The sequence below is a fragment of the Carica papaya genome, chromosome 9 (genome assembly GCF_054855325.1).
Source record: "Carica papaya isolate Zhongbai chromosome 9, ASM5485532v1, whole genome shotgun sequence".
In the NCBI taxonomy this organism is placed as follows: Eukaryota; Viridiplantae; Streptophyta; class Magnoliopsida; order Brassicales; family Caricaceae; genus Carica; species Carica papaya.
This window is the reverse complement of record NC_142317.1, coordinates 8,667,754-8,811,932: the sequence shown is the minus strand read 5'-3', so window position 1 is coordinate 8,811,932 and position 144,179 is coordinate 8,667,754. Positions and strand designations below refer to the sequence as shown.

The window sequence follows — 144,179 nt, the reverse complement described above, 5'->3', positions numbered from 1 at the left end:
CTTTCTGATACAACTTATCATGGTCTTGCCTTGCACCGTCACACATCTCTATCTCTTCATGCCTTCTTATATGTTGGCTAGGGTTGGTAATATGGATGACTACACCTCCACCAATGTTTATATTGTTTACCTCGGTCGCAATCCCATGTCTTGATCCTCCAAGAAACAACACACGGTTACACAATCCTCCACTATAGCTGAATATCATTTTGTTGTTGCTACAACTGCTGAGTTACATTGGATCGATTTTCTAAATTAGTTCGTCATTTGTATTCTTGCTGCTCTAATTATCTATTATGACAATGTTAGTGCAACTTATCTTTGTTCTAATCATATCTTTCATTCATAGATGAAGCATTTTATGATTAATTATCATTTTATTCAGGATCAAGTCCAAAGTGGAGTTTTACGTGTCACCTATGTGTCCTCAGAAGATCATTTAGCAGATCTCTTGGCCAAGCCTCTTCCACTCAATTACTTTCAACTTTTGAAGACCAAGATTGGACTTTTCACAGAAGCTCCATCTTCGGGGTGCATATTAGATAAATTAATTAATTATATATTTCTGTAATTGTCATAGATAATTTGACTGAAAACAAATCTCACAAAATAAATTATTGATAATAAATCTTACAAATTAAATGATTGACAATAAATCTCACAAATTAGGTTATTAATAATAAATATCACATATTATTTAATTTACAATAAATCTCACAAATAAATGATTAACTATTAATCTCTCATTTTGTACATGTGTATATACCTTATCTTCATTCAATGGAAATTAAACCATTGTTTTTCAATCTCATATATCCAACCCACCATTCAGTTAAATTGGTGGACAGTATTTGTTTTGACTAATTTTGTTCTTGAACATTGTGTACCACCTTTTCATTTCTCAATTTTTATATCTTAGTAATTTAAAGAGAAAAAGGAAAAAAAAAAAAAAAAAAAAACCTTTTTGCAATGCATGCAACTTATACTTTTGAGATTTTACTTTCTTTTTTTTTTTTCCCACAAAAGAAGTCTTAAAGTTAGAAGTCTTACCTTCTTAAAGAAGAGGGAACCCTTAAAGGTTCTTTCTGGATCTCGCTTTAACAATTAATTTATGTTCTCACTTCACACTATTTATATGTAAGTAGTATATGCATGACATGATTGGCATCTAATATCTACTTATATACACAAACATATGTTTATACTTACATTTTATTTATGGCTTGGTCCCCTTTATAAAAAACAATACTATTTTGAGTTAGAAGTCTTGTCTCACCAGTTTCAAGTTTAAAATAGACATGAGCTCTAAAAAAAAAACTATAATGTTAACAAAAAAAAAAAATGATGAAATTACAAATTTGCCATTTGGTGGAGAGTGGGAGAAATGGCAATTCAAAAGATTGTGATGGAAGCAACTTGCTTATGTGGTGTTGGGTGAATGAATTAACAAGACAATGTCTGTCACATTTTTCTTTTAGAAAAGTGGCCATGAAATTCTGATTAGACAAGTTAAGCAAACCTCCAAACCATAATTAGTAGAAAATTTAATCATGATGATTCTATTTATTCATTTCAAAAATAAAATTTATTTTTCATTTATTTCAAAATTAAGCGAAATTCAACAGTTAAAAAAAAAAAAAAAAAAAAGATTACTGCAATTCCATTAATCTCCAAGCACTATTAGGCAGGAAATTAATATTAAAGATGCCAAACTTTTTGTATACCATAATTTGCCGGTGGGTCCAAATAAAGATTTTTCGTGAGAGACTGAATCTCATTAATTGATTTTCCTTTGAGATTTTAGGGACATATGTATATCTCCAAAGAGGACGTATATATGTTCGATTTCATGAAAAGTTACTTTTAAGAAGGGGAAAAAAACGGTTGTATCGAAATAAATTAAAGAATATTTAATCAAAAGAATAAAATGTATGATTTTATTTTTACTAAACGAATTTATACGTATTCATTTTTTTATATATATTATTATTATTCTTTGAAATTTTTGGTGTTAATTAATATAATTCTTTTTATGTCAAAAATACAACATTTTCTTTTTTTTTTTTAAACATGGTAAAAACTATTTCTCAAAATTTTATTAAAGATATGGCACTAAAACATATCTCCGAAAATCAGCAAGAACAAATACAAGGTAAAATGAATTTAAAACCCAACAGAGACAGGTGGGACACCTAAACTCACACCCACATCGGAGTTTCTAATCATAAATAAGTAATTTAGATTATATATGATTTGTTTTTTAAAATATTATAGTATACTATAATTATATATTCAAATTTATTAAATTCATTATAATATTTTTTAAATTTATAAATATGACCAATACGTTAACATCATAAAGTTAGGTATTTACGATCCTTAATCATAAAACCATATTATCATATGTATTAATTATATTCTTCTGACACAGTACTAGTTACAATATTAATTAAAATTTTAATACATTGATATTTTATGAAGCTTACTCGTTATATAAAAAATGATAACATATAAGAAGGCTTTGCAGTTCTCGTAATAATAAAACTTTAACCAAAGTTTATAAGCAAGAGTATAAAATATAATCTTAATACCTTCATAGTATTATTTTTGTTACATGATCTAATTAAATGCAACATGAAGTAACTATTATATTAATGTATCATAGTTACTTATTTGTATTTAAAATTGTGGTTTGGCATACTCTAGGGATTTCAAATTTTTTTAAGTGATAATTCATATATTTAATTAATTAGGTGACACTATCTTCTAAAGATAATATACAAGCATGCACAATTTACATCCAAAATCTCTTAAAAAGAGATGAAATATTAATCATATTGTTAATGAACAATTAATATGATTTATTTTAAAATATAATAATAAATGTAATGTACATGAATACTTTTGTATTGACTTTTGCAATTGTCAACAAATTTTGGAAGAAATAAAAGATATATTTCCTGTCAATTTTATACAGTAAAATATAAAGGTGTTCTCTCTTCTATTAAAAAAACTGATACTAATTTAGTACTAATATATATGTTTTCTTTTTGACACTCCATATTAACCTTTAAGATAATTTTTTTTTTTCAAAATGAAACAAAATTTATCAATAGCAATTAACTATTACTAATATAATGAGAAGTACCATCAAACAATACATCCGACAACCGCAATATAAAAGGAAATGATCCACCATCCATTACTGATTCTAACCTTTAAGATAATTATCATATGCTACAGATTGCATGATGGTGTACATATAAATAATTAAAACCAGATAAAGATTATATATGTGTGTGTATACATATACAACAATATTTATTCTAGTTGCTATTTAGACAGCATTGCTATTATATCACAAAAATTTTATATATTTAACAAAATATATAAGATACCATCCAAACTACTTAACGAGTTAGTTGTCAGTGTACATATGTATTTTTCATCAACACTCTGAATTGGTAGTATATATATGAGCGTAATTGTTTTGTTCTTTAAAATATTAAGAACAAATATAGATTATTCTATATATTTATTAATCAGTTAGAAATCAAAATAAATCCAACCAAATGATTAAACAACATATTTATAACTTAATTTTGCGTATTTTCCTAGATATATGTATAACATTCATATTAATTAAAATATTAATTGCTTTAGATGTTCCAGTTAGATTGAAATTTTCTTTGTAAAAAATATTATTCCTTAATGACACTATCCCAAATTTTAATTTCAAGATTCGAAGAGTGTATATATATTTATTAAATTATATAAAAAAAATTTACTTGAAATCTAAACAAATTTGAATAGCTAGCTAGCTTAATCTTCCTCCTAACTAGACTGAATGGTTATATATACTACATCAATAATGCTTTTATCCTCGCTCCATTGTATATAAAAGAAGAAAAAAAAGAAAAGAAAAGAAGAGAAGATAGCATTTAGATAGCTTAAAATTACATTGAGCGTAAAAGTAGTTTAACAAATATCAATGGAGCCACATCAAGTCGGAGCAAGATAGAAATTAGAGAAGAAAGAGTAGTACTAGTACAAAAGATATAAAACATTGAAGATATAGCATTTTTAGAGATAATTTGGGCATTCCACTTGCAATTTTAGGATGTATCACATCTTACCTTACATAGTATATTCTACTATATTATAATGTTCCACTCCTAATTCCTTAGTAATAACTCTTCAAACTTTGTCTCATTCTATATATTCTCCCTCCGACTCCTTCGCCAGACACGACACACCATGACTAGAAAGAATGTTAAGTTTACCTATATCACTAACGACTCTGCAAGAAAAGCCACGTTCAAGAAAATGAAGAAGGGGTTAATGACAAAAGGGAGTGAACTCAGCACTCTTTGCAATGTCAAAGCTTATGCGATCATTTATAGCCCCTATGACTTATAACCAGAGGTTTGGCCTTCCCTTCTCAGAGCCCAATGCGTGCTTGTCAACTTTAAGAGGATGTTGCAGATAGAGCAGAAGAAGAAGATGGTGAATCAAGAGAGCTTCCTGGGCCAAAGGATCACCAAGGCAACCAATCAACTGAAGAAGCATCCCAAGGATAATCGCGAGAAGGAGATCACAGATATCATGTTCTAAAGATTATTGGGAAGCCCCTCTATGTGAGCATGGATCATCTTAGGCCACATGGAAGAGACATCATCATGACAAGTGGGCCTATAATAAAGAGCCAAACCCAAAGATTACAACAAGTTTTTCAACTCTTCATCCAAGCTTGGATTAATGAGGAAGATGGGTTTGGATCCACTAAAAAATCCCAATGAAATAAATTATCCAACCAATTAGTCTAAGGGCACAATGGTCTTATCAACTTTTTTCAAGATATGATGAAAATGGGTAAGAAAAAGAATCAATCGGCCAAGAAAAGGGAGAAGACCATATCTATTATAATTACGAATTTATACTTTAATTTTAATTAATTTCCTATATAATTGCACCTAGTTAAAAATTTAACTTTATTTTTAATTAATTTTCTATGTAATTGCATTTTTAATTAGGAGATTTTTATTACTTTTTTATCCACATGGCTTACCCTATAAATAGGTCATCAAGTCTTTATTGTAAGCATTCAAGATTAAAATCAATAATATTATGAGTCTTATTCAAGATAGGTGTTTTTATCCTTCTTGTTGAGTAAGGAGTGGATCTACTTATCAAGGTAATTCCTTATGTCATTTTTTCATTCTTCTTTTAATTCTCCATTTCCCATTGATATTAGTTCATATCATTCTTGATAGAGGGTTAAGTAGAGAGGGTTTTCATAGAATCAAATTTCTTTGGTGCCTTCAATTAAATTATGTGAGTTCTTGATCACGTTGGTTGATCTTAGATTCTGTTTCATTTGGTATCAGAGCTTTGGCTCCATCTAAACCTATTATCTTTTAGTTTTGTACTTTTAAATTCTTGCACCATTTATTCATTTATTTATTTTTGTTCATCTACTAAAAAAAAGATTATCTCATACATCGATCCAAGTAAGACATAACGTCAATTGACGCCTTCTTGGCTTAATAAAATCATTGTTGGGTACCAATTTTTTTAAAATATACTTTTCTTACAATTTTGTTTCCTGTGAAAAAAAAAAAAAAAAAGAGGAAAGAAAAAAAAGAAAAAAAAAATGAAACAAAGGAAAGAAATCCCATCGGGAAAGTACTTACCTTTTTGGTACTCAACCATCTTTCTTTTAAATAGTGCAAGAACCACCTCTTTATAAGGCAAAAACCCTTTTTATAATGTAAGTTTTTTTTCACAACCACGTGCATCCACATGTATATAGTTCACTAAAGGCTTTTTTTTTTTTGTTAAATGCAATGTACATTAGGAATAGATTGGTAGGAATATCTTTCAGATTTCCCCTTGGGGCAAAACTAAATCCCTACATCTTCTATAAACTGTCATTTTTTTTTACTCTTAGTTTCTCTCATTGTTCTAAGCTTTAGTTCCTTGATACATCTAAGCATCTAAATTGCATCTTAGAGCTTAGTGTAATTAATAACACATTACTTCTTCCTTTGTGTATCACACTCTTGCTTCAAGTATTAGTGCAGTATTTGTTCTATAGGACTCCTTGCAGTGTCTCAAAATAATATTTGAGAATACTTTAATTCAAGAGGATCTATCCGACACTCAACTTGAGGGTAGGAGATAAAAAGGTAAAAGGTAAGAATGTGTGAGAATATCATAGGGTAAAAGCTATGCGAGTAAAATATGAGAGAACCAGTGAGGAATCTTTATTTGTGATTACTAACCTCTTATGTAGGGAACTCTTTTCTAGAGATGTCAAGCGAACACTAAAGCCCTACCGACATAAAACTTTTTTTTGGTGGCTATGCAAACAAAATTGACACGACTAAATAAAGAAGTGGATAATCTAAGTGGTGGTCGAAGTGAGGCAAGGCATGGGACCCCAAGCAGCACACGACCAAGGACTCAATACCATGACGATGAGGCTGGGTCCTATAATAATGAGGAGGAATACAGGGTGGAGAGGAGAGAAGAAATGAAGGATAGTAATATTAGCTCCATCAAGATGAGAATATTGTATTTCAAGGGTAGGAATAATGTTGAAGCATACTTGGAGTGGGAGAAGAAGGTAGAACTAGCCTTTGATTGCCATAACTACTACAAAGAAGAAAAGATCAAACTATCAGCGGTAGAACTAGCCTTTGATTGCCATAACTACTACAAAAGTTACAATGTTTAATGCAGAGATCTATGTCTATTGAGGACTACCATAAAGAGATGGAAATGGCTATGATCAGAGCCAATATAGAACAAGATCTTGAAGCAACCATGGTGAGATTCCTCGGAGGTCTCAAAAGAGACATCACCAACATGGTGGAATTACAACAGTATGTGGAGGTGGAGAATATGGTCCACATGGCCATGAAGATTGAGAGATAACTAAAGAGTAAAGGTAAGTGAACGTTCTATACCACTCTTACCTTTAACTCAAGATGGCCAAAGAACGAGGAAAAGAAGAGATATGAGGCAAAGAAGGAGAAGGCAACCACACCCGACTATAAAGGTAAAACACCTATCTCATCTTAGAAACATAACAGTATAAAATGTTTCAAGTGTTTAAGATCTAGGCACATTGCTTCACAATACTTGAATCAAATGGTGATGTTGTTAAGAGACAATGAGGATGAAGAGAATGAGTATGCGGCTCAAGGAGAGTCCCTAGTTATAAGGAGAGCCTTCAACATCCAAATAAAGGAAGAGGATGATCAGAGAAAGAACATATTCAATACATGGTGTCTTGTGGGTGAAAAAGTATGCAGTATGATCATCGATGGAGGTAGTTACACAAACATAGCTAGAACAACACTTATTGAGAAGTTGGGATTAGCTTATACCAAGCACCCCAACCCTTACTGGCTATAGTGGCTAAATGAGTGTGGAGACATCCGAGTAAACAAGCAGGGTAATGATAACTTTCACCGTAAAAAGGTATCATGATCAAGTTCTTTATGATGTCATACCTATGCATGTTAATTACATCTTATTAGGGCGGCCATGGCAATATGATCAGCGAGTTACTCATGAAGATTTTAAGAACCGCTATGCCTTTAACTTCAATAGGCAAAATCACACTCTCATCCCGTTGTCACCTAAAGAGGTGTGTGAAGACAAGTTTAAAACAAAAAAAATCAATGGAAGGAATAATAGCACAAAAATAAAAAGAAATAAAAAAGGCCCAAAAAAAAAAGAGAAGGCCAATGAGTGAATAAAAAAAGGCCCAAAAAAAAGAGAACTCTCAATGAGTGAACAAAAAGAGGCCCAAAAGAAAATAGAAGGCCCACTGAGTGATAAAGAGACCAGAATAAAAGGCTCACTAAGAGAGCAAAAGGCCTAAAAGAAAAGATAAGGCCTAATGACAGAAGAAAAACAAGAGAAAAAAAGTGTCTACTTATGTGGGAAAAAGAGTTTAGGAGAGCATATTGTGAGAAATAAATTCTAGTTGTACTTCGGTATAAGGAGGCTTATTTAAGTTTAACTGACCTTAACTCCTCTTTGTCTAGTGTTCTGTTGTCTGTTTTGCAGGAATTTCATAACATATTTCTAAAGGAGATACCAAATAGATTACCACCGATATGAGGGATCAAGCACTAGATCAACTTTGCCCTCGGATCATCGATTCCTAATCGCCCTACATACCAAAGCAATCCCAAGGAGATAAAGGAGCTTCAGATATAGGTAGAGGAGTTGTTGAAGAATGGATATATTCATGAAAGTTTAAGTCCTTGTTCAATGTCAGTCCTGTTGGTACCCAAGAAGGATGGGTCTTAGAGGATGTGTGTGGATTGTTGAGCCGTGAATAACATCACGGTTAAGTATAGATACCCCATTCCCTGACTTGATGATATGCTGGACAAGTTAAGCAACACAGACATCTTCACCAAGATCGACTTGAAGAGTGGCTGCCATCAAATCCTCATGAATCCCGGAGATGAGTGGAAGACTACTTTTAAAACAAAATACGATTTGTATGAATGGTTGATTATACCCTTTGGGTTGACTAATGCTCCTAGAACCCTCATGCGTTTAATGAATCATATTTTATGGCCATATCTTGGTAAATTTGTAGTTGTTTACATTCATGATATTTTAATATATAGCAAATCATTAGAAAATCATGTTGAGCATATTAAAAGTATCTTAGAGATATTGCAAAAAGAAAAGTTGTATACTAACCTCAAAAAGTGTACCTTTTGTAGTGAAAAACTAATCTTTTTAGGTTTTGTTGTTAGCACAGGGTATCGAAATAGATGACGAAAAAGTAAAAGGCATTAAAGATTGGCATACGCCTAAGACTATAAGTCACATTTCAACTTGGAGATTGGGTAGGGTCCATATGAGAAAGGAAAGATTTCCTAAATAAAAGAAGTTAAAACTGAACCCTAGAGGAGCTAGCCCGATCTAGATCTTGAAGTGCATCAACGACAACACTTACAAGATAGACCTCCTAGGTATGTATGGTGTTTCCACCACCTTTAATGTTGCTAAACTTTCTTTTTTCGATGCAGGTCCAGATTTGAGGACAAATCATCTTGAAGAGGAGGGAGATGATATGAGCATGGAGTATCTTGGCCACATGGAAGAGACATCATCATGCTAAGTGGGCCATAATAAGGAGCCAGACCCAAGGATTACAACAAGTTTTCCAACTCTTCATCCAAGCTTGGATTAATGAGGAAGATGGGTTTGGATCCACTAAAGAAGCCCAAGGAAATAAGTTACCCAACTAATTAATTCAAGGGCATAATGGTCTTATCAACTTTATTCAAGCATATGACGGAAATAGGTAAAAAAATGAACAATCGACCAAGAAAAGGGGGAAGACTATATCTATCATAATTACGAATTTATACTTTAATTTTAATTAATTTTCTATGTAATTGCACTTAGTTAAAAATTTAGACTCTATTTTTAATTAATTTCTTATGTAATTATAATTTTAATTAGGAGATTTTTATTACTTTTTTATTCACATGGCTTACCCTATAAATAGACCATTAAGTCTTTGTTGTAAGCATTCAAGATTAAAATCAATAATATTGTGAGTCTTATTCAAGAGATGTGTCTTCATCCTTCTTGTTGAACAAGGAGTGGATCTACTTATCAAGGTAATTCCTTGTGGTATTTTTCTATTCTTCTTTTAATTCTTTGTTTTTCAGTGATCATAGTTCCAATCATTCTTGATAGAGGGTTTAGTAGGGAGGTTTTCACATAATCAAATTTTTCTGGTGTCTTGAATAAAATTATGTGAGTTCTTGATCATGTTGGTTGATCTTGGGTTCCGCATCACTCTCCAACAACTCAACCTCATTGATCTTAAAGATCTGGGTTGGCTCATTGAACAACACCTCAAAAAAATCTAGAAGAAGATGGAAACACTTAGCAAGTCACCTCAACTTTAGCGGGCCACAAACAAAGGAGTGATGAAGGGTCCCGAGGAGACGTTCGTTCAGATCAAGGAGGATTCTATGGTGCAGAAGCTGCACCAGTCTCAAACATGTTCGTTGACGAGATTAACCCACAAGTACAATAACAGCCTCATGTAGGGTTTGCTAATGAGGAACAAGTAGAGGTGATGGTGCCATTCATATATCAGAATAACCATAATAATAGACTGATATGGTCCAATTAGTTTAATTACCCTTAGGAATTGAGTATTATGATATTATATTTTGAATTTTTTGGGTTGTTATTGGAGATGTATTTTAAATAACCAATTATATCCTACCACAAGGATATGTTGTCAGTTTCTTAGTCATCGTAGTCGTTGTCTTAATAGTTGTAATCATCATAATAGTTATAGTTGTCATCGTCATAGTCATAGTCAACGGGTCGCATGCATGCATGTATTTGGACTGCTTTGTGTTATGATTTTCTTCAAATTAATCTTCTCTTTAATATTTTATATCTCCCGTGCTATTACTACTCTTCCTTCTTTAATTTCTCTCTTATTCCAACTTGATATGGCTCTATTATTATTTGTTAAAATACTCGCACGCTTAATGTAATCTAAAGCTCTATGAATGCTCTTTTCTCTTCTTTTCTTTTTTTCACACACAATGGAGCAAGGATTGAAGCATTATTGATATAATATATATAGAAATTTAGTCTAGTTAGGAGGAAGATTAAGCTACCTAGCTACTCAAATTTGTTTAGATTTCAAATGAGATTTTTTTAAAGAATTTAATAGATATGGATACGCTTTTTGGAACTTGAAATTAAAATTTGAGATAGTGTCATTAAGGAATAATATTTTCTTTACAGAAAATTCCGATCTAATCAGAACATCTAAAATAATTAATATTTTAGTTAATATGAATATTATACATGTATCTAGATAAATACGTTAAATTAAGTTATAAATCTATTATTTAATCATTTGGTTAGATTTATTTCGGCTTCTAACTAACTACTAGATATATAGAATAATTTATATTTATTTCCTATATTTTAAAGAACAAAAAAGTTAAAGTCATATATATCCTACCAATTCAGAATGTTGATGAGAAGTATATGTGTACGCTGGCAACTAGCTCCTTTAAGTAGTTTGAACAGTATCTTGTATGTTTTGTTACATATGTGATACTATTGTGATATAGTAAAAATACTGTATAAATAGCAAGTAGAATAAGTATAACTTTACATATACACACATATATATACTATTTAACTGGTTTTAGTTATTTGTATGTACACCTGCATCCAATTGTAGCATATAATAATGGATGATATGGTTTGAACATGACCATGCATTTCTTTTTTCTCAATTTATATTGCAGTTGTTGGATTTATTGTTTGATTATACTTCTCATTGTGTTTGTCATGATTCATTGCTATGGATAAATTTTATTTCATTTAAAAAAATAATAATAATTACCTTAAAGGCTAATATGGAGCGTCAAAAAGAAGACATATATATTAGTACCAAATTAGTATCCTTTTTTTTTTACCGGAAGAGAGACAACAATTTTATATTATTACTGCATAAAATTAGTAGAAATATATCTTTTATTTTTTAAAAGAATTTGTTGTAATTACAAAAGTCAATACAAAAGTATTATATATACTAATTTGATTATTACATTTAGAAATTAAACCATAATAATAGTTTTTTAACAATATGACTAATACTTCATCTCTTTATAAGAGATTTTAGATTCGAATTGTGCATTCTCGTATATTATTTTTAGGAGGTTGTATTATTTAATTAATTAAATATATAAATTATCATTAAAAAAATTTAAATCCTTAGAGTATATCAAAACCATGTCTTTACGTAAAAATAAATAACTATGATATATTAATATAATAGTTATTTCGTATTTCATTTAATTAGATCATGTAATAAAAATAATATTATGAAGGTATTAAGATTATATTTTATACTCTTGCTCATAAATTTTGATTAAAATTTTAGCTATTTTAGTTTTACACACTTGAAATAAGACATAATAAATATAGAATTTATTATTACAAAAACTGCGAAAGCCTTCTTATATGCTATCCTTTGTTATATAATGACTTTGCTTCATAAAATATCAATATATTAAAACCACATCTTTATAGTTACGAAATAAATATTATATTTTAAATATTTTTTTATATACTTATTATATTAATGTATCATAGTTAATTATTTGTATATATAAAAGTTTTTATATTTAGTTATTTTATTAATTAATATATAACACAGCTATAAAACATGTATATGGCCACTAAATCGCAGGAAAAAATTCTGACAATGATAGTTGTCACGTCGTTCTCCTTTCTTTTTCTTTAAGATAAAAGGTGATTATGTTTGTTTTTCTTAGGGAGGTGATTAGATTTGTTTTTCTTTTTTTTAAAAAAAAAAAAGAGATTAAATTAATTTTTTAATTCATAATAACAAATAATTATGTAAATTTAAAACATTTAATGGCTGTGAGCATAATAATTATATTTGTTAAGATTTGTTGAAAAGTGAGCATTCATATTCTACATTACAATTTGCTGTTCTACAACTTTCAATTTGACACCACTAATTATGAAAATTATAAGTATAATTAATAGTGTGCACAAATGATTCCGAATCTTTTAAAATTGAAAATAACTATTTTCATTGTGGTTTGTTTAGATGAGAAAAAAATATATACTACTTAAATTTAAATTTTCAATTATAAAATAAAAATATAATTTTGTCATTTGGATTAGATGTTGTTACTTTACTAATTATTATGGTCTAATATAATTATAATATTATCTTATACATTTAACATTAGGTGTATATAAACAATGCATCTCTAAAATTATTTATAAAGAAACTTTTGTGAGTAAAAATTAATTACAAAAAACTACTAAAAAAGAAAAGTTTAATAAGTTATTTTCATTTAAATAAGCTCTTTAGTCCTGCATCTTTATTCTACTTTAAAATTAGTTTCCCGCATAATTGAGATTATAATTTAGGTACCTCTTAAAAAAAAAAAAAATTAAACCCTTTGCATTATTTTACCAACATTAATATTCTTATTGTAGTTTTTAAAAGATGTTTGATGTATATATATTTTTGACATTTTGGTTATTGCATGCATGTATAAGTACCCATTTGTTAATCGGATACGAGCAAAAAATACCATATATATACATATGATATATAATCTTATAAAAAAAACTAAAAAAATATTAAAGCATATTCAAACTTTTACTTTGGATTATAAGTCTTCTATAAAGAAAAAATAAACATAACTTTTCGTTTTCTTATTACGACTCAACTACTCAAATCATCTTTCTAATAAATAATACTTCTTTTTGTTGAATTTAATTGATGTATTTAGAAACAAGAAAGTATAGATAAAAATGTAACTTTTTCTTAGTATATTATGTTCAAAATGCAAAAATATTGATATAAGAAAGAAGATACATGTATATGGTAAACCATACATACATGCACTTACATGCATCTTAAAATCCATGTATCTATCTAACATACATGTAGCTTAACATAAAACGTATTAAGAAAAGTTTTACTCCTCCTTAAGAATATTTTTGGATATCCCCAATTTGAACCTTAATTTCTCAAACCTTTATTTTCCCAATGAGCAAGTTATTATGTTAGCAAGTTGGTCATTTAAACAGTAGTGAATCAAAGTAATATCACATTCCTTTTGTGCTTGTCTGATAGCATGATATTTTACTTGAATATGCTTGGTTCGACCATGATTAATAAGATTCGAACATGATTAATAAGATTCTTTATCGTACATAAGCTGACAAATTATCAACCTTTATTATTGTTAGATTAGCTTGAGGTTGTAGTAAATCTTCCAACACTTTCATTAATTATAAGGCTTGAAATAACGGCAGCAATACCTATATATTTCGCATATGTGACTATATAACTATCTTTTGCTTCTTAAACATTCATAAAAATACTCCTAAACCAATAGTAAATTTGTGTATTTTAAATCATTGGTGCATCATCTCCAATCACTATCCGAAAAAACTTTAAAAAATTCATGATTTGCATGTATATAGTTGATACCATAATCAACAATTCTTTTAATTTTTCTTAAGACCCTTTTTGTTGTAACAAAATGTCTTGCATGAATCTTGAAAGAACACTTGTAGCAAATAATAAGTAAAGTTTTATATCCATAAGATAAAATAGACTTTCCACTAAGCTTTTATACAAATTTGAATCAACACTTTCACCTTTGCCTTTTTTGACAACTTTTGTTTTAGAACTAATGGAGTAATTACTAATTACTACTTTCCAATTTAAACTTCTTCAATAATTCCTTGACATATTTCATTTGAGAAACAAAAATATCTTATGAGAATTGGATAATTTTTCATTCCTAAGAAATATGTCATGAGTCCTAAATATGACATTTCAAACATGACTTGTGTTTTCATGTTTGAAGTCTGCAACAAGTTTCTCACAATTTCCCATAATCAGCAAATCATCTACATAGATAGAAAAAATAATAATTTTTCAAATTTTTACAATTTTAACTTATATAGGTTAATTTTCACTTCTTACAAAGCCACAATTGATACAATGAGCATCTGTAGCACCCGGAAAGGCGGAAAAAAAAAAAAAGGGGGCCACGTCAGCAGCCACGTCAGCAGGCCCGGTCAGCAGTCCCGGCCAACCAGGGCCTGCCACGTGGCAAGATCGCGTCACTCCGAAAGGAGCCACGTTGGCGATCCGCGTGGGTGCGATCCGACGGCCCAGATCAATCGCGCGATCGGACGGCCCAGATTCAAACGCACGGACGGCCCAGATTCAATCAAAAACGAACGGCCCAGATTAAAACGAAATGAACGGCTGTGATCAAAAGGCAAGGGGTTATAAATAGAACCCCCACACCAGACCACAAACCCTAGCCGCCAGCCGCTCGCCGGAGAAGACGAACCAGAGGCCGACCGCCGCCACCCGCCGCCACTCGCCGCCGCACCGGGGAAATTTCCGACCGCCGATCGAGGTAAATTTCATACCCCCGACTCGTTTTTCCCCACTGATTCCTCCTATGGCCAAATCGAAGCCGAAATCCCGGCCAAACGGCCGGAATACGCGGCCGAAGCCCAGCGGCGCCGCCGCGCCCCCTCTCGGTTTTTGCCTCCGACGAGGCCCTTCCCGGCCTCCGTTCGATGCAATTTTTATATCACCGTGATCACCATTCTTTTCTCTACAGGTTGACCGGAGCCGAATCACCAAACCACGAACCTCGCCGGAGAGCCGCTGCACCCGAGAGCGCCGCCGCCGGTAAGCTCCGTTTTTCCGTGATTTTTTGGCCCCCCGAGGGCCCTAGGGTTGTTTTCTGACAAGGACCAATGCGAGCGTGGCCGAATTCGGCCGAAAATAGCCAACCCGAGGCGACTCGCCGCCGCCAGCGGCGGCGCCGTCGCTGGAGCACGGCGGAGCCGCCGTGCCGGAGTTGCGATTTGGTCCGAAAGGGGCCCTGGGCCTAATTTGGATTTTTTTTGGAACACGTGCAGGTACTGTTAGTGTGTTTCAGTTCCCCGGAAAAAATTCAGGGAAAATTAGGGACGGCCTGCAGGCGCACTGTGAATCGTATTCGGATCCCGAAAACAAGTAAGGACCCCTCACCCTATTTCCTATCACGGTATTAAAGTTCAAAATAATAAAACGGTATTTCTTGAATTAACGCATGTGTGAAATTGCTTAAGGTTGCTAATGGAGCCCGAGTCTAGTGTGATTGATGATTTACTGTTATTTGGCCTGTTTTACACTGTTTTACAGCTTTAAATGCATTATGGGGTTTGATGTGTTCATTTTATAGTTTCGAATGCATATATTACTGTTTTATTAATTATGGGTTGAATGACTGAAGAACTGATACTGTATGTTGTCTGTTCGGCATGAATTACGATTTGCTTGTTTAAATGTGAATTGATGATGCTTATTGAGGAAAAGGGAAATGAAACATTGTATAGACTGATAATTGTATGATGGGGTCAGCCTGACTAGATATCCTGGGAGATGGTGGACGGACCGGGTCCGTAGGGAACCCTACCGGGATTGTGGTCTCACATGCCGGACGGGGTATGGAGATCTTATGGTTTTGGCGCCCATACCGGACGGGGTATGGGGACGGCCCGTTTCACCCTCATACCGGACGGGGTATTGAGGTTTATGGTTTTGGCGCCCATACCGGACGGGGTATGGGGACGGCCCTGGAAACTGATTATGAATGTTAAAGGTTAACGGGTAGCGGGACCCCTAGGGACCCCCATGGATACTAGTAGGCTGGTAAATGAGAAAAGGATATGTTGTATAATGATTGAATTACAAAAGGCGTGATAAGTGCTATGTTTTACAGCTTATATTATTCCATGATTGTGATAATGTTATTATTTTTCTTATATTGTTTTCATAAATTCCACCGAGGTAAGTGGATGGTAAAGGTTTTCATGTTAATAAACGAGTTTATTGTAAATTATGCTCCATTGGTCTTTTTGTGTTTTTCTACCCACCTTTACCTCCGTGACGGTGAGATATCGTGATGTTCTTACTGGGCTAGTGTAGCTCACTCCTTAATTAACCATTTCAGATCAGGAAGACATGGTTCCCGAGCCCGTTCCGCAGGAGGACGACGAAGGGGATGCCTAGAGACTCTGTAGTCATACGCATAGTTTATTTTCGAGTTTTCTTTCTTAGTTAGTTTAACCTTTTATATTTTAAGTACGTTTTTTGGTTTTTCGTGTAAGGGATGTTAACTGAAATTTTGATCTCGCTTCCGCATTCGATATATTTAAATACTCATTTCATTTTAATATTTTCCGGGGACGTTACAGCATCCATCTTATTGTACCATGCTCTTTGGGTTTGTTTAAAGCCATACAAAGCCTTATAAAACCTATATACATAATTATCCTTACCCTCAACCTGGAATCCCTCAGGTTATTCAATACATAGTTCTTCCTACAATTCTCCCTTTAGAATTGCAGACTTTATTTTAAGATGAAATACTTGCATCCTTGTTGAGTTGTAAGTGCCCGTAGCAATCTTATAGTTTCATGTCTTGCCACAGGTGTAAAGCTATCTCCAACATCCACATCAAGTTGTTGAGAGTACCTTTTAACTACCAGTCTCACTTTATGTTTATGAATGGTTCCATCATGATTTAATTTGATCTAGAAAACCCATTGACACTTATGACATTCTTTTACTCTAATTTGTTTACCAAACTCCAAGTTTCATTCTTTTTAAAGATTGAAATCTCCACTTGTATAACTTGCTTCTATTCCTTATATTTGCCTGTCTCTTCATAGGATGAAGATTCAAGCTTCACAAAGTTGCATTTTTCATAGATTTTACACAAAGATTTTCTCTTGAGTGCAAGTGACTTAGTTGAGGTGTCTGAAAGTGCATCAACGTTCTTCTTTAGTGGAGTGTCAAAATCAACTAAATTCTATATCTTGTTCTCTTTTCCTTCATCTCTTTTAACCATTTTTTGCTCCCAATTCCAATGAGCATATTCATCAACTTTGACATGTCTATTAACGTGAACAAAACCTTATTTTAAGTTATATATCCTATAACCTTTTGAGGCTTATGCATAACCTAGAAAAATCCTTAGTTCTTCTTTTTAATCAAGTGTTTTACTAAAGGTTTCATACCCAACTAAGCTTATATTGGGGTTTTTCCTTTAACTGCTTTAGTTGGCAATCTGTTTAACAGGTATACTAAAGCATACACAACTGATACTTAGAATTTTTTAGGCAAGTCTTTGTCATTCATCAAACACTTTCCCATATCTTCCACTAATATGTTCTTTATCACTGAAATATCATTTTGCTGAGGTGATTAGCTCACAGTTAGCTAGCAATTCCAATGCCTCGATCTGCACAAAACTTTTAAAATTCTTAAGTAGTGTATTTCCTACTATTAGTTGACTTTATAGCCTTTAATCTACATATACTTTATACTTCAACATATTTTTGAATCTTTTAAAAACCTTAAGAACTTGTGCTTTACTCTTCAAGAAATAAGCGTACACCATTCTTGTAAAGTCATTAATAAAGAGCATAAAGTATTTATTTTTTATGAAAGTTTCGATGCTCATTAGGCCATATACATCTATGTGAACCAACTCTAAATTTTCTTTTGCTCTATAAGTTGACTTTGACGGGAGTAGTTACCTATGAGACTTTTGAATTCATAGATGCCATATACAAGATTTTCTTCGATTGAGATTTGTAAATCTTTTATTAAGCCTTGAGACTACATATAATACCCGGACTCAAAAAATTAGCCCGAGATAAATTTTGTTAATTTAGATATATATAAAAAAATAAAATAAAATACATTTTTTTAAATTAATTTAATGAAATTTTTGTTTTATTTGGAAAAAAATAAATTAGGGATGAAATTGAAAATAATTTTGGTAAAAATGGGTGAAACATTGGGTTCGTGGAATATTTTTAAAAGAAAAATTAGAAATTAGGGGTCAGAATGTAATTTTAAAAAATTTTACAACGTAGGACCGCTTAGTCAGCAGCCTTGACGAACCAGAGCGGCCTGCGTGGCTAGGCATGCTGACTCGGTGCCATGCTGGCGATCTGCATACCCCGCGATCGGACGACCCTGAAGCATTCCCGCGTGTGTGGATGGCCCGAATCTGTTCCCTCCTCAGGTACGATCAGACGATCGCGATCAAACATGATGAACGGTCCAAATTCGTTTCTTCCTTAGGCATGATCGGACGATTGAGATCAAATACGATGAACGGTTTATATTTATTTTCTTCTTAGGCGTGATCGAACGGTCGAGATTAAACGCAATGAATGACCTAGATTAACGTAATATTGGTATAAATATTTTGCATCACACAGAATTCGAACCCTATTCACTAGGCCCCCACCGAAGAGGAAGAACCAATCACCGGAGAAGGGAGCCAACTGTCGCTCGCCGCTATACTAGAGCCACCTCCGACCGCTAAAAAAAGTAAAAATTTTCCTACCTGCTCGGAATTCAATTTCAAGCACTTCTGTGGCTATATTGGAGCAAAACAAATGACTAGTGAGATGAAAACTATGGGCAAAGCACAAAGGAGTTGTCGCGCGCAAAACCCGCAACCGCTTCTGATGAGCCCCTTCCCATTTTCCGTTTCGTGCGATTTTTCTACCGTTGTGTTCACCATTCTGTTTTCTACAGGTTGACCAAATAAAATGCCCAGCTGCGAAGTTGAGCCAGTAAAGCCACCGCACTGAAAAATTTTACCACCGATAGGTTTCTGTTTTTAAATTTTTTTCTCGACCAACCGAGGCCCCCTAACATATTTTCTCACAGGGATAGGTATAAAACCAGTTGAAACCAGTCAAAATCGGTCGAAAATAGCTACGCATAGGCAAATTGCCACCGCGAGCGGCGGTGCCGTCATTGGAGCATGGCGATGCCACCGTGTCAGAATCCCGAAATTGACCGAAAAGAATTTTTAGCACCGATTTTGAATTTTGGAGTATTTTTAGGTACATAAGGCGTGTTTTAATCTCCACATGAAAAATTCAGAAAACTCATAGACTGCCAATAGGCGTAGTAGAAAGTTTAGTATTTCAGACACCGATTCGAATAAGAATCTCTCACCTTACTCTCTATTATAGAATTAAAGTTTAATAATCGATAATATGGTATTTTGTGTAATTTAAAAAATTTTCAGAATAATTACAGGTTACTAATGGAGGTGAAACTGATTAGTTATTTATTGTTTGTCATGTTTAACTAGTGGTTTGATTTTACAGCCTTAAATACATAATAATATACTGGAATATTTAAATAATTCAGTTGTGCTTCTTTAATACATGTATTGTTTGTTTTGTGTGATTTACGGTTAATTTGTAAAATTAAAAATTAATAAACGAAAAATTACTTGGTTAAGTGAATTAACGAATGGTTGTTTTATTGGATATCTTGGGAGATGGTGGACGGACTGGGTACATAGGGAACCCTACCGTGAACGTTACCTCATAGTGGACGGGTATCGATGAATGGTATTTTTGGCACTCATACTGGACGGGATATGGGGACGGCCCGATTTACCCTTATACCATACGAGATATCAAGTGATGGTATTTTTGGTGCTCATACCAGACGAGGTATGGGAACGACCGATTAGTTGACAAAGTTTAGATAATTTGTTCACACGCAATGAGATATCCCTATAGACCCCCAAGAATACCAGTAAGCAAATAAAAATAGAAAGTTGTTATTCTTGCTCACTTGAATATAAAATTATGATGTTGTTTGAGTTGTTGTCTCTTAGATCGATTTTAAAAATCCCACAAATGGTAAGTATGCAATAAATTATTTTACTTATGATGAATGAATTTACTTAAATTAAGAGCTTTGTTGGTTGTTTTTATTATTTTTATTAACCTTTAGTTTTTGTATCGGTGAGCAGTGTAATATTCTTACTGGCTTAGTGTAGCTCACCCTTTCATTAACTATTTTATATCAAGAGGATCAAGATCCAAATTCTAATCAACAAGGGAGTTGTGAATAGTTTACCACCCGGACTCCCTTCAAAAGCTAGTGAAGGTCGTCCTAGGATGCTCAGTCGTTTATTTTTCGTTTATTTCTTTGATTTTCACTTGTTCTTTTAGAAGGAACATTCCCATATCCCTATTGAGTATTCTTAAAATATTGTGTAAGGAATATAAACTCTAACTTTATTTTTTCGTTTCCGCATTCAATTTATAATTTTATTTCCTTTTAAGTTTCGGGTCTTTACACTACATTTGCTTTAAAGAAACAAGATTAAAGTGGTCATATCTTCTATATCACAATAACGAATCATCGGTTTTACCATGAAAAGCACTATCATTTACCAGATTCCAATTCAAAGTGAAAGATTATCAATGATAAGAACATATGTAACTAGATATTGGATTGAGGCATATAGGTTGTACCTTTTATCTTTAAATCTTAAAGAATAAACATTTAAAATCATTTGAGCAACATATAAAGCACAAATATGAATATACTTGGTACCTTGTTTGGAGTGAACAACAACTGACCTATTTCCTTCTATTTGTACCACTTGACCATTTTCAAGCCTAACTTTAGTGTTGACAAACTTGTCTAGGATGTTGAACAAGCCTTCACCATATGCCATATGACTGGTATAGCCACCACCAATATATCATATATGTTTACTAGTTGTGAAAAAACTGAGAAACCATAAAAAAATATTAGTTTGTTTCTCATCTTGTTAATGTATATAATTAACATGTTGTGTTTGCTCTTCCTTCCCTATTGTTTGATTTTTCTTGGCCTAACAGTTTTTCTCAATGTGTCTCTACTTTTTCCACTACTTGCATTCTATCTTAATTTTATCTTTAAACCTGCAGGCTCTTTTCAAGTTATTTATTCTTTGACATTTGTTACAAAGAGGAAATTTATTTCTTCTTCTTGAATATTTTAGGGTGTCTGCAACTTCACCATTTTCTAACCCATTCTTCTTGTATCTCTTCCCTTGATGCTTCCCTTTTTGTTTGGCTTGGAATATACCTTTAACAATATCATCATCTTTGAGACTTATTATTTGTTTCTATGCATGGGGCTTACTAATAAGTTCTACAACAGTGAGCTTTGTTAAATCACATGACTCCTTAATTTCTGAAATCTTTGGGTCGAACCTTACTAATGAGCTCATTAGCATTTTTTTTAATTACTTTATTGTTTAGAAATGACTCTTTAAATAATTTATTTTACTCACAATTTCCAATAACTTTCCAACATACTCTTCAACAGTCTCACCTTCCTTCATTTTGTGCATCTCAAACTCTTTTTCTAATGCAAGAAGTTTGATATTTTTTACCCTATCACTACCTTCATATTCTTCATTCAACTTTTTCTTGAGATTTTCATAAGTCCTTATACTCAAGAAATAGTTTTTAACAAGGCTGAGTGCTGACATGTTAGAATTCTTGGCTTTTTAGGCTTTTTTTTTCATAGTTATTATGTTGCATAATTGTTGGATCCCAAGTGGAATTGGTTTTTGACCATTTTCTACTGTTTTCCACAAATTCAAGGCCTTTAAATAGGCTTTATTCTGATCACTCGCACTAAATAGTTTTCTCCATTAAACAATAGAGGTCGGGTCCATAGGAAGTTGCTTGCAAACATACTTCTGTTGCTCTCAAGGTGTTTGATTTCCTTTTTTTATAAATATTTAAGATTGCACTCTCACATGTCCCTAAAGAATGAGAGTTTTATTATCATTTGATAGATATATTTAGCAATGAGAAAGTATAGATAGAAACTTGAATTTTTCTTATTATATTATGTTCAAAATACAAAAGTTGTTTATAAAAGAAAGAAGATACATGCATATAATAAACCATACATATGTGTACTTACATGTAACTTAAAATTCATATATTTATCTAAGCAGATATTCACTTTTAACATAAATATGTACTAAGAAAAAATCTTAATACATTAACAAAATTTATATATTATTGTATGATAAATAATAAAATTTTGCATAATTATTTAAATTACTAAAATTTATAGTGTACATTTTAATTCATAAAATTAAAAGTTCCATCAAAATTATTCTAAAAATCTATTAAGCATTATTCAAATTATTTTGGAATCTTTTCTTTACACTAAATTTAAAGAACTAAAAACAATTCAAACAGTTAAAAGAACTATCTATATATCAAACTATATTGAAAGTATTAATTCACAATATATTAAAATTTAAAAAATAAAGATTTGATCAATTAATTAAAATTTACGTTAATGTGTAAGGCTACAGTGATCTTCAAGGTAAAATATGTTACTAAAGGCAATGTTGCAATCATGATTCAAGATTTTGGTCATGAATTAAAATTATTATTATTATTTTTTTCAATAACTACAATTAAAAGGTATTTCTGCTTCTGTTATCATCTGGAATATAAAATCTTCTATAAAATGAAAAAAAATATATATATAAAATTTCATACTGACTAAAAACATTAACACATTCCAAATTTAAATATTTTTAATCATTCTAATGCAATTTATATCATCATCCTCTAATTAATCAAAGTGTATACTTATAATATTTTTAAATCTCTTCTTGACGTAGCCTTAATTAAGCTGAAATGATGGTTAAAATTCTGAGTAATGTTTACTATTTGGACTAATTAGTTCCAAATAATAATTATTTAACTTAATGTCAAGATAAGACAATGTCAGGATTGGTATTTCAATCTAAGAAAAAGAAAATAGTTGGTTTTCGAAGTGAGGAATTCTTTTTCTTAATTGCGACATGATGGTGATGGATTTGAAGAAACGTTTACTATTTGGAGTAATTAATTCTAAATTATTGTTCAACTTAATGCCATGATAAGACCATCTTTCTTTAAGAGACAAAACGTATTTCTGATAAAAACAGCATATGAGATATAACCACGATCAAGTATTGATGCTCTTAAAGATCGATTTTTTTACTTTGTTAACATGACGTGATATGTAGATTATATGTATGTTCGTACCCACAGGGATATATATATATATATATATATATATATATATATGTTAGTATCCACAGTAAGTTTTTTGGATTATTTAGCACCTAAAGGATCCACAAACATATCTTTGAATTTTCTGAGTAAAAAAGAATATATATCAGTATTAATCACAGTTGATTACGTGTGAAAGGGAGATTTTTTAATATAACATTTACGATATATACAACAGATACTGATATCCAGAAAACTACATATACTGTCTTTTTGTACATAACAAACAGCTGCAATCGGCAGAACAGTGTAATTTTCAGTGTGATTATTTCATTATTTACAAACGGTTTTCAAATACTGTAATGGACCCAACAAGGTAGCTACTCCATAATTAATTCTTATACTCATCAAGAAAATGTATTAAGTGTAAGAAAAATACCTTAATGCTGTTGTAAGTCACAAAATTACTAGGTTCCTAAGAAAAGACACGAGAAATCAAGAAAATTTGAATAACATATGACAATTTATAAATAAAAAAAAACGTTAATAGAATTCGTATATTTTTCAATTCGAGAGAGTTCCAAAGATAAAAGTAAGATTTATATCTCCAATCAAAAAAGATTGACTCGCACATCCTATATACTTAAAGAAATTTCATATTTAATCTAATATATACATATTTACACTTATACACACATACAACACAAGTGCCCGTTGATGAACTTATAGTTAATTTCTTTATCACTCGTAATTTTAATTAAATAAATCTTACGACTTAAAATTTATTAACAGTAATCTTTTAAAGAAAAATTATATTTTTAATATATTTAAAATAAATAAGTTATATAAATTCTTTATAGTTAAAGTGTTTACTATTTAATGACAAGATTCAAACTATAAAGATATGAAAAAGGAAAAAAGAAAAAAAAAAAAAAAAAACTCCTACCATTATCGGGCAAAAAACCCAATTTAAAAATACTATTAGATATTAAATTAACATATTTTATTACAAAAACATACTTTATGTAAGCATCCGATTATCTTATATAATAGGTTTTAATACTATACAATCATCTAATAATCATTTAACAACAAAACACTTATCCGAATAATTGTGAGAATTCAAAATTTTCAATAAATAGTTAAAAAAATTACTAAATAAATGGGTATATTTTATAGTAAAATAATTTTTTTTTTTAAAGTATTTATTTAGTTGTATTTAAGTTAAAGAAGGTATGCTCTAAATTTGTAAATTTCAGTCTAATTTTGTGCGTTTAAGATGAAAATCTATGTTAGAGTTAATTGATTTTATCAAAGAAGCATATATTTTCTATGTTGATAGACATAGCCTCTGCCCTACTAAAAAGTCAGAATCTTATCAGTAAATATTTCACTAGTATTAAGAAATCCATTTTGATTAAGCATCCTACTGTATTAGCAAAGCACAGTCCTTCACATGAACATTTTAATAATTAGTTATCATTTAACTAGAAAGTTGTTAATTTAAAAAAAAAAAAAAAAAAAAAAAATTATGCTAAGACTTAACTGAGGAATATTTATTCGTACTGTTAACTGTAATATTTTTTAATTACATTTAATTATTTGTTTTGAAAAAATAAGAATAACATGATATTGACTCAACAATCCCCACGAACTTGGTCTAAACAATGTGAAAAGCAGCCTTCATGAATAGAAAAAAAAGCCTTCAATATTCTCGTGATAAGAGTCCAAGTTGAGACTCTTATGTTAGTTTACGATGCAGATTCCACCATATAGAAACATGTTTGTTGGAAATATTAAATATTTACAGCTCAAGTTGCGCCTCTAGAAGCATGGTGGACCAAATATTTTACATATTTTAAAAGCTCAAATTTGCGCCATTTGATGCAACATAGGAAACATGGATATTCAACATAGAATGGGGCAAATATGTGCTGTTCAGGTGCAGCATGATATTTTGTGTCAGTATTTTGCATTATTGCATACTGCCGAAGGTTTGCCCCATTGTTCTACCTCTATGATTTCTTTTAACTAAAACCCTATTGAATTTTTATTCAAAACATAATCATGTTTCAACAGTGATTCACCAAGACAATATTTCAAACAAGTTTAAAATTATTATAAATTTATAATAATTCAAACAAAATATAATATAATTCATCCCTAAAATGATGTAATAAAATCTACTTGGTTTGAAAAAATTTTACATAAAACTCCATGCAAGGGTCAATTATTTTTCTCATACTACCATCTTTTAATTAAATTAATTGTGAATTTATGAAATAAATTTCACAACATTTTAACTTCGTTTCAGATACACCCTAAACCATTAGGATTGATGTGACCTAGCAAACAGAATTTCCTTAAAAGGAAAACTAGAATTTAGTTTTTACGTATAATTCTTTTAGTTAATCTATGGTCTTCCCATTTGAACTACTGCTCACAGACATTTAATCATTTCTGTTGGCAATAGAGTAATTACCTGAAAACAAGTAATTAGGAATTAGCGAGTTAAAATTATGAACGTGATCATGCCTTTATGTCTACAAACAAAGACAGAAAGCTCAATAAGGCTCTAGCTTTTGGGTGATAATCAAAGCATAAATCCTGTGTTTGTTTAGCGTCACTTGAAACTAACTCTTTATCTTCAAATAAAGTAGCTTAACATCTTTGCAGCATAAAAAGCAGTCAAGCATCAGGACAAAAATGAAAAAGAAAAGGAAGAGCTTAGATATTTTTATTACTTTCTCAGCTCTTCTTTCTGGTTAATGATGCCCGAAAACCTATCTCTGTAAACAGTGAACATATATAGCATTTTCCTAAAAGCGACACATAATAATATAAACTCTTTTATGAGTTAATCAGAGCAAACAAACAAATAAACAGTATTTCCAGCCAGGCAGTGTCAAAAGGAAATCACTCTAGTCATTTCTTATAGGTTTTTCATATCCTCTAACAAGATCTTACAAACAACACATTGGTTAAACAGTAAATTTTGATTTACTGTACTTGTTTTGGCAAGATCTTGAAAGTGGAAATCCAACAAGGTGATTGTAGCCCCCCAAAATCTTGTGCACCAAAGATTTGACTAAGGGCCACTTGATATGACAAGATCAAAGTCACAACACATATAAGCAAGATTCAAAAGCTTAAATCACATGGAATGATGAATAGAAGAGTTTCAATTAAACCATCAAGTACATAGCCAACACTATAAGTCCAGTTTATTTCCAGATAATTGAAAATACAGTTAGTAATAACAAAGGGGTTGGTTCTTCAATCATATATTCCCCGGAACAGGACAGAAGACAATGGGTGGAAAAGAGAGAGAGAGGGGAACATCAAGGTCCATTAATACAGGCAACTAACATGATGGTGGAGTTGTCACAATGTCATGCAGATAAAAGGTGGGGCAAACTATAAGTTTCTCTCGCAGAGCAAATCCCATGATATTGATAGACCCAACAAGGTTGGATATATGCACAACTATAGTTAAAGAGAGGAGTCTTGTGTCAATTACGACAAACACAGTTCCATCCTCTTCTTTATCCACTAAAAGATTTCTTACTTTTCTCCTGTCCCACCATTATTTGTTGGTGGGTCTGGTGGAGACTTAAAAAATCACATTATAAAACGGGGAGCAGAGACAATCCAGATTGATTTTGGTTTTAGATTTTTGAAGAAAAAAACGGCCTCCATCTCCAATCATATCAAAAGTATGTTTTCAATTCCACGGAAATGTTATTCATTCAACAGTGTAATATTCCTTTTCTAGGGAAAAATATAAAACAATAGAACACACTATATTTGTCGGTTAAAACTGTAGACCAAATCCTACTATATTTGGTTTTGATCACACTAAAATATGCTCAACAAAACTATCTCCCCCTATAACTTTAAAAAAAAAAGAATGTTAAATGCAAGGAAAAATTCTTTTTCACATTTAACATGATAAACATCTTAATTTCACTGCTCTCTTCGCACCGGAACACCCACATTTTTAGGCAATCATACAAGTACTTTATTGACCACTCTAGGAATAAATCCAGTAAATTCAACCCAATAATTTACTAGAATTAAGGTAATACAGAGGACATTAATATTTTTCAACAAACCAAGTAGATAGATACTGCAGATTGTATAGATCCGTAACTGACAGAACGCATACACAGATATTTGAGTTTGAAACAAGCTGCAAACTGCATTAATATTTAAAGCTGAGAGAAAGAGCCAGCTACAACTATATGATCTAGAGTTTTGTTTGAAGAAATTCTTGGTCACAAAAAACTAGAGCCTATTGCATTAGCTTTTTCCTATACAATCTAGTGTATTGTACTGTAGCATACAAGTACAACAGAGAAACATACATATAACTAACATGATAAGGTGGAAAAACACTGAAATTAACTGTCTGAGAAGAAAGCACATAATCGAAGTCAGTACTTTGTTAGAGAGCCAGAAAACTATAGAACCCCATTTATATTGAAAAGAACCACTAAAAGGGCCCTATGTTCCGTATTGGATGTAGTAAACGAAGAGTATTTTTTAACATTGTCACATCCTGAGAAAGGCAGAAGGCATCCTGGAGGTGACTGATACAACTTGAAAGTTTAAAGGACAAAAATAGTTTCCCAACATGTTGAGTGCGTGCTGTGCCATTATGTCCCTTGGGTTTTGCTGGAGGCCATTGGCTTGGAGGTGAGAGGAAACTAGGTGGTATTAAGGACAATATTTTGGCCATTATGTTTGAATGGTGTTCATGCTTGTCTTAGTTGTACCATAAAAGGTGGTCGGGACCTGCCATTGGACATGACTTCTATTATGGAGACCTGATCAGCTAAACAGAACCAATGTAAAGTTGACAAACAGAAAGTAGCATCTATGCTTCTCACAGATACACCACCAAATTCTGTCTTCACAACGGATGACCACAATTACGTTTCTGAAGTAAGAAAAAGAAAAAAAAAAAAGAAAAAAAAAATATTGAAAAAATAATGGTTGGCAGACTAGTAACCAATAACAGGAAGCATTTTCAAGTCATAACCAGTAAATTTTACTTATTTATACTACCTATTATTGTCGCCACAAATCTGTTATTTACTGTACCAACTATTACCGTTAATATTCATGATAATGCACCAAGGAATTCATAGTAACTAATTCAGCATTTGGACTTGCCTTTATTCTGGAAAGTATTCTGTAGCTCATTATAGCTTAATTTCCCTATCAGCAATTTTTTTGAAAATGGGTCCTGCCATTTCAGGGAAATATTTGACAGTTCTGGTCATTGTCCTGCGATTTGATGCAACAATAATTATATATCTTTAGAATTTATTTATTTGGTGCTTATACACAGCGTTTTTAAGTTTTCTATCTAGATCTAACTTGATAATGTAATAAGCAGGCTATCTATTACGTATCATACACAGCTTTTAAGTAGAAACAAAAAAGAGCAACCCCTCCAGTCTTTTGTAACTTTTCTTTCTTGATTAGAATGCTTATTTTCTTAACATGTTGAGCCTTATTTGCCTCACAAATTTATTTTGTTTACTGAAATAATTTTTGTAAATAAGCATATTTTTCAATTACTGTTTACTTTTCTAAATCAATAGGGAGACATTAAGAGACAAGAAGCAATAGAAATTATAAAGATTGCTGAAGATGCTAAAAACTGGAGATTTACCAGAGGTAGATTCCCTAGGTCCAGGTTCTTGTCGGTAAACCTATATAACAAATTATAAATAGTACTGAAGAAATATACCCTACATATATACAATCAACAATTTGGAGGGTTTTTATCCATTGGGAATTTACTGCCAGGGGGTTAATTGCTGATAACACATGAAAAAAGAGAGAAAAAAAAAACACAGTTTAGTAAAATACGTATTTTCGGCAAAGAATGGATCAAATGTGAAGGATACTCACCATAATTGTTCAGAACTCTAGTCAATTCTATCTCTGCTATTGCTTTCATCCACATATGAACTTCGTTTACCAATATACAAATTAAACCAGCAAGGAAAAACAGCATAATACTAATATTGAGGAAGGAAAATTTATTCCCATGATATATTTTGCACTACATTACATATAACTTATCTTAACCTCATATCATGAGTATTTTGTGTACAACCAAAACCAAAGAAAAAGAATGTGTGACAAATCAAGGTAGGAAAAGATGGAATTCCCAACCTGCCTTTCAGCATTGCTTAGAAGGAACTTGACATAAGATAGGTGATAGGAGTTTGCTTCATGTTATGACTGTAGGTTTCTCCCTTCCTGTGAATTCTTTCAGCTTTGACACAGATAGTGCCAAGTCTGGAAACATGATCGAACATTTCATAAATAAATTGTGTAGATGAAACTCATAGAGAAGGCAATTAACTAACCTATCAATGGTTTTAGGGCTGTCTGAGCATCCATGTCATGTTTGGAAACATCTGGCTCAAACTGCTCTATGTACATTCTAACAGTAGCACCTGCAGAGCCCGTTCCCTAGAAAAAGAAAGTCATAGTTATACTACAGTTGCATATGCTACCCCTCAGAGCTAGATTGGAAAACAAAGGTCAGCACATACTGATAAACGAAAAATGATCCTTGACCCATCTGTAAAAACGAAACGAACACCTTGCTTTGTGGCCAAACTTCCATCCACCTAATAAGGTGCAATTTGAATTAGGCACACATGGAGAGGATAAGGTTGATGGCATGGTGCTATCGAGAAAATGACATGTAACAGAGATTGATAAACAAAGTCACTAAACTCACAGGATCAGTATAAGAAAAGTCATCTGCAAATTGCAGAATGTAATTTCCTAAAACAAGAAAATGATAGCAGTGAGATACAATATAGGTAAAGGAGATAACTGAAAGAGCTTTTGTTAAATCCTTACCATATCTTTCACCTGCCTTGCTCTTAGAGATCAGATCTCTAAGATACTCTACCATTTTATTGGCTCCTTCAGATTCACATTCCTGAACAAGAACTTAGATATTAAATTTCAAGAGTTCACCCCTTCAGATAAAAAAACAAACTTGTTCACGAAGTAGAATTTCCATATGTTCAAACTTCAAGACTTGACTCCTGGCTTTTAATTGGCTACGTGAAACAGACTAAAAACATGAAAACTGAGTGAATGTGGTTCAAATGCATAAAAATCACTTACTTCATAATCATATCTAGAAAAGAAGTTCCTTCCATATGTTGCCCAATGCCCCTTCACAACATCAGAAACAGATACCAACTTCTCCCCTGGTTTTTTATCCCTGTTTTGTTGTGCAATAATTGAAAGCCAAGCTAATACAGCCCTGTAATGTGGAAAGAATAAGAGCTGTTCAGCAAAGGATTTGAAAATCAATCTAAAAAAAAAAAGACAAGGAACTATATCAAATTCAAGGAATACGTGTTTCCAAGAATAACACAGTTCTCACAAAATCAAGAACAAAGTCAAGAAATCACATCTAGTATGAAATCTTAAAATAAGAAATGGAAATAATTAAGTTTCGATGTCAGCCTCCATTAATTGGAAATTTTATTGATATCTTGATACCGTAGGTTACATGGTTCTACAAGAGCATCTGGGTAAATTTCTCAAAGAAAAAGGAGAAAACAAAAGGACGAGGATCATTTGGGATAGGGCGCAAAGAACCCAATTCAAGCAACCGTATTAGAGACTACATGATAAATTCCATGAAATGCATTCAGTGAGGCTACATTGTACCCATCAATACGGTATGCTTTTCCAACCTTTCTCTCAATCAAAGTTCATAGAATACCCTATCTTGCCTTCAAGAGGCCTGCAGTATCGGCATCCCTTCCCATGGAATTGAGAACCAACCAAAAATGAGGCCAATAACATGATATCCCTCCCTTATGAAGCAGAACCTTAATGGTCATTACATGCTTGAGCTTCTAAAGAAGAACTGTAGTGGGAGAGCAACCAAAGTTCGGAAAGTTTAAAAATGTACAGACAATGATGAGGAAGAAGAGAGCATAATGAGTGATATTTCATGGAGCAATTAAAGTCATTTAGTGCTTGACTCAAGAATCCCCAATAAGCAAAAAATATTTCATACTAGAGGGTTCTGCTATGTAAATCCTTCTCGTAGAGGCTTCTGATTAACAGACTCATTATAAGATAAAACTAGTGGATGGATAAGATGCCTTAGTTACTGTTACCATATGCCATCCTTCTCACGAATGTGATCAGAACCTGTACCAAAACTTTCCTCCCCACAAATTGATAACTTCCCAGCATCCATAAGATTGCCGAAAAATTTCCAACCAGTTGGCACCTGAACAAGCAGGCTCATCGTTAGTTAGGAGACAACCACCATTGCATATAAATTCAAATTCCTGTTCCTACTTTATTAACTTCACTTCCTAAAAAAAACAACAATATTAATTTCGAAAATGCTTAACCTCGAAAAAAGGAAGCTTCAACTTTTCAGCGACACGATCAAGAGCACCACTTGTTGGCATGGATCGAGCTAAACCCTGAATATTGGAAATAGATGTTAGAACTTATTTTAAAAATGATGAGAATGATAGTCTCCCTAGAGTTCCTACCTTAGGGCCACTCTTAAAGTATGGAATGGCTTCTTGTGCATTGGCAGCAATTATTGCAACCGAGTCCGAAGGAGTGACAAAAAAACCCTTACCAAGAATCATGTTTCTATCACCATCCCCTGAATAACATCGGAATGCATCAAGACCAACATTTGCACGAGCAGCAAGAATTTTATGCACGTAGAGAAGCACATATTGCAGGAGATAGAAACAACTGACTATAAATTAATGCTTGAGATGGGTTAATTAAAAACAATAGACTAGACCTCATTGCGTTATAAGGCCAGTTAACAAGAAGTTTCAAGAAATTTGCAAAATATTTGCAAAGAGGTCAGAACTCTTATAAACCAAATAATTGCCTTTCCTCCATGCTTTTTCTTGCTTCCATGCTGAAAACAACCTTGAGGAAACTGGTAACAACAGCCTAATTCAGAGACCGCATGCATTGGCACATGCACCAAACACTAAGACAAAGAAGGTAAAAGATGCACTGAATAAAAATGGCATCTACGATAGTAACCCATACCATCACTTGCCGCTCCAAAATCTGGTCCATTCTCACTGTACATGATGTCAACCAAATCTTTAGCATACCTATTTGCAGTACAAGTAGAATGAGCCTTAAAACAAGTACCACATTAACTTTTATTATTAGTTGGTTTAACTATCTTACGTAAGGTTAGGATCAGGATGACCATGCCCAAAATCCTCCTGGGGAACTCCATTTGAAATTGAATCCTGAATGACATGTCTAACATTCATGATCAGGACTTCAAGAACAGTTATATCAATATCATTTTCAATATATGCGTGCAAAAATACCAGTTTGCCTCCAAGTTTGTCCACAAAGATGGGTTTCGCATATGCACCAGTTACCGCATGCATGGCATCAAAAGTGAACCTAAAAAGTGACACAGCATAAACACTTAATTCAAAACACCTAAATCAATATGTTTCTCAAATATAGTAAAAATGCCAAGAGTTTTCCCTTTCTAATAAGAAAAACAAAAAACCACATGAATCAAAGTTAGTAAAAACAATCGGGAATCTTTTTCAAAAAAAAAAAATCAGGAATGTTATTTAAGAGAATTTGCTCATAAACATCATAGTCTCTGTAAACCACTTCACTAGTATGATAACAATGAGCAAATTTAAAAAAATAATAATAATAATTAACAAAATGCACAATTTATTGAGAAGTAAGGAGAGGGACAAGGAATAAATCCAAAAAGTCAAGTTGATCTATAGGAGCATGCCTAATATAAGGTTTTCATTTTTTCACCAGTGAGTTTAAGAATATTAATAACTCAACAAAATGAAATCCAAGGGGAAAAAAGAAAGACAATCTTCCGCATATATGGAGGAAGTAAGAACTGTTTGTCAGATTCATTATCACCAACCAAAGAACAAACAAGACAAAAATGTGTTCTAGTGAAACAAACTAGGGGCAGTAAGACAACCATCCAGTAGAAGAAAAGAGAGAGTCAACTCTCCTTACCAGAAATAAGTTGTACCTGAAATCTGATCTTAAAAGAAGACCTTTGATGAGCTCAAAATCAAATACACTCTGCAGAGGATCCATGCATTTATTGATTAGAAAAGTGAACGATCATCCTAAAATGCCAATAACTAAGTAATTGACATTTTGCTTTCCACCTCCATTAGCTCCAAATAATCAGAAACCGGATCTATCACTTCAACACTGAAGTTTCCATATTTTGTAACCCCAAGATGTGAAAGATCGATGTCAGGAATCTCCGCCATTTTAATCTCAGAGATCTGCAGTGCATTTACAGAATTCAAACTCCACGCAGGAAGTTTTCAGATTGTATGCAGCAGTATCAATTTATGATGACAACAAAAAAAAGTTTAGTTAAACAAAGATATCCAGTAGCAATTGAATATATTAACCGGAAGATAAGGTGTCATTCAAATTTTTTTAAAAAAGCATAAATCCACAATTTCTAAAAAATTTAGCAATGACCATCAGCTTGCAAAAGTGAGAAGACAAGAATGATACTTCACAGTTGAACCAGCAAATTGCAAATGCATGCATGCACATGCACCTACACAATCCTATTTAAGAAGGTTAACAAGCCCGACTGAACTTCGTTCAATATTTTACACACACTGGTCCAGATAAGGAACAAAAAGGAAATCTTTGTATCTGGACCAGCAGAAATTAGTCCAAAACAGCTATGCCACAAAAGCCTGTTTTCTTGTTTATTTATTTGGTTAGTTAGCAAGAGACATTTATTGACCAATTGGTGGATTAACATATCAAAATTTCGCATATATCTAAGAAATCTTAATGAAGTCCATGCCCCTGATTAAAATTAGATACTTACAGAAAGAGTATTTCCATAAATCTTGTCTGTGATGCTTTCAGGAGCAGGTTGCCCGCTGCTGTAATTAAACTAGAAAATGAACAGATGAGGGAATAAAAAGGTATCATGTAAGTACATCAGCTATCAGAGTTGAAGCAGTTTGGCTTCATTAATACAAACTAATAATCTCTTTTTTTTTCTTCTCGACAAGGTTTAATTTTTATTTGTCTACTAGATATTGAGTAATAAGTAACATCAAGACTCAAACTTTTAATGACCTTTGCGCAAAAGTTAGAAAACTGCTAACCACCACAAAAATGATCATAAAATCTAGAAAGTCTTATCATATTAGGAATTTTCTAGCAAAGCACTATCATTCACCTTGATCCCCCAGTCATAATCAGGTCCACCAGGATTATGGCTTGCACTCATTATAAACCCACCATTGGCCTGTGATTTATGAAGAGATCAAAATAAAGTAAACTAAATGTATAAAATAAAAAATTCTTTGAAACATAATCGGTAAAACAAATGCATGAGAAAAAGAGAGGTAGAGAGCAATGATTGCCTTCCTCTTCCTGATTACAGCAGAAACAGCAGGAGTCGATAGAATACCATCCCTGCATCAGTTGGTTTCAGGTTTAAGTTGGCCTGAACATAACATAAAAAGCAGGAGAAGAAAAAAGGCTTTGCAAAAAGTCTTCATCTAAATCTGAAGAAAAATTCACCACAAAAATTCACTAGGAGACCTGCAACATACTGCTCACTAAACCAATTGATAAAACTGATGGTCTAAAGTTTCAATCAATGAAAATGACCTGGATTTTTCCTTTGTTTTAGGAGGAGAAAATTGAGAAAAATAACACAAAGGATTGAACAACTATCACCATAGATTTTTAGCAACTCTAGTAAGCATAATCAAAGGAAAGTGAGGACAAGAAAGCAATTTGGCTAAGGTCACAAAAGCTTTCTGTCAAAAACTGAACACACAGATAACTGTAGGAACAAAACCCCAAAGTGTCACCACTTCCTTACAAGACAGGAATTAATACGACCTCTTCTATTCATGGTAAAGTTTCTAAAAGGATATGGGAGCCAAACATTGTCATAGCCTCCCAAACATAATGAAAATATTTTTTGTGAAGAAGCGCAATGCAAGAAAATGATGTGCAATGAAATCTGATAAAATGATGAAAGAATATTCCATCCACTTGAACAACTAACTGGCTCAACAAAATACATAAAATTCTTTTGTTCACAAACATATGAAAGTAACAATCTTCTTCTAGACTACCATTCAACAAGTTCATCTCTAGACAATACTCACCTGCCAACTAATATCTTGCCCACATCATTGCCAGCAGCAATTTTGATGATGATCTGAATTCAAAAGCATGCAAAAAAGATAATCAGAGACGAAAAACAAACACTTCCAAATCCATGCATAGGGTAACATAGAAAGTGACCTGTGTAGCCTCTTTGTTAAAGTAGCGACCATCTCCTCCCAACACCAACAACCCACTCTTGTAGTCCTCTGCTGGCAACGAATTAAATAATGCCTAAAAATTGCAAAATACCCTGAGTTGTTTTTTTTCCTTTTCATGGCCAAACGAACAGATAAATGAGAACTTATATAGAGTCAGAGAGAAAATTTTGAGGAATTCCAACCTGGATCCAATTTGCAAGGTAATTCTCTTGCATAAAAACTTTCACCTACAAAAAATAAGAATTTAAGACAAATAAATATAACAACAACTGCTTCCAACTTGTTACTGATTAAAAAAAGTATTCATACAATGCTGACCCTAATCCTTCTATGATTCAAAATCCTATCGTCGACTGAACTTCATCATTGCTTAAGAAAAGCCTCGAAATAATAAAAGCTAAGTGTTATTGTATCCTATCGCATTTGCTCTGTTTCATAAGCAGCCAAATGGAAAAACTAATCCAAAACAAAACACTGACATAGAATATAAATTACTGATGTCACTTAATAGCAAAAGAAAATAACAAATACCTTCTTCCGGAGCCCACTCGTCCCAGTCTTTTGCCCCTCGATCGGCTTTGTAGGAATTGAATTAATCTGTAAATTAAATTTACAACTGTTAGCATCGTACTAAATCCCAAAATTTAAACTGCAAAGAGTATGCATGCGTGCGCGTTTGTCTAAACACATAATAGGCACCTTAATGCCTTCAGGTTCGGCAACGGTAGTGGAGGAAGCTCTGACAGAGAATGCATTAGATACTGATTTCGTTCTAAGTGGAAGTTTTGAAGTGTAGAGAAGAGACGATGAGGCAACGGAGAAGGAAGATGATAATAGCGTTGGCGCTGAGAGTGTATGTGTGGAATTTGAAAGCGATTTTATTTTGAAAGTTGAAGAGAAGATGCCATCGAACCTCATACAATGCGACGCCATTTTTGATCGATTAAGCTCTCAATGGCTCACTGTGATCTCGGTGAAGTGTTAAACAAGGAGAGAAACAGCAAAACCAGGAGAGAAAATGGGAGATCTAGACAAATAAAAAGGTGCCAGAGAAAGCCCATGGGTGCCACATGTACGTCTGGTGCGCTTATCTAGACTTGTGAACTTCTGTGTCACCGTGTGAATTACCTCTTTTTTCCTCCTGTAACTTATTGATTTTTGTTTTTATTTTTTCTTTTTCTCTGTACTTCTCCCTTCTTGTTTTATATTCTTTTTCCAGTCTGAAATAAAACAAAATTTGTGTGGGAGAAATTGGAATTTCTTTACGATGCTATTGGAATATTCTCCAGTTGTATTTTCATTACATGGTGTTATAAGATGTTTGTCCTGGAAATTAATCTTTAAACTATGTACAATTATAATAAAATAAAATAAAATTTAATATTATTTGACAATATGTCTATATTTACATATAAAATTCATAAAAAAAAATTTACTATTATAATAGAATTATATATCCTGATATAAAAAATTAAAGAGAATTTTTTTATATAAAATATACATATAATATTTTTTAAGATAAATAAAAAATATCTTTTATAATAAATATAAATTTATCAAAATAAATATAAAATATTTCTTACAGTATAAGTAAAATATTTCAAATTCAAATCGCATCAACGTGTATATATATATATATATATATATATATAATACAAATACCAACAAATTAATAATACACTTTATAAGTATAAATATGTTAAGTACTTCAAATTTTCATCTCCAAATTTGACCGCAACTGCCGTTGACAGTTGAAGTATTTTCCTCCTGTCTGCAACTAGGTTTTTTTTCTTCCTTTTTCTAATTTAGTTTTATAATCTCCGTAAACCTCATATTTATTTTGCTTGCCTCCAATTCAAACTTATTTTATTTCTATTTCATTTTTAATTTGAAATGTAAAAATTAAACATAATTATATTTTCTATACATTTTAATTTGGGTTGAATAGAGAATTAAATTAAAAGTAGCTAGATTTTGATTTGTATTTAAATTTCTTTCAAATAATTATTTTTCTTATTGCATATATTAGAATTTTAACTAAATCTAATATTAATATCATTTTAACTTAATGGGAGAAGTAAAATATTTGTCATATTAAAAACATAATAATTGAACCATTAAAATTATTGTCACTACTTTAAATAATAGTCCGCATATTAAGCTATCTCATTTTAAATAGATTTTATAATTCTAATCAAACTTGTATTAGCACTAAAATTATTATCTTGTATAATAGGTATAGTTCAATTGATACTTCATTTTTATTGATAATATTATCTTTTAGTAAATCTATCAGTTAATTTAATTATATTAAATTACTAATAAAGATATAGTAACACATCAGTGTGTATCGATTATCGAAAATAACTTCTTTTAATACTAATTTTTTTATAATGTTAAATGAAAATAAATATTTTAAATTAAGTTTAATTTAACTATTAAGTTAGTATAATTTGAAGGAAAACATTATATGAATAATAAAAAAAAATTGTTAAACAAAAATGATCAATTTGAAGTCAATTGCATGTCAAATGAAAGTTATTTGTTTTTTTATTTATTCCTTTCACAACTAAGAATATAAATCATCTGTCAAAGAAAAAGTGAGAATATGAATTTATGGTTATGAATTGAAAATACAACTAAACTTGACCAAATTATGTACTACACATAAATCATAATTACATTATTTTACATATTAAATAATTAAATTTTATTAATCAAATGAAAATATAGCACGGTTGAAATGAATACTTGTAAAAATAAAAGTTACATACTAATTCATTTTAACCATATGTTTTGTTTAATTTTGTCTTCTCAATCATAACTTATTTTTCTTTTTCTAATTATTGAAAGTTTAATGTATTGTTTAATATATGAAGATAATTCATAGTCTTTTACACATTAATTAATAGAGATTTTATTATCTACTTTTAAGTTTTACTTATCATCATTTATATATGATGTGATCCTAGATGACCCAAGTTTAGTTCCAATTATGCAATCCTACATCAATAAGGAATCCCATGAAAATCAAGATTTTCGCAGATTTCATCCCAAATAAGCAAGCAGTTCTAGATTCTTTTTGTTTCTAAAAAGGGATTATCTTACAGAGGAAAATCTACATCTCTAACCACATTCCTAATTTAGATTATTCTAAAGAATGAGTCAAGTTTCTTCAAAGAATACTTAAAGCTCGAGAGATACTTTATACGCTCAAAAAATCATAAGACGAGCAAAAAAGTCAACTTTTGGCCTAACCCGAGAAGGTGTCAAGGCCTCTCAGCCAAAGGAGGTCACGACCAAGGAGGGGTCGTGTTATTGGGCAGCATGCACACATGTAGGGCACCAACATGTGCAAGAAATAACATCCACACCTATGGGAACCTTTCTCGCATGAGACAACAAGTTGCGTGCGCGGGAGGCCCTTACCTGCACGCAAGAAAACATGTTTATGTGGAATAAGTAAGCTATTGACAGTTGCTGAATTCACCAAAAATAAATTTCTATTTAACCAATAAAATAAAATTATAGTAATGGTAAGTAGGATCGCATCCACAGAAAATTAGAAACTAATTTTCTTCTTTGAGCGACTAGTGAAAAGTAAATGAGAAAAATTTTCTAGAATCCAATACGCAAAATAGAAATTAATCAATATGCAAAATAATATTAACAAACTACTGGGTGCAAGTTAGAAACTAAATTAATTATAAGAAGAATCCCTAATCGACGAAATAGCTAGTTCTAGTAACGTAATTGATCATGCATTTAAGAATTTATTTTATTTAAATTATAGTAAACCAGTTATAGTTGTTGAAAATATTCCGACAATCAATCATTCCTTATTTCTAAACCAACAAAGAAACACTTACTAGTTAGTTCTTTGCTGTCAAACAGTTCTGGGAACGTTCACAGAATTTAACTTGTCAGTGGCCTTGAGAATTTGAATAACCTGATTCAAGTGTCGGATTCATTTGCGTGAACCAGTCAACCAGATTACTTACCTCCTCAGTGTGACACTAATCACTACTAGGTGTCGGAACCACTCAAATACTTACAGATTTGAGGGGTTTGGCTAGTTGCTTACTACCTCTCTAATGTTCAATGGGCCATGTTCAAACGAGTTCAAGACCGCAAATATATATAAGTGCAAAAAATAAATAAATACCAAGATTTAGATAAAACATAGATTAAACCAATTCGATCTCACAAATACATCACTAGAGTTCACTAAATCTCAATTAGGAAAAGAAAAAAAGTTAGTCACTCATGGTAGACTTCAATACAAAAGAGCTTCTTAAAGATTAAAGAGATGTGGAAGATGAAAAAAAGGTGCGGGATCTATATCTATCGTTGTGTGCGACCTCCGGAAGAAGGAACCTAGATGGAAACTATGATTTTATAATCCACAAAGGCTAGAGTTTTTTTCTTTTGTTGATTAGGATCATTTTTCTTGATTTTTAGTTTATTCCTAACTTTCTAAAATAATCTTTCCTTAATTTTTGTCTCATATCTTAATTAGAATTAGCTCTTTTCCAGATTTAAAAAGCTTGCATTTTCATTTAAGTCAGCTATTGTACGTGATCCTTAACCTTGTCCAACGCTAAGTTATATGGGGCAGGACCTGTTACTATTTACTAAACCTAAGTCTTACCCAAGGCTTGTTTCTAAGCTGATGACTATTTTCACGAACTCTTCCCTTTTTCATGTTGTTTTTCCTTATTTCATCATTATCTCATGTCCTATAATAAAATATAGAAAATAACTCGGATTACATAGCATACTATCAAGTTTAATAACTCAAAATTAGATGATAATGGTGTCATTTTTAGGCATTATTAGCTATACACCTAAAGCCGCACGCAACATAGTGCGAATGCGCGGGCACACACTTTAGCAGGACTGCACAAGAGTGCTCATGTGCAGACAACCTTTTTCGCATGCATGCGCCGTCTGTGTGCATGAGGAAGCTTTTGCACATGTCAGATACACGTAGACAATACGCTTGCGCACTAGTTATGGGCAGACAACAGTCAACTTGAATCCGAAGAGGACTCCTCTTCTTCTTTTCCTTATTCTCACACAATTACAAGCTGTGAAGGACGTCTACAAGTTCCTAATTTCCACATGTGATTAATATGTTAAATTAAAGAAGGAATTATACTCAAATTGGATATCCAAAGAAGACAAAAATTGTTGGAGATTTAGCCCAGAGGAGAGGAATTCTTCTTCAAGTAAATTAGAAATTATTTTAATTAATCTCTTAAGTTCTAGATTAGAATTTAATTATTTTATTATTTTGTGTTAAGTTTTCTAGTCTAAATATGGTTAAGTGTTCAAGTAGGAATATATAATCCTACTTCTAGTCGTATTAAAAGTTAAAGTCTATAAAAAAGCTTTACTATTAGTCTTGTAATCATAACTTTCAATTTTGAGATCAATAAATATTCTAGTTCATTTCAAGTTAGCTTTTATTAAATTTAAAAGAGTGTTCTCCAAGTGTTTTTAAGTTAAGGAGTTTCAAACTGCTTTGTTGAGTCAAGAATTCAAAATTGACTTATCGGGTAAGTTGTGACATCTTTTTTATTCTTTAATTTTTTTTTAGTTATACTAGTTTGCAATCAATTTAATTGATTGTGATTCAAGTAGGAAAGGTAAAGTAGATAGTTAAGCTTTCTGATTGTTACGTTGTTTAGGGTTTTGGGAGTCAAAATGATCATTAATCGTTCCTCCTGTGTAAATATCTTTCATATTATTTGTTGAAAATTTTAAAAGTTATAAGATTTCTTTATTTCCTAATATAAGTGTTTTCGAGTAAGTTTGTATCCATTAAAACTAAATTATTTCTTTACATGATAAAACAATGATAAAATCTATATATAATTAATTAAAAATGACAAAAAGGAGAAAAAAAATAAAACCAAAACAAAAAAAAAGAATAGTTGGAAGCAAAAGAAGGGGTCCAAGCATATGTATATATGTAATACCCGAAATTAATTTGTAAAATTCAAAATTTATGTATAAAATTTAATTCTTAATTTTATACATTATTATTTAATATAAAATTAGGAAAAAAATAGATGAAAGATGAAATTGAAAATAATTTTGAGAGAAATGGGTGAAAATTAGGGTTCTAATGGTGTTTTTGAAAAAAAAATCATAAATTAGAGGGCAAAACGCAATTTAAGAAAAATGTGCCACGTAAGACACCCAGTTAGCAGCTCTGACAAACCAGAGTGCCGTGCGTGGCAAGGCACGTTGACGCGGTGCCACGCAGGAGGCCATGCTGGCGATCTGCGTGCCCGCAATCGGATGGTCCAGATTTGTTCCCCCGCGCATGGACAAGTCGGATCCGTTCCCCCCTCAGATGCAATCGGATAATCATGATTAAACGTGATGAACGATCCAGATCCACGTCCTATTTAGAAGCGATCATATGGCCTAGATCAAATCGTGATGAACGGTCCAGATTCACTTCCTATTTAAACGCGATCAGACGGTCTAGATCAAACGCAATAGATGACCTAGATTAAAAAGAGACGGATATAAATACCATCTTCACACCAAACCCTAGCCCTAGTCGCCAGACCCCCCGCTGAAGAAGAAAAGGCAGTTGCCGGGAAGGGAGCTGATCGCCACCCGCCTCCCCGCCGGAGCCAATTTTGACTGCCAAAAGATGTAAAAAAAATTTCATTCGCTTGAAATTCAATTTTGAACACCCCCATGGCCAAATCAGAGTAAAAAAACTGGCGGATGAAACGAAAACTAGGGTAAAGCCTGACAGCGCCGCCGCGAGAAAAAGCAAAAACTGCCTCCGATGAGGCCCTTCCCGATTCCTGTTTCGTGTAATTTTTTCACCATTATAATCACCATTCCTTTTTCTACAGGTTGACAGAAGCAAAACATCCAACCACGAAGGTGAGCCGGCAGAGCCGCCGTACCGGAAAACTCTACTGCAGTAAGCTTTAGTTTTTTTACTTTTTTCGGCCAACCGATACCCCTTAACGTGTTTTCTCGCAGAGATTGGTACAAAACCGGCCAAAATTAGCCGAAACTAGCTGAAAATGGCTAACCCAAGGCAAATCGCTTCCGCGGGCGGCGGTGCTGTAGCAGGAGCACGGCGAAGCCGCAGTGCCAGAATTTTAGAATTGGCCAACAGGGGTTTCTAACACTGATTTTAGATTTTTTTGAGATATTTGTAGGTACTTGAAGTGTGTTTTAATCCCTGAAGAAAAATTCAAGGAACCCAGGGACCGCCAGTAGGCGCGACTGAAAGTTTAATATCTCGGACATCAATTTGTATAAGAATCTCTCACCTTATTCCCTGTTATGGAATTGAAGTCTAATTATAAATAATATGGTATTTTACGTAATTTAAAAATCTCAATAATTAAAGGTTACTAATAGCAGCGGAACCAGTTATTTACTATTGTTTGTCATGTTTCATTGATTGATTGATTTTACAGTTTTTGAATGCATGATAATACACTGGAATTGATATGATAATTCGATTGTGTTTCCTTGGTGCATATATTGTTTGTTTTATGTGATTTATAGTTAATTAAAAAACTGAAAATTAAAGGTAAACAAAAAATTATTTGATTAAGTGAATGGATGAATGACAGCTTTACAGGATATATTGGGAGATGGTGGATTGACCAGATACATAGGGAACCCTACCTTGAACATTGCCTCATACTAGACGGGGTATCAAGGATTGGTAATTTGGCGCTCATACCGAACGGGGTATAGGGACGACCCGTTTCACCCTCATACCGGATAAGGTATTGAGGGATGATATTTCTTGGTGGTCATACCGAACGGGGTATGGGGACAACCCGTTAGTTGAAAATATTGAAAAAGGGTTCACACATAGTGGGGACATCCATATGAACCCCTATGGATACCAATAGGCTGATAAATGAGAAAGTTGTTGTTCCGACTAATTGAATATGAAATTATAATATTGTTTACATTATTGACTTTGTAGATCGCTTTTGAAAATCTTACTACGGTAAGCATGTGGTAAATGATTTTATTTATGATAAACGAATTTCATTTAAATTAAGAATTTTATTAGTTGTATTTATGATTTCTACTAACCTTCATTTCTGTATCGGTGAGTAGCATGATATTTTTACTGGGCTAGTGTAACTTAGTATTTTATTAACCATTTCAGATCAAGAGAACTAAGATTCATAACCCGATCCACAAGAGGGTTACGAGTAGGACATTCAGTTTGTTTACTTTTTTTTGTATTTCTTTTATTATTAGTTGTTCTTTTAGAATAGTCATTCCCGTAGCCCTATTGGGTATCCTGAGTTATTGTGTAAGGAAATATAAACCTTAATTTATTGTTTCGCTTCCGTATTCAATTCATAATTTATTTCTTTTTAAGTTCACGGGTCGTTACAATATATATATGTGTATGTATATATATATGATTAAATAAAAGAAAAGAAAAGAAAAGATAATAAAGAAAAGAAGAACCCAGAGTGTGTACTCTAGAAGTAGAAAAAGAAGATATGTGGCATGTATAAATATATGTGTATGTATATAATTAAATAAAAAACAATAAAACAAATAAAAGAGAAATAAAGAAAGAAGAAAAAAAGAAGGATGCAGAGAGCAGGAGAATAGGACCCCAACGTCAAATATATATATATATGTATATGTATTATGTAATTAAATAATAGAAAAAGAAAGAAAAAAAAGAGAAAGCAATAGAGTAGAGAGAATGAGAGAGATAAATAATTGTGAGAGAGAGAGGAGTAGCATCGACGGTTGAGAGAGATGAGTTGTGTGGTGTTACACAACATTGCGAATGAAGGAGAAAAAAGAGGAAAGTAATCACCATTGGTTAGAGAGAAAGAGATAGAAGAGATGTGGTTGGGTAGAAAGAGAAAGAAGAAGAAAAAAAATAAGAAAGGAAAAAAAAGAAGGAAAAGAAAGGAAAAAGAAGAATAAGAAGAAGTAAAAGAAAAAGAAAAAGAAAAAGAAGAATAAGAAGAAGAAGAAGGGGAATAAAAAAGAGAAGAGAGTGTGGTACACCAAACCGAGGGGAGAGGAAGGATTTACGTGCAACCAAAGATGAAGTGTGCGATAGCCATGGTTCACAGCAAAGGAGAGATAAAGTAGTTGCGGAGAAGAAAATAGAGAAAAGAAAAAAAGAAAAAAAAAAGAAAAAAATTGAAGAAGAAGAAAAAAAATAAAAAAAAAAAAAGACGAAAAAAAAGAGAAAGAAAAGATAAGAAAAAAAAGAAGAAAAAAAAAGGAAGAAGAAAAGAAGCACGACCATTAAATATGTTGTTGGTACGCCGTACGTGGCGATGCGCATTGATCCCGGCATTAGCACATAACATTTTTTGTGAACACGCATGTGGTAATGCATGGTGACAGTGGCAACTGGGACCGCATGTCCCAAGGTAAAATTAATTCCTCATTTCATGTTATATAGTTTTCAAAATTATTCATAAATTAATATATGTATTTTTATTATAAACGAGAAAAATTATCTAAATGGTGTCCAGATTTTTGAGAGAATTATAGACTAAGCCAGAAAGAATTCATAAAGCTTTTCCGATCACACTGTAGATAAGAATTATGTGTATTTTATATGGAGACAAATTATATTTGATGTAAATGTGTATATATATTGCAATATATGTGAATGTTTAAATGTATATGTAATGTAATATAAATATAATTAGTATGTCTAATTTGTATTTGTGCATGTTTATATAGTGTATACGTTTACATTGTTACGCATATGTGTGTATATATATAATAGCTCGAACTCTCATCCAGAGTCCTGACCATACGCCTACAATGTTATGATAAAATAATCAATAGGAATACTTTGTGCAGCAAATCTTACAATAATAAAAGTAGTTGCATACTTAGCTTAAAATATACAACATCCATTAGATATGTCTAAACTTTAAAATAAATACTTACTATAAATGAAATAATTAACATTAAGTACTGTTCGAATTAAAATAAAAATTAAATGATCTCCTAATAAGTATCTCTTTATTAGGAGTAGGATTGTGAATATCCTGATCAAGAGAAAATGAATAATAAATATGATGAGTTTAATATGCTCAATAAGCATGTAAATACTAATAAATAATAGGATAATCTATTCAAGTTGATAGAAAATATAAAATTACCGACGGAGATGATTCAAAACACTTTTCTCTTTAATTCAGAAAATACGTTGTATCTACTCCCTAATTCATTAACTAAACATTCTAAATCAGTTTGTTCAGTAAACATTCAAAATTTATTATTTTAGTTTCGTAACTCAAAGTATAACAACTCAATAAATATCAGAATTTAGTATTCAGTATTATAATTTAAACAATAAACAGTTCAATAAATATTAATTCAGTATTTCAGTATTATAAATGTTACACATAACTCCTTATTCATTCACATCAGTTTATATCTTATTAACAATAATTTCATCGCATGATGCCATTTTCGTCGGTATCAATGAAAGTAGTAACGATCCCTTCTACCATGTGAATACATTACAGTTAATAATTCACAATTCACAGTTTATAGTACGTAGTATATAATTCACAGTTTTACAGTACTTATCATTTCGCTACGTCTCGCTAAAGCCGTATCTACGGATAAGGTTCACCACAGTCACACACCAAAAGACTACACATGCAACCATCCCTTGATGATACTAGTTAAATGGATTTTACATGTCTTTTAATATTTATTTATTTATTTCAGCTTACTAATAAATTTTCTAATTTTATTATCTAATATTGTTTAAACATGTAACACACATACTATAAATATTCATCACCTTATACTCTTATACATATCTTTAATATATTCATAATTACATAGCAACAAATACATACACGAATTCAATTACAAAATATAGCAGAATAATTCATCAATAATATCAGTAATAAACGTAAATAAGAACACAAAATCAATAATAAAATCTTGTTTAAAATTAGATTTATTAATTATTAGATGCCATAATTTTAATTTCTTAAACATATTAAACTACAATTATAAGCACTTATGCACTTACCTGATTTTTGCTTAAATCTCTTTCGTGATATTATCTCCAAGATACAAGATCAACCTGTTACAATGATATCCATATAAGGTCAGTAGTGAATTGAGCCTCTCCTAATTTCAAATACCCAAGCCAAGGCTTATTCTTAATTCTAAACTGGGTAAATAATTTAAATTATTAAAATCAAATAAGTGTAATTAAATTTAAGTCTAAAACGGTAAATCATCAAGGTTTTTGAACTCACCTACTCGAACCAGGTTATTTTTGGACTCACTGTATGCAACTAATAGAAGTCTGTGCGCCTATGCACACACCGCCACTGGATCACCACGCGTCACTGTCGCTCACCGTTGCGGATTGGCCAAAATTCAGTATAGAACACTTCACGCTCTCAAATCTGGCACAAATCTGGTGATACCACGCCAAAGAGCACTCGGGAATGTGAAGTCGCACTTGGCCGCCACTATGGGTTTCTTTCTCTCTGATCCCACCGCTACGCGCAACACCAGCTTCTCCTTCTCCTTCTTCTTTTTCTTCCTCTCCCCTCTCTCAGCTGCCGATTGGTGGTAATTGTAACTTATCTCTCTCTCTCTCTCTCTCTCTCTCTCTCTCTCTCTCTCTCTCTCTCTTTTCCTATATCGATCTCCTCTCTCTTCCATAACTCACATTTCTATAGGGAGAAGCAAGAGGAGTCCTGCATAACCTTTCTTCCTCGGCGTGCAGGTCTCCTCTTCTTATTTTTTGGCTAATGGCAAAGGCATACACACCTCTACCTCTTCATCTTCCCTTACTAGAGGCAAACACGCCTCTAGTCTTCTTTTTTGTTAACTCTTTTTCAAAATGATGTCGTTTTAAATCCACCCCCCCTTTTTTTGGGTTGTTATAATATATATAAACATATATGATAAATAAGATATGAATTGATAAGAACAGAACTTATAAGAATAAATATGTAAAAAATTATGTATATAGTATGCTATAAGTAATTGTATATGCATATTTCAATAAGATATGTGTGTATGTATCAGAGATTGTGCGTGTGAATATAAATACATATTTTGTGTGAGACATATAGTGAAGGTATGTGTCTGTATTATAATATATGTGTCGGAGAGGGGGAGAGGGGGAGGAGAAATCACCCAACTGAGAGAAAATTTCCTAAGAGCGAGAAACACTTGCCCATTAGGAGCCAATGCTTCAACTGGGAAAAAATTTTCTATCTAAGTGGAAGTCTCTAAAGTGGCACCAGAAATCCCTCAAATGAGGGATTTCCTAAACGATAAAAACATCCCCTAACGAAAAGAAATCCCTTAGGTGGAAAAAAATCATTTGAGTGAGAAAATTTTCCAATAGAGAGAAATTTCCAAAATGAGAGAAACCCAAAATAGACACACTACCTATAACAAACCCTAGCCCTGATAAGAACCAAATGGCAATTTAATTTTTTTTTAGAATTCTCCTTGCATTCCTCTAGGAAAACAAATACCTTCACTATTCTAAAATTCTTTTCCAACTTCATTTAGAGACTCCAATAGTAGTTATGAATCCTAGGGAAATAAATAACCAGATCCTTAGAAAATAAACTATCATTTTAGGAACTAAAATCAAACAACACCTAACTAGAATCCTCATTTCTAAGAGTTCTAGTACTCTTAAAGAATTTTGCAGGTGATGGATATAATCATAGGAGTTGTCCTCACATCTAACAATTCAAAAAAAAATTAATATATTTCTCATCAAAATAGCACACAAGATGATTTTTCTCTTCAAACAAAAAAGAGTAAATTGATGGTGTGACAAAAAATGTGACTTATATCTTAAGGTCATACTTAAGAGTTGTCTCTTAGAATTATTGGTAACATGAAGGGTACATGTGAGAACTAGAACTAGACATAACAATTCGTAACAAAACTAATGTCTGAAGCTGTTACTAAAAGAATTCCTAATCACCTCCAAAAATAATAATCGATCACGTAACTCTTTAAGCGGATTTCAATCAATCATGTTTTAACTATTAGAAGTTAGAAAACTAATGAATTAAATTAAACACCTATAACTTAATGATTGATATGGCCTTAAATGAAATAATACTTCTTTAACTATACTAACTCTTTTCAAGAAAGCTTGAATAAAACACCAACAAACCTAATCTTTGAAACTAAGAAACACACCTATAAACAAGATCCTTGAAGGACGAGTTCTGGTAATAGAACCATTAACATGACACTAGGGAGGTGAGCGATTTCAATTCCTTAACGTTCAATTTGGAGGATCAAATTGCTTTAAGGGAGGAGATTTATAATACCCACTTGAATACCAACTAGGTACAAAAGAAAAAAATAATAAATAACTATATATATATATATAATTAAAAAAGAAAAAAGAAAACAAAAACAAAAGAATAGCTAGAAGCAAAAGAAGGGGTCCAGACATATGTACATGTACATATATAATTAGATAAAATAAAATTAAAAAAAAAAAGAGAAAAAAGAAAGGAAGAGCCCAGAGTCTGTACTCTGGAAGCAGAAAAAGAAGACATGTGGCACGTATATATATATATATAATTAAATAAAGAAAAATAAAAGAAATAAAAGAGAAAAAAAAAGATATAAAGAGCATGAGAATAGGACCCAAGCAAAAAATATGTATATGTGTATATGTATATATATATATATATATATGTAATTAAATAGCAGAAAAAAGGAAGAAAAAAAATAGAGGAGAGAACGAGGAGAGAGAGACGTGACTATGAGAGGAGAAAGAGGGTCGAACGACATCGACAACCAAGGGAGATGGGTTGCATAGTGTTGCACAATGTTGCAACTGAAAGAGAAAGAGAGAGAGAGAGAGAGAGAGAAGAGGCGCGGTTGGGAAGAAATAGAAAGAAGAAGAAGAAGAATAAAGAAAAAGGAAGAAAAAGAAGAAATAAAGGGAAAAACAAGGAAAAGAAGGGGAAGAAGAAAAAGAAGAGAGCGCGGCAGACTGAACCGAGGGGCTCCGCATGTGGTGGACTTGCCAAAGAAGAAGTTCATGCTTGTGGCAAAGGAAGGATTTACGTGCAGCCAAAGAGGAAACATGCAGTGGCCATGGTTTACAGTGGAGGAGAGAGAAAGTAGTTGCGGGGAAGAAAAAAAAGAAAAGAAAAGAAGAGAAAAAAAAAGAAAAAAGAAAAGAAAAAAAAAAGGAAAAAGAAAAAAAGAAAAAAAAGGAAGAAGGAAAAAGAAAAGAAAAAAAAAGAAGAAAGAAAAAGAAAAAAGAAAAAAAGAAAAAAAAAAGAAAGAAAAAAATACGAAAAAAACAAGAAAAATAAAAGAAAGAAGAAAAAAAAAGCACAATGATCAGATCTGATGTTGATACGTCATACGCGGCGACGCATATTAATCTCGACATTGACACGAGCATTTTTAGTGATACTTGTGTGGTACCACGTGGTGATGCTGGTGACTGAGACTGCATATCTCAAGGTAAAATTCGTTCTTCATTTCGCGTTATATAATTTTCAAAATTATTCGTAAATTAATGTGTATTTTTCATTATAAATGAGAAAAATTATTCAAACGATATCGAAATTTTGAAGAGGATTATAGACTGAGCCAGAAAGGATTCTTAAAACTTTTTCGATCACACTGTAGGTAAGAATTATGTATTTTCTATACGGAGATACAAATTATATGTTTATGTAAATGTGTATATATAGTGCAATATGTGTAAATATTTAAATGTATATGTTATGTGATATAAATATGTATTTGTGTGTATTTATATAATGTATATATATACATTGTTAAGCATGTGTGTGTATATATATTAACATACATGATTAATAAGATATGAACTGATAAAAACAAAACTAATAAGAAAAAATACGCGAATAGTTATGTATATAGTATGTTGTGTGTAATTTTATATGCGTGTTTAAATATGGATGTGTGTGTATGTATCAGAGATTGTATGTGCGAATATAAATATATATTATGTGTGAGATATATAATGAGGGTACATATCTGTATTATAAGATATATGTTTATATTTATATGTGTGTACACATATGATGTGTGTGAATGTGTAATTAGTGTGTATGTATCGTTATGTGCAGGTACGTGAATTAAATTGTATGTAGGAATTAGGATCTTAAACTAATATAAATCTTTGATTGTGAAATAAAAAATTAAATAAGTTGAAAAATCTGGAAAATAAACACCAAAGAAATAGAAAAGCTTAGGTTAGTTAGAGAAATAGATTGAATAAGCCATAACAAGGTAAATATATGAAATAATTCTAGAAATAGAAAAATTAGGTAAATTTAAAAATAAGGTGTGTAGCAAGTAGATAGAAAATAAGAGAAACTTTTGATAATGGAATAAGAAACTGTGAAGAATTAATAAGATACTTAATTCTTTAGTCATTAATCGATGAATGGAGGGGACATGTGTGGATAAAGTTCAGTAGGTATGGTGAACCTGCAAATAGATAGTTATGTGAAACATGGTCCAAATGTGGATAAGCATTTGTGAGCATGTGGGTTACCCAACAAAGGAACCTACTGTGGCCTATGTGAGATTTATGTGTGTGTTATCCATTTTATGAAATGATCTTTTTTGCCTCTCATCGATAGTGATATAACGGACATCGCGCGATGATAACCTAAATAAGCCTTTAAAAACTAAATAATATGAAATTATAAGTCAGGGTGGAGTGATATGTGTGGATGAGAAATCCGAATTAAATCCGAGTAGAGAGATTTGTATTTGTGAGTAAATCCGTTTTATTTCGAGAAAGATGTGAATGCATATGTATGTCTGTGCAAATTATATATGCAAGGCGTATGTGAAAGTAATAAGTAAAAGAATGGAACTGAGAATATGTTTCAGAAGAGAGAATTGAGAATAATAATGTGTGAATTGAGAAAATGAATGTGTGATTTGAAATAAGAACAAGAGTTAGATTAGAATAGTGAGGATTAGAATTTGTTATGTGTGATGATTTATTTTGTTGTATATTTTGATTGTGATATCTTATTTGATATTTGCTCGATTATAATATTTTTATACTTTATATATTGCGTGAGTGCACGTGCGTAAGTCACTGTTATAGAATTTTTTTCTTACTTAACTTGTGAAACTCACTCTAATTCACCTCCCATCTAGGTCAGAGGAGATGAGAAACAAGTTCAAGATTAATAGAAGATGGTGAAGAAAACCTTATGAGTTTAAATTCTTCAATTATTTGAAAATAAATAATTATTCTATCATAAGAGATGTGTATTAAAGTATAGTTCTGCTGCATATTTAATATTTGTCGATTCCACTAGTTGAAAATGTTATGTTAATGTTCGTACCCATTGGACTTCCGGCTATTACAATAGATTATTGCAAAGATCATGATTATGTAATAGTTTAAGGGGATGGTTTTATATACTAGGTGACTAGTTAGTGTTGGAGAATGAAGTTTTAAAAGAATAAGTTCATCTTAAGCTATTTGAATATTTCTATAGGAAATTTTTTACTCAATTCAACTATATGGTTTTATGGAAGTGGTAAATTGGTCGGGGTGGGAGAATGAAGTTTAGAAATATAGATTCCTCTTAAGATATATGATTAGTTTTATATGAAATTTTCTTATTCAATTCAAATAGAATGATTACATGATTTAATGAAAGGAAGAATTGAAGATAAGTTAAGTTTTTTTTTTTTTTTTGTCATAAGATAAGGGGGAAGAACCTTTTCCGGTAATAACTGTCTTTTAATAATTTAAGAGACAAAATATGTAGTTTATACTTGTAAAAAGATAAAATTATTCTCACTTGAGCTATGATGCTTTAATATTTAGTGATTGAGGACATATTAGAGGGGGTAGTTAGTGTTGAGCTCTTATCAATTGCTAGAAAAAAATGTAAGGGCTTTATTATCATACAAATCTATTAAGCTTGGTGCTCTTATTGTGTTTAAGATGATTTAGTTTTACAACATTATGTTTTTTTATTACATTTTATATGACTTCTTTAATTTGTGTTATAAAATTTTTATTAGTTTATGACTCGAAAAATCAAGTAAGATTCTTCATGTTTGGATAGTACTTACTTGAGTTACAATTGCATGCACTCTTTCCTCTCAACAGATTTTATACTATTATTTTTTTTCCGTGTAAATTTTGTTTATGGTGTTATGATGAATCTTTGATATAATATTAATGAATATTTATTCATTTTCTTTAAAAAAATAAGTAATAAATATTAAACATAAAAAATTCAGAAATTAAAAGTCTCATTGTTCGGCTTGAAAGAAATTGAATTGTAAACTTAATTTACAAATTTAAATTGCTTAGCAGTAAGCTGATATATTGAAGGTAAAATTAAAAAAAAATTAACACTAATACAATATACTTTTAACATATATTTTTGTATTTGAATTGTTTTTAGTTTAAGTCATATAAAAATCATCTATCCTTTTGATTTTTGAGAAATATACATAATTTTGATCTCTTGTTTATTTAAATATTTATATGTTTTTAGTAAGGACCCAATATGAATTTAATAAAATAAATGATTCATTTTATCTTATGCTAACAAATTGCTCTTATCTTTTTCCATAAAGTATAAACCAGAATTTTGTTAATTAGAAAGTAGGGACATATTTGAAATAGAAGTCTAGTCAGGGGAGAAAATAGTATAATTTAAAAAGGGCCATAGATGAAAAATGTATTAATTTACATTGGTTTAATTGCAATTTAAATAAAATGGGCCACCTCACCAGTGAATAGGTTATTCAACCAATCGTATGATGCCACATACTCTTTAAAACTTCATAAAGCTCCGTCACAGCAACCAACGGGCCTAATTGCGCCATAGAGAATCGATGTGGTAGATCGGATGGTGTTGGCCTGCATAACACCACATCCGACCGCCAGCACTTAACCTTAAAAATTGAAGGGGCAGGATTTATTTGTTGTGGGGTTAAATAGAAGATGGGTTGCAGCTCGATGAAAAAATAAAAAAAAACCCCACTCCCAAATTCGGTGGTGACCGAAGAAGAAGAAGAGAAGAAGAAAGAAGCTTAGGACGAAGGAAATTGGTGGTCGAAAACAGTGTCAACGCCGTACAAACAAGGATGTAGGTAAAGCCTTCCTCACTCTCTTTGAGTTCGACAGTGGAACCTCATTTCATTTCTTTTCTGAAGTAACGTGTATCAGAAACTAAATCATGTGTTGGTACCGATTTCAGCTTAGGAAGATCCCCACACCGAGACTACCCGCATCACCTTTTGTCAAAGAGGTAAGGATTATTTACCACCTTACTCTATCTCGATAATTAGTGCACTTAGAATACAAATCTATAGAGGTTTTTCATTTCTTACGGACCTCAAATATGAGTGAAAAATGGGTTGAATAATTTTCTATTTTAGCTGAAGGCATGAACAATGATGTAATACACCTGATTTTTGGTTTAAATTAGTATTGAGGAAGGTTTATTAATGTCCTCTGATGGGTAGTTGTAGATCCTGAAATGAATGGTAAAATAGTTTTAAGATTAGGTATAAACCTGAGTATGTAATTTCTGCATCAATTGAACAATGAGCACCAATGTTGGAAATCTAGTTTAGGCACCTAAACTGATATGCAAGAGAGATACATCAGGTCTGATGAATTATATGAAAATTTCGTATCTGGGAAGTATCATATTGGGGACTTGTTTGAGTAAAATAAGGGGTTGAGATCCTGATGAGAGAATGATTGTAGGATAGAAACACTAAAATGCAACACAACAGAGCAGGTAAGGATTTAAAAATTTAGCCAATTAAATTATAATAGCATCCTGGAAATTTCAAGGTAAATTAGTGAAGGGTACTGGGCATTGTATAGATGAGGAAATTATAAAAAAAAGAAATAAAAACAAAATTAGGCAACAAGGGGAATATCAGAAAAATAATTATGTGTGTATATATATATATATACTGGTGTGCATACGCAGGGGAGGAAATATAAAAACAAAATTAGGCAACAAGTGGAATAATAGAAAAATAATTATAAATGTGTGTATATATATACTGGGGTTCATACGCATGGGAGGAAATATAAAAACAAAAATTAGGCAACAAGGGGAATAGCAGAAAAATAATTATGTATGTGTAGATATATATACTGGTGTGCATACGCATGGGGAGGAAATATAAAAACAAAATTAGGCAACAAGGGGAATAGCAGAAAAATAATTATATATATGTATATATATAATGGTGTGCATTCGCAAGGGATGAAATATAAAAACAAAAATTAGGCAACAAGGGAAATAACAGAAAAATAATTATATATGTGTAGATATATACATACTGGTGTGCATACGCTGGGGAGCAAATTATAGAATTTAGAGGATTGGTCTGTATGGGAACAAAAAATAATAATATAGACAGCATAGCAAATCAGGGGAAAACAATTTAGTTTTAATAATAAAAAAAATAGACAAGAGAGGAAATAGGGAAACATGTGTGAGTTAAAGAGGAGAATAAATGACGACAGGATCTGTTAAAAAAAACGAAAGGAAAGGGCTGTGATATGTTGTTGAATTATATTACAATGTGCAAAGTTGATGAATATACCGTTCAATCAGTTACCATTGAGAGAAGGGTGTGTGAGTGACCGAATTAATGTTGAGATGAGTTTAGTACTACTTTCATGTGTGATAGATGGATGATTTATGGCAATACGCATCATACGAGTTGAGGTATGAGTGTTATTATATGTTTTCAAGTTTCCTTGTACTAGAAATGGTACAATTGTGACCATTATTATTGTACTCTTGACATAGGTGGGTGGGTGGGTGTGTGGCGATTTCGGTTGAGAGGTGAATATGCAAGAGTGTATACAATAACGTATGGTACTAAGTCCACAGCAGGGCGAGATTTGTGTATGGTTGTATTAGCTGAGTGTAAGCCCTGGCTGGTGGTGGTACCGAATGATATGTGCTGATGTGTATTTGGGGTTTGTGTTTACGTATTCGGGAAGTTACCGATTTATTCTTTTTCTTTCTTAGTATTGGATGTGAACAGTATGATACACTGACGAAATCGAAAGAAAAATACTAGAGATGAAAATCAAATATAGGAACGAAAAGAGGGTAATATATGTGTGCTGAATATAGGTCACTATATTGAAGTTAGAATGCCTAAAAACTGAATTATATTGTGGAGAATACTAGATATAATCTATATTAGAATATGGATGATGGTAGGAATCGTACTGGTTATCGGTATAGAAAAGGGTAGTAAATAATTTTTATTGAATTGTTAACTCACCCCCTTTTTATTGTATTTTTTACAGAGCAGGAAAATCAATCTCCGGTACAGGATCCAATAACACAAGAATCTGACATTTAAGGCAAGAAGAACACTAAGGATCACTAGTTGGAATGAAGACTATTTCTTTTCTTTCCTTTCACATTGATACTCACTTGTATAAGTTTGATAGTTGATGTTTTGGAGGTTTAAAGAGAAGTGACACATTGTAACAAGGATAGACATGCAGGATGAGAGTTTGGTTGGTTGTATTGACACAGGTTGACCCCCTGCGATCTGGCTATATACTGGGGAGATTGCAGGTGATATATGTATATATGTGAACTCTGAAGCTTGAGAAATTCTTTAAATGCTAGATATTGTTTATTTGTAGTTTAGGTTTGATACTCCCATTTCCTGCCAAGGAAACGAGGCTGTCGCAATTTTGATTTGGAACAAATATTTTTCCTCCCTTTCATCATGGGCTTCCATGCTACATAATTATTAAAACATGATTTGATATTAAAAATTATTTTTATTGTCTTTTATTAAAAGTATATTAAATAAATATATCTACCTTAGAATTGCATAAAAAGCCGATTGTATATTGAAAGGTGTTAAATGAAAAAAGAAACTGTTGAAAGTATGGTAAATAAATATAAATACCTTTTCTATTTAGTTCACTGTAATTTATTGTCTTTTGTTAAAAGTATATTAAATGAAGAAAACATTTGCATTGTTTTATTTTTTTGGGAAATATGAAGGAGGATGGGAATCAAAATGTTTTTACACAATATATTATACATAATTAGTTCGATAAATTCTGAAGTAAATTTGTCACACCTGCAAATTTAAATAAATACGTAAAAAAGAATTTATGAATTAAATTAAATCAAAATTTATAAAATTAAAGTTTTTGAAGGCCTAAACAATAAAAATTAAACTTTTTGGACCATTTTATAATAAGAAAGGGCCAAAATGAATTATATATTTAAAAATAAAGCTTGGTTACTTTTTATACTTATTGAGCGCATTAAAATTGTAACACTCATTAATTTTATCATTTTTATTATTATTATTATTAATTTTTAATTTATTTTATTTAGTTTATTTTATAATTTTATTATTTTAATTGATTTATTTAATTTAATTAATTTATTTTAATAAAAATAAAAATAGTAATAATGATAAAATTGAGTAAAAATATTATTTGGATTTAATTGAAATTGATTTTGGAAAAAAAGAGTGAAAGTTAGGATTCTGGGGGTATTTTTGAAAAGAAAATCGGAAACCGGGGGTCAAAACGCAATTAAAAAAAATTGTGTCCCGTCAGCGCCACATCAGCAGCCACGTCAGCGGCCCAGTCAGCAGCCCTGGCCAACCAGGACCTGCCGCGTGGCAAAACCACGTCGACTCGGGAACGGGTCACGTGGGCGATCCTTGTGCGCGCGATCGGACGGCCCAGATGCGTCCCCACGCGCACGGACGGCCCAGATCAAGCGTGCGCATGGACGGCCCAGATCAAGCGTGCGCACGGACGGCCCAGATGCACGCGCACGGACGGCCCAGTTGCAAGTGCACGGACGGCCCATATTCAATCAAGTACGAACGGCCCAGATTTAATCAAAATGGACGATTGTGATTAAAAGGCAAAATGGTATAAATAAAACCCCCACACCTGACCACAAAAACCCTAGCCGCCTGCCCTCGCCGGAGAAGACGAACCAGACGCCGAAGGAGCCGGCCGCCGCCACCCGCCGCCGCATTGGGGAGTTTTCCGGCCGCCGATCGAGGTAAATTTCATACCCCCGGCTCGTTTTTCAATGCTGAGTTCCCCTGTGGCCAAATCGGAGCCAAAATCCCGGCCAAACGGCCATAAAATACGGCGAAACCCAGCGGCGCCGCCACGCCCCTCCTCGATTTTTGCCTCCGATGAGGCCTTTCCCGGCCTCCATTTGATACAATTTTTATATCACCATCATCACCATTCCTTTCTCTATAGGTTGATTGGAGCCAAATCACCAAAACACGAACCTCGCCGGAGAGCCGCCGCACCCGAGAGCACCGCTGCCGGTAAGCTTCGATTTTTCGTAATTTTTTGGCCCCCCGAGGGCCCTAGGGTTGTTTTATCGCAGGGACCGATGCGAGTGTAGCCGAATTCGGCCGGAAACGACCAACCCGAGGCGAATCGCCGCTGCAAGCAGTGGCGCCGTCGCCGGAGCACGGCGGAGCCGCCGTGCCGGAATTGCGATATTGGCCGAAATGGGCCCTGGGTCTAATTTGGAATTTTTTGGGACACGTGCAGGTACCAGTAGTGCGTTTCAGTTCCCTGGGAAAAATTCAGGAAAAATTAGGAACAGCCTGTAGGCGCACTGTAGAGCCGTATTCGGACCCCGAAACAAGTAAGGACCTCTCACCCTATTTCCTATCACGGTATTAAAGTTCAATAAATGATAAAAAGGTATTTCATGAATCAACAGATGTGTGAAATTGTTTAAGGTCGCTAATGGAGCCCGAGTCTGGTGTGTTTGTCGGTTAGCTGTTGTTTGGCCTATTTTACGGTTTTAAATGTAGTATGAGGTCTGATGTTTTCATTTCATAGTTTCGTGTGCATACTTTACTGTTTTATTGATTATGGGTTGAATGACTGAGAACCCGATGTTGTATGTTGTCTTGTTTGGCATAAATTACTGGTTTGCTTTGTTGTGTGCAAATTGATGATGCTGACTGGGAAAAAAGGGAATGAAAGGTTATGTAAATTGATAATTGCATAATGTGGTCAGCCTGACTAAATATCCTGGGAGATGGTGGACGGATCGGGTCCGTAGGAAACCCTACCGGGATTGTGGTCTCTCATACCGGACGGGGTATGGAGACCTTATGTGTTTTGGCGCCCATACTGGACGGGGTATGGGGACGGCCCGTTTCACCATCATACCAGACGGAGTATTGAGGTTTATAGTTTTGGCGCCCATACCGGACGGGGTATGGGGACGGCCCTGGAATCTGATTACAAGTGTTAAGGGTTCACAGGTAGCGGGACCCCTATGGATCCCCATGGATACTAGTAGGCTAGTAAATGAGGAAAAATATGTTGTGTAATGATTGAATTACAAAAGGCGTAATAAGTATTATGTTATACAGCTCATATGATTTCATGATGATGATAATGTTATTGCTTTCGTATATTGTTTTATGAATTTCACCGAGGTAAGTGGATAGTAAAGGATTTTATTATTGATAAAAGGATTTGTTGTAAATTATGCTCCATTGGTCTTTTTGTATTTTCTACCCACATTTACCTCCGTGACGGTGAGATAGTGTGATGTCTTTACTGGGCTAATGTAGCTCATTCCTTATTTAATCATTTCAGATCAGAAAGACATTGTTCCCGAGCCCGTTCCGTAGGAAGACAGCGAAGGGGACGCCTAAAGACTCCGTAGTTATATTTATAGCTTTTACTTTCGAGTTTCTCTTTTAGTTAGTTTGTTCTTTTATACTTTGAGCACGTTTTTGGTTTTAGTGTAAGAGATGTTAATCAAAATTTTTATTACGCTTCCGCATTTGACATTTTTAATACACATATTTCATTTTAAATTTTCGGGGCCGTTACAGTTGGTATCAGAGCCGCGTTTCCTCGGACCCATCCCTTACACAATAGTGCCTTAGAGAAATACTCACCGATAGATCGTTACTCAACCATTCCTTGTTAATGCAGGATCACGGAAATGAGGAGAGGAAGGTCCCCACTAAACCGAGCAGCCCAAGATAATTCGCTTCGGGAGGATTTAGACAGACTATTTGAGATGGTGGAAGCTCTCATAGCTACCCAGCAAAGGTGAGAGGAGAGAAGGGAGTTACCCGGACCTCCTCCGCTATCGCAGGTTGAGCCCTCGCTACAGCAGGCTGATCCTGAGCCACCCCGGCAGGAGCCTGCTCCTCCACAGTACCACCCGGCACCACAGCCGCGGTACGACCTGACACCACAGCCGTGGTACGACCCGGCACCACAGCCGCGGTACGACCCGGTACCACAGCCGCGGTACGACCCGGTACCACAGCCACGGTACCACCAGGCACGCCACAGCACATTCCAGTACCCCCACCACATCAGCAAGTGCCACCACAGGGCCCCCCAGTTCACCCTCAGCCGGCCCCAGTCCCTTTACCCCGGGATCCCGCTCATTCCTTGATCGACCCCGGCTTCATAAAGAGGTACATAAGACTGGACCCTTCTACTTTTGCAGGGGGATCCTCTTTTGAAGAGGCCCAATAGTGGCTGGCAGAGACTAAGAGAGCTTTCAAGACCTTGGGAGTAGTTCCTGAGCAGAGGGCTGCCATTGCCTCCTACATGCTGGTAGGGGAAGCAGTACGCTGGTGGGAGCTCAAACGGACCACCCTGCCTACACTAGCTACTTGGGAGCAGTTCTTAGCGGCCTTCCACGCGGAGTATCTCCCTAAACACATCCCACACCTGAAGGAAATGGAGTTTGCTCAATTAGTCTAGGGAAACATGACAGTGTCGGAGTATGCCCGTAAGTTCCTGGAGCTGGGCCGATATGCCCCGGAGACATTGATGGATGAGGGCCGAAAGGCTAAAAATTCCAGTGGGGTCTCCGCCTAGAGATCATACAGCACTTACTGGTAATGGAGCTCGAGACATATTCAGCAGTCCTAGCAAAGGCGCAGATCATAGAAAGGAGCTTCGACACCCACCCTCAGCTAGCAGGGAGTTCCCGACCCTCAGCTCCGCTTCGCAGGCCAGCACCTACCGCGCCTGTCCAACCCAGTAAGAGGCCCAGACCCGCCATCCAGGCCCCTCCTCAGGCTACGGGGGCAGTACGTGGGTAGATCTGCCAGCACTACGGCAGGGATCACGGGGACCGACCTTGCTACTGCCTCAGCAACACCTGTCGCATATGCGGCAGTGCCCAGCACTATGCAAGGGAATGCCCGAGGAACCAGAATCAAAGAAGGCCTCCAATCCAGGGCAAAATTTACAACCTTACCAAGAAGGACGCCGACGCAGACCCGGACGTGGTACATAGTATGTATACTATATCTGGCCACATTGCTCATGTTTTGTTTGACACTGGTGCATCACATTCTTTTGTTTCACATGTTCTTGCTTCCAAAATTTGTGTATCACCTGATAGACTTGATTCATTGTTGCTTGTATCTACTGCTGGGGGGGAGACATTGCTAGGAGAGGTTATCTACAGGGCATGTGCCGTGGAGATAGCAGATAAAAAACTGAGGGTAGACCTGATAGGGTTAGACACGGGGGATTTTGATGTAATCCTAGGAATGGATTGGCTAGCAGCGTATCACGCCACCATAGACTACTTTAACAAAAAGATTGTATTTAATCCTCCCAACGAGGAGCCATTTATAAGTTAATAAAATCATTCAGTACTGGTTTTCCCTGATGGCAAGTTTTCTTAATTTCCAGTGCTTTAATCTTGTATTTCCTCTAACTAGGTAAGCCCAAGAGATTCCAGTAGTCCGTGACTTTCCAGACATATTTCCGGATGAACTGCCCGGTCTACCAGTGGACAGAGAGGTCGAGTTCACCATAGACTTACAGCCAGGTACCCAGCCCATCTCGGTTGCTCCTTACCGAATGAGCCGCATTGAGATGGAAGAACTAAGGAAACATATCACTGAGTTACAAGACAGTGGTTTCATTAGACACATCGTTTCCCTTTGGGGTGCCGGAGTTACTTTTGCAAGGAAGGGAGATGGAACGTTGAGACTGTGCATTGATTACAGAGGGATAAACAAGGTAACAATTAAGAACAAATATCCTCTTCCCCGGATTGATGACCTTTTCGATCAGTTGCAGGGTGCACAGGTCTTTTCTAAAATATATCTACGATCAGGTAAAGATAAGAACAGAAAACATCCCCAAGACGGCTTTCCGAACCAGGTACGGACACTATGAGTTCCTGGTCATGCCATTCGGGCTAACCAATGCCCCAACAATCTTTATGGATCTGATGAACAGAGTTTTCAGAGAGTTCTTGGATCAGTTTGTCATCGTGTTCATCGATGATATCTTAGTATACTCAAAAAGCAGAGAAGAGCATGCTCACCATCTGACCCAAGTTTTGCAGGTCCTTATAAACAAGAGGCTATATGCGAAGTTAAGTAAGTGTGAATTCTGGCTTGAGCAGACTGCCTTCCTAGGACACATCATATCGAAGGAAGGGGTATCAGTGAATCCTGAAAAGGTTGAAGCGGTACTTGGTTGGGAGAAAGTGACATCAGTTAAGGAAATCCGTAGCTTCCTGGGAATGGCAGGTTATTACCGCAGGTTCGTTGAAGGATTCTCCAGTCTAGTAGCTCCTCTAACTCGACTCACAAAGAAGAATGCCAAGTTCGAGTGGAATGAAGACTGCGAAAGAAGTTTTTCAGAATTAAAGAAGCGGCTGACCACTACACCCGTGCTAGCCTTACCGAGTGGATCGGGAGGATATACAGTTTATAGTGATGTCTCCTATCTGGGTCTGGGTTGTGTCCTGATGCAGCATGGAAAGGTTATAGCATACGGGTCCAGACAGTTAAAGAATCATGAGAAGAACTATCCCACCCATGATTTAGAACTTGCCGCAATCATTCATGCCTTGAAAACCTGGTGCCATTATTTGTACGGAGAGACCTTTCAGATCTATACCGATCACAAGAGTTTGAAACACATATTCACTTAGAAGGATCTCAACATGCGTCAGAGAAGGTGGATGGAACTCCTTAAGGACTATGATTGTGACATCTTATACCATCCGGGTAAGGGCAACGTAGTAGCAGATGCCCTCAGCAGGAAAAGTGCAGGTATCTTAGCCCATTTGATGGTTTCAGAATGCAGACCAATTGGGGCCACACAACAGGTTCGACTTCATGATCTGAAGAGAGTCACATGTTTGGGCCGCCTGACAGTCCAGCCCGAGTTAATTCAGAGGATAAGGGAAGCCCAGACAGCTGACCCCGCCCTGGTAGCCCGCAAGAAGGATGTAGAACAGGGAGGGAGCTCAGAATTTCGAATATCTACCGATGGACTACTTCGTTTTCAAGACAGGGTGTGTTTCCCAGATGACAGTGAGTTAAAAATGGACATCATGATAGAGTCCCATGGCTCGAAGTTTGCCATGCATCCAGGAAGCACCAAAATATACCAAAGCATGCGACCCCGGTTTTGGTGGCATGGGATGAAGAAAGACATAGCCGACTTTGTATCTAAATGTTTGGTATGTCAGCAGGTCAAAGCAGAGCATCAGCGCCCAGGTGGGTTACTTCAGCCTTTACCGATCCCGGAATGGAAGTGGGAACATATCACCCTGGACTTCGTATCGGGGCTACCCAAGGCGCGTTCAGGACACGATGCCATATGGGTAATCATTGACCGACTTACCAAGTCTTCCCACTTCCTAGCCATCAGGATGACCGATTCATTGGACAAGTTGGCAAGGATGTATATCCGGGAGATAGTCAGATTGCATGGGGTTCCAGTAACAGTAGTGTCCGACAGGGATCCCAGGTTCACCTCTCAGTTTTGGAGTAGCTTCCAGGAAACTATGGGAACAAAGCTGTCTCTTAGTACTGCCTTCCACCCCCAGACTGATGGACAATCAGAGAGGACAATTCGTACGCTTGAGGATATGCTCCGAGCTTGTGTCCTTGACTTCGGGGGCCATTGGGACGACCATCTACCCCTGATAGAGTTTGCCTACAACAACAGCTACCAAGCAAGTATCGGCATGGCTCCATATGAGGCGCTATATGGGCGCCCGTGCAGGTCACCGATTTGTTGGGAGGAAGTGGATGATAGAAGATTGTTCGGCTCGGAGTTGGTAGAGGAGACCACGTCCAAGATAGTTAAAATCAAGAAGAATATTCAGACAGCTCAGAGTAGGCAGAAGAGTTATGCAGATATCCGGAGGAGAGACCTAGCGTTTGAGAAAGGCGACCGTGTGTTTCTTAAGGTCACTCCTTTCAAGGGAATTAGTAGGTTCGACAGGAGGAAAAAATTAAATCCCCTATATATTGGACCCTTTGAAATCTTAGACAAGATTGGTACCGCTGCCTACAGACTAGCACTGCCTCCCGAGCTCTCCCGAGTTCACAAAGTGTTTCACGTATCTATGCTACGTAAGTACAACCCGGACCCTTCTCATGTCTTGGCTCATGAACCGCTTCCACTCCAAGAGGACTTGTCTTATTAAGAAGTACCGGTCGGTATCACGGACCGAGAGAGCAGAATACTCTGCAACCAAAAAATATCATTTGTAAAGGTCGTGTGGCAGAACCACACGCCCAGGGAGGCTACTTGGGAACTGGAATCAGAATTTAGAGCCCAGTATCCCCATTTGTTCGACCAAGAGTAATAGGCAAATTTGGGGAACCAAATTTCTTTAAGGGGGGGAGAGTTGTAACACCCATTAATTTTATCATTTTTATTATTATTATTATTAATTTTTAATTTATTTTATTTAGTTTATTTTATAATTTTATTATTTTAATTGATTTATTTAATTTAATTTAACTTTTTTAATAAAAATAAAAATAATGATAAAATGGAGTAAAAATATTATTTAGATTTAATTGAAATTGATTTTGAGAAAAAGGGGTGAAAATTAGGATTCTGGGGGTATTTTTGAAAAGAAAATCGGAAACCAGGGGTCAAAACGCAATTTAGAAAAATTGTGCCCGTCAGCGCCACGTCAGTAGCCACGTCAGCGGCCCAGTCAGCAGCCCTGGCCAACCTGGACCGGCATGTTGACCTGGGAACGGGCCACATGGGCGATCCGCATGCGCGCGATCGTACGGCCCAGATGCGTCCCCGCGCGCACGGACGGCCCAGATGCACGCGCACGGATGGCCCAGATTCAATCAAGTACGAACGGCCCAGATTTAATCAAAATGGGCGGCTGTGATTAAAAGACAAAAGGGTATAAATAAAATCCCCACACCTGACCACAAAAACCCTAGCCGCCTGCCCTCGCCGGAGAAGACGAACCAGACGCCGGAGGAGCCGGCCGCCGCCACCCGCCGCCGCACCGGGGAGTTTTCCGACCGCTGATCGAGGTAAATTTCATACCCCCAGCTCGTTTTTCAATGCTGAGTTCCCTTGTGGCCAAATCAGAGCTAAAATCTCGGCCAAACGGCCGGAAAACATGGCCGAAACCCAGCGGCGCCGCCGCGCCCCTCCTCGATTTTTGCCTCCGATGAGGCCCTTCCCGGCCTCCGTTTGATACAATTTTTATATCACCGTGATCACCATTCCTTTCTCTACAGGTTTATCGGAGCCAAATCACCAAAACACGAACCTCGCTGGAGAGCCGTCGCACCCGAGAGCACCGCCGCCGGTAAGCTTCGGTTTTTCATAATTTTTTGGCCCCCCGAGGGCCCTAGGGTTGTTTTATCGTAGGGACCGATGCGAGTGTGGCCGAATTCGGCCGGAAACGGCCAACCCGAGGTGAATCGCCGCCGCGTCGCCGGAGCACGGCGGAGCCGCCGTGCCGGAATTGTGATATTGGCCGAAAGGGGCCCTGGGTCTAATTTGAGATTTTTTTAGGACACGTACAGGTACCAGTAGTGCGTTTCAGTTCTCCGAAAAAAATTAAGAAAAAATTAGGGACAGCCTGTAGGCGCACTGTAGAGCCGTATTCGGACCCCGAAACAAGTAAGGACCCCTCACCCTTTTTCCTATCATGGTATTAAAGTTCAATAAATGATAAAACGGTATTTCATGAATCAACAGATGTGTGAAATTATTTAAGGTCGCTAATGGAGCCCGAGTCTGGTGTGTTTGTCGGTTATTTGTTGTTTGGCCTATTTTACGGTTTTAAATGCAGTATGAGATCTGATGTTTTCATTTCATAGTTTCATGTGCATACTTTACTGTTTTATTTATTATGGGTTGAATGACTGAGAACCCGATGTTGTATGTTGTCTTGTTTGGCATAAATTACTGGTTTGCTTGTTTGTGTGCGAATTGATGATGCTGACTGGGGAAAAGGGGAATGAAAGGTTATGTAAATTGATAATTGCATAATGTGGTCAGCCTAACCAGATATCCTGGGAGATGGTGGACGGACCGGGTCCGTAGGAAACCCTACCGGGATTGTGGTCTCTCATACCGGACGGGGTATGGAGACCTTATGTGTTTTGGCGCCCATACCGGACGGAGTATGGGGACGACCCGTTTCACCCTCATACCGGACGGGGTATTGAGGTTTATAGTTTTGGCGCCCATACCGGACGGGGTATGGGGACGGCCCTGGAATCTGATTACAAGTGTTAAGGGTTCACGGGTAGCGGGACCCCTATGGATCCCCATGGATACTAGTAGGCTAGTAAATGAGGAAAAATATGTTGTGTAATGATTGAATTGCAAAAGGTGTGATAAGTATTATGTTATACAGCTCATATGATTTCATGATGATGATAATGTTATTGATTTCGTATATTGTTTTATGAATTTCACCGAGGTAAGTGGATAGTAAAGGATTTTTTTATTGATAAAAGGATTTGTTGTAAATTATGCTCCATTGGTCTTTTTGTATTTTCTACCCACCTTTACCTCCGTGACGGTGAGATAGTGTGATGTCTTTACTGGGCTGGTGTAGCTCATTCCTTATTTAATCATTTCAGATCAGGAAGACATTGTTCCCGAGCCCGTTCCGCAGGAAGACGGCGAAGGGGACGCCTAAAGACTCCGTTGTTATATTTATAGCTTTTACTTTCGAGTTTCTCTTTTAGTTAGTTTGTTCTTTTAAACTTTGAGCACGTTTTTGGTTTTAATCAAAAATTTTATTACGCTTCTGCATTTGACCTTTTTAATACACATATTTTATTTTAAATTTTCGGAGCCGTTACAAAAATTATTCAATCTATTTAATTTTAATTTTTTTTAAATTAAAAATATAATATTCAAATTAATTTTAATGTAATTTTAATTTAATATAAAAATGAAGAAAAATAAGTGTAAGATGAAATTGAAAATAATTTTGAAAAAAAGGAGTGAAAATTTGGGTTTTGGATGTATTTTTTAAAGAAAAATCGAAAATCATGGGTCAAAATACAATTTGAAAAATTTGTGTCGCGTAGAATGCTCAGTCAGCAACCTCGACGAACCAGAACGTGCCACGTGTCAAGAGATGTTGACGCGGTGCCACGCAGGCGATCCGCGTGCCCACGATCGAACGACCCAGATTCGCTCCTGTGCGCACAAATGGTCCGGATGCGTTCCCTCCCCAAACGCGATCAGACGGTCAGATTTAAATGCGATCAACGGTACAAATTCACTTCCTATTTAAATACAATCGAACTGCCCAGATCAGATCGTGATGAACAGTCCAGATTCACTCCCTATTTAATCATGATTGTACAGCCCAGATCAAACATGATGGATGACCTAGATTAAAAAGGGATGAATATAAAAAACTCTCTTCACACCAAACCCTAGCCCTAGCCGCTAGACACCCTCGTAGGAGAAGAGACCCAGTCGCCAGGAAGGGAAGCCGCCGCCACCTGTAACCGCCATCCCCCGCCGCGCCGGAGCCATTTCCGACCGCCAAAAGAGGTAAAAATTTCTTCATTTGCTTGGAATTTAATTTTAAACACTTCCATGGCCAAATTAAAGCAAAAAGACTGGCAGATTGGTCAGAAACTGTAGGCAAAACCCAGCGGTGCTGCCACGAAAAATTACAAAAATCGCCTCCGAGGAGGCCATTCCCGATTCCCGTTCTGTATAATTCTTCCACCATTATAATCATCGTTTTCTTTTCTATAGATTAACAGAAGCAAAATACCCAACCGTAAAGGTGAGCCAACGGAGTCGCCGCACCGGAGAACTCCACCGGTAAGTTTTGATTTTTTATTTTTTGGGACCAACCGAGGCTCCTTAATGTGTTTTCTTACAGGAATTGATGCAAAACCGGCCGAATTCGATCAAAAATGGCCAAAAACAGTCGACTTGAGGCAAACCGTCACTGCGGGAGGCAGCCGCGTCGCCGTGCCGGAATTTCAGAATTAGCCAAAAAGGAGTCCTGACACCGATTTTGAGTTTTTTGGGATATTTGTAGATATTTGTAGTGCGTTTTAATCCCAAAAAAAAATTTAGGGAACCCGAGGACCGCTAGTAAGCGCAGTCAACAAGTTCAGCATTTCGGGTATCAATTTGAATAAGAATCCATCACCCTATTCTCTGTTATGGAATTGAAGTCAAATTAACAATAATACGATATTTTGTGCAATTTACACAATATTCATAATTAATTATGGGTTGTTAATGAAGTTAGAACCGAAAATTATTCACTATTGATTCTGTTGATTGATTTTATAATTTAAATGCATGATAGTATCTGATTGATCGATTTTATAGTTTTAAATGCATGTATTGTTTGTTTTATGTGATTACGGTTAAATTGGAAAACTAGAGATTAATGGTAAACGAAAAACAATGTGATTAAGTGAATGATGAAATGGTAGCCTTACTAGATATCTTATGAGATGGTGAACAGACCGAGTACATAAAGAACCCTACCATGAACGTTGCCTCATACCGGACGGGGTATCGAAACTTGGTAATTTGGCGCTCATACTAGACGGGGTATGGGGAGGACCTGTTTCACCCTCATACCGGACAGGGTATTGAAGTTTAGTAATTTGGCGCTCATATCGGACGGGGTATGGGGACGACTCGTTAATTGAAAATGTTAAAGGAAAGAATTCACGCATTGTGGGGACATCCCTATGAATCTCCATAGATACCAATAGGCTGATAAAAGAGAAAATTGTTGTTCCAACCAATTGCATATAAAATTATGAAATGTGTTATGTTCTTATATCTATAAGTTATTTTGTAAATCTCGTTACGGTAGGTAGACGGTAAATAATTTTATTTATGATAAACGATTTTGCTAAATTAAGAGCTCGATTAGTTGTTTTTATTATTTCTACCAACTTTCATTTTTATGTCGGTGAGTAGCGTGATATTCTTGCTGGGTTAGTGTACCTCATTCTTTTATTAACCATTTCAGATTAAGAGGATCAGGATCCTGAGTCCGATCCACAAGAGGGTTGCGAGTAGGATGTCAACTTTATTTATTTTCTGGTTATTTCTTTAATTTCTCGTATTTCTCTCAAAATGGTCATTCTTGTAGCCCTACTTGGTACTTTAAGTCATTGTGTAATAAATGTAAACTCTAACGTTTTATTTCGCTTCCGCACTTAATTTATAATTTATTTTCTTTAGAATTTTTCGGAGCCGTTACAGAAAAAATAGATAGTAGTGCCCAAGTAGGAATTGTCATATTCTACTTTGTACCAATAGTGTATGTATTTAGTTTTAACTCTACAAAATTTTGTTACCTCATGATGTAAATTAATGTTCATGTTGTACAAGAGATGAATGACTTCTATTGTGTTTTATCTATTTTTTAATTTTTGTATTATATTTTATGATTCAGTTGTATTTGGCGATGTGGTTTCTCGTTGGAGAATTGGGGGCAATCACAAAATTAGCAATGAACCTCCAAGAAAAAATACAAAGTTACATAAAAATTATATAAAACCTTTCATTTCAAATTATTAGAAGTCTTGCTAAAATTATGATGTTAAAATATCTTTTTTTATTCATTCAATGGATCAAAAATAGAGTTATATATTTTAAAAATATATAAATCACAAATAAATGATTAAGAAACGAAAAATAACTTTTTCAAAAAAAAAAATAACATTGAATTTAAAATATTATAAGTATTTATTTTGATTTAATAGAATATAAAAAAGAATAACAATCAATGAAAAATCTGAATACTAGCGGAGAATCCCCATCAGGATGTGAATAATTGAATATGGCACGGAGAATATGATTCTCGCCCTGAGCCTGCACGTTATCATCCTTACATAAAGAAGTATTAATATTAATACGTATATATATATATATATATTATATAATTAATAAGTTAAGTAATTTTTTATTTAATTTCAGTGCTTAGAAACAATAATTGAGATATATGCTGAGATTTTTATAACATGAAGAAAATCTAAATTTTCATTGACTTCATTTTTTCAAAATTAACTTAAAGTGCATTTAAATTTAAATTTTCTAAAAATAATCTACCGCTATCTAAGAGATAAATATAAATCAAATTTCTTGAAATATAAACTCCCATTAATAATATAATTTTTTAAAAATAAATATGTTTTAAATCTAACTAAAAATAAATTCTATTTGAATTCAAACTAATAAATAAAATAATTTATAATATTTACATTAATATTCAATACTTTCTTTTAATATAGAAATTATAATCACTAAATTTATTTTATTGGAGCACTTCTCTCCAATATTTCTTATTTGATCTTTATATTTTAAAGCATTTCTCCTTAATTGTTGATGCACTTCTCACAAACCTCCGATTTTTTATGCATTTATCATCAATATTTAATTATTTGATGCACTTCTCATCAAAATCCTTTGGAGCGCTTCTCTCTAAATTTTGAAAAAGAGTTTCTTTTTCTTCTTCTTCAAAACTATTTGTTTGTTCATTCTTCAACTTGCATTTTTTTTTGTATATATTCAAATCTTTTACAATAAAAATATTGTGATTTACTTTTATGTCAACAACTTTTTTTATCATGATTATTTTTCTTACATACTTCGCATGTTGATTTTTTTTTTTTTTGATGTTGACGAAGACTTCTTTGACATCTTGGCAATGAAGACTCCTTTTATGATTTTTTTTCTTATTTTCCTAATTGCTCTTCTATTTATATTATCTTTTCACATACTCATAAGCAGTAAAGGCTCTGATACCACTTTTTGAAATTTTTACTGGACAAAAAAAGCCTAAATTTTCATTGACTTTATTTATCCAAAACTAATAATTTAAAATACCTTTAAATAGGCTTATATCAAATTTAAATTTTCTAAAAATAATCTACTACTATGTAAGAAATAAATATAAATCAAATTTTCTAAAAGATAAACTCCCACTAGTAACATAATTTTTAAAAATAAACATATTTTAAATCTAACTAAAGATAAATCCTATTTGAATTCAAAGTAATAAATAAAATAATTTATAATTTCTACATTAATTTTCAATACTCTTCCTTAATATAGAAATTATAATCACCAAATTTATTTTGTTAGAGCACTTTTCTCTAATATTTATTGTTTGATTTTTATAGTTTGAAGCATTTTTCTTCAATTGTTGATGTATTTCTCACCAACCTTCGATTATTGATGCATTTATTATCAATATTTAATTATTTGATGCACTTCTCATCAAAATCATTTGGGAGCACTTCTCTTCAAATTTTAAAGAAGAGTTTCTTCTTCTTCTTCTTCAACAATATTTGTTTGCTCATTCTTCAACTTGCAATTTTTTTTTGTATATACTCAAATTTTTTACAATAAAAATATTGTGATTTACCTTTATGACAGCAACATTTTTCATCATGATTGTTTTTCTTGCATACTTCGCATTGTGAAAATATTTTTTTGATGTTGATGAAGACTTCTTTGACATCTTGTTAATGAAGACTCCCTCCATAGTTTTTGTTTCCTATTTTTCTCATTGTCCTTCTCTCTATATTATTTTTTTATATGCTCTTAAGCGGTAAATGCTCTGATATTTTTTTTTGAGATTTTTACAAGACGAAGAAAACCTAAATTTTTATTGACTTCACTTCTCTAAAATTCATAACTTAAAGTATCTTTAAATAAATTTACATCAAATTCAAATTTCTTAAAAATACTCTACCACTATTTAAGAGATAAATATAAATTAAATCTTATAAATGATAAACTCTCATTAATAACTTATTATAAAATAAATATATTTTAAATCTAATTAGAGATAAATTCTATTTGAATTTAAACTAATAAATAAAATAATTTATAATTTCTATATTAATCTTCAATACTCTCCCTTAATGTAGAAATTATAATTATCAAATTTATTTTTTTGGAGTACGTCTCTCCAATATTTCATATTTAATATTTATATTTGGAAGCACTTATCTTCAATTGTTGATGCACTTCTCACCAACATCCAATTATTGATGTATTTCTTATCAATCTTCAATTATTTGATGCATTTCTCATCAAAATTCTTTGGAGCACTTATTTTAACATTTTAAAGAGGAGTTTATTCTTCTTCTTCTTCAACAATATTTGTTTGTTTGTTCTTCAACTTACAATTTCTTTTTTTGTATATACCCAAATCTTTTACACTAAAAATATTATAATTTACCTTTATGCCAACAATATTTTTCATCATGATTATTTTTCTTGCATACTTTGCATGACATAAATTTTTTCTTTTTGATGTTGATGAAGACTTCTTTGACATTTTGGCAATGAAGATTCCCTTCATGATTTTTTCTTTTCTTATTTGACTCATTGCTCTTCTCTCTATATTATTTTTTTTACATATTTATAAGAGGTAAAGGCTCTGATACCTTTTTTTGAGATTTTTATAGGATGAGAAAAACCTAAATTTTTATTGACTTCAATTCTTTAAAATTAACAACATAAAGTGTCTTTAAATAGACTTACATCAAATTCAAATTTTCTAAAAATAATCTACCATTATCTAAGAGATAAATATAAATTAAATCCTCTAAAAGATAAACTCTCATTAATAATATAAATTTTTTAAAATAAATATGTTCTAAATCCAATTAAAGATAAATCTCATTTTAATTCAAACTAATAAATAAAATAATTTATAATTTCTACATTAACTTTCAACAATATATTATTTAGCAAAGTGATAATTAAATTTAATATATTATTTTGATATTGTCACTGTAAAAATATTTTAAAATATATCAAAATTAATACAATTACAATATATTATTTAAATTTTTTTAATAGCTAATCTTTTATTATTTAAATAAGAAATTTTAACACCTCAAATTTCAGATAATTATGAATTTTTAAATAAATTTTACAAATAATATTAGTTGTATTTGAAACAGTCTTAATATTATTTATTTACATTACCAATTAATACATCAAGTAGGGAATTTTCTATTATAGCTCCAATTGTTTGCAGGTGCTAAAGTTTATTAGTTTAATCATATTTTTTTGCCATAAATATGAGTTAGTTATATCGGAATAAATTTTATCTTAGTCATGATATAGTTTAGTTTTTCTAAATCTTATATAATATTTAGTGGGTAAGAAATCAATACATTCACACTAAAAACGATATAAAGTCTTATTAATGAAAAAATATATATACTACATAATGAACTGGAGCATGATGACAAAAAATGTATGCATAATGGAGAAGTACAATTACAATAAGAAAGATGACAACATTCACCACTTGGTACTTTTAATATAAATACTTATGTTTCGATGTATTTTGATGGTTAAACTAGATTGAAAATGATATACAGAGATAACTAAATAAAGTTGTATTTATATGTATACAGAAAATATCATTTCTTTGCTATGTTATATTGCAAAGGTCTTGGTACGTATATATGGTATAGAGATTATTTTTAGCAAGAGACTTCAACATGTGCACATTGAGGGGGAAACAGTAAGTATTTTTTAATCACAGTAAGTATTTTTTAATAACTGAATGTTTTAGTTTAGGTATCAACGAAATAGGGATATTAGCAATAGATGTTAGATTTTTAAAATTTTCTTTTATTTCCTCTTCTTTATTTTTAAATACTAACTTTAGAAATCTAATTACTCATATCTTACTAATGATAATTTATCGATATTTGGGGTGATCTTGCTCTCTCATGAGCTTCTTGATTTTTTATTATTCTTAGACATTATGATTTTTTTAAAGGTAATACCATATTAATTTGATAAAAAAATGTTCATCCATATGATTTCAATAAATATTAAAATAAATAATAACTAAAATAATGATAACATATAATAAAACATTAATGAAATATATCTAAATGAAATAAGGAAAGTGATAACTAAAATTATCTATTAAGTATACTTTTTTAGAAGAAGAACTTATTTACGTGTATAAATAAAAAATAAGAATAAAAAGGGGATGTTCTCTAGACAAGTTCGTAGGATGTTTCTTTGGCTGACTTTGACTTGTATCATCCGTTCTGCTTCTGACACGTTTCAACTTACGTCATTTAAAAATGACCAGAAGCCCTGAAGAAAGCGACAAAACTAAACCAGTTAATTGTACGAAGCAAGGACGCGAGAGGCAGCTTATTGAGACTGGCCATACATAACTCGACACGTAGCGCTCTTTTTCATTGATGACAACATCAAAGTTAACAAAGTACGTGGGACCCACAAAACAGGCCATTCTTCTATTTATCAATCTTCTCTATCATCAAAACCCAAAAAAAAAGAAAGAAGAATTGTCATCATCCCTAGTCGCTAGCACCGTTCAGAAGAGATAAACAAGCAGAGAGCACAGAGCTTCCATGATTGGAAGTGGAATCCAACAGAGAGAGAGAAAGAGGGAATAGAGGATTTGGTTTTAAACACGGAAAAAAGGAAACGGAAAGTTACCTTTTTATAATAACTTTCAACGGAGAGGTAAAAACGAAAAAAAACCAAGCCTTCATATATATAATGACATACATGATAGGGTACGTAAAATGTTTGTATTGGTGTCTCCACTTTTAGTAAAAACAAATAATCCTAATACACATTTTGGTGTTTTATTTACTTTCCCCTTTGGAAATGTTACTGCATTTGCTTTAATTCTTATTTTGATTTTGATTAATATAGGAATTTTACGAGGGAGAGAGTACAGATAGAGAGAAAGAAAATAGAAGTTATAAATTAATCAACTTCTTCGCCAAGTTGGGTAAAAACCCATTAGTTATTACATCACAAGAAAGCTAACCTTAGTTGTTATACTCATAATGTGTGTATATGCGCTCACACTTTGACTAATAAACACCCAGCACGGCTACAAAAGGAAACCCCAGAAGAAGATTCAAAGAAAATAATTGATGAGAGGAATGGGGAGAGGGAAAGTAGTACTGGAGAGGATAGAGAACAAGATCAACCGACAAGTTACTTTCTCCAAGAGAAGAAATGGTTTGCTTAAAAAGGGTTACGAACTGTCTGTTCTGTGTGATGCGGAGATTGCTCTTATCATCTTCTCCAGCCGTGGTAAACTCTTTGAGTTCGGCAGCCATGAGTAAGTTCTCTCTTTCCCATCTTCTTCACATCTTTCTTTGGTGTACATAGTTGCAGTCGATTATTACTGACTTCCAGTACATGTATATGTGTCAATGTTTGTTTTGCTTGGTACATATATGATAATTATAGTCCAAGAAAAGCCATTAAAAAGTATAGATAGTCATTACCCACTTGCTCTTTTTGCGGTTTGCTAAACTAGTAATTAAATAATAGAAACCCTAGAGAGAACAGAAATGAGAGAGCTTATTATCTGTATAGGTTTTCTTGGTTAATTTTCCATGGATCGAGAGAAAAGGGACCGGGAACGGCGTTAGAGGAAAAGCCAAGTAGGTATCTGCACGTCCTGATCCTCTTTAGCTTTTTGAAATTCCAGATCTGGCGGTGTATCAGAATTTCAGCAGGCAGCTGCAGTAGTACTGTTTAGTTAATCTTATACTGCCTTGCCAGATACATATATACACACACACACACATATATAAATAGATATATGGTGGTTTCTATCTATACTTAAAAGGAGAATTTGTGAATTCTATTTCTAAAGATTGACCATTCTATAAAAAAAATAGGAAAACAACTTCCCACAATTAGATTTTGAAACAAAAAACCACCAGATAAAATTACAGTATCGCTATTCTTTTTTTTATTTCTATATGTCAATGTTATTATACTTAGTCATCTCTTTCAATATTCTTAATCATGATATGGCTGAGACTAACCCAAAAAACAAAGTAGGATCTCCTTTTTTCCTCGTTTTTTCTTGTTTCCAACTAGCTTATTTATTTTTCTTTTACAAATGAAAAACAAGTTTCAGCCAAAACTCTCCTCAATTTTTTTTTTTCTTTTTGTTCATAAAATCAAAATTTCCTTCTTTCTTCAAGTGGTAAAAGTTGTATAAAATCAAAATTAAAGGCATATTTGGAGAATGTTTCTTCCTGTCCCTCATCCAAATTCACCTCTTTCTCTTGCACATTCAAACTGCAATAGAAAGTTATTAGTTTATAATCTGAGAGCTCTGTGGAGTATAGGTTAAGGTTGCGGAATCAGAACTTTTAACAAACAAGAAATCAGAAAGTTAAACTCTTTCTTCCGGAACTTCATGATTATATAGGATGAGTGTCCAAAATCGGCAAATAACTAATTTTTTCTACAAAGCTTAATAATTTTTAGTTTTATATTTTATCTTACCTAGTTAAAATTAACTTGTTAACATTATCCATTTTTCAACAAATTTATTTAAGACTATGTCTAATTTCAACTTTATAAAATTGGACTATTATTGCAAAATTACCTTTTTTCAGTGGCCAAATTTCACAGAGTTAATGATTTTCCACAAATTTATTTTTTTATCAGATCATAATTCTAAGTTTCGCAAAAAATGTCATATCCTATAGAATATGGATCGAGTTTATAGAATCAAAACTTCTTAGTAACAAAAATTCCTAGAGTGGACTTTTTTTTTGTAACTTCATAGAACCAACTTTATAATATCTATGTGAGATACGTGTCCATATTCCGCAAGAAATTCAAACAAATTCCATTTTTTGCTAAATTTAGTTATTTTTTACTTTATTTTTGACCTAATTGGATACAAACTTATTATGAAACCTTTTTTCACGAATTACTTAGGACTATACTTAATCATAACTTCATGAGAATATTATTGTTGCATAATCCGGTTTTTTCATTAATCAAAATTGAAAGTTGGTAATGTTTCGGCAATGTATATCTTTTTGTCAATGATAATTCTAATATTTGTTAAAGATAATTTTTTTTTTGTTTTGCAAATATACGTCAACTTTAGGAAATTTTAACTCTTGACTAATAAAAGCTAAAGTTTTTTAACTTTTGCAACTTCATGTGTTCACTAGAAATGGACCAACTTTGAAAATTTTATACGAGATGAGAGCTTAGATTTTGCAAACAACTCTCGGTTTTCATAAAGTTTAGTGATATCTTATTTTATTACTATTTAATTTTATTTTTATTTCCTAAAGTTTACTGATATTTTATTTTAAGAAATTTAATTTTTTATTTCATAAAGTTTGTTTGTTTTTTTAAAATGAAAAAAAAAATGGAGATCTAATATAAAGATTTGGAACTTAAAAGAAAATAAGGTCATAAATTAAATGCGAAAGCGTATAATAACGTTAAAATTTATATTTCTTACACAATAATTTAGAATGACCGATAAAATTATGAAAATGTCCATTCTGAATGAACAAACGAAAAATAAGTAACTGACCATTCTAGAATGACCTTCACTAGCTTTTGAAGAAAGTATGGGTGGTGAACTATTCACAACTCTCTTGTTGATCGGGATTTGGATCTTATTGATTCTCTTGATATGAAATACTTAATGAAAGAATGAGCTACACTAGTCCAGTAAGAATATCACACTATTTATTAATACAGAAACTGATGGTTGGTAAAAATCATAAAAACAACCAATGAATTTCTTAATTTATATAAATTCATTTATCATAAGAAAAATTATTTATTACATACTTACCATTGTGAGATTTTTAAAATCGACCTATAGAGACAATAACTCAAATAACATTATAATCTCATATTCAAATGAGTAAGAACAATAACTTTCTTTTTTTATTTGCTTACTAGTATCCCTGAGGTCCATAGGGATGGCCCACTACGCTTGAATCAACATCTAAATTTGTCAACTAACCGGCCGTTCCCATACCCCGTCCGGTATGAGTGCCAAAAATATCATCCCTTGATATCTCATCCGGTATGAGAGTGAATCAGTTCCCCATACCCCGTCCGATATTAGCACCTAAAATACTATCTCTCGTTACCCCATCCGGTATGAGGTAACATTCACAGTAGGGTTCCTTATGTACTCGGTCCATCAACTATCTCTCAGGATATCCAGTAAGATAACAATTCATTAATTCACATAACCAAATAATTTTTTGTTTGCATATTAATTTCTAATTTCACAAATCAACCATAAATCACGCAAGACAAGTAATATATACATCAAGGAAGCACAATTGAATCATTTAACTATTCAAATATATCATCATGTATTTAAAATTATAAATTCAATAATCAGTTAAACAGGACAAATAAATAAGTAAACGGTTTCGGCTCCATTAGTAACCTGTAATTATTTTTAGAGTTTTTTTACTTTTTTACAGAATTCATAATTTTCGATTATTAATATTCAATTTACCGTAATAGAGAATAGGATAAGGGATCCTTACCCGAATCGATGCCCGAAATACTAAACTTTTTACTATTGGCGGTCCCCGAATTTTTTGAATTTTTTTCAGAGATTAAAACACATTTCATGTACCTACACATACCCTAAAAATTTAAAATTGGTGTTAAAAATCCTTTTAAGCCAATTTTGAGGTTCCGGCACGGCGGCACTGCCCCCCGTGGCGGCAGTTTGCCTCGACCTGACCGTTTTAATGATGAACTGATTTAAGAATTGTCTGAAAATCCTGTTTATCAAATCTATAAAGATGCCTAGTGCATTGATTAGTACAAATGGCATGACCAGGAACTCATAGTGTCCGTACCGGGTTCGAAAATATGTTTTGAAAATATTTTATGTCTTGATCTTTACTTAATGGTAACCTAAACTCATATATATTTTGCAGAAGATTTGAGCACCCTGCAACTGATCGAAAAGATCATCGATCATGGGGAGGGGGTACTTGTTCTTGATTGTGACCTTATTCAGTCCCCTATAGTCGATATATAACCTTAACATCCCATCTCTCTTCTTTATAAATATGACTCCAGCACCCCAAAGGAACATACTATGTCGGATTAACCCACTATCCTGCAATTCATTTATCTATTTTTTTAACTTTTCTATCTCAACATGGCTCATGCAGTAAAGAGCAACCGAGATAAGTTGGGTGTCTGGCTGAAAATTTATAGTGAATTCTACTTCTCTGTCTATTAGTAGTCCGGGTAGTTCATTAGAAAATACATATGAAAAGTCTCAGACTACCAGAATCTATTGAATACAATTTTTTTCTTTGGTTTGCCCTGTATCATGTCTGGGTTGGTTTTTACATCTTACTAAGTGAGGTTATAAGCTCTGCCCTAGATAGAAGGTCTGGCCTGGTTCTAATTCATCGAACACTCTCTCGTGTAGTACTGGACACTCCCACATATACGACAAGTATTGTTGAAGTGATAGTAGGGTCGGTCCCCATGATCCTTGCCACAGTTTTGGCAAGTCCTACTGCATCCTGGTACTGGAATCTGAGGAGGAGCTTGAGTCATTAGCTTAGATCTCTTGTTTTGCTGAACAGGTGCAGTGGGTGCTGGTATGCGGTGTAAAATCGGGAGATTGAGGTTCCCCACTGCTGGAGAAAAAGTACGAAGATTCCTCTCCACTAGCTGTACTTTGGCCAGAACGACTGAGTAAGTACTAAGCTCGAACATATACAACTGAAGTTTAATCTCAGGATGGAAGCCCTACTCAAACTTCCTTGCCTTTCTGCCTTCATCCATCATGCTTTCAGGGGAATACTGACCAAACTCTATGAACATTTGGGCATACTTTGACACAGTCATATCACCTTAGACTTAGTGTGTAAACTCCATTTTTTTCAAATATCGGAGGTGCTCTGAGAGGTACTTTGGATTTCACAAGGAATAGTCGAGCGATGATTTATTTTTTTGGCATTTTCTTAGGTCTTTATGTAAGGAGTGGTTCCGAAGAACACGCTCTGATACCAATTGTAAAGACTCAGAACTTAAAAAAAAAATAAGATCATAAATTAAATGAAAAAGTGTATAATAACATTAGGGTTTACATTCCTTATACAATAATTTAGAATGCCCAATAGGTATACGAGAATGTCCATTCTAAAAGAATAAAAGAAAATCAAAGAAATAAACGAAAAATAAGTAACTGAGAATCTTAAGACTACTTTCACTAGCTTTTAAAGGGAGTTCGGGTGGTGAACTATTCACAACTCTCTTGTTGATCGGAATCTGGATCTTAATCCTCTTGATCTGAAATAGTTAATGAAAGGGTGAGCTACACTAACCAAGTAAGAATATCACACTACTCATTGATATAGAAACTGAAGGTTGCTAAAAATTATAAAAATAACAAATGAAGCTCTTAATTTAAATAAATTCATTTATTATAAGAAAAATTATTTATTGCATACTTACCATTGTGAGATTTTCAAAATCGATCTATAGAGATAATAACTCAAATAATATTATAATCTTATATTCAAGTGAGAAAGAATAGTAATCTTTTCTTTTTATCTGCTTACTGGTAACCCTAGGAGTCCATAGAGATGTCCTATTACGTGTGAATCAATATCTAAACTTGTCAACTAACCGGCCATCCTCATATCCTGTCCGGTATGAGCGTCAAAAATACCATCTCTCAATACCTCAACTGGTATGAGGGTGAATCGGGCTGTCCCATACCCCGTCCGCTATGAGTGCTAAAAATACCATCTTTCGATACCCCATCTAGTATGAGATAACGTTCACGGTAGGGTTCCCTATGTACCCGGTCTGTCTATCATCTCCCAAGATATCCAGTAAGACAACCATTCATTAATTCACATGACTAAATAATTTTCTGTTTGCATATTAATTTCTAATTTTATAAATCAATCAAAAATCACGTAAGATAAACAATATATAGATCAAGAAAGCACAACTGAATTATTTAACAATTCCAGTATATCATCATGTATTTAAAACTTTAAATTCAACAATCAGTTAAACCAGATAAATAAATAACTAACTGGTTCTAGCTCTATTAGTAACCTATAATTATTTTTAAGATTTTTCTATTTTTTCGCAAAACACACAATTATCGATTATTAATCCTCAATTTACTGTGACAGAGAATAGGGTAAAAGATCCTCACCTGAATCGGTGTTCGAAATACTGAACTTTCTACTACACCTACTGGAGGTCCCCGATTTTTTTGAATTTTTGTGCGGAAATTAAAATACGCTTTACGTACCTAAAAATACTCCAAAAATTCAAAATCAGTGTTAAAAATCCTTTTTGGCCAATTTTGGGGTTATGGTATAATGGCACCGTCTTATTCCGACGACGACACCGCCGTACTCTAACGATGGCACCGCCGCCCGCGGTGGCGGTTTGCCTTGGCCTGTCCATTTTCAGTCGGTTTCGATCGCCTTTATATATATTACTGTGAAAAAACACGTTAGAGTATCTATATTGGCTTTAAAAAATTAGAAAATAGAAACCTACCAGTGGTGGGATTTCTGGTGTGACAGCTCCGCTGGTTCACCTTAGCGGGTGGGAGTTTTTTTTTTTAGTCAACTTGTAGAAAACAGAACGATGTACACAACGATAGAAAAATCACACGGAACGAGAAATGGGAAGAGGCTCATCGGAGACGGTTGCGAGTTTTGCCAGCAGTGGCTCTGTCGGGCTTTACTCGCAGTTTTTGGCTTACCCGCCATTTGTTTTGCTTCGATATGGCCACATGGGTGCTCGAAATCAAATTTTGAGTGGGTAGGATAATTTTTTTTACCTTTTTTGGCGGTCAGAAGTGGCTCTGGTGCGGCAACGGTCGGCGGTCGGCTCCCTTCTCCAGCGACTAGTTCTTCTTCTCCGGCGGGAGGCTAGCAGCTAGGGTTCGGGTTCGGTGTGATGCGAAATATTTATACCCATTTCGCATTAATCTGTGCTGTTTATCGCGTTTAATCTCGACCGTCCGATCGTACTTTATGAGAAACGATTCTGATTCCTTTATCGCATTTAATCTCGACCGTCCGATCGAGCCTAATGGAGAAACAGATCCGGACCGTCCACGCGCGCAGGATCACTTATGGGCTGTCCGATTGCGGGGCACACGGATCGCCAGCGTGTCCTCCCGCGTGGCACCGAGGCAGTGCGTTTCAATTCGTCGAGACTGTTGACGGGATAGTCTTACGTGGCCAAATTTTTTTTATTTGCACTCTGACCTTTAATTTCTAATTTTTTTTTTTAAAAACACCATCAGAATCCAAATTTTTACCCATTTTTTCTAAAATTATTTTCAATCTCATCCCTAATTTATTTTTTCTCAAATATAACAAAAATTTTATTAAATTAATTTATAAAATATATTTTTATACATATCTAAATTAACAAAATTTATCCCGGCCAATTTTTCAGTCCCAGGTATTACATCTAAAATGGAAATGAAGAATGAAGATGAAAAATGTGGAAAATGAAGAGTGAAAAGGGGTTGAGTAACGTTGAAGGTTTTGTAGTTTTCTTTTTCAATCTTTAAAAGTAGATTTAATTTAAGTCAACTACCACTCATAATTACCACCAACCAAATTTAAAGAAACTTACATGCTAGGTAATAAAGAGATTAAGTGAAAAAATTAAGAATGGGAAATTGCTTCAATATGATCGGTTGGGATAATGCTTCTTGGAAAGGCAATTGCGCAATGCCATGATATATAAAATATTTTTGCTTATGACTGGTAGGAAGAATTAGAAAAAGAAAAAAGAAGGGTAGTGTGGTAGTTTGAGATTTGGAGTCCTATTTGAGGGTAAAGAATGTTTGTTTTTCACTCAAATGCTGAGTAGAATCGACAAATTTTACTCACAAGCATGACTGTTCTTTTCTTGATTTGGATTGAATCTAAACTAGCTTATTTTGTTCACTTCTTGATCGATGTTAAAGAGATAGAAAATTTGGTCAAGACAGATTAGACAGGATTTAAAGAAAAGAACATTAATTTTTTAAAAATCTTCAATTTTGAAAAAAAATATAATGTGTATTAACATTATGTGGACAAGGAGGTCCCAAATCATTAGTAGGATTAGGGAGTGGAGGAAATTATATACTTTATTTTTACGGATGATGTTCGTCACGCTACCAATCCACAAATCTAGGATTTTTTTGGGGTAAATATTGGTGTATGGAAGATAGCTATATTTCTTGAAAGCAGAGGTAATGTTTGACGAAAAAAGGCGGTTTGAGAAAACCCTAATCGGGGTTCTCTTTTTTTTTTTTTTCTTCGTGTTATTCAAGATAGCAGGAAACAAAGGTACATATATGAGAGAGAAAACCTGCACGCATAAACCATATTTACACATATACTTCTCTTTCTTAACAATAATTCTATGCATTATCATTTATATATAAATTCTATACACGCATGCACGTCAGTCCTTTACAGGGCTCTGCCATCCACTTCATCTCCATTCAAACTCTTCAAGTTTTCCATTCTTTGACAGCCCCAAAGCACCCACTTCATCCCCACAAGATGGAGAGTAAACACTTTTTACTCTAATCTTGGACATATGAGTAAAGTATGACACTTGGCAGGGGGTTGGTAAGGATATCTGCAACTTGTTGTGAACTCCCAACATGCTCTATCACTATGCTCCCATCTTGAGCCTTTCTTCGAATCAAATGACAATACAAGTCTATATGTTTAGTTCTTTTATGGTAAATTGGGTTAGATGCAATATACATAATGACTTTATTGTCATAGTGTAGGATTATAGTTAATCTTCAAATTTGCCAACATATATCTTACCTAAGTCAGTTCATAGTTAATGGTTGTCATTTTCTGGTATTCTGCCTTAATAAATGATCGAGAAATAGTTTGTTCTTTCTTTGATTTCTAGGAGATCAATGATGATACAAGAAAGCCACCGTACCATGTGATGAACCTGCGTGCATTTGAGCAAACTCAATCATTGTCATTACAACACAGAAAAAAAAAGAACCTTTGCCTTGGAGTACCCTTGATGTATTTGAGCATATTATAGTCAACATTGAGATGTTGATCACGTGGATGCTCCACAAATTGGCTAAGTATTTAAATAGAATAAGATAAATATAATCTTATGAGTGTTATACATATCGAATTACCAATGAGTTTTTTTGCATATTGTTCTATTGGGAATGAGATCACCATTTTCCCTTGACAGTTTGAAATTTTGATCCAATGAAAACTTCAAAGCTTTTGCACCTAAGATCTCTCTTTCATTCAACAGGTTCAAACATATGTTTTTTTGGCAGATATGTATTCCATCCTTGAGTCGTTCAACCTCAATCCCAAGGAATTACTTAAGGTCTCCAAGACCCTTAATTTTGAATTATCCCATCCATCACATATTTAAGATGCTCTATTGTCCTCATGTCATATAAGTAAATGTAGCAGTGAAGTTTCTTCCATAGTTCATTACAAAAAAATTGTAATTGTTTTGACTACACAAAATTCTGCTAGAGGATGAATGTGGATAACTCAGATACAATTAGTTATTCACTTTATAAAAAACCTTTTGCAACAAGCCTTACTTTAAATCTCTCCACTGTGCCATCAACATTGAACTTGACTTTGTACACTCATTTGCATTATATAAACTTTTTTATTAGGTAGTAGCTCAGTGATTATCCATGTCCTGTTTTTATCCAGTGCATTAATCTTAGTTCTCATGGCACTTACCAACTTGAATCCTTGCAAGCCTCTTGATATGAACTTGGCTAATTTTGAGAATTGATGGAAAATACAATATTTTTTTACTTATTTGTGAGTCCGTCATATGAGGCACTGGATGATATGAGTATGGGCTTACCTGCAGGAGTATTCTCTCAATTAGATGGTTGTGAATGTGTATTTGGTGTACTGGTTTATTGACATACAAAGTCCTTTAGGTAGGGAGGAGATCTTTTAATTTTGTTGGATCTTCTTACAGGTTCAAGATAAACAGTCCTGCAATCATCTTGTTATAAGGTTTCAGGAGTTCTTTCTTCATCAGGAGAAGGAAGGGATGATGTATAACTTGCATATACATCATCTGATCGAACTGTTAGAAATAATAATTTGCAAGTTAAGAAAACTCGTTATTTTTTAAAAAGTTAAAAATAATAATTTACAAATTAAGAAAATTTAATTGAAGAGTTTAAAATAATAATTTAAGAACTTTTTAATAGAGTTAAGAATATAAATGTGTCTTTTAATTTTTTTAGGTTATGGTTCATGAATTAAATTTCAATATAAATTTTTAAGTTTTTATAAATAATTATGATTTATAAATTAAAATTAATTATCATTATTGAATTTAGAATGTTAAGAATTGTATTAATGTTTATATATATATTCATGTATTTAAAGGATTTTAACAAAATAAAAATTTAAGTCTTTCTATTAGTCTTTTTTATTTCTTCCTCTCAATTTCAGTTGAAAATATTATATTAAGTTCGCCTATTTCTTCAAACTTTTCCAACAGCAACTCTGTAAGGGTCCATCCCAGTATCCTTTAAGGTTGGGGTCACTATTTAAATTATCAGTTAGGTATGTGTCTTCTATGACCTTTGGTTCAGTATGTGGTGAGCCCAATTAGCCGTGCTTGTTGGTTGGAGTTTTGTAGGGAGAAATGTTCTCATAGATCACTACATTTTGGAGATTAATGTTCTTCCACTCTATATATCAGGTAGTTTATATCATTTGATAACCAAAATGATACACCAAAAAAACACATTTTTTTGGCCCTTAGATCAAACTTGTGTCTTTTGTTGGTTAAAGTTGAGGCAAAGGCCAAACATATGAAAACTCTCATATGAGTATATGTTGTTTTGGTTTCAAATAATAATTTAAATGGAGTTTTGTATTCTATTGCAAACGAAGGTGTTATGTTAACTAGGTACATAGTTGTGAAAACGAAATCAGTCCAATACCTCAAACTGAGTCCAATTAAAAATTTCAAGGCTCTATCAATGTTCAATGTCTCTGGGTGTTTTGTTCAAGTATCTTCATATAACTCTTTTGGTAGACAATTCCCTTTCTTAGGTGGAATTCTCTAATCTCCAATTCTCTCTCATATCACTGCGAATAACCTTGATTTTTATGCTGAATTGTGTCTCCACAAAGGGGTAAAAGTTTCCCAGGACAAAGCTAGCTTCAGACTTGGACTTGAATAGAAAACCCAAGTATGTTTGCAAAAATCATCCATAATAAAAAAAAAAAATATCTATAGCCATCCTTGGAAATTTTACTGCCAAGCCTCCAAATATCACTGTGTATGAGATCAAAACAACTTTTATATTTATGCTGACTCACTGGAAATGGCAGTTTATTAAAAACAGGGGCAGGAAATGTATATAGCAAAAGTGGAAGTGAGACAAAGACAACACAAGAACATGGGCAGAGTATGAGGAACCGAGAGAGTTTAATGGCAACCTGTGTTTGTAGTAAGGGAGAAGCAAAAGCAGACATGGATGCTTGTTTGTCAGTGATGCTGAAAACGAGAAGGAGCCGGTTGAGAGGAGAGCCGCATCAACCAGGCAAGATGTGTTAGACCAAATAGACTTTTAAAGCCATTAGTTTGGAAATAGATGACCAGGATATGTTATGCTTAATTGTTTAGAAAGTATATTAGGTCATAGTTTCTCGGTCCTAGCTTGAAGAGGAGACGAATGAGTTTAATGAGGTCAAGGTAAGAGTGGATGAGAGGAGTGTTTTACTAAAGGATAGGGCATAGAATGGTAAAGAGCCAAGAAAAGAGAGAAGACATAAGATAACCTAAAGGAGCTCATTTGAATTGAATCTAGATGATTCTCAGGAGTCATTTGCTTGGGTGTAAAGAAAGACTATCGTATCAATGGGACCAGGGTACAATGGAAGATAGGGAAGAAGATACTTAACTGGGTGACAAGGAATTCTAGGCCTTTGTTGATCAATGAAATGACCGGCATGAAGAAGAAATTGATCAACAATTATCTACATTCTTCTTATTGTGGGAAATCAATGGTGTCTTTCATTTGAAGTTTGTGTTTATTGTTCATTGACATGATAAGCAGTCTGAAAAGGAGGGAGAGAATTGACCTCTTTAGCAAAGGAGATGAGGAAACAAGTAGATTTCTTCTTATGTCATATCTTCCCAGCTTTCTCTCCCATTTCATTCACTGGCTCTAGGGTTTTGTTTCCTCTCAATCTGTGGTTAAGGTTATCTTAAATTCTCTTAGATATGTACTTTCTTTCCTTGGTTTTTTTGTGTATATTTCCCTGGTGTAGGGAAACTTCACTTATCATTTTCCTGATTTGACATCAGATCATTTTACTTTATTAAATAATTATATCATATGTACACTTAATATTAGATAAAATACAAATGAATTATTTGCTTATATATGAAACTCACGAGGGTAAATAGATTGTTCACAAGTACGTCAAAACATTGCTTGATTTCTTGACCGCAGGCCTACATGACTATGATTAATTAATTTTTTAATCAACTAGCTTACAATTCCGCCTAGTTACAGAAGGCTAATGGCTGACAGTACTTTCTTTTTTTATCTGAGTACGTCTTTCAATATATATATATATATATATATATATATATATATATATACACACACACGTGATATGTGTGCAAAAGTGAAGCAGTGACAGATAAAAAACGTTCATTTTTATTTAGTATGAGATCGAGAACAGAGTTTTTTTCTGCCTTTCTTATTGCAACAACAATTAACCACAATCGTAGTTAACCAACTAACAACCGGTTAACTACTTGTTAATAAACACACACACACACACACACACACTTAGTTACAAAACAACAAACTAGTTCATTTTTAACAAACTAGATATTAACTAACTATTTAAGACCCTCCCCCTTCAAGTTGGACTTTGGTGGACACCTCCCAAAGTCCAACTTGAGAAGAAGACTTTTGAAGGTTGGAGATGGAAGAGGCTTAGTGAAGATGTCAGCTAGCTAGTTTGCTTATATTACAAATTTTGGTGCAATAATTCTTTCTATTTTACTTTGTTACGAACTATATGACAATTAATATCCTAGTGTTTACTTTTTTCATGAAATACCGGATTAGTGGCTATGTACATAACTACTTTATTATCACATTTAAATAATACACTTCTATTTTTTTTAGAATGTACTTAATCCACTACAATTCACAGACTATCAATGCCATGGATCTGTATTCTGCTTTTGCTGAGCTATAACTCATAGTTGTTTACTTCTTCGTCTTCCACGAAATCAGTGACGATCTCAGAAATATACAGTATCCAGTGAGATATTTTCGAGTCTCTAGACATGTTGTCCAATATGAAACACAATAGACAGTAATCTCAAATACATTTTTGGTTGAAAATAAAACACCTAATGACGGATCTTGCTTTAGATACTTAAGGACATGATGCACCATTTTCATATGTATTTGTCTCGGATTCTGAACATATTGACTGAGTTGTTGGATTGAATAAGCAAGGTCTGGACGAGTAAAACCTAAGTATAGAACTTTTCCTACAATACTTCTATATTGTTGAGGGTCCTCAAGCAATGGTGAATTGTCTGAATGTAATTGTTGTCATTTTGGGAATGGAGTGGATTTAGGTTTTGCACCAAGAAGATCAGCATCCTTGAGTATGTCTAATATATACTTCCTCTGATTCACATATATCCCATTAATTATTTTCGTGATCTCCAGGCCCAGAAAGTATCTTGCATCTCCCATATCTTAATAGTGGACTTTTCATCCAACGCTTTCTTTAACTCGTATATTTCTGTTTCTGAGTTACCAGTAATAAACAAGTCATCAACATAGACAAGTATGACAGTAAAGTGCTGATCTTTATGATAGGTAAAAAGGCAATGATCATGGGCTGATTGCAGGAATCCATAGTTTACCAGAAAAAGTGATAATTCTGAATTCTACTGTCTGGATGCCGATTTTAAACCATAAAATGACCTCTGGAGTTTGCATACCTACCCCTTATGTGCCTTTTCATATCCTTCTAGAGATAGCATATTAACTTCTTTATTTAGATATCCGTGAAGAAATACATTATTGACATCTAACTGGTGCAATACTCATTGTCTACCTGCTGCAACAGTTATTAAAATCCACACTGTGACCACCTTTGCCACTGGTGAAAAACTATCAAAATAATCTCTCCTCTCTACTTGATGATATCCCTTTGCCACTAACCTTGCCTTGTACCTATCTATTATACCATTTGGTTTTAACTTAGTTTGTAGACCCACCTACTTCTAATCGCTAATTTTTCAGGAGGCAATGTAGTTAAAGACCAAGTTTGATTTTTTTCCAAGGCAGTTATTTCAGCTTTCATGGCTTCCAGCCATTCCTCAGATTGCCTTGCTTCTTTATAGCTCTTTGGTTCCTGCAACATGGTTATATTTGCCAAAAATTTGTATCCTCAATGTTCAATTTTGGGCTGGAAACAAATGAAAATGTGCTTGGTAAATGCAGAAAGGTTATGACTATATTTGTGGATCTACAATTGACCTTACTGACATATTCTTCCAACCAGCTCCATTTTCTCTTTATTCTGATACTTCTTCTTTATTCTGGAGCTTCTGTATCTTTTATTTCAGCATCACAACTACGACAATCATCAGCTGGTGTATTGGCTGGTGCATAAAGACCAAGAGCTTAAAAATTATCCCCATCAGTTGCATGAACAAACCTTGAGTTATCATCCTGATTAACACTTGTTCTAGCCATTGGAGCTTACGGTAAGCTTATTGAGGGTTCCATGTGTGTCTGACCTACATAAGGAGATTGTTTCTCAAAGAAGACGACATCTCTAGACACCATAAATTGATTTCTACCAAGATCAAATAGCTTGTAGCCTTTCTTACCTGCAACCATCCCCATAAAAACACATTTGGATGCTTTTGAGACAAACTAATGCTTGTTTGGTTGAGTGTTTGTAGAATAGCATAAACATCTAGATACCTTTAGTCTGTTGTAATCAGGAGGCTTTGTATATAATATCTCACATGGGGTTTTCCATTGTAGTATTACTGTCGGCAATCTGTTGATGATATATGTGGCATATAGTAGAGCTTCTCCCCAAAAATTGATTGGCAAGGCAGCCTAAAATAATAAGGCTCGAGTTATCTGCAACAAATGTCTGTGTTTTTGCTCTACCCTCTCATTCTGCGGAGGAGTATACGAACAAGTTGTATGGTGCATTATACCCAGCTCACCAAAAAACCTTTGACAAGTAGTGTAACGGTCCCAGAAATACCCAAAGGAAATAGATAATAACTTAAGTGCGAAAGGGAAATAAAAGGGTTAAGATTTACATTCCTTACATAATAACTTAAAATTATTAAACAGCATTACGGAATTCACTCTTTTAAAAACAACATAAGAAATAAGGAAATAAATAAAAATTAGAAAATATCTAACATCTACTCGCAATCTTCTTGCGGATCGGGCTCTGGAACCTGGTTCTCTTAATCTGAAATGGTTAAATAAGGAATGAGCTACACTAATCTAGTAAGGATATCATACTATATCACCCATACAGAAATAAAGGTAGATATAAAAACAAAAATAACTAATGGAGTGCTAAATTTAGCAAATTCATTTATCAATCATAAAATCATTTACCGTTCACTTACTGCAGTAGAATTTATGAAAACAACCTATGCAGACAATAATATCATACTGATCATAATTTTATGTAGGATCAGCAACATAGTATATATCATAAATCTATACATATCGTCAAATAACCAAATAATAACTGTCACATTTTCACCAACCTACTAGTATCAATGGGGGTTCATAGGGATGTCTCTGCTACACGTGACTCATTTCCTTTAACAATCTCAATTATGGGTTGTCTCCATACCCTGTCTGGTATGAGCGCCAAATTATCAAATCTCAATACCCCGTCCGGTATGAGGGTGAAGTGGGCTATCTCCATACCCCGTCCGGTATGAGTGCTAAATTCTCAAGTCTCCATAACCCGTCCGGTATGAGTCAACATTCACGGTAGGGTTCCTTATGTACTCGATCCGTCTACCATCTTCCAAGATATCTAATAAGGTTGTCGTTCCATCTGTTTATTTAATCACACAATTTTTCATTTTTTTTAGTCTCCATTTTTCAAATCAACTATGATCATATAAGGAAACAAACATGCATCAGGGAATGCAATCATATCTCAATTTTTCAATCAAATAGTAGTTATGTAAGGCAGCAATTCATGTATTCAAACCATAAAATTGATATACCATATACCATCATACTTTTAGACTGTAAAATAAATCAACAGAAATTAACAGAGAATAATTTTCGATTCGGGCCCCATTAGAATCCGTAATTACTTATGCACATTTATTTAATTTATACAAATACTATATTATTATTTATTTAGACTTCAATTATATGATAGGGAATAGGGTGAGGGATCCTTACTCGATTTGATGTCCAAAAAGTTAAGCTAGTCGACTGCGCCTATGGACGATTTTCAGGTTCCCTGAATTTTTCTTCGGGAATTAAAACGCGCTAATAGTACCTATAAATATCTCAAACAAACCCAAAATCAATTCCAGGACCCACTTGGCCAATTTTAAAATTTTAACATGGCGGCTCCGCCGTGCTCCAGCAACGGCACTGTCGCCTGAGGCGGACCGTCGGCTGTTTTTGGCCCTTTTTGTCCAAATTCTACCGATTTTGCATCGATCCCTGCGAGAAAACACGTTAAAGGGCATCGGTTGACCGAAAAAACATAAAAATTGAAATTCACTGACGGTAGGACTCTCTAGTGTGGCGGCTCCTCCGGCTCACGTTGTGGTTGGGTATTTTGCTCCGGTCAACCTGTAGAGGACATGATTATCACAACAGTAGAAAAATTACACAAAAAAAGAATAGGGAAGGGCCTCATCGGAGGCGTTTTGTGAAATTTTTCGCGGCGGTGCCACCAGGCTTCGTCGGCGTTTTTCGTCCAATTGGCTGATCTTTTATACTCCGATTTGGCCATGGGTGAGCTTAAAATTGAATTTTGAGTAAAATAAAAAGTTTTTACGTTTTTTGGCAGTCGGAAAGGGTTCCGGTGCAGCGGTGGGTGGCGGCTGTGACGGTCCCAGAAATTTAAAATGAAATATGTGTATTAAAAATGTCAAATGCAGAAGAAGAGAAGTCAAAATTTCGATTAACATCCCTTACACTAAAACCAAAAACATGCTCAAATTATAAAAGATCAAACTAACTAAAAGAGAAACTCGAAAGTAAAAGCTATGAATATGACTATGGAGTCTTTAGGCGTCCCCTTCGTCGTCTTCCTGCGGAACGGGCTCGGGAACAATGTCTTCCTGATCTGAAATGATTAAATAAGGAATGAGCTACACTAGCCCAGTAAAGATATCACGATATCTCACCGTCACGGAGGTAAAGTTGGGTAGAAAAACACAAAAAGACCAATGGAGCATAATTTACAACAAATCCTTTATCAATAATGAAACCTTTACCATCCACTTACCTCGGTGAAATTCATAAAACAATATACGAAAGCAATAACGTTATCATCATCATAAAATCATATGAACTGTATAACATAGTACTTATCACGCCTTTTGCAATTCAATCATTACACAACATATTTTTCCTAATTTACCAGCCTACTAGTATCCATGGGGATCCATAGGGGTTCCGCTACCCGTTAACCCTTAACACTTGTAATTAGATTTCAGGGCCGTCCCCATACCCCGTCCGGTATGGGCACCAAAACTATAAACCTCAATACCCCGTCCGGTATGAGGGTGAAACGGGCCGTTCCCATACCCTGTCCGGTATGGGCGCTAAAACACATAAGGTCTCCATACCCCGTCCGGTATGAGAGACCACAATCCCGGTAGGGTTCCCTATGGACCCGGTCCGTCCACCATCTCCCAGGATATCTAGTTAGGCTGACCACATTATACAATTATCAATTTACATAACCTTTCATTCCCCTTTTCCTTAGTCAGCATCATCAATTCACACACAAACAAGCAAATCAGTAATTTATGCCAAACAAGACAACATACAACATCGGGTTCTCAGTCATTCAACTCATAATCAATAAAACAGTAATATGTGCACACGAAACTATGAAATGAAAACATAAGACATCATACTGCATTTAAAACCGTAAAATAGGCCAAACAACAGCTAACAGACAAACACACCAGACTCGGGCTCCATTAACGACTTTAAACAATTTCTCACATCTATTGATTCATGAAATACCGTTTTATCATTTATTAAACTTTAATACCGTGATAGGAAATAGGGTGAGGGGTCCTTACACGTTTCGGGGTCCGAACACGGCTTCACAGTGCGCCTACAAGCTGTCCCTAATTTTTTCTGAATTTTTTCCGGGGAACTGAAACGCACTACTGGTACCTGCACGTGTTCCAAAAAATCTCAAATTAGACCCAGGGCCCCTTCCAGCCAATATCGCAATTCCGGCACGGCGGCTCCGCCGTGCTCCGGCGACGGCGCCACCGCTTGCGGCGGCGATTCGCCTCGGGTTGGCCGTTTTCGACTGTTTCCGGCCGAATTCGGCCACACTTACATCGGTCCCTGTGATAAAATAACCCTAGGGCCCTCGGGGGGCCAAAAAAATTATGAAAAATCGAAGCTTACCGGTGGCGGTGCTCTCGGGTGCGGCAGCTCTCTAACGAGGTTCGTGTTTTGGTGATTCAGCTCCGATCAACCTGTAGAGAAAAGAATGGTGATCACGGTGATATAAAAATTGCATCAAACGGAGGCCGGGAAGGGCCTCATCGAAGGCAAAAACCGAGGAGGGGCGCAGCGACGCCGCTGGGTTTCTGCCGTATTTTTCGGCCGTTTGGCCGGGATTTTAGCTCTGATTTGGCCACAGGAGAACTCAGCGTGGAAAAACGAGTCGGGGGTATGAAATTTACCTCGATCGGCGGTCAGAAATCTCCTTGGTGCAGCGGCGGGTGGCGGCGGCCGGCTCCTCCGGCATCTGGTTCGTCTTCTCCGGCGAGGGCAGGCAGCTAGGGTTTTTTGTGGTCAGGTGTGGGGGTTCTATTTATACCCTTTTGCCTTTTGATCTCAGCTATCCATTTTGATTAAATATGGGCCGTCCGTTTTTGATTGAATCTCGGCCGTCCGTGCGCGTGCATCTGGGCCGTCCGTGCGATTGCATCTGGGCCGTCCGTGCGCACACTTGATCTGGGCCGTTCGTGCGCACGGGGACGCATCTGGGCCGTCCGATCGCGCGCACGCGGATCGCCCACGTGGCCCGTCCCCGGGTCGATGTGGTCTTGCCACGCGGCAGGTCCTGGTTGGCCAGGGCTGCTGACTGGGCCGCTGACGTGGCTGCTGACGTGACGCTCTTTTTTTTATATTTTTAAATTAAACTTAATAAATAAAATTAATAATAAAATCACAAAAATGCCCAATTGTTTGGGCGTTACAACTCTCCCCCCTTAAAGAAATTTGGTCCCCCAAATTTATCTCTTACTCTTGATCGAACAGATAGGGATACTGGGCTCTAAATTCTGATTCCAGTTTCCAAGTAGCCTCCCTGGGCGTGTGGTTCTGCCACACGACCTTTACAAATGATATTTCCCGATTGCGGAGTATTATACTCTCTCGGTCCGTGATACCGACCGGCACTTCTTCATAAGACAAGTCCTCTTGGAGTGGAAGCGGTTCATGAGCCAAGACATGAGAAGGGTCTGGGTTGTACTTACGTAGCATAGATACGTAAAACACGTTATGAACCCGGGAGAGCTCAGGAGGCAGTGCAAGTTTGTAGGCAGCGGTACCAATCTTGTCTAAGATTTCAAAGGGTCCAATATATCTGGGGTTTAATTTTTCCCTCCTGCCGAACCTACTAATTCCCTTGAAATGAGTGACCTTAAGAAACACCCGGTCGTCTTTCTCAAAAGCTAGGTCTCTTCTCCGGGTATCTGCATAACTCTTCTGCCTACTCTGAGCTCTCTGAATATTCTTCTTGATTTTAACTATCTTGGACGTGGTCTCCTCTACCAACTCCGGGTCGAACAATCTTCTATCGCCCACTTCCTCCCAACAAATCGGTGACCTGCACGGGCGCCCGTATAGCGCCTCATATAGAGCCATGCCGATGCTTGCTTGGTAGCTGTTGTTGTATGCAAACTCTATCAGGGGTAGATGGTCGTCCCAATGGCCCCCGGAGTCAAGGACACAAGCTCGGAGCATATCCTCAAGCGTACGAATTGTCCTCTCTGATTGTCCATCAGTTTGGGGGTGGAAGGCAGTACTAAGAGACAGCTTTGTTCCCATACCTTGCTGGAAACTATTCCAAAATCGAGAAGTAAATCTGGGGTCCATGTCGGATACCACTGTCACTGGGACTCCATGCAGTCTGACTATCTCCCAGATATACATTCTTGCCAACTTGTTTAAAGAATCAGTTATTCTGATGGCCAGGAAGTGGGAAGACTTAGTGAGTCGGTCAACAATTACCCATATAGCATCATGTCCTGATCGTGCCTTGGGTAGTCTCGATACGAAGTCCATGGTGATATGTTCCCACTTCCATTCTGGAATCGGTAAAGGCTGAAGTAACCCACCTGGGCGTTGATGTTCTGCTTTGACCCGCTGACATACCAAGCACTTAGATACAAAGTCGGCTATGTCTCTCTTCATCCCATTCCACCAGAACCGATGGCGCATAGTTTGGTACATTTTTGTACTTCTTGGATGCATGGCAAACCTTGAACTATGGGACTCCGTCATGATGTCTCTTTTTAACTCACTGTCGTCTGGGACACACACTCTTTCCTTGAAACGAATTAATCCGTCGGCAGAGATCTGAAATTCTAAACTCACTCCCTGTTCTGCATCCTTCTTGCGGGTTACTAGGGCGGGGTCGACGGACTGGACTTCCTTTATTTTTTGGATTAACTCGGGTTGGACTGCTAGGTGGCCCAAACATGTGGCCCTCTTCAGATCTCGCAGTCGAACCTACTGCGTGGCCCCAATGGACCTGCATTCTTAAACCATCAAATGGGATAGGGTGCTTGCACTTTTCCTGCTGAGGGCATCGGCTACCACATTGCCCTTACCTGGATGGTATAGGATGTCACAATCATAGTCCTTGAGGAGTTCCATCCACCTTCTCTGACGCATGTTGAGATCCTTCTGAGTGAAAATGTGCTTCAAACTCTTATGATCGGTATAAATCTGAAAGGTCTCTCCATACAAATAATGGCGCCAGGTTTTCAAGGTGTGTATGATTGCGGCAAGCTCCAAGTCATGGGTAGGATAGTTCTTTTCATGATTCTTTAGCTGTCTAGACCCATATGCTGTAACCTTTCCATGCTGCATCAGGACACAACTCAGGCCCAGATAGGAGGCATCACTATAAACTATATACCCTCCTGATCCACTCGGTAGAGCCAGCACGGGTGCAATAGTCAGTCGTTTCTTCAATTCTGAAAAACTCCTTTCGCAGTCCTCATTCCATTCAAACTTTGCATTCTTTTTTGTGAGTCGGGTTAGAGGAGCTGCTAGACTAGAGAACCCTTCGACAAACCGGCGGTAATAACCTGCCATCCCCAGGAAACTGCGAATTTCCTTAACTGTTGTCAGCCTTTCCCAACCAAGTACCGCTTCAACCTTTTTGGGGTTCACTGATATCCCTTCCTTCGATATAACATGTCCTAGGAAGGCGGTTTGCTCGAGCCAAAATCCACACTTGCTCAACTTTGCATACAACTTCTTTTCCCTGAGTACCTGTAGGACTTGGGCAAGATGATGAACATGTTCTTCTCTACTTTTTGAGTATACTAAGATATCATCGATGAACACGATGACAAATTGATCCAAGAACTCTCTGAAGATCCTGTTCATTATATCCATAAAGATGGCCGGGGCGTTGGTTAGCCCAAACGGCATGACCAGGAACTCATAGTATCCGTACCTGGTTCGGAATGCCGTCTTGGGGATGTCTTCTGCTCTTACCTTTACCTGATGGTAACCTGATCGTAGATCTATTTTAGAAAAGACCCGTGCACCCTGCAATTGATCGAAAAGGTCATCAATCCGGGGAAGATGATATTTGTTCTTAATTGTTACCTTATTTATCCTTCTGTAATCAATGCACAGTCTCAACATTCCATCTCCCTTCCTTGCAAAAGTAACCCCGGCACCCCATGGGGAAACACTGTGTCTAATGAAACCACTGTCTTGTAGCTCAGTGATCTGTTTCCTTAGTTCTTCCATCTCGATGCGGCTCATTCGGTAAGGAGCAACCGAGATGGGCTGGGTACCTGGCTATAAGTCTATGGTGAACTCGACCTCTCTGTCCACTGGTAGACCGGGCAGTTCATCCGGAAATACGTCTGGAAAGTCTCGAACTACTGGAATCTCTTGGATACAAACTTTTTTCTTAGGTTTACCTAGTTAGAGAAAATACAAGATTAAGGCACTGGGAATTAAGAAAACTTGCCATCAGGGGAAATCAGTACTGAATGGTTTTATTAACTTATAAATGGCTCATCGTTGGGAGGATTAAATACAATCTTTTTGTTAAAGCAGTCTATGGTGGCATGATACGCCGCTAGCCAATCCATTCCTAGGATTACATCAAAATCCTCCATGTCTAACCCTATCAGGTCTACCCTCAATTTCCTATCTGCTATCTCCACGGCACATGCCCTGTAGATAACCTCTCCTAGCAATGTCTCCCCCCCAGCGGTAGATACAAGCAATAATGAATCAAGTCTATCAGGTGACACACAAATTTTAGAAGCAAGAACATGTGAAACAAAAGAATGTGATGCACCAGTGTCAAACAAAACATGAGCAATGTGGCCAGAGATAGTATACATACTATGTACTACGTCCGGGTTTGCGTCGGTATCCTTCTGGGTAAGGTTGTAAACTCTGCCCTGGATTGGAGGCCTTCTTTGATTCTAGTTCCTAGGGCATTCCCTTGCATAGTGCTGGGCACTACCGCATATGCGACAGGTGTTGTTGAAGCGGTAGTAGGGTCGGTCCCCGTGATCCCTGCCGCAGTACTGGCAGATCTTCCCACGTGCTGCCCCTGTAGCCTGAGGAGGGGCTTGGATGGCGGGTCTGGGCCTCTTACTGTGTTGGACAGGCGTGGTAGGTGCTGGCTTGCGGAGCGGGGCTGAGGGTCGGGAACTCCCCGCTAGCTGAGGGTGTGTGTCGAAGCTCATTTCTATGATCTGCACCTTTGCCAGGACTGCTGAATATGTCTCGAGCTCCATTACCAGTAAGTGCTGTCTGATCTCCGGGCGGAGACCCCACTGGAATTTCCTGGCCTTTCGGCCCTCATCCATCAACGTCTCCGGGGCATGTCGGCCCAGCTCCAGGAACTTACGGGCATACTCCGACACTGTCATGTTTCCCTGGACCAATTGAGCAAACTCCATTTCCTTTAGGTGTTGGATGTGTTTAGGGAGATACTCCGCATGGAAAGCCGCTAAGAACTGCTCCCAAGTAGCTGGTGTAGGCAGGGTGGTCCGCTTGAGCTCCCACCAGTGCACTGCTTCCCCTACCAGCATGTAGGAGGCAATGGCAACCCTCTGCTCAGGAACTACTCCCAAGGTCTCGAAAGCTCTCTCAGTCTCTGCCAGCCAGTATTGGGCCTCTTCAAAAGAGGATCCCCCTGTAAAAATAGAAGGGTTCAGTCTTCTGTACCTCTCTATGAAGCCGGGGTCGATCAAGGAAGGAGCGGGGTCCCGAGGTAGAGGGATTGGGGCCGGCTGAGGGTGAACTGGGGGACCCTGTGGTGGCACCTGCTGATGTGGTGGGGGTACTGGAATGTGCTGTGGCGGCGCCTGGTAGTACCGTGGCTGTGGTACCGGGTCGTACCGCAGCTGTGGTGCCGGGTGGTACTGTGGAGGAGCAGGCTCCTGCCGGGGTGGCTCGGGATCAGCCTGCTGTAGCGGGGGCTCAACCTGCGATAGCGAAGGAGGTCCGGGTAACTCCCTTCTCTCCTCTCGCCTTTGCTGGGCAGCTACGAGAGCTTCCACCATCTCAAATAGTCTGTCTAAATCCTCCCGAAGCGAATTATCTTGGGCCGCTCGGTTTAGTGGGGGCATTCCTCTCCTAATTTCCGTGTACCTGCATTCACAAGGAATGGTTGAGTAACGATATATCGGTGAGTATTTCTTTAAGGCGCTATTGTGTAAGGGATGGGTCCGAGGAAACACGGCTCTGATACCAACTGTGACGGCCCCGGAAATTTAAAATGAAATATGTGTATTAAAAATGTCAAATGCGGAAGCGAAGTCAAAATTTCGATTAACATCCCTTACACTAAAACCAAAAACGTGCTCAAAATATAAAAGATCAAACTAACTAAAAGAGAAACTCGAAAGTAAAAGCTATGAATATGACTATGGAGTCTTTAGGCGTCCCCTTCGTCGTCTTCCTGCGGAACGGGCTCGGGAACAATGTCTTCTTGATCTGAAATGATTAAATAAGGAATGAGCTACATTAGCCCAGTAAAGACATCACGATATCTCACCGTCACGGAGGTAAAGGTGGGTAGAAAAACACAAAAAGACCAATGGAGCATAATTTACAACAAATCCTTTTATCAATAATAAAACCTTTACCATCCACTTACTTCGGTGAAATTCATAAAATAATATACGAAAGCAATAACATTATCATCATCATGAAATCATATGAACTGTATAACATAGTACTTATCACGCCTTTTGTAATTCAATCATTACACAACATATTTTTCCTAATTTACCAGCCTACTAGTATCCATGGGGATCCATAGGGGTCCCGCTACCCGTTAACCCTTAACACTTGTAATCAGATTCCAGGGTCGTCCCCATACCCCGTCCGGTATGGGCGCCAAAATTATAAATCTCAATACCCCGTCCGGTATGAGGGTGAAACGGGCCGTCCCCATGCCCCGTCCGGTATGGGCGCCAAAACACATAAGGTCTCCATACCCCGTCCGGTATGAGAGACCACAATCCCAGTAGGGTTCCCTACGGACCCGGTCCGTCCACCATCTCCCAGGATATCTAGTCAGGCTGACCACATTATACAATTATCAATTTACATAACCTTTCATTCCCCTTTTCCTTAGTCAGCATCATCAATTCACACACAAACAAGCAAACCAGTAATTTATGCCAAACAAGACAACATACAACATCGGGTTCTCAGTCATTCAATCTATAATCAATAAAACAGTAATATGTGCACACGAAACTATGAAATGAAAACATAAGACATCATACTGCATTTAAAACCGTAAAATAGGCCAAACAACAGCTAACAGACAAACACACCAGACTCGGGCTCCATTAACGACTTTAAACAATTTCTCACATCTATTGATTCATGAAATACCGTTTTATCATTTATTAAACTTTAATACCGTGATAGGAAATAGGGTGAGGGGTCCTTACACGTTTCGGGGTCCGAACACGGCTTCACAGTGCGCCTACAAGCTGTCCCTAATTTTTCCTGAATTTTTTCCGGGGAACTGAAACGCACTACTGGTACCTGCACGTGTTCCAAAAAATCCCAAATTAGACCCAGGGCCCCTTCCAGCCAATATCGCAATTCCGGCACGGCGGCTCCGCCGTGCTCCGGCGACGGCGCCACCGCTTGCGGCGGCGATTCACCTCGGGTTGGCCGTTTTCAACTGTTTCCGGCCGAATTCGGCCACACTTACATCGGTCCCTGTGATAAAATAACCCTAGGGCCCTCGGGGGGCCAAAAAAATTACGAAAAATCGAAGCTTACCGGTGGCGGTGCTCTCGGGTGCGGCAGCTCTCTAACGAGGTTCGTGTTTTGGTGATTCAGCTCCGATCAACCTGTAGAGAAAAGAATGGTGATCACAGTGATATAAAAATTGCATCAAACGGAGGCCGGGAAGGGCCTCATCGAAGGCAAAAACCGAGGAGGGGCGCAGCGACGCCGCTGGGTTTCCGCCGTATTTTTCGGCCGTTTGGCCGGGATTTTAGCTCTGATTTGGCCACAGGAGAACTCAGCGTGGAAAAACGAGTCGGGGGTATGAAATTTACCTCGATCGGCGGTCAGAAATCTCCTTGGTGCAACGGCGGGTGGCGGCGGCCGGCTCCTCCGGCATCTGGTTCGTCTTCTCCGGCGAGGGCAGGCGGCTAGGGTTTTTTGTGGTCAGGTGTGGGGGTTCTATTTATACCATTTTGCCTTTTGATCTCAGCCGTCCATTTTGATTAAATCTGGGCCGTCCGTTTTTGATTGAATCTGGGCCGTCCGTGCGCGTGCATCTGGGCCGTCCGTGCGCACGCTTGATCTGGGCCGTCCGATCGCGTGCACGCGGATCGCCCTCGTGGCCCGTCCCCAGGTCGACGTGGTCTTGCCACGCGGCAGGTCCTGGTTGGCCAGGGCTGCTGACTGGACCGCTGACGTAGCTGCTGACGTGGCGCTCTCTTTTTTTTTTATTTTTTTTATTTTTAAATTAAACTTAATAAATAAAATTAATAATAAAATCACAAAAATGCCCAATTGTTTGGGCGTTACAACGGCGGCTTCTTCTTAGTGGTCAGGTCTTCTTCTCCGGCGAGGGGTTCCGGCAGCTAGAGTTAGGGTTTGGTGCGTATGGGGGATTATTTATATTCGCCCCCTTTTGATTGGAGCTGTCTATCGCATTTGATTTGAACCGTCCAATCACGATTAAATAGGGAGTAAATCTGGCCCGTTCATCGCGATCCAATCTGGCTATCCAATTCGATCCACTCTGGATCGTTCGATCGCTTTTAAATCTGATCGTCCGATCACGTTTGGAGAGAGAATGCATCTGGGCCGTCCGTGCGCGCGGGAATGGATTTGGGTTGTCGATCGCGGGTATGCGGATCGCCCACGTGGCACCGCATCAGCGTCCGCTGCCAAGCGGCGCGTCCTAATGGTGCGAGCTTGCTAACTGGGCGTCTGACGTGGTGAAACTTTTCAAATTTGTATTTTGACCCATGTTTTTTTATTTTTCTTTCAAAAATACTCCCAAAACTTAAATTTTCACCACTTTTCTCCTAAATTATTTTCAATTTAGTCATCAATCAATTTTACTTCATTTTTACTCTAAATTAAATGAAAAATAAATTGTAAAAATTATATTTATAAATTTTAAATTACATACAATTAATTTTGGGGTGTTACAAGTAGTACTAAAAAACTCAATCCCATTATCAATTCTCACTACCTTTACCTTAGTGTCAAACTAATTCATGACCATCCTAATGAATTTTTCAAGCAAAAAACCGGCTTTTGCTTTACTGTTCATGAGATAAGTCCAGGTACACCTGCTCTTGTCCTCAATGATCTTTAAAAAATAGGAAACACCCGAAAGTAACACCTGACTGTAAGGACCCCATATATCTACATGTATCATTTCAAAGAGCACATTACTATAACTATTACTAATTTCAAATGGCAGCCTTGTTTGTTTAACATCACATGGTTTATCTATCAAATCATCTTTATTGATATCAAAATGTAATCTTCTAAGTACAAATGATGAAAGATGCCTCAACCGATCATGCCATGAAAGTGTTTTCCTTATTTCGTCCCTCATTCCCACATTGTTTAACATAGAGCTCGAAGCTGGTTTTCTGGAGATTGTTCTGGAATTGCAGCATACTTATTAACAGCATCTAACTTGAAAGATTCAGAATCCATATAATACAAATTCCCAACTGATCTCCCGACTGCTATTGCCTCATCAGTCCTCTGGTCCTGCAGCAAACAAAAATTAGGATAGAAAGTAAACTTAATGCTGCCTTATTTAGCCAACTTGTTCACCGATAACAGATTGTGATGGAAAGATGGTATCTATGGTGCTTCTTCCAGAATTAATCCTCCACTTAAGATTATGTTTCCAAAAAATTCAACTTCTAAAACAGAACCATTCGGCAGATAAACTAAGCTTGGTATTTTAACCTTCGTAAGACACTGAAATATTGAACTATTCCCACATACACGATTGTTTGCCCGTGTCAACTATCCAGCATGTATTTTTTGATAATTTTCCAGAAATAATACCTGCAAGGTCCTATGCACAGCTCCCAAAATTGTAATATGATCCCTGCTTTCCCTTCAGCATCCTTGAAAGCTCTTCTTGAATCAGCTCTTTCACAGAAATCTTCATCATGTTATCATCTAACTCTGTTGAATTATCTGATGTTTTCTCATTGTCTAGGGGAGTTTTTGCCATATTCACTTTAGTTTTGAAGCTATCTGGTGCTCTCTTTTTCATTCTCAATTCTTTGTACCACTCCGGATAGCCATGAAGCTTGAAGCAAGTGTCTTTCAAGTTCCCCCTTTCCTTGTAATACATACAGTATTTGTCCTCTTTCTTTGCTGGCTCTCTTCTTCTATAATTGTTCTTTCCCAAACTAACACTCCTCTGCGGACCAGAAGTAACCACCGTTGTTACATCCACTGCTTCTACAAATATGCTTGCAACCTGCCGCTGTCTTTCCACTTCATAAGCATCGAGTATACTTTATCAATATGAGGGAGAGGGTCTAACAAAAGAATCTGGTTTTTTGCTTGATCGTACGACTCATTTAGACCTATCAGGAACTGTATTATTCTTGAATTTTCATTTAGCTTCAGAATCTGGTCCGACATCCCGCATGTAACTTCCGCAGTTGCATTGAGGAGTTGGAAAGATACTGTTCGGCTCATTCCAGAGTAGGTAAATTTTTACAAAATAGATTGTGATAGAATCATTACCTTGATTAATTGATCCCAGCTCTCTCTTTATTTGATATTCTTGAGGACCATTAGACTCCCCATTAAAAGGGACCAAAACCAGTGAAATCCCCAGACTCTCATTCGACAGATTCATTGTCAAAGCTCTTTCGGTTGTGCCCCGGTTACCTTAATTCTAATTCGTTGCCATCTCGCGAGTCGCTCACCCGCTCTGATACATGTACAAAAGTGAAGCAGAGCGAGATAAAAAACTTTCTTTTATATTTAGTATGAGATCGAGAACAGAGTTTTTTTCTCTTGTCTTTCTTATTGCTATTTATACAGGTGCTCACCACTCTTAACAACACAACAACAGTTAACCACAATCGTAGTTAACCAACTAATAACCGATTAACTACTTACTAACAAACTAACACACACACAGAGTTACAAAACAACAAACTAGTTAACAGCATATGTATCATATGACAGGATCTGATCTATATGTTCACTTTGCAATGTATGTTATTTAAGTTTCCTTTGGTTAAATTTTAGTTGGTTACTAACTTGTTTTGGCTAATAATTTTTTTGGACATTTCGTTTGTCGCCTGCATGTGATGATGATCAGCATGAACAAAACGCTTGAAAGATACCGGCAATTTTGCTACTCTTCAGTGGATAGCACAATTGATCAGCAAGGAACTCAGGTTTTGGCTAATATTTATTTGTGTGTGTTGTTATTGGTAGTATAAGATATAGTGTTATATATATATATATATATATATTTATATATGCAATGCACTAGGGATGAATAATTTTTCTCTTTTGATCGCTACTGAATTTGACAAGTTTAGTTCATATAAAGTTTCATATTCATTTCCAATCCATATCTTGTTGATTGTATATATTTGAAGCATCTAATTATACATAGAAGATTTTTTTTTTTTTTAATCATTCTTTTCTTGTATTTGAGAAAACCTTTTTACATAAAAGAGTATGTATGAAAGTAGCGAAAAGAAATTTAAAAAAAAAAAAAAAAAAAAAAGTTGTTGAACCCGGATTTGAATTGCAAATAGAAAATATAATTTTTTTGAATTTTTATTATAATGAATAAATATTCATTAATGAACTTCTCTAAATCTATCTTGTCTGGTTCATTTTTCTAATGCACCCGTGCTTATGATTCAATTCAGTTTAATAATAAAACTATTTAAATGAGAAGTTCATTAGTAATAATTAAGTTACTAAATTTTGTGTTGTAATTTCGAGAGTCTTCCATCATTTAGAAAATGACCAATTTATAAATTTTGTTTTAATTTCAATTGATTAGATAATTGATAAATATTAATAAATGAACTTCATATTTACATATATTCATTAATGAACTTCTCATTTACACATATTCATTAATTAATTAATGATCTTCTCATTTACATATATTTTTTAAAAATATTAAAAATTAAAGTACTTTAATAAATTTATACTAATATTTATTTGTTTTAAAGTAAAATATGCAAATATTATATCATGTAATTAAATAAAAACAAGTAATCTAACAAATATATATTCAATAAGATTTCATTATAATTGAATTTAAGTGAATTATTAAATTGAATCAAATAGCATTATCATTATTAATTTTTTAAACTCTTTAAAGATTTAGAGTAGATTGCAATTCACTTAGTTATTGTTAAACTAAATTGAATTATAAGATTGAAATCGTGAATCACAAGGATGTACTAAAAAAGTGAACCCAACAAAATAAATGGAATAGGACTCAACTAAACATAGTTTAGTTCAACCTTCCATTTGAAGTTTGTTTAGTTTAGTCCTAATCCTTATTTAGGATGGAACAAAATTAGAAAAAAAATATTAAAAGAACTAGAACCTCAAGCACTCTTAACACATCTGATACCGCAACCATTAACCCACGAAATATCCTCTTGTTCTAATACCATTTAGTGGCAACATAAAGCATCAATTCCTTGGTAAACTAGTCCATCACGCCACCAACTAAGTCGAACCATCCCTTGCAAAACCAAAGAAAATTCAGGCTAGATTAATTACAGTCTCCTAAACGCATAAAAATTATCGAAGACTACAAGGGCTCAAAGGACACATATACACATGACTATGCTAAATAAAACAATAAAAAGGCATAAGGATAGTGTTAAAGAAATACAAATAGTCATAAAGATTTAACCACAACGTGAAGATCTTATTGAAATGGAGTAATACAAACTGTATATATAGAATAATTGACTTGAACTCAAGTTATTTTTACTTATGAAATCATTTAGCTTAAATAGGAAAAAAATAAACAAATGTTACAAAAATAAACAACCACTAATCAATTAACTCATAATTATTGAAAAAGGACACTACTACTCCATAATTAAGTCACTATTACTCTATGACTACTAAAATTAAGCCACTACTAACCCATGATTAACAACTCCTAAATTCATTTGTTCTTATAGTAAAATATTAATTTTTCCTCCTTTAAACTGAATATTAGACAGTCAGTTTAAATTAAAAATTGAGCAAACACCAAGTATACATAGCTTTACAAATGTAGTTAACTTGAAAGGCTTGGTTAAAATATCTACAATATGGTCTTCATTTTGATGATAAACCAATTCAATAACTCCTTTATTTGTGATATCAAGAAGAAAATGATATCTCACATCTATATGTTTACTTCTATCATGTAAAATTGGATTCTTGAAGAGTTTAATAGTTGACTTATTGTCACAATAAATCTGTATAGGACCTTGTTGTTTGGTTTGGATTCCCTCCTATGTGGAAAACCCACATTTTTTAAGCCCACTTCTTTTACCCCATTAGGGTTATTAATGTTTTAGCCTATAACATTTATATCCTAAGTTACTTGTGAGACAAGTTCTTAGTCACTAAAAAGAAAGAGAACAAAAAGGAAGAGAAAAAAGGGATTTTTATTGAGAAATTACATCAAACTAGTTTTAGTTTTTTTCAAAAATTAGACGACCATCCGTACTCCGATCAGATTGAAATTTGGTAGACATTTAAAGAATTTATTATTCTTCATTCTAAACGACGAAGATCAATTTTGTATGCTTGGATTTTTTATGTTTATGATTCGAAATTTACATTTCATGACATTTTTGCAATACTGACAAGTTTGACTTTCTTCTACAATTGGACGATTATTTATAATCTGATTAGACTGAAATTTGGTGAGCATATTTAGGATAGATTTTTCTTTGATATGGACAGTGAAGATCAGATTTAAGTAATAGAGCTCATTCGTTTTGCATGAATAATAACTATTTTGGTGGTATTTCTCCAGTCCTTTATTTATCTCTTGTTGTTTGGTTGATTTGTTGTTGAGACTTTACTTGATGATTATTGTGGTAGCTTGTAGTTGCTGTAAACATTAATTTCTAATAATGGAGCTCTTTTACTTGGACCAAGAGAGGTCTTGTAGTTTTTATCCTTCACATTGAAGGAGTTTTTCACATTAAAAATCTTTGTCTTTGTATGATTGTTTTTGTGCATCTTGGGCAGATTTTATACTATTTGTTTGCTGAATTTTACTTAGTTTTCACTCCTCACAAATTCATTCAAGAAGGGAAGGATTTTTTTTGTATTGATTTTAAGCCAATTTTTCGTGGTTACTTCACATCCAAGTGGTATCAAAACCTAACTCACTAGTTCATTGATTGATTTTGGATTTTTTTTGCTTATTTGAATGATAGAGGTAGATGTGAGTAAAATTGTTATTTTGGATGGCACAAATTATCACAAGTGAAAAAGAAAAATAAAGGATCTTTTTATTGTGAAAAATTAGCATTTACATATGTTTGCTTATGAAAAACCTAAGTCTAAATTCGATGAAGATTGGGAATTAGAGAATTTACAAGTGTGGCTTTATTCGGCAATGGATAGAAGATAATGTGTTGAATCATATTGCTAATGAAACAAATGCCAAAATTTTGTTGGAAAAGCTTGAAACTTTATTTGTTTCAAATACTAGAAATAATAAGTTATTCTTATTTAAACAAGTTATACACTTGCAATAGAGAGAAGGTAGTTCTATACTTGATCATGTGAATGAATTTCAAGGTATCTTTTATCAATTTTCTGGCATGGATGTTAACTTTGATAAAGATGCTATTGTACTTTGGTTGTTGACTACACTTCTTGACCCATAGGAAAACATTCGAGTATCTTTGGTCAATTCTACTCCTGATGGTGTTCTAACCATACAATATGCAAAGACTAGTGTTTTGAATGAAGAGGTGATAAGAAGAACTCAGGGGACATCTAGTTCATAGTAAAAAATCTTGTCTACTGAAAGCAAAGGGAGAAGTAAATACAAGAGTCAAGATTAGAATAGAGGCAAGAACATGAGTAAATTAGAATCAAGGTACAAGAACCTTGAAAGTCATCACTGTAGTAAACTAGGGCATATCAAGAAATATTGTTTTAAGTGGAAGAAAGAGAACAAGGCAGACAAAGGGAAGCAAGAAAAGAAGGGCAACGACAACAATACTAATCATGTTGCCATTATCACTCCAGATGATGATTTGACAATAGTTTATTAAGAGAATATGATCAATATAGCCTATTAAGAGACCATTTGGGTTCTTGATAGTGATGCATGCTTTCATGTTCATCAATGAAGGAATTTTTCACATTTTATACTTCAAGTGACTTTGGGTATATGAAGATGGGTAATGATGGAGTGTCAAAGGTGATAGGCATTGAAACTGCTTATTTAGAGACCCAAAATAGAACAAAATTAGAGTTCAAGAATGTTAGACATGTATAAGACATTGGATTGCATTTGATCTCCATTAGTAAACTTGATGATGATGGCTATTGCAATACTTTTGATGATGGGCAATGTAAGCTCAACAAAAGTTCTTTAGTTGGGGGTAAAGGAAAGAAGGCTTCAAGCTTAAATTGGTTGCAAGCTTTAATCTCTACAAATCTTATTAATGCAGTTGAAGGTAATAGCTCTTTAGAATTATGACAAAAGAGGTTGAGTCATATTAGTGAGAAGGGACTTGATTAGCTAGCTAAAAAAGAATTTATTTTCAGGACTAAAAGGTGCAAGGTTAGATAGGTGTATTCATTACTTGGCTGGGAAACAGAAGAGGGTTTCTTTCAAACATCATTCTCCTTCCAAGAAAAACGATTTGCTTGAGCTAGTATATTAAGATGTTTGTGGTTCTTTAAAGGAAAAGTCATTTAGTGGTGCACTTTATTTTGTGACTTTTATTGATGATCATTCAAGGAGACTTTGAGTTCGTACTTTAAAGTCAAAAGATCAAGTTTTTGGTGTATTTTAAGAATTTCAAACTTCTGCTGAGAAAAAAACTGGAAAGAAGTTGAAATGTATTCACACTGATAATGGTGGTGAGTATTAGGGGCCTTTTGGTACATATTGCAGAACATGGTATCAAACATTAGAAGATACCTCCTAAGACTCATCAATTGAATGGTTTCGTAGAAAGGATGAACAAAAAATGGATGGAGAGAGTTAGATGCATGCTTTAAGATGCTAAATTGTTTAACTCTTTTTGGGGTGAAGCTTTATACACTGTTGCACATGTGATCAATCTAACTCTCACTTTTGCATTGGAAATGATATTCCTAATAAGTTTTAGTATGGTAGGAATGTTTCCTATGACCATCTACGAGTGTTTGGTTGCAAATATTTTGTGCATGTTTTTAAAGATTCTAATGTTAGAAATAGTAGAGATAATTGTACAAATAGTGCTAAAAATAAAAAAAAAAATGAACAGGAAAAAAAATGTGTTTTTTGATATATATATATCTTATATATTTTTATATCAAATGAATTACAAATGAAGGTATCTATACAAGTAAAGAATAATTTTTAACCATAAAAAATTCTAAGGTTATAAATTATTTATATTATATACCATTTAAATATTGGTATATTTTAATAATAGTATTTTAGACAGGCGGATGGGGAATTTTCTTTATTTTCTAACATTCCTTGAAAAAATTCCTTTAAACACAAAGTTTATCTCTGAAGAAATCAAACTTCATTTTTAGAAGTGTTTTGGTGAATATATCAGCTAGTTATTTTTCTGAGTTATAATGAGCTAGATTAATTTTCCCTTCACTTTCAGTTTCTTGAACAAAATGATATTTAATTTTGATATGTTTAGTCTTCCTATGTTGAATTAGATTCTTTGCAATAGTTATTACTGACTTGCTATTGCAAAATATCTTTGCAGGTTATTTTTGAATTGCACCCATTTCGGATAAAATTCTTCTTAGCCATATTGCTTGATTTGTAACAGCACATACTGCTATTGATTGATTTACAGTATTTTGTTTTTGACTAAGCCAAGAAAACACACCATTTCCATTCGAGAATACATAGCTAAAGTACTCTTTAGATCATTTAAAGATCTAGCCCAATCACTATCTGAATAAACAATCAACTCTACGTTTTTCATAGAATTGTACCAAATTCCATAATCTGAAGTTCCTCTTAGCCCAATCACTATCTGAATAAACAATCAACTCTACGTTTTTCATAGAATTGTACCAAATTCCATAGTCTAAAGTTCCTCTTAGGTAGTAAAGAACTCTTTTTTTTTTTACAAGGGAAAACAAAACAAATACGGCTAATTGAAAAGATCACACTTAGGTGTTACATATTCTGGGCTAGGAGACCCCAATGATATCCTCACGAAGGATGTGTAGAAGTCCCAGGGGAGGTTACGGTAGAAAATGACATCCCGTGGGGTCGTCATAAGCCAGGTTAGCCAGGTTAACTAGATAGTTTGCACCCCTATTTCCTTCCCGATTAACATGTTGTATGTTGACAGTCCAATCTTTTATGAGCCAAGTCTTGATTGCTAAAATAAGGTTTGAATTAACATTAGCCAGAGCCATTTCATTATTAATCACCTTATTTAGAATTTGAACGACGATGGCACTATCCATCTCAAGAATAACTCGGCCCAAACCCAAATTCCATGTAAGCTCAAGACCATCTAGGCCCCCCCATAACTCCGCATGAAGATCGGAACAAACCCCAATTTTCCTAAGCTGCCCACCAAGCAACTGTCCAATTCTATCCCTGCCAAGCACACCAACAAGGGCAATGTCATTGCTCTCGCAGCAGGCCCCATTCGTGTTGATCTTGATCCAATTCTGGGGCAAAGTCCAATTGATGAGTTTCTCATGCTTCTAAGTGTAATGGTCGGAAAGGGTAGAACCGAGGCTCGAGGCCTGGAACATGTACTCAGTCATTCTGAAGACCTCTTATCTGAACTCATCCATGCTGAGCGACCTCCTGTCGAAGACAAAGGCATTCCATTTCTTTCATAATAACCAGTATGTGATACCAAACACCGTTCTCCAGTCCTAAAAAGAGGAGCACCAACTATGTTGATTTTGCAATTTAGCGCAAACCCAATCATAAAAAAAAGTGCTGAAGAAGGTGTGAGAGGCCATCTGTGATTGATCTTCTATTAGAGAGCCTTCACCTGATACACTCCTTCAAAACATGGTTAATGTCCTCAATGTCAAGCCCACAAACAGTACATCCTGGATCATCCACCATATGTTTGCGGACCCGCTACGCACTAGTAAGTAACCGTCTCTGGAGGATCAGCTATAGGAAATATTGGATATGTTGTGCACCTAGCCACTTCTACGCAAGGTTCCATTTGCTATCTGTAAAAAGAGAAGAAATATCAGTAATCATGTGATAAGCAAATTTAATAGAAAACTTACCATCCAAGGAGAGACTCCAATATGGAACATCCGCTCCCATACCCTCCTGCAGGACCTTGACCGCAGACAACTGTATAAGAACCCCAGATAGAAGCCTGTTCTGCAACCAGTTCCAATCCCACTAACTATGTGAAGTCACCATATCCCTAACCCGTTGAGACCCGCTATTATTATTAATAGGTTGGAAGGCAAGGAGCTTAAGGGGGCCCACATCCCCCCAGCTAGTTATCCTCCCAAAAACTCACCATAGTGCCATCCCTGACATGTCAAGCCAACCCTAAACGAACCTCATCCTAGAGACCATTCAACTTTCTCCACAAATGAGAGCAGGATCCTAAATATTTGTTAGCCTTGTACTGGAAGTTCCACTTGTACTTATGATGCAGAATTTTGATCCAGAGAGGATGCGGTTGTGTAATAATATTAAAGCCAACTTTCATGAGAAAGGCTTTGTTGAGATTCTTAAGGCTTAGAATACCGTTTCCTCCATGGGTGGTTGGCTGGCACATGTCCTACAACTAACAAGGCTTGTCTTTCTCGCACCACTTGATGAGCCCCAAATGAAGTCTCGTATAAGCCGATCAATCTGATCGCATAGTAAACTAGGGAGGGCAGCAGTTTACATAGCGTAGGCGGGGATAACCATAAGCACCCATTTGGCCAGAGTGAGGCGGCCAACCATAGATAGACTTGTAGCCTTCCAACCGGTTAATTTCCCCTGCACCTTATCCAGGATATATCTTTAGGTATCCTTGGTTACCCTACCGTGAAGGAGAGGAACATCCAGGTACATGCCCAGGTTCTTGGATACCGGGAACCCAAAAATAGAGCTAATATGAGTAGTGTCCCTTACTGCAACGTTATGAGAGAAGAGAATATGGGTCTTAGACATGCTAATCTTATGCCTAGAACTCTCAGAGAACTCAGTGAGTAACCTCTTAATGAGTTGCACCTGACTATTAGAAGTCTCACTAAAAAGGATCAAATCATCCGTAAAGAAAAGGTACAAGAGCTTGAGGCCCCTCGAATTCAGAGTAATCGAACAACAATCCCCACTACAAACTAACTGATCAATATACTAGGAAATACACTCCATATATAATATAAAGATATACAGTGAGAGAGGGTCATCCTGCCAGATACCTCTCGATGGAGTGAACTCCTCCGTGGCCTTCCCGTCCTAAAGGAGCTGCATGGAACCTGAGCTAGTGCAATGCATGATGACCCGAGTCAGATCATGTGGGAGGCCAACACCTTGGAGAGTGTCCTCAATGAACTCCCAACTGAGTCTATCGTAAGCGTTTTTAAGATCCACTTTAATCGACATCTAACCCACCTTGCCCTTATTCCATCTCATTGAATGGATAACCTCCTAGGCCATTATTATATTGTCCGAGATATTTTTGCCTTCGACAAAGCTTGCTTAAGTCTCGCTAATTAGAACAGACATAATTTTCTTAAGCTTGTTAGTAATGATTTTTGTGATAATTTTATACGAGACATTAAGCAGACTTATAGAACGAAAGTCCTTAATAGGCATAGGTCTCGCCACCTTAGGAATCAGTGTGATTAAGGTTTTGTTAAGACCTATCTCCAGCTCACCTACTTGGAAAATTCTTGTCACCATGGCACACATCAAGTCGCCGACCATGTCCTAGTGGTGCTGAAAAGAGGCTGCAAGCAAGCTGTCAAGGCTCAATGCCTTGAGAGGTTTCATGTCAAATAAAGCTGCTTGAATATCCTCTCTAGTGACCCGGCTACTTAATGCATTGATAGAATTTGTACTGAAGACTGGGAATCTACCACAGACAGTGAAGGTGTGATCATTAGATGCCTCATTGCAATATAGTGCTCTAAAGAATTCGGTGGCCATGTGCTTAAGCTGACTCTCATCTAAAACCCAATTGCACGACTATCCTGAAGCATAATAATCCTACTTCACCTATGCCTAACCATCGTGCATGCATGAAAGTAGGTCATGTTCTTATCACTCAGGGATATTAACTCACATCTCGACTTCTGCATCTAATAGAGTTCTTCCTGCAAAAGAGTATCCTCGAGTTCCTGGCGAAGGGAGACCTCAAATCTCCTCAGATACTCAGAATTTGAGCGTTCAAGGGCCTTTTAGATGCCGTTGATACAGGCTGTTAAACGTCCCTTCCTCTAAAATATATGGCCGAAAATCATGGTATTCCAATCCTTAGCATGTTGGGAGAAATTATCCATCATGGCTTGGAATAAATCACCACCCTTCCATGTTTTTTGGACAAGGCTAAGAAAATCCGGGTGGATAAACCAAGTAGCAAGAAAGCGGAAGGGCGGGGAATGTTATGTATAATGTGACCTGGTGTTAATGATGAAATGTCTATGGTCAGACTGGAGCTTGGGGAGGTGTTGTACAACTGAATTCGGGAATATATTAAGTAAGGAGGAGTTTGCAAGGTAAATTTTGGTCCCATAAAATCAGTTTGGGAAAAGAATTTGTGATTGATAAATTGAGCAAAAGACAGACAGCCTCCACTTCCTCTAGCGACACCACCCTGTTTATCAGAGCTATCAATGATCATATTGAAGTCCCCAGCGATCAACTAAGGCTCATGAACGGTGATACTAACTTGAGTGAGGTGAGTCTAGAGATAGCGACACTTCTACGCTTGGGGACTACTATACACAGTGGTAAAAAAGATCCCCAATTCGCTATCATTATAGTGAATCCGAGTGTGAACAAATTGGATGTTATTAACTAAGATGTTGACACGAATTAGATCATTCCATAAAAGCTAAATACCTCTAGCGAATCCATGAGCTTCCACCCGATGATATCAATTTAAACCCAGTCTACCTATAATCCTATCCACCTTCTGACCAGTAATACGCAACTCAACCAACACAAGTATCAAGGGCCTATATTGCCACACAAAATTCTGAAGAAGGTGTCCAAAGTTGGGGGTAACAGCTCCTTAGCAATTTCAAGTAAATATTTTTAAATCCATAAATATTGGGAGAGGAGAGAGAGAGAGAGAGAAAGAGAGAGATGGATCAACCCAGGGAAGGGGAAAACTAATAGGTTCAAGCAGTGCTGCTGGTAGCAGTGCTGCATCTCGGTTACTCTCGGTCCAAGCTTGAGCATCTCCCAAAACTTCTTCCGCCGCGAGCTTGGAGGCGTCCAGGGCTTTTTGGCGGTGTTTCTTCAATTTATGGCCCTTATAGGATGCTTTATTCACATGAATACCACACGACCGTCTATCAGGAGGCCTGGCTATCTTTTGGTTCTTAATGTTTGATGGAGAGGCGTCGGATCTCGTGGCTTTTGCCAAGTCAGCATGGATGCTTGATTCGCCCCAATCGCCTATCCAAACCACCGAGTTCCTCTGTGGGTCAAGTAGGGTCTGACCCTGAAGGATTGTGGCCAATGGGTCAAAGTTAATTGGGAGGCCTATATTTTCCCCACTAGGCCTTCCTGTCTCGAGCCTTCCCCGTTAAGCCTCGTCTATCATTTTCTTTCCTGGGCCCAGGTCAGGAGGTATTTTACTAGGGCCCTGCACACTTTTCCCAAGCCTACCCAACCAGGTCCAATTTAACTTAACTGATCACCCTCACTAATACCTTTTCATCTTCTCCCAAAATCTTGCCTATAATAATCTCCTTGCCCTTCCCCTATTCTCTGCGTTAACACCTGAAATCAATTCCCCCTCCAAATTCATGTACAATCCGATGTTGACAAAATCCCCTTCCAATATCTCTATAATCAGATCAAACCGCGACCCCGATCCATTACGGTCGGTGGTAACAAAACCTTCTTTGTTAGCAGGGTTGTTTCCTTTTCTGTCATTCCTCTTTCCCCGATACACCACTTGCATCCACAGCCCAAATATTTTCCCTTGTGCCACTGGCAGTGGCAGAACAATCCTGGTATTTTCTTCAGGACAAGTCTCCCCATCAGCGATAACCTCCTTAGACTTCTTAGGGCATTGTTCACGAAGGTGGTCGTAACATCCGCACTCAAAGCAGATCGTCGGCAGCCCTTCATACTCCACCCTCTGAAGGTGCCCCTCGATCTGGATTTTGGAGACCAGGTATTTGGTGAGGTCCACCGAGACGACCAGACATGCAAACTTCCTCCACTCTGTCGATTCTGTATTATAGTCTATCCTCACCACCGTGCCGATTGCCTTAGCGATGGCTCTCAACATGCTTTTGTTGTAATATTGGATGGGTAAACCAGGGAACTAAACCTAAACAACCACCAATGTGACTCTGTCTTCCTCAACTGAGAAAGACATTGTCCATGGTTGCACTATTAGGTAGTGCCCGTAGATGACCCAGGGGCCTGCCGTAAGTATATGTGTATAATCATTCGGATCACTAAACTTAGCCAGGTAAAAATTATTCTCTATATCAATCAGCTGAAATGTTCCAATAGGCCACCATAAGCTCTGGAGATGGTTGAGAAGAGGGCGGTAGCTAATGGCTCTGCCCAGCAATCTGATGACCGTCGAGTTCCTTATGGATTGAGACAAGTAATTATGGACTCTATCTGAGAAGGCCACTATTGGAAAGTCGTAATCCGTAGCCAGGATCATGTCGTCATCCTTGATTTCAAAATCATTTTGCTTCTTCTCCATTTGTTTTGTATTGGTAAGTTTATCCTTGAATGATTCTCGATTTCATTTCCAGAGTCGATAAAGACCCATTCTTTGTTGTTCATATTCCACCCGGCCTCTATCCTCCGATTCTTTCAGTTCCATGTCACTGGCCTCCTCCACGTTCACGTCCAAATTGTGTTCCCTTACCATCTCACCCATTGGTGCTAGGCGATCGAGTCCATCCCTTATTTTCACCTTCTTTTTTGAATGGTCATCATCCAGGCACGGTGACGTTGTGCCTTTCTCAAGAGAAATGTCATTTAGAGAGAGAATTTTTTGTGAAGGAAAATTTCATAGCGAAGAACTCTTTTAACCGCTTACAAATATACTTGGGTTGGATTCCGGATTAATCTAGATAACATACTTACAGCATACATCACGTCTGACCTTGTGGCTATTAGGTACAATAAGCTACCAATCATACTTCTGTATTGCTTTGTATCAGCTTCTCCAGAGTCATCGTCCTTATTAAATTTATTCTTTTGAGCCAAGTGTGTTGAAACAGGCTTGTAATTTTCCATTTTAAACTTTCTTAAGATTGTTGGCATATTTTTTTTTTACATATGAAGATTCCTACATCTGTTTGATTGACCTCCATGCTAAAAAAGTAATTCATCATACCAAGATCAGTCATTTCGAACTGCTTCATCATATCTTGCTTGAATGTTTTTATCATAGATGAGTTGTTTCCTGTAATAATAAGGTCATCCACTTAAACTGAGAGGATAAGGATATTTGATCCTTCTAACTTTATGTATAATGTAGCCTCATTCGGAATTCTTCTAAACAATTGTTGAATAAAATACCCATTAATTCGACTATACCATGCTCGAAGAGCTTGCTTAAGACCATATAACGTCTTTTTCAGCCTTAAAAATTTGTCCTCTTTTCCCTTGATCTTGAACTGTGGGGGTTGTTCAACATAATTTTTTTCTTGAAGAAATCCATTGAAAAAAGCATATTTTATATCAAATTGATAAATCTTCCATCTTCTTTGTGTTGCAAGAGCAATAATAATTCTGATTGTATCTTGTCTTGAGACTAAGGCAAAAGTCTCATTATAGTTTATGCCAAATTGTTGTGAATATCCTTTTGCTACCAATCTCGCTTTATACTTTTAAATCGAACCATCTGGATTAAGTTTTGCCTTAAATATTCATTTCATATCTATTCGGTGGTTTGGTTTGTAGTTACCACGTCTGGTTCTTCTCGATCATGCAAATTTTTTCCTTCACGGCATTTCTCCATTCTTCATGTTGAGATGTTTTTTCATAACAATTTGGTTCATGAGTTGTAAAACAACATAATTTACATTGTTCAGCATAAAGATCAGAAATACTTTCAGTATCTCTATATAATTCTAACAATCTCCTCAATTTCTTTGGTGGTGTGTCAGATAAACTATCATACTCATATATATGAAAATTAGTATCGTCTGAGCTATTACTAGACTCTTTCTAAGAATATTGACCTGTTTGATTGACTGGTGTTGATGTTGGTGGTGAAGCTTCTTATTAGAATAGTTGAATTATGATATACTTCCTATCAATACCATTATGTTCCTAATTCCAAGAAGCATTTTTATCAAACACATCATCTCTATTAACTTAAACTTTGCAAGTGTATGAGTCGTACATGTTATATCCTTTTTATTAAGAACTATAACCAAGGAATATTCCTTTTTGTGCTTTATCATTAAGCTTGTGTCGTTTTTCTGTTCGTACATAGATGTAACAAATACACCTAAATACTCTTAAGTGACTTATAGATGGTTTATGTCCAGACCATGCTTCAATAGGTTTACATCCTTTAACAGCCTTTGTAGATAGCCGATTTTGGAGATAAACTGATGTATATACTACTTCAGCCCAAAACTTGTTAAGTAAACCTCTATCTTTCAGCATCGACCTTGCCATATCCATCACAGTTCTGTTCTTTCTTTCTGATAGACCATTTTGTTGTGGAGTATATAGAACAGTAAGTTAATGATGTATACCTTCCTCATCATAAAATTTGTTAAATTCTAAGGATGTATACTCCTTCTCATTATCACTTCTAAGATTCTTAAGCTAACAAGAACTTTGTTTTTCAATAAAACTCTTGAATTTGCAGAAAGTTTTGAAGACCTCAGACCGATCTTTCATAAAATAGACCTATATCATCTGAGAGAAATCATCAGTATGCACTAACTCGAGTTTCTTTAATGCTCTCCATGTTTATCCCATTAGAAACGATTACCTTGTCATTTTTTCCAATTGACAACAATCACATATGCCACTTGTCTCTGAAATGATAAGAAGACCTTTCACTATATGTTTCTATGAAAGTAGTTTCAAACTCTAAAAGTTACTGTGTTCGAAGTACTTGTGCCATAACCATGCTACCTCGTCCATCTGAGCATGCATTGTTTTTTCCCTTGTAATGTACTGACATTGTATAGGGATACTTCTTTGTTGCATTTTCACGCAAACAATTAAGTTTTCCTTTAGATCGAATATTGAACAAGAGCCACCCTTGAACTGAAATAAATACCCACTTTGTATCATTTAAGGAACACTAAGTAAATTTTGATCTAAATAAGGGACATATAGGACATCTTTGATCAATCTCGTGCCTTTATTCATTTTTACAACAATAATACCTTTGCCTTCAGATTTTACTGTAGCTTTATTCCCCATTTTGATAGAAACTTTAATGGAAGTGTTTATTTCGCTAAATGCATTTGAACACTTGGTCATATGATTAGTGCATCCATTATCAATAAGCTAATCATCTTTCTGTTTGGATATGTTCTGATGAGCATAAAATAGTCGATCTTCTTCATCCATAGTCTCTAACACGTTTGCTTGCTACTTTTTAAATCTGCATTGTGCCCCATGTGACTAAATTTCTTGCAGAAACTATATTGTGATTTTTCTTTATGCCAGCAATTCCTTTCTTCATGATTTTATTTTTTATAAATTTTACAATAAAGTGATTTACCTTTCTTTTCTCCTTTGTTGTTCCCCAAATTGTATTGCCTTAGACATTTTTTTTTATTTGATCTTGAGGAAGAAGGTTATGCTTCAACTGCAAGGCTCCTTCTAAAGATGCTTCATGTCTTCTTGACTTCTTATTTTCATGAACTTAAAGAGAACCAATAAGTTTTGAAATGGTTAACATCGATATATCTTTTGATTCCTCTATGATAGTTACCACCATTTCAAACTTTTCTAACAAACTGACCAACATTCTCTCCACTATTCATTGAGCAGTAATGTTATCACTATATGCTTTTAATTGATTCACCAGCTTTATTAATTTTGAAGAATAATCTTTGATGGTTTCTCCATCTCTCATTTTTAAATTCTCAAACTCACATCTTAGCGATTAAAGCTTGACTATTCTTATCTTTTATGTTCCTTCAAATTCATTCTTCAAGATATCCCATGGTTCTTTTGCTGAAGTGGTATTCATTATACGTGGAAATATTGTATCTAAAACGGCAAGATAAATTTTGGCTAATGTTTCTGGATCCTTTTCTGGCCAATCTATGGTAACTGAAGTTGATGTATTATTAGTACCCTTAACTTCTGGTATACCATTTTCTACTAGTTCTCATAAGTCAAATGCACGTAAGATAATGTTCATTCTAATACTCTAATATCCCTAATTTACTCCATTGAAAAGTGGAACGATTTGTTGTTGGGTTGTGCTTGCGAAAGCCATAAATTATATTTTGTAGAAATTATATTATATCCTTTTTTATCCTTGAGACTTTAATACCAATTGTTGAAAATATTAGAGATAATTGTGCAAATAGTGCTAAAAATAAGAAGAGAAATGGGAAAAAAATGTGTTTTTCGATATATATATATTATATATTTGTTATATCAAATGAATTATAAATGAAGGTATTTATACAAGTAAAGAGTGATTTTTAACTATACGGGAATGTCGTATAGTCTTACCACTTTCTTGATATACAGCCTGGCCAACTGTTCTACTAAATTAGTCACCCTCATGGCTAAGAAATGATAAGATTTAGTTAAACGATCAATTACCACCCAGATACTATCATGCTTCTTGCGATTCCTAGCAACCCGGTCACAAAATCCATGGAGACATGTTCCCACTTTCACTCAAGTATGGGTAAAGGTTGTAGCAAACCCCTAGGCCTCTGATGTTTCGCTTTCACTTGCTGGTATGTCAAGCACCTCGACACATACTCGGCCATATCTCTTTTTATACCCTTCTACCAAAAATTTTTCTGCAAGTTCTTGTACATCCTAGTACTTCCTGGATATATGAAAATTTTGGTGTTATATGCCTCACTAAATACTTCTTCCCGTATCGCACGATCACTGGGAATACACATTCTGGTTCGAAATACAATTATAAATTATTTATATTATATACCATTTAAATATTAGCATATTTTAATAATAGTATTTTAGACTGGTGGATGGGGAATTTTCTTCATTTTCTAATAGAGAGGTCTAAATTAGATACCAAGGCTAGACAATGTATCTTCATTGACTATGCACAAAATGAGTTTGGTTACAAATGTTATGATCCAGTCTATAAGAAACTTGTCAAAAATCATGATTTAGTCTTTGTAAAAGATCATATTATTAAAGATATTAATTAGGTAGAGAAATCAAAGCCTCAAATTGGTGGTTTAATTGATTTAGGCTCATCTCTTATAACTCATATACTTGATGCAATTGAGGTTTAAAATCATGATGATGTGTAAAATGACAATCAAAATATAGAGGAGGTTGGTGCTTTTGAATATGAAATAGTTGATGATCAACAAGAGGCACATGAGGAATTTGAAATTCTAGTTATAAGGTCTACTAGAAATCGAAAGCATTCTACTAATATTCACTTAATGTGTACATATTCATCACCATTATCAGATGAAGAAGAACTTAAATATTATGAAGAGGCTATCGAGGGTGAGCAAAAGGTAAAATAGCTTACAGGTATAAAGATAAAATGCAGTCTTTAGCTAATAATCACCCTTTTGAATTGGTGAAACTTCTTAAAGATAGAAAAGTCTTGAAGAATAAATGGTTCCATAAAGTGAGGCAAGAAAAGAATTCCTCATCTCCACGATACAAAGCTAGATAAATTATCAAGGGCTTTAGTTAGAAAATGAGAGTTGACTTTGAGGAGATTTTCTCACCAATAGTCAAGATGTCATTAATTCATGTTATTTTGGGTTTAGCTATTAGTCTTGATTTAGAGGTTGAGCAAATGGATGTTAAAACAACCTTCCTTCACGGTGACTTATAGTAAGAAATCGACATTGAATAACCTGAAAGCTTTGTGGTGAAAGGAAAAGATAATTATGTTTGCAACTTGAGAAAGAGTTTGTATGGGTTGAAATAAGCATCTAGGCAATGGTATCAGAAGCTTGAGTTAGTTATGGTTCAATAAGGCTACAAAAAGACTACTTTTGATAATTGTGTTTTTGTGGAGATATTTTCTTTGATTTTATCATCATGTTGTTTTATGTTGTTGATATATTTATTATGGATCCTAATTCTTCCAGAATTGATAGCTTGAAGAAAAAGTTTAACAAATATTTTACAATGAAAGATTTAGGGCCAACAAAGCACATTCTTGGCATGAGGATCGATTGTGATAGGAAATGTAAGAAGTTGTGGCTATCTCAAAAAAAAGTAGAATGAGAAGGTACCGCACCAATTTAATATGGCTAAAGCTAAACCTGTAAGTACACTTCTTGCCATTCCTTTTAGATAAGTGTCAAACAGTTTCCTTGTGAGCAAGAGAAAGAAGACGGACATGAAATTTCTTATGCATCTGCAGTAGGTATCTTAATGTATACTATGGTTTAGACTAGACCAAATATAACTTATGCAGTTGGTACTGTTAGTAGATTTTTATCTAATCTAGGAAAATAGCATTGGAATGCTATGAAGTGGATTTTGAGATATCTCTATGACACTTCAAGTTTGAAGTTATATTTTGAGATTGGGAAGTCTATTATCAATGGTTATACAGATTCTGATTTGGTAGAGAATACGGATTTAAAAATGTCTACTTCTTAGTATCTGATTACTTCTGCAGGGGAAGTTGTGGCATGGCAATCTAAGTTGCAGAGATGCATTGCATTGTCTGCTATGAAAGCTGAGTTCATTATAGCGATTGAAGCATGTAAAGAATTACTTTGCATGAAGAAGTTTGTGAATGTGCTTGGTTGTAAATAAAAGAGATATGTCTTATTTTGTGATAGTCAAATTGTTATTCATCTTGTTAAGAATCCTACTTTTCATGATATATCCAAACACATCAATGTGAGGTATCATTAGATTCATGATGTTTTGACTTTTAAGTAACTTAAACGTAAGAAGATACACATTGATGATCATGGTTTTGATATGTGCACAAATACTTTACCAATAGTGAAGTTTGAAGCATGTTTTATGGTTGTTGGTTTGGCAAACTCCTCCACATAGTTGGGAGAGGGAAAATTATCGAGTTTGGGTTCCCTTTTAGGTGGAAAACTCATGTTATTTGAACCCACTTCTTTTAGTCCATTAAGGTTATTAATGTTTTAGCCTATGCCACTTGTGTTCTAAGTTACTTGTGAGACAAGTTCTTAGCCACTAAAAAGAAATATAAGAAAAAGGGAGAGAAAAAGGGGATTTTTTCTGAGAAATTACATCCAACCAGTCTTGGCATTTCTAGCAATCAAACGACCTGTGCTCCGATCAAGCTGCAATTTGGTGGGCATTTAGAGGACTCATTGTTCTTCATTCTAAACGATGGAGACCGATTTTGGATGGCTGGATTTCTAATATTTGTGGTTCGAAATTTACAATTCATGACATTTTTACAACAATGACCAGTTGGCTTTCTCCTACAATTGGACAATTATTTGTGATCCGATTAGGCTAAAATTTAGTGAGCAAATTTAGAATAAATTGTTCTTTAATCTGAAAGGTGGAGATCAAACCAGAGTTCATCCATTTTGTATAAATAGTAGCTATTTTTGTGATATTTCTCCATTTTCTTATTTATCTCTTATTGTTTAGTTGATTTGTTATTGAGACTTTGCTTGAGAATTATTATGGTAGCTTGTAGTTTTTGTAAATATTAATGTTTTATAGCGGAGCTATTTTACTTGGACTAAGAGAAGTTTTATAGTTTTTATCCTTCACATTGAAGGAGTTTTTCATGTTAAAAATTCTTGTGTCTTTGTGTGATTGATTTTGTGTATCTTGGGGCAGATTTCACACTATTTATTTACCGAATTTTATTTAATTGTCACTCCTCACAAATTCACTCAAGTAGGAAATGATTTTTTTATTGATTTTAGGCCAATTTATCTAGGTTTATTCTCATCAAGTGCTTGAAATAATATAATAACTCGAGTATTCTTTTCAACTAAATAGTCGTTGTTATAAATTTAGCTTCAGTTGTGGACAGAGAAATAACTTATTGCTTCTTCAATGTCCATGATATGGCCCCTAAACTCATCATAAATACATGATTAGAAATATATTTTTTTACCATTTAGGTCTACTACATAATCATTGTCACTGAAGTCAACAAGATCTTATCCTTTTCCTTTTTAATATAAAATACCAAAATCAAATGTACGTTTTATGTAGTGTAAAATTCTCTTTGCTGCAAGTAGATGGAGATCAATTGGACATTCCATAAACCTGCTAACAAGACTTATAGAAAACATAATATCAAGTCTTCTTGTTAAGTGCATCAAACTTCTAACAATTTGCTTGTATAATGTACTATTAATTTCTTTTCCTTCAAAGTCCATTGTGATCTTTAGACCTAGTTCAATTGGAGTTCTAACTGAGTTATTGTCCAACATTTAAAACTTACCCAAAATCTCCAAAGCCTACTTATTTTGTGTGATGACAATACTAGCCGTTGCTAGTAGTGCTTCAATTGCAATAAAATAGTGCATCATTTCTAGATCGATCATTTCAAATTCTACCATCATAGACCTTTTAAAATATTCAAACATTGCTGGATCATTTCCTGTATATATCAAGTCATCATGTAATAAGTCATCATGTAATCACCATTCAAATTTTATCATGCCTAGCAACTAGGGCAAAAACTTCCTTGTAATCAATGCCATATTTTTGTTTGTTTGTATCCCTTCGGGACGAGTCGGGCTTTATACTTGTCAACTTTGCCATCTTTGTTCAACTTAGTTTTATAAACTCATTTAACACCAATAGATTTTCACCTTTTCGAAAGTTCTATCAGTTTCCATGTGTTGTTTTTCTCGATAGACCTGATCTTACCACCAATTAATTTTTTCCATCTTATATCTTTGATAGCCTCTTGGAATGTTATTAGATCACAATCTAATAATAAAGCATAATGAGTAAAAATATCATCATATTGAACACTACTAACCTCATAATCATCCATCAACATTGGTGTCTTTCTAATTTGTTGAGATCGTGAGCTTTCACTTATTGTTTGGGTCTCGTTATTATCAAACGGTTGTTGTTATAGTTTGTTAACATCAGAGAGAGTTATTTGCCCCTGCATTTCTGCTTCTTTTTCTTCTTCAAAATTCGTTAGTATTTATTGTTGACCTATATCTTTACTAGTCTAGTTCCATGTATTTCTTTCATAAAACGTAACATCTTAGTTGATAACCATTTTAACTGCGATAGAATTGAACAGTTTGTAAGCTTTTGACTGTTTACTGATTCGAAGAATGATATATTTTTTGCCTTTATCATCTACCTTCTTTCTCTTCTCATCTAAAATATGCATATATGTAATGTACCCAAAAATTAAAAAATAATCAAGGGCTGGTCTATGTTTGCTATAAGCTTTTTTAGTTGTCATATTTTGAATAACAAGTGTGGAGCACCGATTCAAAATATGAATACTTCATTTTACCGTTTCTAGCTAGAACCAATTTGAAATTCTTTCATTTGCCTCCATACTTATAACCATGTTTAGGATGGTTCGATTTTTCCTCTCTACTACACAATTTTTTTGAGGTGTATAAGTTGTTGTTACGTGCCTCCAAATCCCATGCTCATTGCAAAATTTTAAAAATTCATGGGACATTTATTCACCATCATGATCAATGTAGAGTGTTTTAATAGTTGTCCTTATTTGATTCTCTATTTGAGCTTTAAAACTCTTAAATGTCATCAAAGCTTCAGATTTTTTTCTGCAAAAAATATACTCTTCTTTCGATAATAATCATCAATAAAAGAAACAAAATATTTTTTCTTGTCATTTTATACAAGATTAATAGAATTGCAAATGTCGAAGTGAATTAGCTTAAGTGATCTTTGAGCTCTCTATGTTTTTCCTTTTGGGAATTGCTCATGGTATTGTTTGTCAACAACACATTCTTCAAATAGTTTGGAAACAGGAACAATCTGAGGTAGGCCCATCACCATGTTTTTATGAGAAAGAGCCTTTAATCCATTGAAGTTCATATGACCATAATTAAAAATGTCAAATTCATGTTGGATCGTTCCTCTTGGCTATAAAGCAAGTCTGAATTGTCTAGATTCACAATGGTAATAAATTTTCTGGTGTCACCTTTACATGAGCAATTAGATTCCTTATAGGATTGTAGACTTCACAAGCTCCTTTTTTTATTGTAATCTCGTAACCTTTTTCTTGCAGTTGTCCTACACTTAATGAATTACTTTTTAAGTTAGGAATATAAAAGACATTTGATATAGTCTCAATATTATTTTCTTTAGTTCATTTGAACATCATTATTTTCCATAACACTGACTTTGAAATGATCATCAAAACTCATATTAATATGAAAATATTCATTTAAATAAAAGAAAAATTACTTACTGATGCACATATAATTACTGCATCCTATGTCTAAATTCCAGCTATATGGTCCATGCTTGTCCTCTTTGGTGTGAAAAGTCATCAAAAATGTTTCTTGTTTTTCTTCTCTACAAAGTTGGAATGCTCCTTTTTATTAGAATATAAGTTGGCAATATATTCAAACTTGTAATGGCTAATCTTGTTATAATGATAACACTAAATATTGGACTTATTAAATTTTACTTCATTGTGGTGATCATTTTATTTACCTCTGATTTGAGATTTTAATATGTTAGTACCTCTGCCTCTTCCTTGCCCATATCCATAACCTCCACCACGACCACTTGATCTCCCTATAGAAATTTAATCATGAGTTGAAGCCTTCAAGGTTTGTTCCTTGGTTGGAATTGTTGTATTCTTTGCTCATGCACCAGTAATGAACTTTACAATTCATCAACTGAAAACTCATCAAAGTCTTTTGATTCTTCAATAGAATATATAACATAAGAGAATTTTGGAGCCATTGATCTAAGAATCTTCTCCATCACAACGGCATCTTTGATTTTTTTTTACGTTGAATACACATTTTATTTATTATGCCTAGTGTTATCGAGAAATACTCGTCAACAGACTCTTCGTGCTTTATGTAAATAATTTTAAATTCTTTGTGAACGACTTGAAGTTGTTGTCATTTTACCCTTGTTATGTTTTGATATTTTTTTCTTCATAGAATCCCAAATATGTTTGCAATGATCTTTTTGGAGAATCGTCTCCAAAATGGCATGATCAATTGCTTGAACCAGATAATTGTTTATCTTGAGATCCTTCGGTTTTTGCTCTTCTAGTTTTTTTTGTTGAGCTTTTGTCAACATTACTCCAAGGACTGGTTCAGTCTCATATTTTCATGACACTCCAGTATTCTTTGAATTAAAGAAAATTCTCCATCAACATGCTCTAATAATCATAATGATCATCAAAATAAAGAATTACAGGTTGCACATAACTATTCTCCGACGTCATTGTTGCCTATTGCTCCTGTAGAAAAAAAAAAGTGTTATATTTTTCTTTTTCTAGCTATGATACTAGATTTTAAAATAGAGAAATACAAACTATATGTATAGAAAAATTGATGTGAACTCGATTCATTTTACTTATAAAATCAGTCAACTTAAATAGAAAAAAATAAACAAACGTTACAAATAGTAAGCAACTACAAACCCACTAAAAAAATCATTAATCCACTAACTCATAATTTATGAAATTAAGACCCCATTACTCCATGATTAAGTTACTACTAATTCATGATTAAGTCACCACTACTCCATGATTGCTGAAGTTAAGTCACCACTAACGCATGACCAACAACTCAAATTTATGTGTTTTCTGTAATAAATCTTAAAAGACAAAACCATAAAACCAGTCATAAAACACCATCAACACATCCAGGTCAAAAGATCAACATCCCTGCCAACACCTATTCTCATTTATGAATCTACAACATTGTATCTCTCTCTATTAATGTGTTAAAAATTCCATTTATTTTTACCAAGTCAATTAATTTTTAATCTTTTTGACGATATCATTTAACCTCCGTGGTGACTCCCCCTTAACCCGAGAAATAGCCACCATTGAATAACTTTCATACAAGAAGCTTACATTAATTTCGACTAGTAGGAGCCATGAAGAATGAAATTGACTCACTGGAGCAAAATAAGACCTAGATTATCACTAATCTACTAACTAGCAAGAGGGCTATAGTGTGCAAGTAGATACGCAAGGTTAAGTTCAATGTTGATGGAACAATGGAGAGATACAAGGTGAGACTTGTCACAACGAAATTTACCCAAAAGGAATGTTTGGGTTATTATGAGATATTTTTACCAATTGTAAAGATCATCTTTATAAGATTGCTTTTCACTTTGGCAGCTACTAAAAATTATCATCTTCATTAGCTTGATGTCAATAATGTCTTCTATTTTAAGACTTGAATGAAAAGGCCTACATGGACTTGCCACTAGGTTATCTTAATGAAGGTAAGTCAAAAGTGTGCATTACCCTAATAAAGGTAAATAAAAAATGTGCAAATTATTAAAAGATAAATATAATCTCAAGTAAGGCTCATGTCAGTGGTACACGAAGCTTTCTAACTTCACTATTCAACAACGGATTTGTGTAGTCTAAAGTTAATTACAACTTATTTGTGGAAATTGATGAAGAAATTTCACTGCAATGTTGGTCTATATGGATGACATAATATAGCAAACAATGATGTGCACTCAATTGATCATCTAAGATATGTGATGAATGAGAAATTCAGGATTAAAGATCTTGGAGACCTCAAATATTTTTATGGAATTTAAGTTGCATAATTCAGGGATGAGATTAATATCTATTAACACAAATATGTCTTGGATCTATTGAGTGACACAAGGATCTTGGGTACTAGAACATTAAAACTACCACTTGATCAAAACTTAAAAATGTCAAAGAAAGACAATTGACTCATTTTTAACCCAACAATGTACAGAAAGCTTGTTGGAATACTGATGTATTTAACCCTTAGTAGCCCATAATTTTCTTCTTTTCTATAACTTCTTAGTCAATTCACGGAACATCCACAAGATCAACACCTTCATGTTGCCTAGGACTTGAGATACATCAAGCATGGTCCATGATAAGGTTTATTTTTTCCATATTCCTCTTAACTGTAGCTCAATGCATATAATGACAATAACAAGGGTGTTTGCTAGACTAGACACTCGAAAATCAATCATAGAATATTGCATTCTTCTTAGATATCTTTGATCTCATAGAAATCAAAGAAGCAACGCTCTTTTTTCGATCCTTTAAAAAAGTTAAAGTTCGAATAATGGCTATGATTTATTATGAACTACCTGGGTACAATATGTTGAAAAATGATTTAAAATTATGAAATTATAAATTGTAGGTTATGAGTGAAATTATAAATTAGTAGTTATAAGAAATTAAAGTAAAATAGCAAAAAATTAAATCATGATAAATGGATGGTTAAATAGCGATAAATAAATGAGTTTATCAATGCATATATATACACTGTAGATTGTTATGTACGTATATCTCCTTTTGATTGAATAAAAACCTTTTATATTTTCTCTTCCAATACAATATCTATAAATAATTTGAGAATTGAACATTCTCAAGGCACTATCATTTTGTGAAAATAAAGCTATGATGCATATTGCAATAAGTCCCAACTTTCATAAAAGGACAAAGTACATAGAGGTAGATTGTCATTTGATTCAAAAAAATATTTAGGATATATGTTGTGACAAAACATGTTATTAGCACACAGCAAGTTGCCATATTCTTAGCAAACCTCTTTTAAGTGTCCTTTTTAACTCACATGTTCAAGATAAGAGTGAAAAATGTTTACTCTCCATCTTATGGGGGTGCTAAAGTAAAATTGCTCGAGAATCCAGATTCAATAGTTTTTGGAGCCCTTCTAGGGCTCATAGTGGATTGTATGTGTGCATGCATGTATAGTCTTTTAAGGTATAAAAAAATACTAATATGTGTGTGAGGAGTATATATGCTTCGTTACCTCCATATATATAAGGCTTCTTATTCATTAATAAATTCATTTATTAATTGAGAGAAAAATGAATCCTTATAGGGTTTTCCAAAATCGCGGCCTCGCTCTTTTCTCCTCTTTAATCTTCTGCATTCTTCAGGTAGTTCTAGATATAGCTTTTTTTTTCTTCCTTTTAGCAAAATCTTGCACGGTCACAAACATAGCTATCATTTAAAGAGATGGTGAAAGTTGTATTTGGAATAAGATTTTTTATAGAATTTACATAGAACTTTATACATAATAAAAAATTTATATAAAATTATAAATATTGAGCAAGTTAGTTTAACAACATACATCATATTAAGGACAAGGGTTTAAGTCCTTACCCTATCTCAATTTCCCACAAAACAATTACATCAATTTTAAAAATTGGCAATATATTATTTGAATTCTCCTTAAAGTTTCCTAAAATATTAAGTTCCATCATTTTCTACTAAATTTTATTTCCAACTAAACTAAGTTTAAATTTTCAAACAAATTCTATAAAAACTTTTGAATTTATTTCAAAAGTAGCCTAAAAGATCACAATTCTTTTTTATGTTTTGGAATTCATATTTTCTTAAGATAATTAAGTTTCTCTGCCATCTGGTTTTGTTAAGTTACTACTTTGGCTTGATCTCTGAAATCTTTTCAGATTTTTCAACTTTTGTCTTTTGCTACTCATCTTAGTTCCTGTGGTGGTGCTTATATTTTTTCTTTCTTCTATTAAAGTTCTCTTTGCTTTCCAAAAAAAAAAAAAAAGAAAATAATCAATTGTTAGACAACTGATGAATAAATCAACAAAAACCCACAGTTAAACAGCTAAAAAGAAAGCAGACCCAATGGAAACAACTTACTAGAATAAATAGGTTTTGAGATAAACCAACAAAGAGAAAGAAAAAAGAAATACTTTAGAAGGCTATCCTTAATAGAAAAATCGCTAGTTCCATAAAGTTGTATGTCATAAATGTTAGAAAACCATAGAAAATCGCTATACGAATCCAAATGTTCAAATTCATAACCATGCATAGGATTGCAGAACCCAGCGCAGCAATGGGACAGAGGACAAAAGGCACAATTATTTTAAATTTGTAGTAATTGTTTTGATTTGTGGCTTCAATTGCAGAACTTATATGAAGAGTTGATAAGGTTAAAGGCGAACTATGAATCCCTCCAATGCTCTGAAAGGTTCTTTTACATACATACATATATACATATATAATTATTAAATTAATTGTTAATGTTATTTAATGTGTGAGCCTGTCTTTTTCAAATGGTATTGACATAGACTGGACTGCATTTTGAATTAGGCAATTCCTTGAGGGGGATCAGCTAAATGTAAAAGAGTTGCACAAAATTGAGAAACAACTTGACAGAACTCTCTTACAAACTCGAAAAAGAAAGGTAAAAATTCATGCTACACTTCCGATTTTCTGAAGGAATTTATGATTGTTTGTGTATACATATGGATGTATAAGAGAGAGATACAGAGTTTGATTTTATTAAAAAGAAAAAACTATCTGAAAGTAAAATTTTAGTAACGTGATAAACAATTCATTTTAAAAAAAAAAAAGAAAAACAAAGATAAAGAGATAATTTAAATAAAATTTAAAATTACACAAGTTAAGAAACATTGAAAGAGCGTTATTATAGAGATGACAGAAACGAGACCAATTAGTTCTAAGAGAAACGATTTATAACTCGGCTAACTTTAAATTTTATTAGTTGATTTACTAGAAATTTTTTATCATTTGAGATTTTTTGGAAGAAAATATTTCTTAAATTATTTACAGAAGAGCCACTAATCAAGAAAGAACCACAACTAAGTCACTCTTTATAATATATCTATTATAGAATATGATATATAGACTGCCATCTTTTTTCTGTGGTCCGGGAAGATTCTGATAAACCTTGAACCTTTAAATTCTCTTATTACAATCGGAATGACTCTTATAAGACCCGAAATACTTTTTAATACTCATAGTATAAATTATACCCACACGAAATGTTTACTTAACCTCTTTAAAGATTATTTTACGATATTTTATAGAATAGACGAATATCATATTCATTACAGATCTCCTTGTTAATCATGATTACCATTACTACTTAGATATTTGCTGTGTAAATACGTAAGAGTCTTTTGTTTTTTGTCTTTAAATATATAAATATATACATTTGATATTATAATTTTCTGATTAAATATATGAAATATGCAGTTCGAATTAATGATAAATCGGTTGGAACAACTCCGTAGAAAGGTAAGCACTCCCATAAATCAATTAATTAATATTAAGGCTTCAGCTTCACAAATTTACAAATCCCAACTGCTTTAATCCTCTTACCTTCACCCTCTGTGACTGTGACAGTTCACCAAGCTTAATCAGCTCATTAACTAAACTAATTAATTTGCATTTTACACGCACATATAATAATCGTGTGTGTGTATATATGTATATGCTTATCAATTGTTTCTTATAATTTCATGAAACAGGAACGTGATCTTGAAGAAGAAAATGAACTGCTGAAATCTAAGGTGTTAACTTTCTTTGTAATTCATATCTAGAAAATTAACTTGCCATTATATAAATATATATACATGTATGTGGTGTACGAACTAATACCTTAGATGTGTTATTTCAGCTGGAGGAAGTAAAGTTTCTTGAATCAATTCATCAAGGATTAGTAACGGGAGATCCGAATTTATTAGCTGCAGCAGGCGTCGACCGCATTAACCCTGTTCCACCTACAACCCACTTCCAACAAGATTAATATGGTGTACATATACACATATATGTGCATATATCGTGCACACATAGAATCGTTATATACATGTATACATATTGAAGCAGCTTTGTTTTTGAATTCAGGTACCGTGAATTGAAACCCCAGGAGAAAAGCAACTGATCATGGCTGTGGCAGGCAGAAGTGATAATACAGATTCACCCTAAGCCACCAGCTGGCCTGCCTTTGGTTTCTTATATAATTAATCAATATAGACTCTTCGTGCATTTTCAAGTGTATGTGCACATAGAAATAAATATTGATGAAGTGCATATGCAAGATATTGCTAATCGGATAAATATGATCATTTATTTGCTTGCTTATTTAATCATGGTAATGTTTGGAGTCTTGATCAATTTTTTAATATTATTAAATAAAAATTTATACTTTCTAAAAACGTGTAAATTCTTTATTATTTGTTTCAAACCGATCATTAAAAGATATTGATTTATAAAACATGTGTTTGCCAGTTTTTCAAAAAACCACATACATATATCTGTATATATGTACAATCTGGTTTATAAATTTGAACGTATATCATTTATATATATATATATATATATATATATATATGCGCCGGCAAACCTCATCACCATATAACCTAGCAATTGTTGCCGCCAAGGATTTCGGCTGTATACAGCTGATATGGGCCGGTCAGAGTTGGAGTCTTATGAACATTAAAATTCCGTGGGCCAGTGCCAGTTGGTAAACCATTTGTGCCGCTGATTTCAAAGAACAGCTTGGAGTGTCGAGGACATCAGAACGAGCCCAGGTAAAACAGTAAAAACCAATACTTTTTACCTTCCCCTCGGTAAAAAAAAATAATAATAATAATAATATATTTTAAAGAAAGGAAATCAAAAAGTTATATTTAAAAAAATAAATAAAAAAGGGTGGAAGAGGATGAGGTGCGAAGTGGATGCAGGCAGGGTGAAAACCGTTGAGCAAATTAGATACGTGAGGAGACAAAAATCATGCTCATTACAAGGTTGCCGTCTTTGACATCGGATTGTCAAACCACACCTCAAATTACCTTTATATAATTTAATTTAATCTCGTAAAAAAATTAACTTTTTATTCCGTAATATTTCATGTATTATACAAAATATTTTTATTACAATAAACAACAAAAAATATATTATTTTACAAAGTAATATATATTTTACTCGTAACACTCACCAAAATTTTTTTATTTTTTTATTAATAAATATAATTATTTATTTATTTATTTATTTTATTTTATTTTATTTTATTTTAATAAAAAATGGAATAAAATTTATGAATGATTAAATTGAAAATAATTTTGAAAAAAAGAATGAAAATTGACTTCGGGAATATTTTTGAAAGACAAATCAGAAATTAGGGAGTAAAAATATAATTTTAAAAAAATTTACTACATCAGACGCCCGGTCAGCAGCCCCGACCAATCAAGACGCGCAAAGTGGCAGAGGCACTAACACGGGAGGCCATGGAGGGGTGCCACGTGAGCGATCCGCATGCCCACGATCAAACGGCTGAGGTTCATTCTCGCGTGCACGGACGGCCCATAGTGAATCGCGATGGACGGCCCCGATTCACTCCATATTTAATCGCAATCGGACAGTTCAGATTAAACACGATGGACGACCCAAATCAAACGCGGATTGGCATAAATAACCTCATCCGCACCCAAACCCTAACCCTACCCGCCAGAACCCCTCGCTGAAGAAGACAATCTAGCCGCCGGGGAGCTGACCGCCGCCGCACCGGAACCCTTTCCAACAGCCAAAAAAGGTAAAAATTTCTCCTTTTGCACAAAATTCAATTTTAAACTCACCCATGACCAAATCAAAGTGAAAGAACCGACCAATTGGCCAGAAAACACCGATGAAGCCCGGCGGCAGTGCCGTAGAGAATTTCACAAATCGCCTCCGATGAGGCCCTTCCCGATTCCCATTATACATAATTTTTCCACCGTTGTAATCATCGTTTTTTTCTCTACAGGTTGACCAAAGTGAAACACTCAACCGCAACGTGAGCTGAAGGAGCCACCGCACCAGAGAGCCCTGCCGCCGGTGAATGTCAGTTTTCCGTATTTTTTCGGCCCACCGAAGCCCTTTAGAGTGTGTACTCGCAAGAATCGATGCAAAATCGACCGAATTAGGCCAAAAAACGGCCGACCCGAGGCGGACCATCGCCGTGTCGAATTTTTAAAATTAGCCGAGCAGGCCCTAGGACTGATTTTGAGTTTATTTAGAATATTTGTAGGTACTATAAGCGTGTTTCAATTCTCATAAAAAAATTCAGGGAACCCAAAGACCGCTAGTAGGTGTAGTAAACCGTTTAGCTTTTCGGCGTCAAATCGAGTAAAGACCCCTCACTCTATTTCCTATCATAGAATTGAAGTTTAAATAAATAATAATACGATATTTTGTACAAATTAAATATATGTGCATAACTAATTACGAATTGCTAATGGAGTCCGAACTAGACATTGTTCTCTGTTGATTTATTTTACAGTCTAAAAATATGATAGTATCTAATTTATCTATTTTATTGTTTAAATGCATGTATTACTATCTTACCTGACCACTATTTGATTTGGAATTTGAGACATGATTGCATTACCGGATGCATGTTTATTTGTTTATGTGATTATGTTTGATTTAGCAATTAAAACTAAAGGAAAACAGAAAAGGGGTGTGATCAAATAAACAGATGGAATGACAGCCTTACTAGATATCTTATAAGATGGTGGACGGACCGGGTACATAGAGAATCCTATTGTGAACGTTGTCTCATACCGGACGGGATATGGAGACTTGGCAATTTGGTGCTCATACCTAACATGGTATGGGGACGGCCCGCTTCACCCTCATACCGGACGGAGTATTGAGGTTTAATGTCTTAGCGCTCATACCAGACGGAATATGGGGACGACCCACTTTACCCTCATACCGGACGGGGTATTGAAGTTTAATGTCTTGACGCTCATATCAAACGGGGTATGTGAACGGTCCTGTAATTTAGATTGTTAAGAAAAATGATTCACGTGTAGAGAAGACATCCCTTTAAATCTCCATAGATACTAGTAAGCTGGTGAAATGAGAAACGGTTATAATTTAGTTTATTTTTAATGGATATGAATTTATGATATATTCTATGTTGCTGCGTATTCATGAAGTTATGATATGTATGGTATTATTGTCTCTATAGGTTGTTTTCATAAATTCCACTACGGTAAATGAACGGTAAATAGTTTTATGATCGATAAACGAATTTGTTAAATTTAGTGCTTCATTAGTTGTTTTGATTTTATTTTAACGTTTACTTATGTGCCGGTGATATAGTGTGATACTCTTACTGGGCTAGTGTAGCTCATCATTTATTTAACCATTTCAGATCAAGAGGACCTGGTTCCAAAGTCCAATCCGTAAGAATATTGCAAGTAGATGCTAGATACTTTCTATTTTTCATTATTTTTCTTATTTATCGTGTTTATTTTAGAGAATTTATTCCGTAATGTTGTTCAATATTTTTAAGTTATTGTGTAAGAGATGTAAACCTTAATATTTTATTTCGTTTCTGCACTTAAATTATTATATATTTCTTTTTACATTTCCGGCGTCGCTACATTACTTCTTCATTCATTAATACTCTCTTTTTTTTAATAAATAAATAAATTTAACATATGCAGAAAGAAATCATAATTCTTTAGTTAACAATTTTTAGAATTATTTTTAGTGGATTATGTTTACTTTTATTGAAAGGATGCTTTTTGTTCTGTTATTTTATAACCAATTATTGTTTTAATCTAATACTCTATATAAACACTATTCATTCACGTACTCGTTAATAATTTTGAAATGGTTAAAAATTATTAATTTTATATATATATATATATAGCTATACGAATAATTTATAATTCTTTTTAATTGAAGGGTATGAGATATTTCTAACTCTTTTCTCAATATTAAACAATTTATTTTCCAAATAATATTAAGATCAAAATTTTTATAGCGAGTAAGAGTTTTAAGGATCAGTAATTAAATGTTCATAATTTATTTATTTATTTATTTTGGAAATTGAGTTAAGTCGCAAGGATTTTGCGTTTGAATTTTCTAATCTCGATAATGATAACGTGTATATATATATATATATATCTCTCTCTCTCAATTGCAACCATAGATGTGGTGATGTCATGAGAATTAGTACTCCATTTGGGTGCATATCATGCCGTTGCCCACTGAAAGTGATCAGCAAAAAAGATTCCTACCTAATTTTATTCCATTTTATCAATTCATCAACTCGGCACACATATCTGTATAACACACAACTTTCTGCGTGTCCATCTCTGGCTTCAATTAATATGATAACCCATTGCTGCATATGGGACTTCAGAATTGGATTCTTGTTTCATTTTTTTGGTATATATATATACACACAAAATACCAATAAAAAAGAATTTAAAAAATTCCTTCTCAACCCTATATTATATAATATTATATATACTTATATCAGTAATTTCTAATTTTTTATTGGTAGCATATACATCTTTTTTTCGCATTGGAAATATACATATTGCATTGATCGGTACGATATGATATGTACTTTTGGATGATTTGAATATAAAGACTCCAAATATTCTTCTGGAAGTAGTAGTCTCCCCACTTCACTATAGTTTAATTAATTAGTTTTGTCGATTATGACTTAATTAATTGTATTTTTATGCAGCAACCCAAAAAATTGACTCTTGTTAATTAAGATTAATTACGGATTAAATGATTAATAATTCTTTTGTATAGATACTATTTTTTTCTTATCATTTTTAAGTTCCTAGTACTGATGAATGATAGATAATAAATTATTTATTTGATAAAAATTAATTGTTCATAATCTTTATTATTAATAAAATTTAATAATAAAAATTAACTGTTAATTAATAAGGAATTGTAATTTTTATTTTGATTAGTAGAATTCAATTTTTATGCAGAATATTGTAAAAATAAAATTTTAAATACATTATATTCATGTACTGATAAAATCAAATTTTAAATTCTTTGAAAGTAGATGTGAATCTATGATATAAAATTTAATGAAAATTTCATACGGCTAAAGAAAAGAAATTTAATACTCAACGTTGAAGAATAAGTAGTGGTTGTACATGCATATATCAAGACACATGCTGTAACGACCCCGGAAAATATTAAAATAAAATGAGTATTTAAATATATCAAATGCGGAAGCGAGATCAAAATTTCATTTAACATCCCTTACACGAAAAACCAAACAAACGTACTTAAAATATAAAAGGTTAAACTAACTAAGAAAGAAAACTCGACAATAAACTATGCATATGACTACAGAGTCTCTAGGCATCCCCTTCGTCGTCCTCCTGCGGAACGGGCTCGGGAACCATGTCTTCCTGATCTGAAATGGTTAATTAAGGAGTGAGCTACACTAGCCCAGTAAGAACATCACGATATCTCACCGTCACGGAGATAAAGGTGGGTAGAAAACCCCAAAAAGACCAATGGAGCATAATTTACAATAAACTCGTTTATTAACAACAAAACCTTTTATCAATAATAAAACTTTTACCATCCACTTACCTTGGTGGAATTTATGAAAAACAATATGAGAAAAACAATAACATTATCATAATCATTGAATAATCTAAGCTGTAAAACATAATACTTATCACGCCTCTTGTAATTCAATCATTGTACAACATATCTTTTTTTTTCTCATTTACCAGCCTACTAGTATCCGTGGGGGTCCATAGGGGTTCCGCTACCCGTTAACCTTTAACATTCATAATCAGTTTCCAGGACCGTCCCCATACCCCGTCCGGTATGGGCGCCAAAACCATAAACCTCAATACCCCGTCCGGTATGAGGGTGAAACGGGCCGTCCCCATACCCCGTCCGGTATGGGCGCCAAAACCATAAACCTCACTACCCCGTCCGGTATGAGGGTGAAACGGGCCGTCCCCATACCCCGTCCGGTATGGGCGCCAAAACCATAAGATCTCCATACCCCGTCCGGCATGTGAGACCACAATCCCGGTAGGGTTCCCTACGGACCCGGTCCGTCCACCATCTCCCAGGATATCTAGTCAGGCTGACCCCATCATACAATTATCAGTCTACACAATCTTTCATTTTCCTTTTCCTCAATAAGCATCATCAATTCACATACAAACAAGCAAACAGTAGTTCATGCCAAACAGACAACATACAGTATCAGTTCTTCAGTCATTCAACCCATAATTAATAAAACAGTAATATATGCATTCGAAATTATAAAATGAACACATCAAACCCCATAATGCATTTAAAGCTGTAAAACAGTGTAAAACATGCCAAACAACAGTAAATCATTAATCACACTAGACTCGGGCTCCATTAGCAACCTTAAGCAATTTCACACATGCGTTAATTCAAGAAATACCGTTTTATCATTTTGAACTTTAATACCGTGATAGGAAATAGGGTGAGGGGTCCTTACTTGTTTTCGGGATCCGAATACGATTCACAGTGCGCCTGCAGGCTGTCCCTAATTTTCCCGGGGAACTGAAACACGCTAACAGTACCTGCACGGGTTCCAAAAAAAAATCCAAATTAGGCCCAGGGCCTCTTTCGGCCCAAATCGCAACTCCGGCACGGCGGCTCCGCCGTGCTCCGGCGACGGCGCCGCCGCTGGCGGCGGCGAGTCGCCTCGGGTTGACTGTTTTCGGCCGCTTTTGGCCGAATTCGGCCACACTCGCATTGGTCCTTGTCAGAAAACAACCCTAGGGCCCTCGGGGGGCCAAAAAATCACGGAAAAGCGGAGCTTACCGGCGGCGGCGCTCTCGGGTACGGCGACTCTCCGGCAAGTTTGTGTTTTGGTGATTTGGCTTCGGTCAACCTGTAGAGAAAAGAATGGTGATCACGGTGATATAAAAATTGCATCGAACGGAGGCCGGGAAGGGCCTCGTCGGAGGCAAAAACCGAGAGGGGGCGCGGCGGTGCCGCTGGGCTTCGGTTGCGTATTTCGGCCGTTTGGCCGGGATTTCGGCTTCGATTTGGCCATAGGAGGAATCAGTGGGGAGAAACGAGTCGGGAGTATGAAATTTACCTCGATCGGCGGTCGGAAATTTCTCCGGTGCGGCGGCGAGTGGCGGCGGGTGGCGGCGGTCGGCCTCTGGTTCGTCTTCTCCGGCGAGCGGCTGGCGGCTAGGGTTTGTGGTCTGGTGTGGAGGTTCTATTTATAACCCCTTGCCTTTTGATCACAGCCGTTCATTTTGTTTTAATCTGGGCCGTTCGTTTTTGATTGAATCTGGGCCGTCCGTGCGATTGAATCTGGGCCGTCCGATCGCGTGATTGATCTGGGCCGTCGGATCGCACCCACGCGGATCGCCAACGTGGCTCCCTTTGGAGTGACGCGGTCTTGCCACGTGGCAGGCCCTGGTTGGCCGGGACTGCTGACCGGGCATGCTGACGTGGCTGCTGACGTGGCCGCCCTTTCTTTTTTTTTTTTTTTTTTTTTTTTTTTTTTTTCTTCTCCTTTCCGGGTGCTACACATGCACATACACACGCACATATATATATATATATATATATTTGATAAACCCTCATATATGTGTATATACATATTACGTTATATGATATGTCAAATCCCTTGCAACTGAGAAAAAAAGAAGAAGACAGAAGAAACAAGGCAATTATGAATATATAATTGCAACAAGAAAAGATAGTTACGAATAATATATAATATTATTCTATTACTACTAATTAAGACTGTCTTTTAATATATATTATAATATTATTGGATTGATACTAATTAAGATGGTCTTAATCTTTAAGTGTTAACTTTTATTTTTATTTTTTAAATAACATAAAAAAATTACTCAAATAATGTAAATGTCTATAATTTAAATAGAAATAAAATTATAAATTAAATACGAAAATGAAATAATAGAATTTGAGTTTATATTTCTTACAGAATAATTTAAAACGCTCAGCGGTTCATAAAAAAATATAATAACATATAAAAATAATAAATAAATATTATAGAGAAGTTAACCTCCACTAATTCTTAATAGGACTCGGATGGACACCTACTCACAGCCCTCCTGCTGATTATGATCAGAATCTTGATCTTTTTTTATCTGAAATGATTAATAGGGGAAGAAGTGAGCTACATTACCCCAATAAAAATATCATATTACTTACCGATACAGAAACTGAAAGTTGGTAAAAATCATAAAATATAAAATGACTAATGGAGCTCTTAATTTAAGTAAGTTCATTTATTATAAGAAAAATCATTTATTGCATCCTTACTGTTGCGAGATTTTCAAAATCGACATACAAAAATAATAACTCAAATAATATTGTGATATTATATTTAAGTGAACAATAATAACAACTTTTCTTTTTATCTGCTTACTAGTATTTCTGGGAGTCCATAGAAATGTCCCACTATGTGTGAATCCAATATCTAAACTTATCAATTAACTAACCGTCTTTATAACATGTCCGATATGAGCACCTAAAATACCATCTCTTGATACTCCGTCCGGTACGATAGTAAATCGGGTTGTCCTCATACCCTGTCCGGTATGAGCGCCAAAAATACTCTCCATCGATATCCCGTCTGGTATGAGGTAACGTTCACGGTAGGATTTTTTATGTACCCGTTCCGTCCACCATCTCTCAGAATATCCAGTAAGACAACCATTTATTAATTCATATAATCAAGCAATTTTTAATTTGCATATTAATTTCATATTTCACACATCAACAGTAAATCACGTAAGACAAACGATATATGCATTAAGAAAGTACAAATGAATCATTTAACAATTCTAATATATTATCATGTATTTAAAGTCGTAAAATTAAATAATCAGTTAAACATGACAAATAAATAACTAACTAATTCTATCTCCATTAATGACCTATTGTAACACCTATTATTATTATTATTATTATTATTATTAATTTTTAATTTAATTTATTTAGTTTATTTTGTAATTATTGAAATTTTAATTGATATTTTTTTATATAATTTAATTTAACGAAAATAAAGATAATAATAATGATAAAATTGGGTAAAAATATTATTTGGATTTAATTGAAATTGATTTTGGAAAAAAGGTGTGAAAATTTAGATTCTGGGGGTATTTTTGAAAAGAAAATTGGAAACCGAAGGTCAAAACGTAATTTAGAAAAGTTGTGTCACGTCAGCACCCGTCAGCAGCCACGTCAGCGGCCCGGTCAGCAGCCCCGACCAACCAGGACGTGCCGCGTGGTAAGGACACGCTGACCAGGGGACGGGCCACGGGGGCGATCCGCGTGCGCGCGATCGGACGGCCCAGATCCGTTCCCGCGCACACGGACGGCCCAGATCAAACGTGCGCATGGATGATCCAGATTCACGCGCACGGACGGCTCAGATTCACGCGCACGAACGGCCCAGATTCACGTGCACGGATGACCCAGATTCAATCAGGCACGGACGGCCCAGATTATATCGCGATGAACGGCCCACATTTAATCCCAATTAAATCGCGATCGAACGGCACAAATTCAATCTTGATGGACGGTCAAGATTAAAAGGCGAAGAGTATAAATACCCCCACCCACATCTGACCAAAGAAACCCTAGCCGCCAGTGCTCGCCGGAGAAGAAGAACCAGTCGCCGGAGGAGCCGGCCGCCGCCACCTGCCGCCGCACCGGGAAAATTTTTGACCGCCGATCGAGGTAATTTTTCTCCCCCTGCTCGTTTTTCGACGCTAAGTCCGCCTATGGCAAAACCGGACCCAAACCACTGGCCAAACGGTTGGAAAACTCAGCGAAACCCAGCGGTGCCGCCGCGTCCCTCCTCGATTTTTGCCTCCAATGAGGCCCTTCCCGGCCTCCGTTCGATGCAAATTTTATACAACTGTGATCACCGTTCTTTTCTCTATAGGTTGATCAGAGCCAAATCACCAAAACACGATTCACGCCGGAGAGCCACCGCACCCGAGAGCACCGCCGCCGGTAAGCTTCGGTTTTTCGTGATTTTTTGGCCCACCGAGGGCCCTAGGGTCGTTCTATCGCAGGGACCGATGCAAGCGTGGCCGAATTCGGCCGAAAACGGCCAACCTGAGGCAAATCGCCATCGCAAGCAGTGACGCCGTCGCCGGAGCACGGTGGAGCCGCCGTGCCAGAATTGCGATATTGGCTGAAAGGGGCCCTATGTCTAATTTGGGATTTTTTGGGACACGTGCAGGTACTAGTAGTGCGTTTCAGCTCCCCGAAAAAATTTTAGGGAAAATTAGAGACACTTTGTAGGTGCACTGTAGAGCCGTATTCAGACCCCGAAACAAGTAAGGACCCCTTACCCTATTTCCTATCACGGTATTAAAGTTCAATAAATGATAAAACAGTATTTCATGAATCAATAGATGTGTGAAATTATTTAAGGTCGCTAATGGAGCCTGAGTCTGGTGTATTTGTCGGTCAGTTGTTGTTTGTTCTATTTTATAGTTTTAAATGCAGTATGATGTCTGATGTTCTTATTTCATAGTTTCGTGTGCATATATCACTGTTTTATTGATTATGGGTTGAATGACTGAGAACCCGATGTTGTGTGTTGTCTTGTTTGGCATAAACTACTAGTTTGCATGTTTGTGTGTGATTTGATGATGGTGACTGAGGAAAAAAAAAGAATAAAAGGTTAGGTGAATTAATAAATGGATAATGTGGACAGCCTGACTAGATATCCTGAGAGATGGTGGACGGACTGGGTTCGTAGGGAACCCTACCGGGAATGTGGTCTCTCATACCCGGCGGGGTATGGAGACCTTCGGTGTTTTGGCGCCCATACCGGACGGGGTATGGGGGACGACCCGTTTCACCCTCATACCGGACTGGGTATTGAGGTTCATGGTTTTTGTACCCATACCGGACGAGGTATGGGGACAGCCCGTTTCACCCTCATACCGGACGGGGTATTGAGGTTCATGGTTTTGGTGCCCATACCGGACGGGGTATGGGGACGGCTCTGGAATCAGGTTATAAATGTTAAGAGTTCACGGGTAGCGGGACCCCTATGGATCCCCATGGATACTAGTAGGCTGGTAAATGAGGAAAATATGTTGTGTAATGATTGAAATGCAAAGGCGTGGATCTGATTTTATGATGATGAAAATGTTATTGCTTTCGTATGTTGTTTTATGGATCTCACCGAGGTAAGTGGACAGTAAAGGATATTATTATTGATAAAAGAATTTGTTATAAATTATGTTCCATTGGTCTTTTTGTGTTTTCTACCCACCTTTACCTCCGTGGCGGTGAGATAGTGTGATGTCTTTACTGGGCTGGTGTAGCTCATTCCTTTTTTAATCATTTCAGATCAGGAAGACATTGTTCCTCAGCCCGTTCCGCAGGAAGACGGCGAAGGGGACGCCTAAGGACTCCGTAGTTATATTTATAGTTTTTATTTTCGAGTTTCTCTTTTAGTTAGTTTGTTTTTTTATACTTTGAGCATGTTTTTGGTTTTAGTGTAAGGGATATTAATCAAAATTTTTATTACGCTTCCGCATTTGACATTTTTAATACACATATTTCATTCTAAATTTCCGGTGCCGTTACAGTTGGTATCAGAGCCGCGTTCCCCGGACCCATCCCTTACACAATAATGCTTAGAGAAATATTCACCGATAAACCGTTACTCAACCATTCCTTATGAAATGCAGGTGCAGAGAGATGAGGAGAGGAAGACCCCCACTAAACTGAGC

At 35.0% G+C, this 144,179-nt stretch overlaps 2 protein-coding genes and 3 long non-coding RNA genes across 8 annotated transcripts; 2 read left to right on the top strand and 3 right to left on the bottom strand.

Moving 5' to 3' along the window:
• Nucleotides 1-29,555: 29,555 nt before the first annotated feature.
• Nucleotides 29,556-37,030, bottom strand: PGM (phosphoglucomutase). Of its 2 annotated transcripts, XM_022053236.2 has the most exons (22): nt 36,597-37,026; nt 36,429-36,494; nt 36,080-36,124; nt 35,878-35,970; nt 35,739-35,791; nt 34,980-35,031; nt 34,793-34,861; nt 34,433-34,501; nt 33,741-33,863; nt 33,599-33,651; nt 32,907-32,985; nt 32,758-32,822; nt 32,611-32,678; nt 32,085-32,203; nt 31,938-32,012; nt 31,695-31,810; nt 30,682-30,823; nt 30,409-30,490; nt 30,284-30,330; nt 30,093-30,170; nt 29,904-30,009; nt 29,556-29,832 (listed from the first exon to the last, which is right to left on the bottom strand). In XM_022053236.2, the coding sequence occupies exons 1-22, from the start codon at nt 36,828-36,830 to the stop codon at nt 29,765-29,767; spliced, it is 1,902 nt and encodes a 633-aa protein (XP_021908928.1). In that variant the 5' UTR covers nt 36,831-37,026; the 3' UTR covers nt 29,556-29,764. The 2 variants fall into 2 exon arrangements, with proteins under 2 accessions (XP_021908928.1, XP_088067209.1); XM_088211083.1 differs by lacking the exons at nt 29,556-29,832; nt 29,904-30,009; nt 30,284-30,330 and having other exon boundaries at nt 30,092-30,229; nt 36,597-37,030.
• Nucleotides 37,031-46,865: 9,835 nt separating this feature from the next.
• LOC148239785 (uncharacterized) lies at nt 46,866-49,253 on the bottom strand. The gene is made up of 2 exons (XR_015816546.1): nt 47,189-49,253; nt 46,866-47,010 (listed from the first exon to the last, which is right to left on the bottom strand). It is a non-coding gene; the product is annotated as an uncharacterized LOC148239785 (long non-coding RNA).
• A 4,644-nt stretch (nt 49,254-53,897) lies between these two features.
• On the top strand, nt 53,898-56,603 carry LOC110822925 (uncharacterized). The gene is made up of 3 exons (XR_002541310.2): nt 53,898-54,056; nt 54,164-54,214; nt 56,257-56,603. It is a non-coding gene; the product is annotated as an uncharacterized LOC110822925 (long non-coding RNA).
• An 18,434-nt stretch (nt 56,604-75,037) lies between these two features.
• Nucleotides 75,038-132,753, top strand: LOC110822735 (agamous-like MADS-box protein MADS3). 3 transcript variants are annotated; one of them, XM_088211041.1, is made up of 9 exons: nt 75,039-75,376; nt 75,637-75,708; nt 104,463-104,541; nt 130,773-130,834; nt 130,957-131,050; nt 131,866-131,907; nt 132,141-132,182; nt 132,290-132,422; nt 132,517-132,753. In XM_088211041.1, the coding sequence occupies exons 1-8, from the start codon at nt 75,186-75,188 to the stop codon at nt 132,416-132,418; spliced, it is 711 nt and encodes a 236-aa protein (XP_088067167.1). In that variant the 5' UTR covers nt 75,039-75,185; the 3' UTR covers nt 132,419-132,422; nt 132,517-132,753. The 3 variants fall into 3 exon arrangements, with proteins under 3 accessions (XP_088067166.1, XP_088067167.1, XP_088067168.1); XM_088211040.1 differs by having other exon boundaries at nt 75,038-75,376; nt 132,290-132,753; XM_088211042.1 differs by lacking the exon at nt 75,637-75,708 and having other exon boundaries at nt 75,046-75,376; nt 132,290-132,753.
• On the bottom strand, nt 126,957-132,660 carry LOC148239784 (uncharacterized). The gene is made up of 3 exons (XR_015816227.1): nt 132,521-132,660; nt 132,271-132,392; nt 126,957-127,092 (listed from the first exon to the last, which is right to left on the bottom strand). It is a non-coding gene; the product is annotated as an uncharacterized LOC148239784 (long non-coding RNA).
• Nucleotides 132,754-144,179: the final 11,426 nt, after the last annotated feature.

What these genes read in the sequence shown, in the direction of transcription:
- LOC110822735 (XM_088211040.1), top strand. Translation starts at nt 75,186, where the DNA reads ATGAGAGGAATGGGGAGAGGGAAAGTAGTACTGGAGAGGATAGAGAAC. An exon ending in TCCCTCCAATGCTCTGAAAG is followed by an intron (nt 130,835 to 130,956) that starts GTTCTTTTACAT and finishes ATTTTGAATTAG; the next exon opens with GCAATTCCTTGAGGGGGATC. An exon ending in TGGAACAACTCCGTAGAAAG is followed by an intron (nt 131,908 to 132,140) that starts GTAAGCACTCCC and finishes TTCATGAAACAG; the next exon opens with GAACGTGATCTTGAAGAAGA.
- PGM (XM_022053236.2), bottom strand. Translation starts at nt 36,830, where the DNA reads ATGGCGTCGCATTGTATGAGGTTCGATGGCATCTTCTCTTCAACTTTC. An exon ending in TTAACAAAGAGGCTACACAG is followed by an intron (nt 35,792 to 35,877) that starts GTCACTTTCTAT and finishes TTTTGAATTCAG; the next exon opens with ATCATCATCAAAATTGCTGC. An exon ending in CGTGAGAAGGATGGCATATG is followed by an intron (nt 30,824 to 31,694) that starts GTAACAGTAACT and finishes TCCACATTACAG; the next exon opens with GGCTGTATTAGCTTGGCTTT.